This window comes from Poecile atricapillus, chromosome 8 (genome assembly GCF_030490865.1).
Source record: "Poecile atricapillus isolate bPoeAtr1 chromosome 8, bPoeAtr1.hap1, whole genome shotgun sequence".
Classification (NCBI taxonomy): domain Eukaryota; kingdom Metazoa; phylum Chordata; class Aves; order Passeriformes; family Paridae; genus Poecile; species Poecile atricapillus.
The window spans coordinates 7,228,677-7,350,572 of NC_081256.1; the positions used below are offsets into that span (position 1 = coordinate 7,228,677).

The 121,896-nt window shown below is 51.4% G+C and overlaps 1 protein-coding gene across 1 annotated transcript; it reads right to left on the reverse strand.

The window, feature by feature from the left end:
- Positions 1 to 43,113: 43,113 nt before the first annotated feature.
- Positions 43,114 to 120,871, reverse strand: EPHB1 (EPH receptor B1). Its single transcript, XM_058843902.1, has 17 exons — positions 120,601 to 120,871; positions 95,680 to 95,744; positions 91,109 to 91,790; positions 72,473 to 72,628; positions 69,552 to 69,887; positions 67,080 to 67,261; positions 65,303 to 65,465; positions 63,208 to 63,316; positions 62,936 to 63,000; positions 58,965 to 59,087; positions 57,626 to 57,873; positions 57,145 to 57,360; positions 54,901 to 55,050; positions 54,202 to 54,395; positions 53,578 to 53,733; positions 51,897 to 53,255; positions 43,114 to 43,455 (listed from the first exon to the last, which is right to left on the reverse strand). Exons 1-16 carry the CDS (start codon positions 120,656 to 120,658, stop codon positions 53,147 to 53,149), a joined length of 3,012 nt encoding a protein of 1,003 aa, XP_058699885.1. The 5' UTR covers positions 120,659 to 120,871; the 3' UTR covers positions 43,114 to 43,455; positions 51,897 to 53,146.
- Between the last annotated feature and the right edge of the window lie 1,025 nt (positions 120,872 to 121,896).

The window sequence follows — 121,896 nt, forward strand, 5'->3', positions numbered from 1 at the left end:
TTACTGAAGCAATCCTTCCATCCCCACAGTAATGAATGATTTTTTTTCCCTGCTCCCAGGAGCATGGTTGTAGCCTGGGAGCTTAACATTCAATCTGACATGGACCTGCAGCACACACTGTTAATCCCTCTAAGCACAGTGACAGCTCCCAACAACCCCCTCAAGCAGAGGAAGAGCTATGTTTCTTCCCCATCTTTCCATTACCATATTTTTAATTGGCTGTGAATATCCTTTTGCTTTTGTCAAAACAAGTTCTGCTAAACCACCGCTTTGGATATGAACGGGGGAGCCAGGAATCGTGAGAGAGAAGCCAAGAAAATCCCTCCATAAATGAAGATTTGTGCCGAGGGAGGCACGGCCAGAAGGAGCAGGAGCAGGGTCGGCTCATCCTTGTCGGCATCACTGGCTGTACAAGCAGTCCTGGGATTGCAAGAGTCCACACAGAAGTTCAGAGATCTTCAGTTGAGTGAGACAGAGCTTGGAGTACAATGATCCAATAGGCAGTGCTACAGAGAAATCAATTTTAAGAACATTTGAGGCAGAAGGCCCTGGAAGGGATATTCTGTCAGAGGGAACGTGGTGAGAGAAGGAAGCAAAAGGAAAGAGCACACAAATCATGCTCATGCACACAGGTACCTGACATGAGTTAGAGGCTTCTCCCTTGTTTCCTCACTTCACTTCTCAGAGGAAAATGAGGCCTTGACAAAAGCTAAACTTTATGAAAAATCTTCCAATTTTCTGTTTCTTGCTTTTGGTTTTAAAGGAAATTCTTTCCCTTCTGGAAAAAAAAGAGAGGGAAAAGACAACCTCTTTTTTCTAAAGAAAAACATTTTTCAGAAGGATGTCATGGAAAACAACCCAAGCTGAAGCTGCTGGCCAGGTAGGGAGGCAGGTTTCTACCCAGCACTGTGTTCCCCACGTCCTGGATCTCTCAGGCTGGCTGCCTAGCATGTCCAGCAGGACGTGTGAATACAGCCCTGAGCAATCTCATCACATCTACCCCCACAGCCAAGCTCAGTAAGGGAAAAGCCACTCAGTCTCTCAGGTAGGGAGGCTGGGACAGGGGGAGAAGCTGTTTAGATACTCTCTCACACAGCAAATCCCAGTCCATGACAGTTGGTGTATGGAAACCTCTCCCGTGCCTAAGCATCCTGCTGAGCCCTTGTCCTTGGGATGGGGCAAGGAGGAGATGCAGTCAGGCTGAACAGGCTCATGGCACTCTGGGAAGAGCCAGGACAGGGAGGTCAGAGCTCCCCGTGTTCATCCCAGGACAGACAGCTTTGGGTCATGTCTTGGTCTGCTTTACACCCTTAACACATGAACCAAAAGCTATCCTTACCCCCACAAAAGGCCCAGAACAGTTGGAAAGTGACAGCCCTGACTGGTTTCCTGCTCTGCTGGAGACTCCGTGGGGCAACAGAGGATCTCAGGTCAGGTCCCAGACACTGCTGGGCGTGGCAGCTGCAGAAAAATCAACCCTGACTTTGTTCACACATGAAATGGGGAGAAAACTCTTCTGGAAGGATCCTGACAGTACAAAGGGAAAGATTCAAGACCAGGATGGATGGGACTTTGAGCAACCTCATCTAATGAAAATTGTCCCTGCCCATCCCCATCCAACCCTATCCCTGCAGGGCAGCTGCATCCAGGTGATCTTTCAGGTGCCTTCCAAGCCCAGCTATCCTATGATCACCATCAAACACACGTTTCCAGAAGCTTCAGTGTGTCACTTGCAAGTCCAGGGAGGGGTGTCTTCGCTGCGCTCAAGCGGCTCTTTTTTCGTTCTTGATTTTTTAGCACAAATTGGGTCCTAAATAAATCAGCAATGTACAGTGTGTGTACAGATGGAGCAGCAGGGCCACTCCACAAAGGCACTGAATGGCTCTGTGTCCTCAGGGATGTGGGGAACAAGCTGCTTCACCAGCCTGCTCCTGCAAGGTAATTTCCCTGCCCTTTTATTCCAACAGGCAGCCCCCACGCTTGTTTGTGGCTCACGCAACAAGGGCTGTACACACCAATCTGGGCTTGGAGAGCACTCAATAGCCCTGCCTGGCACCAGGCAGGAATCTGGGACAGACCCGAGGATGTGACCCATGGCCAAGCGGAGTTCCCAGCTCCGGGAGTCATTCCCAGCAGCTGCTGTGCACCAGCACCCTCACAGCAGAGCTGGGAAATATGGAGATCATTCTCCTAATGTCCCCAGCATTTAAAGGCTGATTAGTGCTGCTTCTAAGAGAGCTGGGCCAGGGACTAAAGTGGTACGAGACAGCTGGCCCAGGATTTCAGTGCAGGTGTCAAAGGAGATGCTGCCAGCACAGAGACCGGGCTCCATCCTCCTCCCTCATCTCTTGGCTTCAGCCCCAAGCCATTGAGAGGCCCGAGGGGAATTCGCACACTGGAGATGTGAATCATGTCCCCACAGATCAGCTCCTGACCTTCCCCTGTGCCCAGCAGACTCCTGCTAAGACTATTTTGTACAAGAGCAAGTTAAACAGCCAAAAAATTTGAGCAGGTTCCATGAGGCCATGCAGGTGAGACCCTCTGTCACCCCTGTATGGGGAGGCTGGCCCTGCCACACGGGGGGAGTGACAGCTCAGGGTAACTCACTGTGCTTGCCTGGGGACCAGGGAGTCTTTCTGAGCACCAGATCTGCGACTCTGTGTGCAGAGTCAGACACATTGGGGGTTTTTCCTTCAGATAAGCCTGGAAAGGGAGCAAAACACACAGGAGGACAACCAAACCTTCTCAGAGACTGCTGCAGAGCACACCTCCACCAACAGTGACAAAGGGAAGTTGAATATAGAAATGGAGAATGGAAATGGGATATGGAAAACTTCCCAGCACAGGGGATACTTGCCATCAGCTGACATGTCAGCCAGACAAAGCTCCTAATCCAGGCTGCCAGCCCCAGAATGAGAACAGGTAAGCCAGTATGTTACTGGAGAGAAAAAGGCTGGGTCTGCCTTTTTCCAGAGCTCCCTGGAACAAGGACATGACTTCATCAGCAGCTGCATTACAGAGCGGACAGCGTTTGCCCTGCAGCACAGAACTCAATATCCCCTCATCGGAACTGCAGACTTATCTTTGGAGGGTCTCTCCATCCTGGGAACACGTGCAGCCGGGGTTGGCAGCCGGCCCACCCCACACCTGCCCAAACACACATCTGCTCTGCATCACTGCAGCACAGAGCCCCAACAGGTGGGCTTGCTTTGGATCTCAGCGACTGCCCGGGGAGGATTTCCCCTCTGGGAGTCCTTCCTGCCCCCTACAGAAAGCCAAGGGGGCAGAGCTGGGGTGCTTGCACCTCTTAGGGTGCCTCTTATGGAATGACAGTGGGAACTTGGGGAAAAGGAAATTCATGCTCAAGGTTTCTGGTCAAGATTTTTTTTTTTTAACCAAATCCAAGGCTCAGCTTCTAATTCTGAGAGTTCAGTTCCTTGGAAACTTAATCCCTCTGCTACAGCTGAACACGGAGAGAAAGCAGCCAAGCCCACTAACCTGAATTTTCAGAGCGAGGGAGAGGCCTGCGTTCAAGCACTTCCCACTCCGATAGGATCCTTCTGTGGATCCCACTGCCAGCTGCTAAAGCAAACCAGCCCCTGGCACAAACCCCCACCCTGGGACTGCAAAAAGACATGGTTTTCTGTAGATGCCAGTGACAGCTCTGTGATGGCACGGCCAGATTGCTCTGCCCTCAGGAAGAGTCAGGGAGCTCAAGGGATGAACCTAAATGCAGGCATCACCCACAAACAAAGCAGTTACTCCCTCAGGCTTTTCTCCCCAGTATCCAGCAGTGGGGAATGGTTCAAAGCTGCAGCAGGGAAGGTTTAGACTGGACATCAGTCCAAAAATGTGTTCATTTCTTCACCAAAATGTGTTCAAACCCTGGAACAGGGTAGTTAATCTCTCAAGCCTGTCAGCGTTTAAGAGACATTTGGCCAATGTCCTTAACAGACCCCCAAGACAGTTTGGGTTGGAAGAGACCTTAAAAGTCACCTTGTTCCACCCCCTGCCATGGGCAGGGACACCTTCCACTAGACCAGGTTGCTCCAAGGCCTGTCCAGCCTGGCTGTAACTTTTGGTCAGCCCTGAAGTGGGCAGGAGGTTGGACTGGATGAACATCATAGGCCCCCCTCCAACTGGAATATTCCATCCCTTGCAGCCACCACTGCTCCAGGGCAGCGAGCATTGCCAGGGATTTTAGCACAAACCCAGAAGAGCAGCAGTGAGTGAGGTCAGCCAGGCACAACCCAGGACATTCCAGGTCAGGTTTAGTCTGAGGAAGTGTCCCAGGGGAGCCTGCAGACAGATGAGCTGGCCCTCAGCATCCCACATACACCAGGAGCTGGGAGTCTGGAACAGCACCTGGATTTGCCTTGGGAAAGCTGCAACAAGTCTGAAAAACAAGCTAAAAGCATGGGGCACAGATCAAGCCCAGCACATAGGCCATGGAGAGAAACACCCAGAGATAACAAACACCCTGTGGTATCCCATGGGAGACCATCCTGTGGTGTTCATCACGCTCTAAGGTGAACATATCCCAGTTCAGCCAGTTAAATCCAGCTGAAAGCCAAATACCAACAGATCCAAGGAACAAAAAGAGAGGGGAGATCTGCACTTTCTAACCCACAGTTTGCACTTTGGATTTTCTCCAGACATTTCTATGCCAGGTTTATTTCCACTATGAAGGTCTGAGAGGCTTTAAAATCATGAATTCTTCCAGGCCTGGGAGATACTTGGTTGACAACCCCAGAGAGAAATTTTGTGTGCAAAGGAAGAACAAAGAAAACCCACATTATTTCAGCCCCACTGTAGAGATACAGGTCTCAGAGAATAAAGATTACCCAGGCAGGCCTTGGGGGCAGAGCTGGAACCCCTCCAAAGGGAACAAATCTCTTGCCCTACCTGCTGTGCTGCCTCCCCTGCAGCTGAGCTCCTTCCTCTCTCACTGCCATGTGTTCTTCCATCACTTCTACACCTTTCCTCAAGACTAAAATACAGCTTCATTTTTCCACAGCTCAGAGATTTGGCTCCTGACCTTACATCTTGCATCTCCAAACTACAGTCACCTCCTGTCTTGATCTCAGCTTCCCAAGCCACTTGGGAACTAGAGTCTGGGCTCTGACAACAGCAGCTTTGCACCATTTGCTTTCCTGAATTTATCTTTGAGTTACTTCCCTGAATCTGCTGTCCTGGAAATCAAATTCCTTCTTCTTTTTCTTCTTCCTTCCCTCAACAACTGCTCCAGACTGTGGCAGGGACTGTGTCCACCCCCTGTGCTCTGCTCACATCCTCAGATCCCAGCAGTTAACCCTGAGGAGCCCCTTCCTGCTCTCTGAGCTCAGCACTCCTACAAGCCAGGGCAGCTATAAAATTGATTTCTACAGTCCCTGCCTGCAAAATTAAGTGAGCCACATCTCCCCATCCTGCTTTTAGCACCTGGCCAAGGGTTTGCCATATATTACTGATGGAGATGGGCAGCACCTTCCCAGAACCCATTTCCCCCTCAGCCGTAAATCACCACGGCTGGGAGGCCCTGGAGCAATTGCCTCCTCATTTCAGGTGCTGGGAGGAATCCAGGAGATGGAGTTTGTACCAGCTACTGGTGCCCCACATTTCCCAGTCTGTGCTCACATCCCAGAAGTCCTGACCTGCCTTCCCAGCTGCTGTTTTGTGGTGGAGGGTGGAACCAGCTGAAGGTTTGACCCGTAGTGTGACGATCACAGCAGCAGCTCCCACCACCGTGCTGCAGCTGGATAAAACAAAACAAACCTAGTGAGTGTCTGATATGGGTGCAGGGAGAGAATTCACCACTCTGGGCACAGAGATGGACTCGCCTCCTTCCCCAGAGTGCTGGATGCTAAATCTTCCCCTATCTGCCACGTCCATCATGCAGGCTCTGGGCTTCAGCAGCTGGAGATCTGTTCCCTATAAATTTTCTGCACAGTGCCTACAACAGTTGTAGTCTCTCTAAAATAATGATTGGAGGGTGGATAGAGGAGAACAAACAGTTCAGCTGAACAGTTTATCTGATGAATTTAGCCTCTTCTCCTGTTCCTGCAATATCAGGTGGACAAATCCAATTTCCTCAAATGCATTTGTTGTTTGAGTTTATTTGACAAATACTTCCCCAAACAATTGCCTCTACATTCACTTAGCAAATATTTAAAATATGAACTGTGCTGTTTAGTGGATCCCCTGGCACTGCACTAGTCCCCAGTGGAGCAGAAAAGTTAGGTTTTCCCCTATATTAGTTATTTCTGCGTTTCAAATTAATTTTTTTGCCAGCTTTCATTCTATTGCTGATAACACCAGATGATTTGGTGGTGCTTATTAGGAAAGGAGCTGGTCAGTTGTCTCCCAATGAAATTGAGTTTTCCTGGGAAGCAATAACCCATTGAAGCAGACACATTTCATCAGAAACACCCCACAATCAAATGACTTGCAGCAGCTGAGGAGAGGTTGCCTGGCAAATCCAGCTCTCAGAAATCCCTGCGGGTTGTTCTCCCAGCCTCCAGCCCTGCATTCGTGTCAGTCACCTGTCAGCTCCACATCTCCAGCTGAAAACTGGGAAACTGTGGCTTGGTTGACCTTCTTTGAGCTGGGGGAGTTCTGTGACAAACACAGCAGTGTCAGGGATCCAGAGAAAAGTGTGTCCCAGGCATTTTTTGCCCCAAAAGCAGGCCAAGGGAGCTGGGCTTAGGGACACTTCACAGTCTAACTCCTACCTGGAGTTAGCAAGAAGCTGGAACCAGGGTATTTCGAGGAAGAGGGAGATGGGAGACAATAGGCCTAAACTGAAATGAGCAGATATAAACACTGGATGTGACAGCAGGTGGGCAAATGTGGTACAGGTTGCCCAGAGAGCCTGTGCAGTCTCCATCCTTGGAGGCTTTCAAACCCTGGTCTGATCCCAAAACTAACTCTGGTACAAGATGTTGGACAAAATACTTCCTGAGTCCCTTTCCACCCAAATGATTCCAGCCTGTGATCCTGGGAAACCTTCCACAAGTACAGATCAAGTTAACAAAAATGAAGGTTACACAGAGTTGGAGGGATGTAACATCATACCTTGGCTAAGGTTTAGTTCTGGGATTGCCTGTTTATAGCAAGATTTGGGGGGAAATAATAATAACATCCAGTTTTGGTCCAAACTGGACCAGAACCAACACTAGAAGAAATTCTGAGGATCAAACATCTGCATTTCAGCAAACTCAGCTACAAAGGCTCGTCATTTCAGACCTAGGGAAAATCAGTTTCCAGGTCTCATGATTACAAAGAATAACTCAAGAGCTTGAAGAGTTCAACCAGAACAAGAAGGCAAATAAAAAGAAATCACAATTCATTATTCATCAAAATCTTCACCGATCTGTTATAAGACCATGTCAGGATATTTTAGCACTGCAGGTATCAATAGTGCTAGAAAAACCTGCAAATGTGACTTTGAAATTTGCTGGTTTTCGTTTTGTTTTGTTTCCTGCCAATGAAAATCTCGTTGCTTGAATGTTCTTGGAAAGTCACCAGGGAAAGGTTGGGAATATCGCCCAAGCAAATTCACTTAAGAATTCAAACAAACACATCAGGACACAATTTTGCTTTTGTCACCCAGCTCTGAGGGAAAGCTTTTAAAACCCAGTTAAGGAGAGGGCAGTAAAAGAACAAATGCTTCATTAAACTTGGTTTTGGGCAGAGGAACAACAGACAACCCATTACTGGAACAGCCTCTCCAGATCTCCAGTCAACCAGGAGCCTTTGAACACGACATTGAGTTGGACAGCAGCTCTTCGTATCCCAATTATTTATTCTGCCACTTGGAGGGATGTAGCCAGGACAACCCATCCTTCTAAGCTGTGTACCATTGTGGAAGAGGGAGAAATTTCATATTCTCATTCCACAAACTCCCACTCACTGCCAAGAGCAGCAAATGACACATGAGTGTCACCAGGCAGGCAGACAAAGAGAGTCAAACAGGCTTCTGAGACACTGGGAATTCCTTCCCTTACCACTGGGACACTTTCACATCCAGAAAAACCAAAAAATGGGCACCACGTGGTGCCTCTGGAAGGGCATTTTCTGAGGGTTGTGCTGGTTTTTTTAATCTTCAGATCAGCCATGTCAAACGTTCACAGTACTGGGTAAGGGGAAAGATGACTCGGTGTGTAGGGGTTTCCATTCAGAGCTCCAGGGCCAGGCCATGCTTTTGGATGCAAATCCATGTTCCTTTCTTGGCTCAAGGGGAGACAAAGCACCAGCAACCTTGCTTCAAGAACCACAAGTTTCTCTAGACTGGGCTGCGCAGAAGCTTTCCTACAGAAAGCTGGGTTGTCAGGCAGGCATGGAACAGAACCAATCCTCCAGCAAGCACCCAAACCTTTGGCTGAGGGCTCCTCGCCTCCTGGGAGATATGAAAATGCCTCCCACCAGCCCATCTCTGGCTTCACAGAGCTAAAATAATTGGGATCTACAGCCTGAAATGAGATTTTTCCAATCCCCCATCCCTGGGAAGTTAGTTTCTGTTAGGTGTTTTGGAGAAGTCATGCTTAGTTCAAAGGGGCTGCAATTGCTCCTGGATGTCCTCTAATCCCTGGCTGCATCTCTGCCTCAGCCTCTCCAGAGCACTCTGTAATGGACTGGCTCACTCTGGCTACATCCTTTATATCTCTTTAGCTCTGTGAGCAGATGGAGTCGAGGGACAGCAGAATTTATGCTTCTTGCTCGAGTTGAAGCCTGGCTGTGTGGAAATAAAAAACGGGAAAGGACGGGGAAATGGCATCGTAACAGCGTTTACCTCCTGGGCTTTGGAGCCTCCGTCTTTACCTAGGTAGTGCTTGTATTGTCAGCATTAATCCTGTGCCTTCCTCCGCAGCTGAGGAGGAGCAGGCCCAAGGGATGGTTCTCCTCCCTAGCCCATGTGATGGATGGAAGGAGCTCCCAGAAGTGTGGAATACTTTGCTGAGAGAGCCTGTGCATCAGTGCTGGTTTATACCGGCAGATAATCCAGCCCAGACCGTTTCCTTCAGGGCATGCAAAGGAAAACCAGGAAACGTTTCTGACCTCTGAGGGCTTTAAAGAGAGAGAAAAGGAGGCAGAGATATGAAAGCAAGCAGGGAGATTGACAGGGGCTCGGGAAAGAGCAGCATAATAGGCCCCTAAACTCTTTACCTTTCTCCACGTTTCGCACAATCGAAGGGGAGAAACAAAACGAGAAGAGGGAGGGAATTATAATGAACGTGAAAGCTTCCAGATTAATTAATTACCCCTTTTAGTTTGTGAAAAAGGAGGCTAGAAATATCCACGTCTGCTCCTCTTGGAAGGCAACCCTGGCGCTTGCTCCGAACATCCCCCCAGCCCGCCTGCGCGCGGGGATAATTAATCCATTACGGGATGGATCCTGCCGTGCTGCCGTAAAAAAGAGATCTATTTCTCCTCCGCTTTCCCCTCCTCCCCAAAGAGACATCTGAAACTGATCATGTAATAAATGTTTCTTGGATGGAAAGAGAGGTATTGTTCTCTTGCCGTGGAAACAATTCCAGCAGTGGGGCCAGCCAGGAGGGAGCGGGGCCGGATGCTTCACTCGACAGCTCTTAGGACATCCTGTCGGGCAGCCTCTGGGGGACACGTTTTGTGATGTCCCCTCTGCAAAGCAGCACTCAGGAGGGCAGGGTGAGCTGGTTCCAACCAAGGGGGACAAGCCCAGGCTGCTCACCAAGGTCAGTGGGGGCTGGAGGTGGCTTCCCTCTGTGGAGACATCCAGACACTGCCTGACGGGCAACAGGACACTGGAGACAGGGAGGTGGCCCAGAGTGCATCACAACACACCCAAAAGAACACCTCTGACCACACCCTTTCAACCCTGCTTCCATCCCTCTCCATCATGCCCGGCTGGAATGCAGCCCAGCCTGGGAGCAGCTGCCTTGCCTGGAGCAGCTCCAGGCAGAGATCAGCCTTTCCACAGACACCTCTCCTCCAGTTTGACTCTTCCCTTTTTTCCAAGGGACCTGGAAACAAGCTGCACTGGGCTCACAGTGTCCAGCCTGAATAGAATAGATCCTCCTCCACCAAATATTTTTTATTCCTGGCCAGCCATGCTCGCTACCCAAGGTGAGATGTTTCACTCACCTTTGTCACCCCCCCTGCCCTACACTCAGACGGGCAGAAGCTCTCCTTTGCTGCACGCACAGCACAAAGGCTGCTGCAGCAGGATATGGATTTCCCCACCCTCTCTCAGTAACAAAACCCACATGCCATGCTCTTCATTCCCTTGACTGGTGTTTTTGTGGACCAAAACAAGTGATTGCCTGAAGGGTTTCCCAAGGAGGATGGGGTGGGCTGCCCATTACCTGCTCAAAACCCTTTGCTCTGCGGGGATCGGGTACCCTCAAAGCATGGAAATTGCATGAGATCAGAGATCCCCAGTGCTGATCCCAGCCCTGATCCCAGCATCCCATTTGCATCAGTTTATCAGAAACATTGCCTCTTGCTGCTGACATCCAAATATTCCTTGCATGGAGGAGCTGCTGACATTTATTCCTGAATTGCCACATTGCAGGAGCTTTGGCTAAGACTCGTGGTACATGGGAAGAGAGAAGGGACCTTGTTACTTGGTGAAGATAAGTCTTCTACAGCCTATCAGTCTAGTTTAGATTTGGGTCACTTCCTTTGTTCATTTCCCTGGATGTTTTTTTTAAGGCTCTTTCAAAGGAACACTCGAGCTCAGTACAATGTTCTTGTTTGCAACCAGAACTGGCTGAAAAATGCTGAACTAATTGAAAGAAATTTTCTTTTTCATTCCTTCCTCAAAACATTTCCAGGGTTTCTGGTCAGTACTTGGAACTGTGAAAAATCCCCCTGGGCTCTGCTGTACAACAGCAAAAGCTTTTTCCACTGCATCAGCAGCATTTCAAAACCCTGTGAGCTGATCTTAGGGCAGCAAAGTGACTTCTCTGTCTATCAAAGACAGGGATGTCATGACACCTGTGTGTTTTCATCACAACACCCCTCAAACAGATATCCAGGTCATGGAGAAGAGTTCCTCCCACCAGTTCTCCATCACCACATGCTCTGAGCATGTCCTGAAGTCTTCTAAGAGCAGCTGGCATCATTAATCCTCTCTGTGTCATGGAGAAACTGAGGCATGGGGTGGCAACAGCTCCCACACCATGGAATCACTGAATCATTCAGGTTGGAAAATACTTACAAGACCATCAAGTCCAACCTTTGACTGAATTCCACTTTGTCCACTAAACCACATCACAAAGTGCCACGTCTCCTCATTTTCCGAATGCTTCCAGGAATGGTGACTCCACCACCTCCCTGGGGACCTTGTTCCAGTGCCTGACTGCTCTTTCAGTGGAGAACTTTTCCCTAATATCCAGCCTGAACCTTTCCTGGAGGCAGAAATCTGCCACCTCCCAAGCCCCCGTGGGGGTCTCCACGTACTAAACCGTGGTAGGGGGGTCCTACCACACACAAACCTCCACGTCCCCCCCAAATCCACAACAACACAGATCTGGAGAGACCATCCGTGCCTCCACCCCATAGCTTCCTCTTGGGGCTCCCACTGGGCCATTCCTCCTTCTCTGTGGCTCCCAGAAAAATGGCAAAATTACACTTCAAACAAGAAGCAAACCAAACAACCCCCACCCACAATGCCCGAGCGCTCTGTCAGAGGGGAGAGGTTTCTGCATCGCTCATTTTCTGTCAAGTTAACACCAGCTGAACAATCTCCTTTCTTCCTCGTGCATTTCTGCTCCTGGTGGTTCCCCCTCCTCTTCCTTTCTTTTTCCATTTCAACCACCTCTAGCAGAAGGCCCTCCGAGGCTCTGGTGACTTCAAAGACAGCAGGTCCAATGTGCAGCAAGTGATAAAATCCTACACAGCATGTGTTGGGCAAATTAATATCCCCTCCAGAGCCACCAGCTCCCCAGTCCCAGCAGCCCCATAATGAGATGTTGTACTGAAGGGGAGGGGGAGCTCGGTGCAGAAGGGGAGATGTATTTAATGTATGCAAATTGACTCACATGCAAATTGCCACTAAGTTAAAAATAACGCATTGCACAAGGAGCCGTCTTTTAAAACATTTGTTTATTCATTAGGGTAATCTCTGTTATCAGCCACCTCTTTCCTTGCACATTAAGTGCTCAGTTTGGGGGAAGTTTGTGTATTGCAGGTCTGGGGGACAGCTGTGACTTCCTGCTGATCTCAACCACCACACAACAACTCCAGTTTTCCTCCACTTCCGTCTCCTCTTCCCTTCTACTCATAGACTACAGGGATTAAAATCACCTTTCCTCAGAGGGGAGACACTCAGAGTGATGAATTTCAAGGACAAAAGTTGTCAGAGCCGCCCAGAGCAGTTCTTGACAGCCAGGGCCTTCCCCAAGGCCAGACCAGAGCACCTGTCCCAGCTGGGCTCAGGGTGACCAAGTTGGATGGAAGGCACAACATCAGCCTTGCACCTTCCCTTCCCTCTGCTAACCAGGGACTGCGCCTCAGGGAACGGCTGGAGCTGTGTCAGGGAGGGTTTAGGTTGGAGATCAGGAGGAGGTTCTTCTCCCAGAGGGTGCTGGGGCACTGCCCAGGCTCCCCAGGGAATGGGCACAGCCCTGAGGCTGCCACAGCTCCAGAAGAGCATGGACAATGCTCTCAGGGATGCCCAGGTTGGGATTGTTGGTGTGTCTGTGCAGGGCCAGGAGCTGGACTCCATGATCCTTGTGGGTCCCTTCCAGCTCAGGACATTCTGTGACTCTGAAATAAGAGTGTGAATGCCTCCTCCCAGGCTGAGCTCTGCAGGGCAGCCCATCCTCCCCACACCCAGCACAGCTAATTAATATTAGATCCTGCCAGGGATGTTAACACTGGGATAGCTGCTGACAGAGACCAGTGCATCCAGCTGATCCTGGCTGATTGATCTCATGGCAAATCCACTGCTGATCCTACCTGGCATTACAAAGGAGCAATGGGGCTTTGAACAGCGCATGGCAAGTGGAGTGGGAATGGGTGGTGGATGCCATTTCAAGGCAATGGGTGCAGTGCTACTGCCTGGAGTATTCAGAGACCAAGAGCATGTGGTTTGTCCAGAGTTTGATACTGAGCCTTTGCTGCAGGCTTAGGAAGGGTCTCAAGCGGGATCTTGATGAAGAGCAGTTCTCCATCCAGCCATCCTGGAGTGTGTTAACACTTTGCAGTCTTTAGACATCCAAAGCCCTGGGAGATGGTGGGGAGGGAGGGGTGTCCTCTGGACTGAAGCACAGAAGGAGCCCTGGTGTCCTGCTTTCACTGGGATAGAGTTAATTTTTTCCTGGTAGTTAATACATTCCCCACCAGCTGCAAAGGTCCTGATGGTTCAGAAGAGGAGCAGCACTAGACAAAAGTTCCAGACATTCCAAGCAAGAGAACAAACCACACAAAACTCTGCTTCAGCAAATTGTCAGCATCAGAGCTGCTGCAGCTGGATCATCTCCAGGTCCCAGAGGAGCACGTTCTGCCATTCCTGTTTTGATAATTTCTTATTATTCAGCCCAAAATTGATGAAGTTACAGTGTTAGCACAGCTCTCCAGCACCTGCCAATGATCAGGAAGTTTCTTCCTTCGTTGGTTAACTCTGCTCCTCTTGGGAACCTTGTTCTTCTGTCCCGTGTATGTCAAGAGCTGTAAAAACAAACAGAGACTAAAGGGAGTCTAAGGACAGCAATAAGCATTCCTCATTTTCTTTCAGCTGGAATTCTAAATCAACATGCAGAGTTTCACTCTTCCAAGAACCAGGATTCCTGCTCTAGGCAAAGAGGAACAGCAGGACTGAGCTCCCCTCTCCAAGCACTGGGAGCAGCCTGCTCCTCCTCTGCCTCACCAAGGGACAGACCTGAGCAGGGATGTTGATGGAAATCCCTCCTTGCAACAGCAAGGGCAGATTTAAAGTGATTGGATTAAACTGCATTAACCTCTGTGTGGACACGGTCACTCCAGATTTAAGTGGCCATTGCTCAGTTTAACAGGAGCCACTTCAATGTGACCTAATTCACCACCTGAGTAAATAAGGCAAACCAAATAAAGGTCAATGACTGTGAAGAAGTGGCTTCCCAGAGGAGAGTGACCCACTCAGGGTTTACCTACCAGCACAGATTAACAGCAGACACCATCTCTCATCGCTCTGCCTATAGCTTCAGCTTGGAAGAGCCACTGAGTCCTGGGTGGGAGCAGGACACCAAGAGTCAGAGGGTCACCCTTAATTCAGGCAGGAGCAAAGATCACAAGTCATGTCAGCGAGAACAAACTCTCATTTCCAGGAGCTCAGCTCTTGCCTCAGCCAAGGAGTTTCATCTTGCCAAGAGATGGGAACAGAGCAGGATGGAGAGGAGATGTTGGTGCAGGCACTTCCCACACACAGGGACACAGAGCGCCACACTGAGCTGCTCCCTCCAGATGCCAGGTTATGGCCATCCCACTTTGAGCTGGAGGAAGCTGAAGTTCATGACCTGTCATGAAGATGCAGATGATGATCAAATGGTAGGGACCACCCTGTAACACTTTCAGCCTTTCCAATCTCCCTCACTGGGGAAGGCTGGGAGAGGAAGGCCCATGAACCTTCCTACACAGGTGAGGGCACAACAAAAATCTCAGCTGGGATGGGGGGAATGGAAAATTGGCATCAAAGCACGAGGCCAGCAGGCAGCAAAATGGGATTATACAGATTCATGGACTGGAGATTGAAAAACAGTGATTACAGGGAGAAGGCAGAGAGGTACCTTCTAGCACCCCCTTCCAGTGGCTGGGGATTCTGGGCACAACTGCAATGGATGGTAAGAGAGACCTTTCCTGTGTGTTCTCTGTACAGAGCACCCACTGCTGCTGCTGCTGGAGGCAGGGACCTGGGCTAGGTGACCCCCTGCTCTGTCCCAGCCAGGCATTTCTGTCCCAAATGGCCCAGCTTGCAGGCTGCTCCTCCCCACACCAGCCCACGTCCACGGCTCCAGGCCCCCAGGCAACACATCCCCCTGCTGTGGTGGGCAGGAGTCTCTTGTCTGCCTGTCCAGAAGAGGATGGACAACAGTAATTATTCATGCAACAGCAGCTGCCCTTTCAGCTTTCCCTGAGCTCAGCCAAGTCAGATGTTTCTTCTCCCTGTGCCATCCCCCTCGCCCCACCCCGTGCTCCTTTCCCCCCCGGTTTGTCATTCCCTGTGACATGCCGCACTGGTGACCGAGAGCTGGTGGCCGTCTCTTCCTGTCACCGAGGGTCGAGGTGAGTGATCCTGCCAGGTGGTGCATTTTCCAGAGGATGAAGAGAGACTGAGCCTGAATCCTAATGAGCTGCCACCCCTCCACAAGGGTTCACTGATGCTTTCCCAGTGTCAATCAAGCATAAACAGATTATCCTGCCCGGTCTGAAGTGCAGGGACCACCTCCCTTTTCCATTTGTGAAGTCCCAGCAGCTGCTGGTGAGAAAACACAGAATAATTGCTCTCCAGAACTACCTAAAAGGAGGTTGTAGCCAGCTGAGGGTTGGTCTCTTCTCCCAAATAACAACACACAATGGAATGCCCAGCCAGCAATTCCAGGCCAAGGACAAACCAACACCTCCACTCTCAGATCATTCCTTCTTTTCTGTTCACTGGTACCAATGATCACAGGAGGGCCCACAATCTTGAGACTTAAGGGTTAGAGTATGGTGAATTTGAGCTCATCCTAAATCAGGGAATGGTGTCAGGAATTCCTGCTTTCCCTGCAGGATCTGTTCTCTGCTAGCATTGCTGAACAGCCTGGATATGCTCCCCACCAAACGGCACAAACTGGAATTCTTCCTAATTAACTGCATGGCAGAGGATAAAAATTCCCTGCTCTTCCCAATCCAGCAGAAGTCAGGGATGGGAGGAAAGACACTGGAGCAGCAGACAGAGATGGAGTGACCGTGGTGGAACACAGACCCCCAGCATGTCAATTCCGGCTTAATCACCTAGGGCTCATTAGGTGCCCATTTCCATGATGTGGAGCACACCCACAGGACCAAATAGCAGGGCCTGAAATTTTGAAACATCACAGCTCAAGGCACGGGGATGTGCTCTGCGAAACTCTAATTGCAGGATGTTGGGCAGGACTGTCAAACAGCTGGCACAGGCACCCTGTCACCTCCAGGCCTGCTGCTACCTGACCCCAGCCAGCAACCATGGCATCCCTTCCCTGATCCATTAATTCCTGCCAAACACAGCAGCTCTGAAGAACGGCAGAGAGGAAAGAAGGCAGCTTGCTAATGCTCATCACATCCCCAGCCCAAAGCTGCGGCAGAGCTCTCCACCAGCCCCACACCCAATTCCCAGCTGCTGGAGAGGATCTGATTTTTGAAAGGATCTTCCACTGCCCGACCTTTGGCTCAGGATCATGAAGGTCACAGTTAAGGAGGTCCCGGGCTTCTCGTGGCTGTCACTGCTCCTCGCTGAAGCTGTTTCATCCTGGCTGCTCTGGTTGCAGGAGCTGTTGCTGGGTTCAGCTCCCAGTTTTCCTTCCTGCTGTCCAGGCGCGGCACGTCCCGCTCTGGCAGGGGAATCACGGCGCTGCAGCAGCAATGAATTATTGCTCACAAAAAGGGCCTGGCGCCCTGCAGTTCCAGGGTGAGGTGACCTCCATGAATACCTGCGCACACACTCCCTTTGAGGATTTGGTGTGTGAGCACCAAGACTGCACAGTAAACCAGAGATTAATGCACAGCTGAGCGGAGCATTCCCAGGCAAGAATACAAAGCAGAACAAAGGCCTTGTCATGCCTTCAGTTCCTTCCCCACAATTTTATTTTATTTATTTCATTTATTTTGGAAAAACTTCCTATGCACAACTTCCAGCCCTGGCTTTGCAAAACTCAAGCATGCAATAGGAGCTTCCTTTCTTTGCAGGAAGTAAAGCAACTGGAAAGTCAAGTCCTCAGCAGATTTTTCAGGAAGCAAACACATTCTGGAAGCCTCATGCTGCTTCCAGGGAATCTGTCCAGGCAGAGTCACTCAGGAAATCCACCCCTTAATGCCAGTCATCTGCACCAGGGAGGTCTGGAGAGCACTTGGTTATTCAGCAAAATCCATTAAATTCTTGGACCCTTGTCAGGAGCCAGGGAAGGTATTTTGGGATCACTCTTTCACCTGGCTTCGAAGCATGGCCAAGCAGAGACAAGAGCAAGAGGGAGAGCACAGCTGAGTGTGGGGCTTCACATCACACCTTAGCAGAAGGAGATATTCAGAATCACTGAGTCATTAAGGTTGGAAAAGCCCTCTAAGATCATCGAGTCCAACCATTGCCCCAACACCACCAGGCCACCAATGACCCATGTCCCCACATCCCACATCCAGGCCACCAATGACCCATGTCCCCATCTCCAAGATCCATGTTCACCAATGACCCATGTCCCCATGTCCCACATCCACACTTATTTTTTCTATCTCAGGACAACCTCCTCCATGCCTTACACTACTTCTAGAACACTCTGAATCCAGTTGCTATAGAGGTTTTCCTGTCAGAAGTTTTTCAAGATCTCCTTGCATCCAAACAGCACAGAATCCCGTTTAGGTTGGAAATGCCCTTTTAAACCATTGAGTCTGACTATTCCCTCAGCACTGACCCAGCACTGACCCATGTCCCCAAGTGCTACATCCACACATCTGTTAAATCCCTCTAGAAATGGGAATTCCACCACTGCCCTGGGCAGCCTGTTCTAGTGCCTGACAACCCTTTCAGTGAAAAAAATCTTCCAGAATATCCAGCATAAATATAATCCTAAAGCAGGTTTTGGAATGGCAGCTGTCTGCAGCACAGGTTGGGTGCTGGCAGGATAATTCCCTTGAGAGGAGCACAGAGATACAAACACACTTGTGTCTGTTTTCCAAACAACAACAAAGGGTGGAAAGCACTCTCCTGGATTTGGATGGTGGAGGATCTTGATGCCAACACAACTGGGCCTGACCTATTGACATTTCTGCAGGCTCCCGATCCCTGCGTGGGGGCTGTCACTTTAAATTTGAATTGCTTGGGTTTTTTCTATCACAACAGCCTGATATTTTTTTCTCGTGAAGAATAAATATTTACAAACCTTCACTCTCGCCAACAAAAGCATTCTGTTCTAGAATTTTCTTGGGGTTTTGCTCTGTTTTCAGACAGTTTAAGAAATCATTGCCTAACACTTTAATTTCTCATATTAAAACAAGCAAGACAGTAAAAAGATGCACAAACCAGGGGAAGGATCACGGCAACTCTCGGCTCACGTTCAAGGGTTTTCAGCAACGTGTTGAAAAACGGCCAAGAGCATTTGTAGAAAATGCAAAGGATAACAGCACAATAACTCCAGCCAAGGACAGGTCACCAGGCTGTAGGAAAAGTGTTTTCTTGGTAAATGAACGAGGGTTCAACCATTTCATACAATGTGAGGTTGTAAACAGATTAAACAAAATGCGGCAGCGCTGCTCCTTCAGCCAGAGGAGCCGACTCCACATCGCTCAAACATCTCAAGAGCTGCAAACAAAAGCGGGGGCCAGCAAAGCAGTGACCAGCTCACTCTTTATCCATCCCAAAGTCATCCCTAAGTGCCTGACAGCCCACCCACATGCAACATCCCTGCCACTGCAGCTCGCTTCAGTGGGACACGACGGGGCTCGGCGAGGGAAGGTCAGCGTGGACACCTGGCTGAACACGAGCTTCCAGCACCAAGCTGAGCCACCCACACCCCCCCTGCCCAGTGGAGTACAAAGGGAGTCCTGTTTCACATCACTACCTGGTGCTGGCAAGAACATTGTGTCCAGCTCTTGTATTCACAACTACAAAAAGAAAAAAGTATTGTCGGAAAGAGTGAGTTCAGACAATAGCTACAATAATAAATTTTGGGTGTGAAAAACCAGCCTTGAGGTAAGAAGCTGGAAGAGTTCAGTCAATTTAGTTTGCTAAGGAGAAGGTTAAAAAGGAACTTGACTCCAGTCCAGGCACTGCTACCCAAAACAATGTTAGGAGTGACTCTTTACTCTTGCTCACTGCAATCCAACAGCCGCAGGCTGAAGTTGCAGCCTCCAAGTCCAGACCTGAGGTGAAAATTGTTGCCATATGGGTCCATGAGACTCAGATGTCTTTCCAAAGGAGATGTTCCTACTCAACTGACCACACAACCAAAATTTGGGGGGTGTATCCCCCTGCCTGTGTGATGCTGAAGTTAAGACAGCTCTTTTTTGATTTCCCCAAGTCCCACCTGTCATCTATCCTGACCCCAGAGGTGATGCTGGAGACCAGCTCAGACCCTACACGGGCTGCAAAGCCCGGGGTGAGGAGATCCCCCAGACCACACAGCCACAGGAGCCTCTGCTTTCTGGGAGTCTGCTGTAAGATAACCCATGGACAAGGGCATGGCCATGGCTGAGCTGCTGAGGGACAGCCAAGGGACACCTTGATCAGGAGCAGAACTCCAGCATTTTCCCATTGCTGTCACTGCCAGAAGGGAGCAGCCAGAATGAGCAAACAGGCAGCTCCTGTGGACAGAGAGATGGCTGGGAGCGATGAGAGAAATTCTGGAGATAGATGATTTATTGCATAAACCCCACAATATGGAGCTGCTTGACTCTATTAGGTGGATGGATGGCAGGGAATTTAAGAAGAGAAATAGATTTTTTACTCAGCTAATTAGCTAAAAAGGCTTGTCTGGAAACACGGGCCCCATTGTGTCTGAAGTCTGCTGACACACAGCTCAGAGGCACATTTTTCTTCCCTGGTATTACTCTGCCTCCCAGAACAACTCTCAGAGACAGAGCGTGGGGTGGGATCCCTGCACCAAGCCACTGGCACCCAAGGCACACAAAAAACGTTCAAGTGACACAAGTTTATGTGTTTATACATAAATAGTTGCACACACTTTCAGGTATACACATGCACCTATATGCACAAACATATATTACTTGTTAAAATGTTCTATACATGAAAATATCAGTACACTAAAAAAATAAAGTCCATAAAAGACCCAAGTCAGCCGTCAAAACCAGTTTGCTGCCTCACATTAGCCTGCCCCATAATTTAAAAGCAAACTGGGGGCACCTGATGAAACAAAAGGGCTGTAGATTGAAGAGAAATAAAAGAAAAATACGACTTGACCCAGCACAGTCACTCCTGGAATCCACTACCCCAGGAAGTCATGGAGACGCACACCAGTGGAACAGACATTTTAAAGGACTGGATAATTTTATGAGCATTAATAACATTTGCAGCTATGCAAGCTAATAAAACGTTACAAGGGCAATCAAACTTCATGCTTCAATGTGTAAGTTGATCACCTGTGAGCGCTGGGAAGGAATTTCCTCTCTGGTGCTGTTGCACTGAGCAAGTAGCCAGCTGCACCACAGGGGTGCACTTTTAATAAAAAAAAAATTAAAATACTAAAAAAATAAGAATCAGTGTCACTGCTGTTGCTGCTATGTCTTTGCTTTGGTTTTCTCCTTCTGCAATAGCTGGCACTCACCAGAGACTCCAAATATCAGTGAGACCTTTGATGTCAACTTCCTAAGGTTTCCTCTGGTGCAGTTTTGGGACAGCATATCCAACACAATCCAACAATAATATCACTTTACTCCTGGAGGGCTGTTCCTATAAGCTGGCAGCAGGAATTACACCAAGCTTAACCCATCATCCCCACACCACGGATCCCACATTGACTCTTTATATTTCTGTACTGGGCAAATTGTGTTGGCCAACTAAGCACAGGCTCTTCCAGTAACTCTGAGCGAGGAGCTCCAGGTACTCCCAGGAAAACTCAGCAGATTTTGAGCTCTCTACCAATTCAAAACTATCCAATATGTTATTTATAACATCCAAGCAGCAACCTTGGTGTTTCCAGTGTTTTCTAGCCTCAGAAGTTAATGCCCTCGTAATTAATGAACTGACAGCAAACGCTGCAATCTGCTGCCACAGGCTTTGCAAAAGAATGACAGACTTTGCTCCTGTGCCTACCCTTCTGTTCCAGGGAATCCAGGCTCAGCTCAGCCAGCTGGGGAGGAGGCTGAAGGGAGGATGGGACATAGCAGAAGTGTCAAAATAAACCTTTCACTTCAAAATAACAAGCACAGGGGGGTTATGGATACAAATCCAAAGGCCTGGAGAGGACGAGGGTGTGCACGAACAAGGGACCTGCTCCAGGAGCTTGCCCTCTCCAAAACAAAAAAACAGGTGTTGCATAGAAGGAATATTGAGAAAACACATGATCTGGGCTCTCCACTGTGGGCAGACCACAACAGGGTCTGGTGAGCTCTCCTGTGCAGCACAGGCCTTGGGAGCACAGGATTACAGCTCCCTGCCACACCCCTGCCATACCCCCTCCCTCCATCCTGGTTAAAACCCACTTGTATCACCATGGCAACCACACCTGAGCCTTTCACTACATCCAAGCAGCCAACACCCAGGCCTGGCTTTGCTGCTTGTGCTCCTCCTGCCCTTTTCCCCATCCCCAAGCCAGGGCCTGGAAAAGGAAGGCACACAGGGAGGGACAGGAGGAAAATGCATCCCATCAGAATTAAGAGGTCCAGCACTTCTCACCTGGGGAGGGTTATTCACAAATTCCTCTTCTGAGCACAAGGTGTGTTTGAAGGAGAACGTGAGGATCCATTAACCAGCCTGGCCATGCATGAGTCCATATTTCCTCTCCTTTCTATTTGTCCTTAGAGAAGAGCAGTTCAATATTCTTTTGGGAGAGAGGAGGCAAAGGACACAAGGATTACATGCGTCAGTCACCCTTTCATTCCCAAACAATCATTCTCGCTGTGACAGTGTCCTCCAGGCCACAAAACCCATATTTTTCTGAATTCACAGCATTGAGAAATGCACTCGCTGCCCTCTAAAGACCTTTCCAAATGACATTCCCTCCTCAGCCACGACAGCATTTGGCCTGGAACACGATATGCCCCAGGAAAGCCATAACTTTTCCATCAGGACAGGAAAGCACTTTAAATCACAGTTAGAAGAGCACCATCATCAGAGACTGGAGCTGAAACCCCATGTGATGTCACACACATGAACCCAGCACGCTGACAACAGCCATGGGGTTTAGAATTACAGGCAATAAAGTATGACATCATGATGACATCATGAAAGGAGAAATTCAATTCCCAGCCCAGGGGCTATCAGTTACTGCTTTATTCGAAAACCTGTCACTATGTGCATGAGCAATGAGCAGAATCCATCATTTCCACAGGTTTTTATGGCCACCATAAATTTGGAACATAGGCCTCAGCCACCTCCCTGTGTCTCTGCAAGCCCATCTGTCGGCTCCTGCAATGCTCCCTCTGGATCCCCTACAAATCCCATTTCAGGGAAAATCAAAGCAGCTCAGGGCTGCTATGGGGTGGCTCAGATTTGGCTTTGGGGTGACCACGTGCCTGTCAGCTCTGCACGTGGTGTCCCTCACAGCTGGGTGCACCACGGATAAACCCTCAGACACTTGCACGAGCACTAAAAGCCATTTTAAAATCTGTTCTGATGAGCACTCCCAGGTAGATACTTCTAGAAACTCTCCTGGTGCAGGCATCTCACCCCCTGCCAAGGCACCTACCAATGTATGGTATAATTATGTTAATAAAGGATTAATTTCACAGATATATAAAGCAGCTGGCCTAGCAGGTCACAGAGGCAGAGGTGAACGTGCTCTCCAGTGAGGCAGGTGGAATATTTGGGGTTTTTTTTATGATTAGATGATGTCAATCTGTCTACTCTCACAAATATGATCTGGCTCGTGTGGTCATATACACATTTAGCTCAGTCTTCATAACACCTCAGGCAGTGATAAGGGATGGATTTTTCATAAGATTCCTGACATAGAAGAGGTGTCCCTTGTCTTTGCCTCCTTTTATTGTTTTTATTTCACTTGTTACTGCAAAAAACAAAGCAGTGCCATGACCCAACAGATATTTCCTGGAGTATATCAGAGACTGTGTTATTTCCAGTCATGAGCTGTAAAACTTTTCCACTGCAATGAACCCCTACTTCCAATTTCCTGACCTCCATAGCATTAGATTAGACCAGTCTGGTCTTTACCAGATACCTTGAAAATACAGAAACATCCTCTGCTTGCTCCTACCCAGGACACAATTCCCCAGAGTATTAAAACAAAATTAAAATTGCCCATTTCCATCCACTGCAGCTGCATTTGTCCCACTCACCTCTTACAAGTCCCCTGCAAAAATGCCATCCCATGGAAAAGCGACCTCCCTGCATTATCAGTGTGATTGGCAGTCACTTGGGACCTTCTAGATATCCTTAACCCCACCCCAAAATCCCTGCCCAAGATGCCTTAAAGGTGGTGCCTTTAAGGGAGTTCAGCTGATAGACATCAAACACCATATCAAGTTATGACACATTTTTAACTGTTGTTGATGCCTGGAATAACCTTGTTGGTGCACAGAATAACTTTGTTGATGCCTAATCCTGGAAAAAAAAAAGTCACAGTGACAGCTGGGCACAAAATATTCAAGTTCTGCTAAGGATCTGGCAGTATCAGCTGAATCATAACCCAGTGCAGAGTTCACTATATTTTCAAGATATTTCATGAGATAGTCTTTACACTATCTCAGTTCATTACTTCTGTGGAAAGATCAAGGATAACACCGGGGTTTGGAGATGAAAGAACCTGGCAAGTCACCTTCTCTTTCCTCACAGGCAGTGAATAACCAAAGAACAAAGCCACCTGGTTCAAGAAGGGCTGTTGGACAAGTGACTTTGGAGGGAGTCTGTTGGTACTTAGGGAGGGCAAAGAGCTGCTAAAATTCCTCACATAACCACCCCTTCAGTTCCCAGTCCCAAAAATGCACGGTATCATTTCAGCTCTGCACCTCTGATTACTTGGAGGTTTTCCTGAAGTGTGACTGTGCACTAATACCCAGCACTGAGAGTGATTTTAAAATGCCAGTGAGTTTTTCCTAACCCGATTTCCACGGTCCCCATCAGTTACACACAATTAACAGGTAATTATGGGCAGGTTCCGAGACAGCAGCCTGCACGCAACACTCTCCTTGCCCAATGTGCCTAACACACCGTGCAGCTCCACCTTCACCAGCCAGGAGACAGGAAAAATGGGAAAGGGATTGACTCAATAACCTGAGACTTGCTGCAAAAATGTAGCTCTGAGTTAAACATTCAGAGCATACACGACCAGAGCACCAGCAATTACTGGATTTGTTACTGCCTCAACTATCATGACAGGCATTGAAATAAATCTCATTTATATGACATACAGTCATCTAGAAATGCCTTTTTTTTTTTCCTTTTAAGAAATTCTTTTAAGATGTCAACGCGCTACACATGGCTCCGTTTTGAGACCTCTCCAGACTGGAGATCAGACAAGATATACAAGCCTTTCAGCCTGCCAAGCTTCATACTCGTTAGGAGTAAGCCTGAATTCAGAATTTTCTACATGGTGCCTCCATGAATTCGATTAAGGAAGGCCCCTTGCCACTAAATGTTGGCTGCAGGGATCCAACTCCCCCTCTCCCATCATCCTGCAGGGTTCCCTAAAGGCCGGGCTCACCACGGCTGCGCTCCAGACGTTCATGTTGCATTTCCCTCTGTAGCTCAGGCCTGGGATGTTTCTCTGGAGCCTGAAGCACAGCCCAGATGCTTCTCACGACCCTCCAGGCATCCCCACCCACATCTGGTACCCCCCATGCCCTTGCTCACAGCACTGACACAATCACAGCAGGTTGGAAGACAGAGTGGGCTGGGGAGACTCTCAGCTGTTCTGGTCCAAGGATGCCAAGATCTGGGCAATAGATCTTGTTCACTATAGATCAATAGATCACAGGTCCAAACCTGTGCCAGGGGAGGGTTAGGTTGGCTATCAGGAAAAGATTCTTCCCCCAGGGTTTGAACAGGCTCCCCAGGGACTGGGCTTGGCTCCAAGGCTGCCAGAGCTCCAGGAGCATTTGGACAATGCTCTCAGGGATGCACAGGGTGGAATTGTTGGGGTGTCTGTGCAGGACCAGGAGTTGGACTACGATCCTTGTGGGTCCACTCCAGCTCAGCCTGTTCCATGGTTCCATGAAACTCAAGAGCATTTCCCTCAAGAGGTCCTGCCTCCAAGTTCAGAGTGTTGGCATTCCTGAAAAACAGTGTCCTTAGGTAACAGCTTCACCACATCCTCTTTCCTTTAATACTTTGGAAAGGGTCATTCTGGCAGATGCTTTAACTGGGAATCATCACATCCACCCACCGAGCAGCAAAGAAAACCACTTGTTACCTTCCTCCCTTTACGTATCACGCTCCCACAAATTACAGCACAATTAGGCTCTTCTAGAATCCATCACACAGCTCCAGGAGAATGTGGTCCCAGCAACTGCGCTCTACAGGCAAGCTGAGGCAGTAAATAGAAAGGGCTAATTGGGGAAGGGGGGAGATGCTGTTTCCTGATGTAAAAATAACTGACACTTCCAGGAAATAATGGTATAAATAGAAAATTAAGCCATTCCTCCTCCAAAAATATTTCATAATTATGTGTCATAAAAATAATTAGGTTATGGTGAATTAGTACAAATGTTTACAGCAAAATTGCCATGCAAAACATTATGGGTAATAACATGCTAATTGCTGTAGAAGCAAAAGCTGATTATGTTTCAGCAATATTAAAAGTTGCCAACTCAGCGCTGCCATCCAAGCTCCGATATCTCTCAGCAGCATCTAAGGACACAGGCAGAGCTGGTGAGGAGAGAAGGACACGGCAGGTGGGCAGTCTGAGCCCTGCCAAGCACTTCCCTTGCTGGCTGGCAGTTCCTAGAAAGCTCACGCCAGGTAATCCTCAGGGAGCAGCCGCAGAGGACGAGGCATCGCCCTCGCTCCCTGGTGAGACTGAGTGAACAGGGAACAGCCAGGAGGGGATCAGCTGGGGCTGCCCAAGGGGTGGCTGAGATCTGGTCCTGCACAGCCAGCACCCAGCCAGAGCCAGATGGGATCTGGCTCCTGTTCCATGCAGATCATCACCTGAGCAGCTGCTCTGCCCCAAGGCAGCCAGCCAGGCCTTCCCTAAGCCTGGGCAGGACGGTGCTGAGGCTGAGCTGATGTGGATTTCTTACCCCAAGGCCCTGCAGGGTGGATCACTGTCTCTGCACATACCTCTCCTCTGAGCACCTGCTCACTGCCTGGCACATCCCAGCTCTTCCCATTGCTCCTGGTGCAGGCAGAAGCATAGGGATGGGGAGCATGTAGGGCATGTAGGGATTCCTCCTGCTCCTGGCACACAGCTGTCCCAGAAGGATCAGGTCCTGCCACCAAAGCATGGTCTCAGCCAATCCCAGGACAACACCTGCCCTGCTCTGCCCGCTCAGTTCCCTCTGCCCAGCAGGTTCCACAGGTGGCCAGGGGTGAGCTGCTCGTGCCAGGAGCCTGCCACGGGGTCCGTGGGATCTGCAGCAGCAGCAGACACTGCTTGAAGTTGCCTTTTTGACAGCACCAGCGGCCTCCTGGGAGCTGGGCTGTCTGCACACACATCTCCAACCCACTGCCTTTCGGGTTGGATCCCCTTGATCCAAGATGTCTCGGGAGAATTGGGGTCTGAGTATTTCTAGAGCAGAGGTCTTTCACACATCCCCATAAATCTGTTTGGTTCCTTGTCCCCTTGTCAGCAGATGTGGCAAACTGCTCAAGGGGAGCACTGGATAAAGTGAAAGGTGTGAATTTAAAGCTCATTGCTTCAAAGTTAGGAAATCTCTGCAGTGTTCTCACTCAGAACTGAAGTGACACTAATTGGGTTTACCAAGCTCATTTCCAACACAAATGCCGATAAACCGGATTACATTTCCGTGGGGGTGTTCACACAGAACTTCCAGAGCTAATCTCCTTTTTGAGTAAATTTGCCTTAAACCCTCTAAGTGTCCCATATTACAGTTTCTCCTGCAGGAGACTTGCTGAGTTTTACCATTGAAAACTTGATCATCTTTGTCCTTGTTTTATTAGGTTGGAAATAAGTGTATTTCCAAAAGGCAGAAATTCCTCATTCCCCTTTTTAGCAGTGCCTGGAGCCTCAGGCCATTACAGACCTGGGAAAACTGTCCCAAGAGCAGGCAACTCCAATCCCTAATGGGTGGTGACCCTGCCCACAGCTCGGGAGTGGCAACTGGATCATCTCTCAGGTCCTTCCAACCCAAACCCAAACCATCCTGTGACTCTTTGGAGGAGCTGTGGACCCCTGACACCTCCCCAAACCCAGCACATCTCCACAGGCTCCAGCGATGACGCTTGTGTGACACCATGGGCATTGGTGCCGCTCCCAAGTTTCAAATACCGGATGAAAGGTGCCATGGAAATGGTAGGGTTTACAATACTATTATTATTATTATTATTATTATTATTATTATTATTATTATCGTTATTATTATTATTATTATTATTATCATCGTTAATATTAATTATATTATTATATTATTATATAATTAATGATAATTATGATGATGATTATTATGATAATAATAATAATAATAATAATAATAATAATAATAATAATAATAATAATAGTAATAATAGTATAACAAAGCGCCGTTTGAGATGTTAATTGCGGCGCTGGCTGATGAGGGGCTGTGCCGTGCACAGGCTGGGGCCGGGCTCGGTCCCGCTCGGCTCCGCAGATGAAGGGCGCTCTCGGAGGCGCTGGAGCCCGGGCGCTCATTATGCACCGAGTCACACCGGGCAGCTCCCGGCAGAACGCCGAGACAGAGGTAAACCACTATTTGGAAACAAAGGAGGGCTCTCTCCATCCTAATTAGCGGCAGGTTGCAGAGAGCAGCGGCAGAAGGCGAAGGTCACTTCCCACAAGGCTCAGCTCAGGATGCCAAAACACCCACTTAATTCAGGCGGCTCAGCGGGCAGAGTCAGACCAGAGCAATTACACTCCCTGGATTTCCCCACGGAAGGGTTTAACAATGCAACTCTTGGAAAAAAAAAAAAATAAGGTGACTGCAGGAGCTCTTTCTTGTGGCAGCTCGGAGCGGGGGGAAGCGCAGCCCACCGCGCTGGCTCCGGCAGCGACACGGCTGGGCCTTTGTGCCTCTGCGCTGGGACCCCAGCTGGGAGGGCTGCCTCTCTCCTTATTTTTAACTTCAGAAATGAAAAAGAACAAATTTTAACATTTAAAAAACAAAGATAAAAAGAACCACAAACGTGAAGACGCTTTGGAGTGGGTTGAGTTCCCTTTGAGTACTCCGAGTTTTCTTCCAGATGCTGCCGGTGAGAATTAACATTTAAAGGAACCATCTAAGCATGAACCCTGGGAGCCTTCTTGGGAGAAGCAGCTTCTCTGCTGGGACAGTCCTTGTGTGGCTCAGCCCAAGGATTCAGCTGCTCTGTTAAATGGCTCACTGCACCCCAGCCACCTCACACAGACAGCTCTTCCAAAAGGTCAAAGCATCTTTTTTGCCCTCAGCTGATATTTCCTCCCTGCACACACCGCGGGTGATGGGTGACCACATCTGCACCTCTCACAGTTCCCTCACACAGCAACTCCCCCTCAAAGCATCTGCACCGCCCTTGGCACCTCCTGTCCATGGCAGGAGCATTTCCCTGGGGGCCGTGCAGGAACACAAACATCTTTATCTCGTTCAGAGACTCCAGAATGGGGAATTTGCAGTGAGAAAGGAAGACTGAGATTTTTCCAAAGTTCTTTATTTTCAGCCTGATAAACGAGGGCAGCAGACACCACCTGGATACCCCCATCAAAGGCTTCTGATCCAACACATTGTCCCAGACCCCTCTTTCCTGATCCAGCTAACAGCAAGTGATAACCAGCACATACTGGATAGGATCCACCCCAATTCATCCTTGGATGGAAACAGCTTCAGCCAGCAGCTCAGTGGGAGGCAGAGCAGCCGTGGGGTTAGTGCAGCTTTCTTTGAATCATTTGTGGAATACATTTCAGATCACAACCTCTTTCCCTCCAACATGCTCCACGCTGTTCACAATCATCTCCCAGCATGGAGGAGTCCAGCAACCCTTCTGCTTTCTGCTCCTGAGCCACAGCTGCCTTGTGCTCCACAAACCCACCCTTGATGTTGGACCAGAGATGTCCAAAACATCTCTCAGAGCTGCAATTCCCCCTTATTTCCTCTCTCAGCTGCGTCAGCAGTAACTAATACCGAGCACTGGCATTACAGGGCTTTCCAGCTGTTTCCAAGCAGCCCATAAAACATCTGGCAGTGCTTTAGAGGGCTCTGGTGTCTGTGTGTCGCAGCCATGCCCACCGTTCCCAGCACAAGGACCAAGCTGGCCCTGGCACAGGCTGGGGACACATCGGGTGGATCTCAACAATGTGCCGGCCCTGCTCACGGGCTGGCATCTACCCTGGCACATGTCTTGGCTTCAGGCTGACTTTGCAGATCTGGGTAGAGATGAAAGTTGGAGTTTTCTTGCTCAGGAGGTATTTCCAGGTCCTTTCAGAAGGTGATGGGAGACTGCTTTAGGTGCAGGCCTGCCAGGAACAGAGAGGCTCGGTGGGGAAGGGAGGTTTTCCAGCAGAGATGTACAGCTCTCCACCAAGCTGGTGATCCCATCATGCCTCCCTCATTCCTATTAAAATGCTGTTTTCCCCCGGCTGCACTGCCTGTGCCCCCTGGCCACAGCGCTGGCCAGTGTTCCCACAGGGATCCCATGGGGGATGTCAAATGCTGCCTCTATTTCTGCAGCTCAGGTCTGCTCCTCAAACCTTTCCCAAGTGATAAAACCTTCAGTCAGGTGAAATCACATCAGTACCACCACCATCCCCACCCAGTAGACAGGGAAAACCCACCTTTGCTTCCAGGTCTCCGTGACTCCAGGTGAGAGTTATGGCAACCAAACTGCAGCCAGGGCCCCCTGTTTGCCTCTCCTCCCTGTTAAAAGCCAGCTCAAAAAGTCACCAAGTACCTCACAACCAACAATTCACAAAATTGGTGCCCTGCATCCTTCCCCTTGACACTCATTGCCTGCAGAGCCTGGATGAAGAGCTGTTCCCCTCTCCTCTTCCTCCTCCTCCACATCTTCAGAGCCTCTGCTCCAACAAAGTTTGAGCTGCTCCCTTTTTCTTGGCAGCACTGGTGCTTTTTTCACCCATTTTCTCCCCAGCCCCACATGTTGCTGGGAGATCACTCAAGAGACAAGAAGCTGCTCTGCTCACCAAACCTCCTCCAGGCATTGTACAGGGCATCTGCTGAGCACAGCAGCTCATCCCAGCTCTGCTAACACCCTTTTTTTAGTGCATCTCTTGCACCTACCTGGCTTGAGGAGAGGAGAAAATTGCAGCCCAGCTCTCTCCCTTTGCACAGCACCAGAGCCAGGGAAGGCCCCTGGTGGATTTTTTCCAAGGAGAAGAGGTTGCTGGTAGGAGATGAGCACCAGCAAGGAGCATCCCACACTGGGCCAACACCACCACTTCCAGGGATATTCCTGCACACCTGATCCACAGCTGCTGGAAACCACCTGGGACTTCCACCTGCTCTCCTGATGGAAAACACTCTGCCCACTGTCTCCAGCCCTGCAGGTGGGAGGAGATGCCCATGCTCAGTGCTCTGCTGACCAACACAGCCCTCCATGCTGATGGACCTCAGAAATGCCCCTTCTCTGCTGCCCACTCCTGCTCCCGAGCAATTAAACCCCGTCTGCCAGGGCTGGGCAAGACAAATGGTGTTTATTGGGATGGCTCTCCTGCGTGCCAAACATAAAACAAAATGCCGATCGATAGAGTTGCCTCACCTGATGGTTTTATTTCTCTTCTCCTCCCACCCCCACTTTTAACTTTGCAGAGCTCCGGAGCTCTCGGCGGGGTTTGCACCGTGGTGATAAACCAACAGATCCTCATTAACCCATGGGCAAGAGCAAGAATTTGCCTTTTCTCTCTCTTTCCCTTTTCCCTTTTTTTTTTTTCAAAAACTCTCCCTCTATCAATATTTGATGAGGGTAATTTCAAAGACTTGTTTAGTATGATCTCCACATAAGGAGTCCTTGGGAGTGTTTATCACGTTCGAGGTATAATTACATTCAAATGCTGAGACACAGTTGCCAGGGTTACAGCTGCTGGTGGTTCCTCCAGCTTTTGTGTGTCTGGGGTTTCTCACCGCCCCCCGTGCGCTCGCACACCCCACGTGCTCCACTCCTCTGGGGAAGCAGGGGAGGGGGATGGATGGGAAGCTCAAGGACCAGCAGTGGCCAGGGCAGGTCACAGCAGCACCTCCCAGCCTGAAGGCATGTCAGCATTCCCTTCAGGGTGTACCCACTACAGGGGTTTGGGGTCAGGGATGGGGTAGAGAAAGAGTTGAGGAGCAATTTCAATGTTGCTGACAAAAATATTACAGTAAAACCTTCCAGCCGTTCCCTTGGATCCTATCACTGGGGGAGGAGGGAGGTTTAGCTTGGATATCAGGAAAAGGTTCTTCTTCCACAGGGTTCTGGGCACTGCCCAGGCTCCCCAGGGAATGGGCACGGTCCCAAGGCTGCCAGAGCTCCAGGAGCATTTGGGCAACACGCTCAGGGGTGTACAGGGTGGGATTGTTGGGATGTCTGTAGGGCCAGGAGCTGGACTAGATGATCCCTGTGGGTCCCTTCCAGCCCAGAATGTTCTACTGGCTCAGTGAACCTCAGTGTCTGTAAAAGCTCCATAGAAGGAGAGGCAGCAATGCCTTTTCTTCATCCCTGGAATCACCAAGTGGAATCTGAAGAGCCAAGGCATGAATTGCCAGTGACAGAGAGCTGCAGAATCCCAAGGGAGAGGTGCAGTGGTGCCAACTCTGGGACCTCCTTGAACTCTCAGCTCTCTCCACCCTGCCACAAGCTCCTCTGCTCTCACCAACCAGGAGAATCTTCTCAAAAGGTGCTCGAGGACACCAACTCTGTGTGTGCCAAAATGGGGACACAAACTCCAGCTGAGACAACATCCAGACATTAACCTGGCTGAAAGCAGATACACACAGAGATGGATGGATGGGGGATGGATGGATGGATGGATGGATGGATGGATGGATGGATGGATGGATGGATGGATGATGGATGATGGATGGATGGATGATGGATGGATGGATGATGGATGGATGATGGACGGATGATGGATGGATGGATGGATGGATGGATGGATGGATGGATGGATGGATGGATGGATGGATGGATGATGGATGGATGGATGATGGATGGATGGATGATGGATGTGGATGGATGGATGGATGATGGATGGATGGATGATGGATGGATGATGGATGGATGGATGGATGGATGGATGGATGGATGATGGATGGATGATGGATGGATGGATGGATGGATGGACGGATGGATGGATGGATGGATGGATGGATAGATGATGGATGGATGGATGGATGGATGGATGGATGGATGGATGGATGATGGATGATGGATGGATGGATGATGGATGGATGGATGGATGGATGGATGGATGGATGGATGGATGGATGGATGGATGGATGGATGATGGACGGATGATGGATGGATGGACGGATGGATGGATGGATGATGGATGGATGATGGATGGATGGATGGATTGATGATGGATAGATGGATGGATGATGGATAGATGATGGATGGATGGATGGATGATGGATGGATGGATGGATGGATGGATGGATGATGGATGGATGATGGATGGACGGATGGATGGATGGATGATGGATAGATGATGGATGGATGGATGGATGGATGGATGGATGGATGGATGGATGGATGGATGGATGGATGATGGATGGATGGATGGATGATGGATGATGGATGATGGATGATGGATGGATGATGGATGGATGGATGATGGATGGATGATGGATGGATGGATGGACGGATGGATGGATGGATGGATGATGGATGGATGGATGATGGATGATGGATGGATGATGGATGGATGGATGGATGGATGGATGGATGGATGGATGGATGGATGGATGGATGGATGATGGATGATGGATGATGGATGATGGATGATGGATGATGGATGATGGATGGATGGATGGATGGATGATGGATGGATGGATGGATGATGGAGGATGGATGGATGGATGATGGATGGATGGATGGATGGATGGATGGATGGATGGATGGATGGATGGATGATGGATGGATGGATGGATGATGGAGGATGGATGGATGGATGATGGATGGATGGATGGATGGATGGATGGATGGATGGATGGATGGATGGATGGATGGATGATGGATGATGGAGGATGGATGGATGGATGATGGATGGATGGATGGATGGATGGATGGATGGATGGATGGATGGATGGATGGATGATGGATGGATGGATGGATGGACGGATGGATGGATGGATGATGGATGGATGGATGGATGGATGGATGATGGATGGATGGATGATGGATGGATGGATGGATGGATGGATGGATGGATGGATGGATGATGGATGGATGGATGATCTGGGCTATGTGCTGGAGACCTGGTCTCACACTGCTGGCCATGCAGAGAGGGAAGGAGCTGCCAGTTCAAGCTCTTTGCTGTCACTTACCCAAAGCCCAGGCACAGCAGGGCTGTGTGTGTGAAGCCACCTGACCACTGGAGCTGGGAGCAGCCCCTGCCCCAGTCCCTGCTGCCAGTGTGGACCTACTGCAATGCCCTTAAGGCTCTGCTGCACTGGGAAAAAATTAAAAGCTGAGCATCTCCATCTCAACACCACCTCCCATCCCTGCTGCAGCAGTGATTTGAGATCTCCAGGCCAAGGGCAGTGCTTAAGGAGGCACTAAGAACAGCCCTCAGGGAAGGGGCACCCAAGGAAAAGCCATTCCCTGCTCCTGCCCAGGCTCTGGGGCTGAACTCAGGCTGCCCAGCCTCATCCACCTCCCTTCCCCAGCCTGCAGAAAGGCTCAGCTCCTACCTGGCACTTCCTGGACTGCGTCAGTAAATGCAGTTTCACCCGGGCAGCAAGGAATGGGGATTGAATTGCCTTTGTTCTAGTTCCAATTTTAAATAATATGAACCTTCCTACAATAGGCAGCGTTATCACTAATCCCCACAGTTGAGCCTGAAATAAGCTTACAAACCATGCAGTAGCACTGTGGGAAGAACAATTATTCCAACAAAGGATGGAGAGGGGAGGAAACAACCATGAGCTCCTTGGATTAGATGGAAGGTGAACACAATTGTTGTCAATTCACAATAAATAAATAATAATTTTTTTTTTTTTTTAAGCCACCAAAACACAAAACAAACAAACACCAAGAACAAATGCAGCGTGAAGGCACGGTAAAATATTTACAATTATTTCAATGGAAAAGAGGTACCTGCTACAGTCAATAGGTTGTAAAACAAATTCAGATGGAAGCTATTGTTTACCCCTAAATCAGCTCTAATGCACTGGCAAATGTGATTATCAGCATTCTGCGGGGAGCAGCAGCATCAGCATTCATTCCAGGTGTGCTCAGTGAAGGCTCTCATGGCCACAGGTTCATTTGTAATTATTAAAATGCACCTTGTTAGCCATGCAGCAAGTCCCAAATTTCTGGGCAGCAGCACATGCAGTGTTTGCTTTAATTTATTCTGTGCAATTTCTGCATTATTTTACTGTGTCAATGCCACAGTGCAAATGAGAAACCCCAGCTCAAAGGCTCCAAAGGGAAGAGAGCTGAGCACTCCCTGTTACTGGTGACTCGGAGCTGGCACGTCCTTTGTTCCTGGGGAAGGCTTTTCCATCAAGGACAAACAGCCAGAGAGCTGGCAGCCACCGTGGCTGTTCCCACTGCCAGGGGTGGGAAAGGGACCAGCTCAGTGCCTGGGTGCACACCAGGGGGAAGGCAGTAATGTGGGGCAGGGAAGGACTTGGTATCACCCTAAGGCCTCACACCAGTGCACTGCTAGGCCACCCTGTTATCCAAAATAACAGCAAATACAGGGAAGTGACAGGAAAACAGGGAGAGAAGCCTTAAGATAGTTTGTGGCATAAGATGTGAGAGATCAGAAAATGGTTTGGGTCAGAAGGGACCTTGAAGCTCATCTAGTTCCACTCCATGCCATGGGCAGGGACACCTTCCACTATCCCAGGTTGCTCCAAGCCCTGTCCAGCCTGGCCTTGGACACTCCCAGGGATCCAGGGGCAGCCACAGCTTCTCTGGGCACCCTGTGCCAGGGCCTGCCACCCTCACAGGGAATATTTCATCCTAGTGTCCCGTCTGAATCTTCCCCTGGCAGTTTAAAGCCTTTCCCTCTTGTCCACCAACACACCCAAGCTCTTTTCCTCAGGGCAGCTCTCCGTCCTTTCCCCACCCAGCCTGTGTCCAGCCTGTGTTTGTGCCAGGGATTGCCCCAATCCAGGTGCAGGACCTCGCACTTGGCCCTGTTGAACTTCACCAGAGGAGTGCAGGATGCCTCATCTCACTTATCCAAGAGGAGAGCAAGGGCAAATCCAGGTGAGAAATCCTGGAACAGGTCTGCCTCAGCTGGAACCGGGGGCTTTTGAGGAGAGAGCAGCTGGAGCTGCAAGGGAAGATTGGCTCTGTTTATTGAAGGGTTTGACACAGGGAGATAGAGAGCCATGGGACCCAAACACCTCCCCCAAAATGCCCATCACTCTCCCCAAAGGAGAGGGCCAGGTGGAAATCTGACCCTAAGAAATTAAAAGTATCAGCTAGGGAGGAAGAAGACGTTGGGATGAGGGTGCAGAGTGGTGTAAAGAGCACTGCTTGGTGGCCTCACCTCCCAAGGCAGCGGCACCAGGGACGCCACTTATCAGGGGAAGGGAATGGGATTGAGGTGAGCACAGAGCATGTCTGAGCATTCAAATTACAAGCAGGGCTTGTAAGGGACAGGATCTGACATTTAATGCCTCTGTTTGCAAAGTGCTTGACATTCACGATAACAGGAGCAGCACAGGCAGGCGGGGGGAGGCTCTGGATTCCCGGGAAAGCGAGTGAAAAGCAGCCTGGGTCTCCCTCTGCACTAACTGGGAACAGAGGGGCACCACTATCCCTGGGAGATGCAAACACAGGGAGCTGCTGTTTGTGTCTCGCCCCTGGGATGGGCTGCCCACTGACTCATGGAAAAGTCACCTCATCCCCTCATGCCTGAGCTTTCCTCCCCAGAAGACGGATCCTCCATCCCAGTTCCGAGGGAGATGTGTGGCACCCAAAGGAGCCAGGCTTTGGTCTTACCCGGGGCTCTGAGGAGCCATTATAAGAGAAATAAAGTTCAACACTCAGTCTTCTCTTGGAAAGCTGCAGACTGGATGGAAAGGCCTTCCTTTAATGTGCCTCTCCTGACAGCAGCTCAGGGATGGAAGAGGTGAAATCAGAGTTACAGCTAATGCTTGGCAGGAGCTGGAGGCTTGGAACCAATTTTAATGCAGGGCTCAGCCTGGAGGTGCCACCACTTTTGTGGGCAGCTGGGTCCTCAGCAAGAGATGCCAGGTCCTGGGAGGTGCCCAGATTGTCTGGACAGGGCTTGGAGCAACCTGGGATAGTGGAAGGTGCCCCTGTCCATGGCAGGGGGGGACTGGATAAGCTTTGAGGCCCCTTCCAGCCCAAGCCATTCTATGATTCCCTTCCCAGGATAATTCCCTGTCCCACACTGGCCTCCAGAGGTTCTCTGGCATGGCTGGAGAGTGGCCTGCAAAAGCAGACCAGTTTCAGGGTGCCCCCCAGCAGTGCCAGGTTTTACAGGGCAGGGCCTGGCAAAGCTGAGCTCAGGAAGGTTGATGACAAGACTGTTCAGTATTGACACAAAACAATGTTGTCACCACATGTGAACACTTAATCCCACTGTGGTGTTAATGGACTGTCCAGCACAGAGACAGGACTCCTGTGGTGGCAGGGGAGGGGACAGAGCCCAAGGTCCCCAGAGCACAGCGCAGATCCTGCTCTCAGCCATCCATCCAGCCATGTCTTCTCTTAATTACATTAAAATAACACTCACCCACCTCATTTTTTATTATTAGAAATGAACAGATTTAAAGCATTTCCCCTCAAATTATGGTTCACCTGAGTAGATAATTAAAAGACTATAAAGGAGATACACTTTTATGTGTAATTACGCCTACTTCTGCTGCTGTATCAGGGCTTCAAAAATATTTGCAAAACAACTCAAAACTTTTATTTTGTCAGCGTAATAATTGCCGCTTGTCAGGGCTATCGGTGCCAGTGTCTGCTCAAACAGGAGCAGCATCTCACAGGCAGCCTTGCTGGGAGAGGGAGGAGTGTGGAGCTGCAAAGCATCCCAGGAAATCTGCTGGTAGAACAGCTGTGCACACCTTGCCGTGGAGCCGGCACTGAGCTCACCCAGGGAACAGCCCTGGAAAGGAGAAGGATGTTTGTTTGATTTTGTGGGGAGCCTGGAGGCTGGAGGGAGGATGCTCAGGCTCCTGAGCAGAGCAAGGTTTATTACCTGTCCATCATGGTTGTGGAGACCCGCAGGGACAAATCTCCACACGCTGCTGGATGCATCTGGATTGATTTGGCACACTGAAGGCTCAGCACAGAACCAGAACCCCAGGATGGTTTGGGTTGGAAGTGAGCTTAAAGCCCATCCATTCCCACCCCATGCCATGGGCAGGGACACCTCCTACTAGATCAGGTTCCTCCAAGCCCTGTCCAACCTGACCTGGAACACTTCCAGGGATGGAGCAACCACAGCTTCTCTGGGAAACCTGAGCCAGAGCCTCCCCACCCTCACAGCCAAGAATCTTTTCCCAATATCTCACCTAAGTCATTCCCTCTTGTCCCACCAAAGTCCCTCTCCAGCTCTGTTGCCCAGATCTCCCAATCCTGTTAATTTCTTCCCTGCATTTGGTGCTCCTGCAGAGGATCTGGGTCAGTCCCTGTGTGCAGTGGTAGCACCCACACCTACGTGCAGGAGCGTTCACCTTCCAGACGGGGACAGGCTGGGAATGGCTGTTTCCTGCTCCTCATCAGTCCCTCTGCTCCAGGGGATGCAGCACCAGCCACCTCTGCCAGCAGAGAGGAGCCTCAGGCACTGGCACCCGGTCTGGGGAGAGCACAGGTCACTCCAGATGTCCCCAGGCACCCAGGGGTGACACTGCACAGCTCAGCCCAGCTGGGCTCATCAACTGAGCCAAGGCCACCTGGGCTCAGCAGAAATCCAAAGGAAAGGGGTCCAGAAGAGAGTGTGGGGACACACAAAGGAAGCAAACGAGGACAGAGCACTGAAAAAGATGCTGGCTCAGCACAGTGAGGCCACCTGAAGAGCGAAGGAACATGGGCAGTGGGCAGGACAAGGAGCCTGGAGGCCCCAGGAGCACTGGAGGGCAGAGAGGTCCAAGAGAGCGGTGAGGAAACACCTGGGGCTCCTGGTGCAACTTGAAGGGAGCAAAGCTTGTCAAGGAACGTCTGCAGCAGCAAATGGGAAAGCAGATCAGGCAAGGACAGGATGCTCCTGCACCCTGGGCAGCTCCCAGTGGCCCACAGGTAACCACAGGGGTGCTGTTACAGCTGTGGACAGACATGAGCTTCACACTGGGGACAGCAGGTTCCAGACAATCCACCAGTTTCTCCCTGACTTCTAATCACAGAATCATGGAATAGGCTGAGCTGGAAGGGACCCACAAGGACCAGAGTGCAATTTTTGGCCCTGCACAGACACCCCAACAATCCCACCCTGTGCCTGAGAGCAGTGTCCAAATGCTCCTGGAGCTGTGGCAGCCTCAGGGCTGTGCCCATTCCCTGGGGAGCCTGGGCAGTGCCCCAGCACCTTCTGGGGGAAGAACCTTTCCCTGGTGTCCAGCCTGAGCATCCTCTGAGTTGTCCTGGGGGAAAACCCCCAGTGGTGGATGAAGCTGCTGAGGTGATTTTGTGCTGCCCCTGGTTACACTTGTTTTAAGACACTGACTGCCTTGCTGATCAAAACAGGAGCCACATCAAGAACCAGCCCCAGCACAATCTCCAGTCTGGGGCCCTGGTGGTTTCCCAGAGCACACACACCACAGTCCCCTGGAGGGTCACCCACTCCCACCCATGACATTGGACTCACGTGTTTTGAGAGCCAAGTGACCAAACAGATACTGAACAGAGGAGGGAAGGTGGGTTCCCTGGGAGGATGGAGCTGCTGGGATGAAGGCTGAGCAGGGACCACCAGCATGGGGCCAGCACCTGGCTGGACATGCCCTGCTCTCCTTGCTGGGACACCCAGAGCCAGCTGATGGGTGCCAAACACCCCTGGGTGTGGAACAGCAGCTCTCCAGACCTCCCAGGGTGCCAATGTGCTTTGAAGTCCCCAAATCCACGCTTGAGCTCGCTATGTATAAAGATATAATACCCCATCTCCCTCATAAGGGCATGGGGAAATAAATTCATTAGTGTTTATAAGGAGCTAAGAAACTCTAATCAGAGTGCCAGGGAAAGGGCCCACGAGGGAAATGAATAATTTGGCATGCAGGAGGTAGATAATGCCTGGGCTGCCGAGGCAGCGGGTGAGGAAAGGCTCAGGAGCAGCTCTGGGTGTGGCACAGGGCCAGGCAGGGAACGCGTCCCTTCGGCTGCAGTGGGGAATGCACCCCACAGCCCTGCCTGCCACTGGAACCAGGGAATGTGGGCAGGACTGCTGAGCCTGCCTGGGTATTGAGCCAGGCAGCACAGATATCTTGGGGGTTTGGGGAGATTTCCACTCCTGTTCCTTCAGAGGGGCACCAGCATCTCCAGGGTCCACCAGCAGCAGGGACAGTCCCCAAAGCTGGGGTGACAGCAGAGACATTTTCCCACCCAGGTTAATGCCAGCACCCCAGGGCACCTTACAGCAAAGCATGCCCACTCCTCTAGGGCCCGGTGGGTGTGAGAGGGGCTGGTCCTGCAGGAAAGCATCCTGAATCCTCCCCATTGCTGAGGGCAGGGGCAGAGGAGCCCAGCTTACAGCACAGGAGCAGCTCAAACATGTCTTCCATCCTGCCCAAGTCCCAGGAGGTGGGATTTGCTCAGTCAGCTGGGTGAGGGCATGTATCTGGGAGCTTCATGAGGTCCTAGGATGGTTTGGTTTGGAAGGGACCTTGAAGTTCATCCACTCCAACCTCCCACTACTCCAGGCTGCTCCAAGTCCTGTCCAGCCTGGCCTTGGACACTCCCAGGGATCCAGGGGCAGCCACAGCTTCTCTGGGGACTCTGTGCCAGGGCTTCACCACCATCCCAGGGAACAATTCCTTCCCAATATCCCATCCATCCCTGCCCTCTGGCAGTGTGCAGACATTCCCTGTGTCCTTCCCTCCATCCCTTCTTCCAAGTCCCTCTCCAGCTCTCCTGGAGCCCCTTTAGGCACTGGAAGGGGCTCTCAGGTCTCCCTGGATCCTTCCCTTCTCCAGATAAACACCCCCAGCTCTCCCAGCCTGGCTCCAGAGCAGAGGGAGGCTCCAGCCCTTGGAGCAGCTCCGTGGCCTCCTCTGGACTCATTCCAACAGCTCCACATCCTTCTTGTGGCTCAGGCTGGAGGCCTGAGAGCTGGATGCAGCACTGCAGATGGGGTCTCACCTGAGCAGAGCAGAGGGGCAGAATCCCCTCCCTGGGGTGGCTGTGCAGGTTTAATCAGGGCAGTACCTGGAATCCAGCTAAAAGCAACTGCTTGGACTAAATCCTGCCCTGTCCCCATCCCCCTGGAGCAGAAGGAGGATGTGGTGTCACTCAGGAGGGGTATGTGGAGTGACCACATAAACAGGAACCAGCCCCTTGCTACCAGCAGGAGATGGCTTTCTTGAGAGCATCCCCCAAAACCTCTCCAGAGGGCCTGAAGGAGATTTCAACACTGCAGCAGCCTCAGGCTGGCTCCATCTGAGCCCTCCTGGCTCTCCAGCACTGCTGAGCCTGCCTGGCTTGTCCTCCAGGAAAATCCCAGCACTTTTAATAGACGATGAGGCATCTCCAATAATTCCAGCAGATGCTGCCAGTTAATGTGGGTTGGCACAGACCTTTATCATCAGCCCATATTGCTCCAATTACAATTTAGCCTATGGTCCTCTTGGGCTCATCTTTTATTTGTCTTTCACTGCCGAGTGTGGGAGGGAGGGGAGGTGGGAGAGGCTGGGGGATGTGTGTGACCCCTCCCTCCTTCACTGCCACATCCCTGCACAGCCAATGCATCCCCAGCCACTCTCTTCCCATGGGAAGGGCTGTCCTGGGGCCAGAGCTGTGCATCTGGAGTAGGAGCAAGTGTCTCTCACCAGACTCCATACATGAGATGCCCAGGGAAGCCCCTCATTGCACCCCATGGAGTTGAGCACAGTCCTGGCTCAGTTTTCTCCTTGCAGTGGGGTAAATATGGATTTATTCCACGGCCAGAGCTGGAATTAGGTTGGCATCACACTGGTGTGCCGGAGCACTGGGTGCATTGGGATTTCTGGGAGCTGCTGCGGGGTCATTGGAGCCAATGCGCTGCTTCCATTTTTCAAACCTGAGAGCCATGAAGGAAAGATTTTTCATTCTGAGGGCTAGGCTCTGTTCTGGCTGTGACAGTCTCCTGTGTCTATATTGAAAGCTCAGGGAAAGTTTCTTTGGATGCTGTGTGGCCTCGTAAATGACATCTCGTTCCAGCTGGGATGCAGGCGGAGACGGTGACTGGTTATCCCATGGGGAAAATAAAACACAGCTTCCAGAGCCTGCAGCTGTATAAACCTGTATCAGGTCTGTCAGGGACTGGCCAGCCGTATCCAGGCTCCCCAGGGTCCTTCAGAGCCCCATAAACCACCACACTGACAGCAGGGCTCCCCCAGACCCTGCTAAAAGGCTCTTCCAAGGCAAACTGCTCCGGGAGCATCAAGCACTGGCTGTAAATGTCTATTGGTTACTTAAGGGGAAAACCTCAGAGCAACCTGCAGTAAAGGATACACCCTCCCAGCACCCCAAATCCCAGAGGATTCAACAAACATGAACACTCATTTAAACCACACTAGAAGCCCATTAAATCAAGTGTCTACTCAATTAAGGACACACAAACAACTTCACTCTGCCCTCCATCAGCTGCTGCCTATTTGCATCTTGCATATCCAAAGATGGCAGGGACTATCTGCTTTCATTTGTCGGGATGGGCTTGGCAAAAAAACATGCAAAACACCCAAAACAACAGTTCTAACCCTGGAAAGTATGAGGCAAACCTCACTGTGGTGTGTGAGCCTGGGGCAGCAGAGTCTTGCTGGACTTGCAGCCATCCCCATCAGCATGTGGAACCCACTCCCTCAAAAATCCCTGTAATAAACACATCCCAGCTATAATGGCCCTGGAGAAGCAGAAAAGACTTGGAAATCTCCTGACAGGAGCCATGAGAGCCGTACAAACACCACCGCTGGTGGGACAATGACAGGATGCCAGGGCCCACAGGGCTCTGCTGTCCCCACCTACAGCTGAAGCACTGCTTGTCTCTCTCTGCCCAGCTCAGCCCAAAACCCCAGCCATGGGAACCCCTAACCCCACCTCCAGAGCTCCCCCAGGAGCAGCTCCCCTTTCTGAACCCCAAATAACTCATTGGTGGCCGCGTATTTTTAATTTACAAAACCTTTAGCCCCCGTTTCAGCCCCTGCTGCTGGCTGAGGATGTTCCCAGTGCCAGCAGGACCAGCTGCTCTCAGCATCACCTGGATCAGAGAATTACAGAATATCTTGAGGAGGAAGGGACCCCCAGGATCATGGAGTCCACCTCCTGCACAGAACCACCCCAAGAGCGTGTGAGCCAGAGCTGGATGAGTTGTGTGATTGATCCTAGCAATAAAACAGCCAAGTGCAGCCAATGCACAAGGAAGAATCCATTTTCCAGCCATCATTAACAGCAATCCTTAAGGAAAGCAGGTTCAAGACGAGGATCAGCCCTTGCATGGACGGGCTCCAGCAGGACTCTTTGATCCCAGGCAGCGCTTCCAGCGAGGTTTCCCTGAGCAATCGCACACGAGGGTTTGGAACCGCGCTCCGCACGAACAGCCGTGCCAGGAAAACTCCTTCTCCCGGCTTTCCTGCTGCGAGCGAGCTCCGATAGGATCGCCGAGAATAAAGTCACTTCATTTACAAACCGGGGAGCCAAATCTGATAGACATCAACATTCGAGGTAAGTCAAGGAGCGGTGGAGTGCTGCCAGCTCCCCAAATGAATATTCATGGCAAACACTCCCCCAGCTCCCAGCTGAAGAGAAGCCGGCAGCAGGAAGGCCGCCCCTGGGAAGGGAAAGGAGAGGGACCAGGCTTATTTCATCCTTTTTATTGAGTGCAATTTTCTCTTTAGTACAATATTCTCTGAAAGATACTGTTACAAACTCCGACAATTTCAACACAATCAACAAATTGGGGAAGAAGGGGAGGGGGAGGGGAGAGTGGAGAAAAAAAAAATAAAAAAAAAAATTCCAAGGGTTGAAATCTTTTACAGACATCTCACTGGTTATGTACAGGACAGGGTAGGGCTGGCCCGGGACATGCCACGGCTCGGGGGGACGGGGACCGGGGCGCTGCGGGACCTCCCGGAGCATCCTGCGGTGGGAAGCGGCCCCTGGAGCCCCCTCTCCGACGCTGCTGCCCCGCTGCAAGGCTGCACTCAACGCCCCTGCAAGGCAAGAGGAAGACGAGGAGAGGGTGAGAATAGGCACAGAGCTCAGAGAGCCACGCATCCTTCCCCCACCGAGCCGCCAGAGAAACCCAAAGGCTTCTTACAGCACATGCAGCCTCTCAAGGAAAAAAAAAAAAAAAAAAAAAAAAAAAAAAAAAAGGAAGCAGGGATTAATTAATATGCTGTCAGAAAAGTGATGATTTCAATGAAAGCTCTCCATTTCTCCTCAGGGGGAAAAAGAAGGAATGGAAGAGATGGAATTCTTTGTGAAGCTGAGTTGCTTTAAGGAGCGGAGGCTGGGACGTGATTTTGGGGGCAGGAGGGTATCCGTGTCCCCCAGCAGCCAAGATGCCTTTCCACCCCTTCCTGCTGCAAAATGAGGCCCCCCGGGTGTAAATCAGGAGCAAAAACACCATGCACCATCAAATTGCTTTTTTCAATGTAACAAAACACATATCCCCATTTTCTCTGCTGCCGGGGGAAACCAGAAGGTTTGGGAACCAGAGGAGCAGCAGCAGGAGCACCTCACACCCTATAACCAACAAGTACCACACAGCAGCAAAATCCCATTATTTAGCCACTTTGGAGAGGCAAAGATGCTTTTAATATACAATTGCACCTTGGAAACATAAAGGCAGCACATTAAATAACAAAGCAATTGACTGCTGGGTCCCTTTGCTGGGCCACAAAAAACCGGGGCTCACTGGCTAATTATTGCCGGGCATCCCTGTGCCTCTCCAAACATACCAATGCTTTCAGAAACCCACCCCAGCTGTGCCTGACATTTCACTCCTATTAAAATTCATCATTCTCCTGAATGGAAATAATTTTTTTCTTTAGCAAACCCAGGTAGTAATGAAAGTTTTATTTAGTAATGTAGTGTTTGGTGGAAAAAGGGGCAGAGAAAAGGGAAGAGAAATTGAGATTATCTTTTTTTAAAAGGGAACTTCAGCTGGTGGAAAAGATATTGCTGGATATTTCTTGGGCACAGGGGGCTATTTTCGCTGCCACGCTTGGAGGTTTGGTCTCACAGCTCTCGTTAACGGGATCAGAACAGCAAAACACCCGGAAAAAAGCCGTAACAGAAACACAAGGGATGTAAGGATGCTGCTCGAGCCGGGCGGGTCCGGGGGACGGCTGCAAATCGAGGTGGGGCTGCGGTGATTTGTATCGGCTCCGGATTGTGCCACATTAAAGCTGGACGCGAGCGATGGCTCCGGCCCCGGAGATATTACCGGATATATTACCAGATGCATTACCAGATATATCACCAGATATATCACCAGATATATTACCAGATATATCACCAGATATATTACCAGATATATTACCAGCTGCTCCCGGCTCAGCCACCGCCTTCCCCCGCGGCATTCCCGGCTCCTCCACCGTCCTTCCCCGAGCCAGCGGCAGAGCTGGGGAAGGCTTTGGGGATTTGTTTTCCCTGGGGAACCCGCGCCCTCCCGGGGTGGGGGGTGGCTGCAGGCTCAGCCCTTCTCTTGGTGGGGACAAAAATGATGCAAGGACAGCTAAAGCTGATTTGGGCCGATCCCAAAGGATGGATCTCAAGAGAGCCGAGGGATAGGTCATGAACAGGTGGAGGAGGATGGGGGGCTGGGGGCAGCGCAGCTCATCCCCAGGTACGCAGCCAGCGAGTCAACGTCCTCATCCCTCATCCTTCATCCCTCATCCCTCATCCCTCATCCTTCATCCCTCATCCCTCATCCCTCATCCCTCCTCCCTCCTCCTCCTCCTCCTCCTCCTCCCGGAGTGCCGGTGTGGGAGCCCCTGCGAGGCGGGCGGAGGGCTCTGATCTCAGCCTCCGAGCGCTGCCGTGACACAAATAGCGATACAAAGGCCACGTTTGTGCTGTGAGGAAACCCAGCAGCGTGCTTGGGATGCGGGCACCGGGTCAGCCCCGGGGCGCTCTCCCTTTCCACACTCATGGGAAGGGCAGAACTGCAAATACCCAGAATAATCAAGGATGGGTGGCTCTGCAAACGCAGCTGCTGTGCCCGTGTGGTGCCATGGAAAAAGGGAGAAGCTGCTGGGAATGGGGCAGGACGGAGGCAGCTCCGGGAGTGACCCAAGGCCGTCCCTGTACCCTGCAAGCCCCCTCCAAACCCTCTGCAAAGGGAGCCACATCTCACCCTGTTTTCCCTGGGGCCTCCCAGAGCCCCAGCCCCATCCAGGCACCAATGACATGGCATTGCCACCCAGGCACTAACCCTAGCCTGAGCCCCTGACCACGGCAGCCTCTGGCTGGCTCACAAATATTTAGGCTGGGGAATCTGAAGAGTTCAGCCAAAGCACAGTGGGGAAAAAGAAGTAAACCAAGCAATATATGCATGTTCCACATCTGCCTGTCCATGGCAGCCCGCACAGGGATGCGATGTGAGGCTCATCTGGCTCCTCAGACAGCACTTGCCATGGGCTGCACCTCCCGCTGTCAGTCCTGCTTGGCACTAATTAGCATTGATAATTGCACTGATGGTGACCATAATTTTCCTGCCCTCTCTCCCCACCTTCACACAAGGGTTCAATTGCCTGATGAGGCCCCTGAGGATAATCAGAGAGGAGCAGGTTCTCCCACCACGATGGCAGCTCCTGCACAATGTGAGGGGATGGGAGAGCAGAGAAGGGAAAGGCACAGCCCAGCTGCTGGATGGGGAAAGCTGCCGAGTCTTGTTTACTTGGGGACACAGAGAAAAGTTCACCCCAATTAATTTTTTTAAGTGGATGGGCGTTAATCCCCCTACACTTATCTAGAATTAATGCAGCCTTAAGTAGATTTTTGCCTAATCCACTTCCACATCCGCCCCAAAAGGGCACTGTCTGTTTTGGGAAGGAGCAGAGTTCAGCTAATCCACTTAAAATTCACAGGGCTGGTTTGTTCAGATTAACCTCCTCCAGCATTTCCCTCCAGAGACAGGCCAGGAGACCTCAGCACCATCCTGCCTTGGCCACTGATGGGGCCACCCCCTCCACAGCTGCAGCACCTGCAGTGCAGCTGCCCATGTGCTGGGGTCCACAGGGACCCAGAGATGGCCCCAAAACAGCCACTACAGCAGGGTGGGACAGCCAGGGGCTTCGGGGCAGTTTAAATTCCAATGGCCAGAGGAAGGAGAGCAGAAGCAGCAGTGATGCTTGGACACAGACTGGGAGAAGGGGGGCAGCTACGTCTGAGCTGGAGGGGCTGCACACAATGCAGGTCTATGGAGGACAGCCAGCCAAAAGTGACAGCCCTGGGACACCATCCCAAGCGCCAGCAGCTCTGACAACCCCAAAAGGCACAGGTGAGGGGCACCATGGTCACCAAGACAGGTGCACTCCCCTCAGCAGCACCGATCTGCTGCTCTGACAGGAACCAAAACACCACAGTGATTGCCATGGATGCTCACGGTTCCCACCTCACATCTCTTCCTGCCAGGCAAAGCAGAGCAGCTCCTCTCCTGATTGGAGCAGCTCCTCCTTCCACATCAAACTCTGGGAAGGCAACACAGCCCATCAGGGTCCAGTGATGGACATGAGCCAGATCTCCCCCGAGACACAAACCCTGAGGGCATCAAAAATGAGAGAGCACAGCCCAACAGCAGCTCTCACACCTCCCAGACAGGCTTTGGAGGAGACTCAGCTCAGCTGGGACAGGCAGAGCCATTCCCTCATGGTAGCCATTCCCAGCACAGCATGATGATCCAAGATGATCCTAAAGGACCCCTCCAACACCCCAAAATTATGAAAAATATAAGCCAAAACAGGAGCAGCAAAGAAATCACTGATGAGGTGAAATAACTTGCCGCAGGAGTCCCATCAGTGTGGAGTTGGCTTCTCCGCCATCATCACTCAAGAATTTTCTGGCACTTCCAAAATTCTGAGGAGACTCACTGGGAATGATCCAAGTATTGGATCACTATCCACCCTGGCAGGATGCTTCACAGAGGAGGCACCACAGCAGACAACGACCTGAACATTAAATCCCCCTGCAGCTCCTCATGCAGTGGGGACACTGAGGCAGCAGGGACAAGCAGCACCTGGGTGAGTGTTGGAGCTGGATGTGACTCCAGGAGTTCAAGGAGGATGGGTGGCCTTGGAGCTACAGAACATTTCTGGGTCTGTAAATCTATTCCTCGTCTCAGAAGCTGATTGATCCTTTTTTTTTAAACTCAAATTCAATGTTTAAGAGTAATGATTTCCAAGTGAACACAGAGTGGCTCAGATATATTGGCAGTTTTTATGGATCAGAGGCAAAAGCCTTAATTCAGACCTTAACGAAGAGAAACATGTCTGTCCCCATCTCAGAACAATGGCAAGGGCTGATGGCAGTGCAAGAAACCTTTGCTACGTGATGCCCAATGATTTATCCCAGACCACGGGCCCACAGAGATGTCCTTGGGATGCAGGCAAACTTATTGATGAGATTCTGCAACCCAGCCCCAACCCTGCCCTATCTCTGAATCAGACACCTGGAAAAGCAGAAAGTAAAAGAGGAGATCCCATGAGATTCAGGCTGATACACAGGGGGAAGGATAGCCTTGTTTTCTCCTTGGCAAAGGAGCATTAGAGGCACCAAAAGCCGACGGGCTCAGAAATAATGGCTTGAGATCACTCTTATTTAAAAACCAGCTGCCTGCTGTTTTCATCGCAAGCCTTGCTCTGACTTGCAGCAATATTTAAAATTAAATATACATAAGTGCTTTCAAAGAACTGTTAATTTGAAGGTCATTAAATGGCATAAAATACATTCCTTTTTTTCTGGAAAGAGGCACATAATTATGCCATTAATACATGCTCCTCTTCCACGTTCAAGCCTCGGATGTGCAAGGGGCTTGGGTTCACCTTCCCTGGCAGAGTCACCACATCTCCTTTTAATTACTGCTGTTGAAAAGCCTGCTGCTCCTCCATCACACCCAGGGATGGGGCTCTGGAAAAAGCATGGAAAAGCCCCAGGGGAGAATGATGCAGCTGAATTGCAAATGGGGGTTTTGGGGGGGATGAGGGAAGTAACAGTGGGGCTGGAAATGTGAAGCCACTCGGCAACACCCAGTCCAGCTATGAGGATCTTGCTCACTGATTCTCACACAAGACCTTGGGCCAAGCTCAGAGCAGGGATTTGGTAATCAAAAGTCTCTTTTTTCATTTAATGCTCTATGCAAAAAGGACAAAGCCAACCCAGACACACACACACAAAAAAAACCCTAAAAAAGACACAAAAAGGGTTGAGGTTTTTACAGTTGCCATAGAAATGGAGAGAAGGAGCTGACGACTGCAGAGCACAAAGTGAAAGGCCAGGATCAGGGGCGAGGGTGAGGCGGGCTCACCCGGGCACGCAGCCACATCCATGCATGGATATTCATGTGGGATGCAGCCAAAGGAGCAAGACACTCTGACTGAGCTTCACTCGTGAGCAGTGGCAGGGGTCAGGATCCAACCCAGTGGGGTTCACCAGCAATGGGCCCCTCCAGCACTTCCACATGGCACAGGAACCCACCAGGACCCTGTGTGATGGGTGGAGCCCAGCCCAGAGGAAAGGCCTGTGCAGTTGGTCCTCTTTGATCCAAAACTCCTTTTTCTTCCCTTTAAACTAAAACTCTGCAGGAAGAAAACAGCTTCTGAGCCATCACATCCTCTGTGATCAAAAAAAGGAAGTCCAATGCAAACCAGTGTGGATCAGAAGATGTGAAATTGGAGTGTTCATCTTTACACCAAGGAAGAGGCTCTCACCAGAGTAGGGGCAACAAAGCAGCATCAACAAGGTGCCACCCAAGTCAAGGTGAGAACCTCTTCCTTGGCATCTGACAAAGGAAAAGGAGGAGCAGGTCACACACAACGCTGCTGCCATGGCCAGGCAGGGATAGCACTGTCACTTCCAGACAGAAAGGCTTCACAGTTTGAAAAACTGATTTTACATGGAAGAAAAGCCTCTAAAACAATAAAATGGTCTGTCAGAAGTGGTCTGAAATTTTTATGTTGTTTTTTTCAATAAAAAGCAAAATCCAAACATGGCCATTTTGGACTTTCCCCTTTGCTTTCCACTAACAGACGGATGGCATTTCATGAAATCTTCTGGTTTGGATGAAACGACTTTTGTTGAAAGGCAAGAGAACAAGTGGCCTGTGGTGACTGTCCCTCAGGTCACCTTGAGAGCAGCTCCCCTGGCCTATGATGCCTCTTCACTGCAGGGATTTGTTTGAGCACACCTGCACTCTCTTTGCTCAGCCCCAAGCACCACCAGTGTGCTGCTGAGCTCTTGCATGACCCTGGAGGAGACACGTCCAGGTCCCAGCACAAGGCCAAGATGTGGGGACAGCTGGTTAGGAGCAGTGGGATATGGGAATCATCTGCTCTGAGACAGCTCAGGAGATATCAGATGTTGGACAGCTGGGAAAGGGCAACAGAATGGAAAGGACACCAGCCCCAGCAATGCCCAGGGGCACTGCTGGTGGCCCAGAGCCAAGGAGCATCATCCACCCTGGAAAACTGAACTGAGAAGATTTTGGCATCTCTGATAGCACCTGAGCACCCAGACAGCCTGTTTGATCCCTCAGGGGTACCTGGTCTGCTGGGTGGGATGGGCAGGACTGAATGGTTCACATTTCATATTCAGGATGAAATGGCCTCCAACTGTGCCAGGGGAGGTTCAAGTTGGACACCAGGAAGAGTTTCTTTACTGCAGGAGTGATTAAACATTGGAATGGGCTGCTCAAGGAGGTGGTGGAATGCCCATCCTTCAAGGTGTTGAAGGAACGGTGGACATGGCACTCAGTTCTCTGGACTGCTTGACAAGGTGGGGATGAGTCACGGGTTGGACTTGATGGTCTGAGAGATCCATTCTCACCCTATGACGCTGTGGTTCTGTGTTAAAGGGTTTACATCAAGCCAGGGTTGCCGTGGTGTGCTGGGGAAGGGACAGCACCGAGCAGCAGCAGCAGCTGCCTCGCAGGTGCTCACAGAGCCAGCGACAGCAGCAGGGGAGCCATAAAGGTGCAGTATTGATATTTAGCCTGTGTGGCTGTCACTCGTTCCTTTAAACGCCTTTAGCTTCCTTCTAATAAAAGAGAAATCATAAAAAACCCCACAAAGGACCCTTCAGTGCCAGGGAATACCAATGTGGCGGGGCGGTGCATTAGCATGCGCGGCGCCCGCTCCATCTGCATGTTGTGTTCTGTGTGACAACATCCCAGAATACAGATTTGGGCCGCCAACATCCCGAGAGGTATTAGCAATCGTCTATCAGACAGGAAGAGGAGCAGTCCCTGCTGTTGTAAACAAGGGGTGTTTTTCTCTGCCTCTTTCTCTGGGGGGAGTTCAGTGAATTGAAACAAGCTCATTCCTGCATCTTGTTAGTCCCCGTTCTTCAGCAAAGCACAGGTCATCTGCCTTGGGCAACGGAGAAAAAAAAACCTGGAGGTGTAAAGAGCACCCCAAAGGGTCCTTCACCTGCTGGTGGTGATGAACCACGAGCATGAACGTGTTCCTCATGAACCACCATGAACTGAGCATGTGCTCCTCATGGGATACTTGGGGGTCCACCCAGCCACAGAGGACCCTGACTGTCCCAACACAGGAGGAATAGTGTTTCCATGCAGAGATGTGGACAGCTGCTGGCAGCAGGCAGAGCACAGGTTTGTCTCCTTGTGTTCAGTGGCAGCAAGCAAATCTGGTGAGGGATCTCCAGGCATAGATGGGAATACAACGGGGCAGACGGACATGGAGCAACCCCATGGTATAGCTGGATGTGGGCAGCCCCATGGCAAGGACAGACATAGGGAAAAACCACAGCCCAGGAGGGTGTGAGCCATGCTCACAGCACTGATGGACACAGGACGTCACTGCGGCACAGACAGCCCCAATAACACAGCGGGACACGGGGCACCCCTGTGGCTCAGGAACACCCCCAGGACACGGCTGGATGCAGGACATCCCCATGGCACTCACAGAGGTGGAGTATTTCCACAGTGGGGATGGAGTGAGGGGGACAGAGGAGTGAGGAGAACGGAGGATCTCTGTGTATGTGTGAACCACCAAACCCCAGCTGGGACCTGCAGCCCCTGAGGCACAGCCACAGCCAGCTTGTGCCGCTGCTCCCCCGGCACGTGGGTGCCGGCACAGCGCTGGCGAGAGCACGGTGATGGATCACTGCAACTCGCACACAGCCCTCTAAGTAAAAGCCTTATTAAGAGTTCATTCGTTTTATAAACTCCTGATCCACAGGGGGACGTCAGATGGCCCAGCCTTACAATATTCTGGGTAAACACTGACACGTGTTGGGCAATTTTAACCGGATCAATTTGCCTAGGAGACCAATGGAGGAACAAAAAACAAAGAATAAAGATCAAATTAAATATGGGGAAACATCCACTGGGAGAGGCTATAAAGAAGAGCAGAAATATACAGAGCAGGACGGATGGATGGACAGAGACATGTGAGACACTCGGACCTACCTCTGAAGCCAAGAAACCTAAGTCCATAAATCAATATCAAAATCCTTAGGTCCACAAGATGGGGGAAAAAGTCCTCCATAGCCATCTTCCAGACATCACCGAGGCCCTGGAGGCCTGAGCAGTCCATTTCCCAGAGCATCTCTCTTCCTCCAGCAGCCACCAACCCAGTCACAGCCACGCGGTGGCTCCTCCAGTCCCGTCCCATCCCCGCCGCGCCGGCCGGCCCTTGGCATCCTCCTCCCCACGTGCAGAATGCCGACAGCTTCCTTCATCGCCGGGGGCTTCCTGGCTGCCTCCCGCCCCTGGGGGCTGTGGGCACAACCCCTGGCCCCCCGGGCTGGGGACCGGCCGGCCGCTAGCTGCAGGGTCAGCACTGGTCTTCGGTCATGGACAAGCAGTGAGTCCACGGAGGGTTGACAACATACACAGGCGCACGAGCGCGCACACACACACACGGGAACACCTCTTTCCATTTTCCAAGATGGAGAGTTTGTTTTTTTTTTTAATCCTTTTTTTTCCTTTTTGCAAAAAAATGCAAGCAAAAGAGAAAAAAAAAACCAAAACCCAAGGTTTTCTATTGAAGGTACATCTCTTCTTCAATATGAAGACATTAACTGGATTGAGTCGGATCCCCCATGCAGTGGTCAGCGAAGTCCTTTGGTAGTTGCCGGAGCAGCACCCAGGTGGGATGGTAGGGAGCTGCGGAGACATCTGAGGACACTTCCACCCAGTCCGTGAGCAGAGAGGGGAGCGGGGTGAGCCAGAAGGGCCGGGGCAGGGAGGAAGGGCAAAAGAAGAAAAAGGAAGGTAGTTTCTCTGGACAGGATGCTCCATCTCATGCCTCTCCCTTCCCCAACAGCCCCTTCCTCCTTCTCAGTTTCGACCACTGCTCACTGGTGGCAGGATTGGAGTCTGGTCTCTAGGGTTTGGGTTGGCTTCCCCAACGCACATTGGTTTGTCTTCATTGTTTTTTATGATTTTTTTGTTTTGCTTTGCTTTTTAAATATATGATTTGTACATATTTATATGTATTTATACGCTGTCCCCCATGACATTGGTAAGTGTGCTTCTGTTGGTGGGGAACTGAAGTCACCAGTCAGAGGTGAGTTCCAGGAACATCCTTTGGCTGCAGTCGCAGTCCCCAGGCAGCGGCGGCTCCTCTCCCAGTGCTGCCCCCGTCAGTTCCTCCCCTCCCACCTCTGCCCTCCGCTGCGCGCCCTCCCCGGCCCCTCCCCATGGAACAAGGGACGTCATGCCATCGAGGTCGGAGACTGGCTCATCTGTACTCGCATGGACTGGACACTGTTCAGGATCTTCTTCTGGTGCCCAGCCAAAGTCACCCCTATTCTCAGGAGGTCTCTGGAAGACAGACAGACAGACAACAAGGTCAGTGGGCAGCTGAGGGTGGAGAACCTGCTTTGCTGTTGCTAAAGGAGGTGAGGGAGGTACGCTCAGCTGAAACATCCACAGAGAACCCAAGCACGGTCCCATGAGCATCACTGGGTCTGGGAGCAGGAAGACACTGACACATTAATCCCCAAATAGTGAATGTGGCCACCTCCAGACTCTGGGTGACCAATGTGAGGGATGCTCACACCTGTCATTTGCCCTGAACTGACCTCCCCACTTCCCCAACCGGGCAGCACCCCGCTTTCGGGCAGCCCTGGCATGGCCAACTCACTCGGACGTCATCTGGGCCACCAGCTGCAGGGAGGTGAAGCCAGCGGTCAGGAAGCTGTCCCGGTACTGGCTCATCTTCACAGCACTCAGCCAGTCGTCTACTGAGGTAAAGGCAGTGAAGTCGGGGATGGAGCGGTCGAGGAGGGGCTGAGAAGGCCTGAAACAGGACACACCGCTGGGGACAAGCCTGGCTGGCACCGAGGGGCTGCCCTGCCTGAGCCCAGCCAGCACAGGGACACTGTGCTTCCCAATCCAACCCCCACACCCCTGTGCTCCCCCCAGCACACACCCATGAAAGGCCATGAGGAAGGCCTGTCCCATGGGAATGCTGCTGAGCAGGGCTTTGCAAGCTCACACGCTGTATTCCAGCTGTGGGAGCCACAGGGATGAGGCGTCGGCAGAGCAGCCACCACACCCAAATGGTCACACACCATAAAGAATCAATAGCAAAGAATTATTGCTATAGCTTGGCTGAAAACTGCATGTTCTTTGTCTGACTGTCAGGCAGAGCGAAGACAGAACCCCCTGCCCCCGTCTAAGGATTTATGAACTCTGGAGCCGCCGGGGGAGCCTTTCCCCACGGCATGGGATGGTGACAGGGAGCGTCCCCGCGCCCGGCACTCACACAGCGGTGATGGTCGCCACAGTTTTGAGGCTTGCCGGGTTGCGGATCATTTTGTCCAGGGTGTTGACGATCTCAGTGAAGCGCGGGCGGGTGTTGCGGTCCTTCTGCCAGCAGTCCAGCATCAGCTGGTGCAGGGCGGCCGGGCAGTCCATGGGCGGCGGGAGCCGGTAGTCCTGCTCGATGGCGTTGATGACCTGAGGATGGATGAGGACGGATGAGTGAGGGACTCGGGGGGCTCCCTGAGCTGCTTGTGCAGGCAGAGGGGCTGCAGGCAGCCAGGAAGGCACGGCCAGCCCGGCTGATCAGCAGCCAAGGGAGCGGGAGGAGCCAGTGCTCTCCGAGGTTAATCTCCGCTCTGATGCTCCACGGCTGCAGTTCCTCCCGGCGGAGAGCTGCCACTCATTATCTCGGCGGAGCTCGCCGGAGTACAGCAGTCACACTTCCAAAGCTCCTTCCCTGCTCGTAAACCCTCTGAACATTTTCAAAGGCCCTGCAGCTTGCTGAAGTCCAATTACCAGCCCACTGGCTTTTCTTCCCAATTTCCCTCCTTGCATCCTCTCACTCACCAGCCTGTTTCATCTCCAAACCGAGCGCTCCTGAGGCTCCAGGAAGGAGCAGAGGGCCCTTCAGACAGTGATTTCTTTTGGGAATGAGCAGCCCCTGGCCCCCAGAGCAGTGTGGATGACCCCCAGTGCTTACATCTTGGTTGGACATGTCCCAGTAGGGCCTCTCTCCGAACGACATCACCTCCCACATGACGATGCCGTAGCTCCAGACGTCGCTGGCCGAGGTGAATTTGCGGTAGGCGATGGCCTCCGGTGCCGTCCACCTGACAGGGATCTTTCCCCCCTACAGAAGAAGGGATTTCAGCTGAGAAACATCTCCCTAGGCAGAGGAGGCTGGATGCCCACAAGCCAGAGTTGGGGCCATCCCACACACCCCAAACCACGGGTCCCCAGGGACCCCACCTGATGGGACAAGGAGGCAGGAGCCAAAAACATGTACTGAATCTTGTATGACTGTATCTTGCACCTGTTTAAAATGGCTTAGCTGAACAAAACAAATGGGTTTATCCAAGGATTTACCCCACTGACTGACACCACGCCACTCCAGCTGCCTGAAGGACCCAGCACATCAGTGGCCTGTCCCCAGGTCCCTTCCCAGGGAGTCACCAGGTGACAAGGCTAAGCACGACCGGGCGTGTCACAGGTGAGGAGCCACAGGCATCCCCATCCCTTGGCCTTCAATGGAAACAAGGTTGAATTAAAAGCATCCTGTACAGATTCATCTGGGCTCCCACAGCTGCCAGAAGGTCCTTCCAGCCCTACATTTGGAGTGGAAGGCAAAAAGCAAAACACCTTTAAAACCCAGTGGAAAGCACTGGTGTAGGAAAGTGCCCTCGGCAGAGAGCTCCTCATTCCTCCCAAAGGCTCAAAATCAGGGTCAGCATCTCAAGCCACTCCACCAAGCCAGGGCAGGTCCCAGGGCCAATGGTCATGCCAAGGGCGCAGGGATGTGAGGAGGGGCAGCATGCACAGAGGGACTGCTGCCTGGGGAAGCTCCATAAAGTAACCACAAAAAAAGCCAAGGGAAAAGGAAAACCACAGACGTGCATGGGAATTGTCTGGGGGCAGGACTGCATTGTAAATCGTTTAGCACTATCATCTTCCGTAGCCTTTCCGAGGACGCGTCAGCCGCTCTTGAAGGATGAATGGCAAAAAATTTGATTTGAATAACTACAAATGGAGAAATTAACTGCTAGGTTGTTTTTCCTGCCTTTTCCCCAGAGCGAAAAGCCTGCTGTGGGAGGCAGAGTGATGCAATCGCAGGCACAGCATCACTTCCCAGCTGCCGGGGAGATCTATTATGGACTAAATTAAATAAAAACACAGATGAGATAATCTCTTTTTATCTCTGAAGGTGGGGAAAAGACTAATTCATGCCTCATCTCAGCAGCTACCACTGGGGTCTTTGAAGGAAAAATAAAAGCTGAGTGTCTGCTTAAAGGCTGCTGCCTGCAGGAAGGGTCTGGGCAGGGAGAGGGGCAGGTCTGGGGGGAACAGGAGCATCCCACTGAGCAGCGGGGGGACAGTGAGGGCTGCAACTGGGCCAAAACATTGAGTCAGCCTTAAAGGCATGTCCCTGGCCTTCCCATTTTGGCAGCTGGAGCCAGCCCTGGCACCTGGGCACAGCTCAGCAGCCCAAGGAACTGCTTTGGCAGGAGCTGGTGCAGTCTCGTGCCGGCACCCACCACACACTCTTCTGTTTAATCCATTAGATAAGGTCAGCGAGTTGCTCCTCCCTTTCCCCTCTGATCATCCTTAACACCTCTCAGGGGCTCACAAGCAGAACAGTGGCCATGGTGGGGAGCTGGGGGTCCCCTGGGGTAGCCAGGAGCAGGGGGAGAAGAGAGCTGCTGTTACCTACAAATGAGTTAATTAAGGAGGAGAAGGATGGCTGGGGAATGGCAGAGCTCCCATTAGGCTTGTTCTTTAATTTATGCTTGGAACAAGTTTCCAGCAGGGAAAAGCAGACCAGACCTGGAGTGCCGGGGGAAGGGGAGGCAAAACACCATCACTGTGCTGCCAGGAGCTGCTGTGATCTCCCTGCCTCCCCTTCCTGTCTCTCCAGGGACTCCTCTGTTCACCTTTCCTCCCCAGAGAAAAGGGAAGGGGCTTATCTGGAAACTGCAGAAGGCAGAAAGGTGCTTAGGGAGGAGGGAGGTGGAAAACTTCTAAAAAAGGAGGAAGAAAAAGGAGGGGAAAGAGAATAATTTGTGGAAACCACAGCCAGGACCTCTGGACCATGAACCTACGTGGTGGGAACACTCATGAGGTACTCCCACCCATGCCAGACTGTACATCCAGAACCTTTCTCCCAGGCTCAGCAGGTGCAGGGCACAGGGAACTCTGGGCAGGAGAACATCCTGTGGGAGGTACCTACCAAGGAGCTGGTGTAGGTGGGGTCAGACGTATCGTCCTGCAGGTAGCGCGAGAGGCCAAAGTCGGATACTTTGCATACCAGGTTGCTGTTGACCAGGATGTTCCTGGCAGCCAGATCTCTGTGCACATAATTCATCTCTGCCAGGTACTTCATCCCAGCAGCAATGCCTCTGAGCATTCCCACCAGCTGGATCACTGTGAACTGCCCATCGTTTTGCTGCAAGCAGAAAGAGCAGGCACTGGGGTGAGCACAGTGGGACCAAGGCCACTCACCCTGACCTCAGGAGGATGCTGCACCTCCCCAGAGGACTCCAGCTGCCCTGCCTGATTACAGCAGAAGTAAGCACCCCAAAACATACATTTTGGAGGTGTGGCACGCTCCAGCCAGCTCCCAAACTAAGCAAACAGACTGGGGTTTACAAACGGGACACCAACATCGCATTCCCAAATCCCACAGCCCACGCGGCCCCGCCTCGCCTCACCCGCAGGAAGGAGTCCAAGGCCCCGTTCTCCATGAACTCTGTGATGATCATGACCGGTCGGCTCTTGGTGACCACCCCTTCCAGGCGGATGATGTTGGGGTGGTCAAACTGCCCCATGATGCTGGCCTCGCTCAGGAAATCCCGGCGCTGCTTCTCCGAGTACCCAGCCTTGAGAGTCTTGATGGCCACATAGATCTCCCGCTTGCCTGGCAACTTCAGGCGCCCTTTATACACCTCTCCAAACTCCCCTGAGTGTGCAAGATAGAATCATTTAGGTTGGAAAAGACCCCTGAGATCACGGAGACCAACCTTTGATCAATCAACACCAGAGCTACCACCTCCTCCTCCTCCTCCTCCTCCACACTAAACATTGCACAGAGCAAGGGGTCCTTGCCCAGCTGAGAAATGGCAGCCAATTCACACTTCAACAATGCTTTCCTCTACCTGTCCTCTTTAAAAGGGCCAGTGTCTGCTGCTGGGGACATGTTTAGGTTTGCAACCTTCTCCAAGGTGACAGAGCCCAACATCGACACAGGCAGGGGCTGCAGCCACATGTGCAAACCCCCGCAAGGAGGATTTGCAGGGAAAGCGCATCCACATTTAAGGAGTACCTCAAATATCAAGTGTCTGTGTTGTTAATCTTGGCTGCCTTTCTGCACATCACTTATCTTGGGGTGGGAAATAATTGGGCTGTTTACGTTGCTGCTCTCTGATTTAAAATACAGAGAAAGCAGTAGAGCTTTCACTTCACCAAAACAAAATTTGCCTGTGGAAGGATTACATTTAAGCCATGCTTGCAGTCACTTTGCCTTGATGAGCAGCAAAGGGCAGGTGATACATTGCTGAACTTGATCCCAAACAAACTGACTAATTGCTTCCTCACAGCTTCCCCTCCCCAGCTTCTCACTTTCTTCTCTAAGAGTATGACACAGTTATTTAAAAATGGCAATAAAACAGCACAGATCACACACACATGCATGCATGTGTGTATATATACATATGTAGGGGAATATGGCACAGACTACAGTGAGATCAGGCTTTTCTTGTTATCTCCTGGAAAAGCCACATGGAAAATCCCAAGAGGCCCCATGGTCAGCTAGTGAATACATTCCTGGAGCCTTTCCCACCTCAGAGGAACTTTGAGAGCATTAAAAAACCTCATGTCCACCCTAACCCATCACAAACCCAGGAAAGCCTGATGTTTCAAGGTTTCTTTGAGGGCTTCCAGGTGAAGGACTGTGTGTGCTCCCCCACAAAGTTGCTCCAGGTGGGTGGACAGCCACAGAGGAGCAGCAGAGAGGGCAGGGCAGGGTGGGCAGCAGGACACAGAGAGACCCACCTGCCCCAATGACTTCCTCAATCTTCACAAAGGACACATCAATCTCCTTGGCGAACTCTCGGACGGCTTCGTTGGGGTCCTCATAGGTGAAGGGGTCAATGTAGATCTTCATCCCTGGAGACCCTTGTTACAGGGAAGATAGGAACAGCAAAAGGGAGAGAATTACAGAAACAGAGTTAATACAATTGTTTGGGTTGGAAGGAGCTCAAAGTTTATTCCATACCATCCCCTACGAGCAGGGACACCTTCCACTAAACCAGTTTGCTCCAAGCCCCATCCAACCTGGCCTTGAACAATGCCAGGTACAGGGGATCCCCACAGTCCCTGTGCAGCCTGGAAAACCAAGAGCAGTTGTACCATGGCCAAGAACTGGAGACCCTTCTGTGCTCACACTTTCCATTAAGTGGCTGCTATCACTGTGCTCACCTATACCACCTCCACAGACCCTTATCATCCTCTTTGGGCCACCAATTCACCCCACCCTCCCTTATACCTCCTCCTCCTCTCCCTCTCTGCTCCCCTCTCCTGTACCATGATCCTTCCTCTTCCTCCTCCATGGCAAAGGGAGCAGTCACAGACCTGGAGTACAGCATGCTGGCTTTACAGTGAAGGCTTTATGAGGCTCCACACGTTAGTGAAGAAATATTTATTTACCCAAAAAAGCCTTTGATGGCTTTGTGGCGACTACTAAATTGACAGAGTGCAGCAATTATAACCAACAACCTGTATGGATCTGTGAAATACGCCTTGGCTGGACGCCGGGACACACGTGCGGCCTCTCGCCCGAGGCAATGTGTGGAAGCAGGACCTGCCCAGGCTGCAGGGACACACAGAGAGTGGGCTCTTGCACTTTTCAAAGGGGGAAAAAACAAAAACAGGTCCCCAGATTTCCCGAATGGGTTTGCAGATGTCATGTTTGGATGTCAGGGGCTTACGGAGCTCCCGAGGGGCACGGTGGCAAGGCACAGTGAGGTCACAGGGCTCAGCCGGAGCCCGGTGCTGCACTGCCACCCAAAAGGTGGCACAACGGGCTGTGGTGTCCCCCTGGGCCAGGGGTCAGCTTCCCATGCCATTTCTCACCCAAAAAGTGGACTGAGGATGGCACAGCAGCCCCTCAAGGTCATCTCTGGAGGAGACCAGGAAGGACATCGCTGCCTGGCCCCCTCCCCAAGGCACTTCACCCTCACAGGGATTAACAGCCCCCAGTTACACTGTTCAGGACCTTTCCATGGCCATGATCCCATCACACCGGTGCTTCCCACAGTCCCTCCAGAGCCAGACACAGATGGATGCACGGACCACAGCATCACCTCTGCACCAGGAATCTAAATCAGCTCCCAGCTGCAAAACAACTCAGGAGGAGGCACGAAAGCCTCACAGTGGGCACTGCTGGTGACAAACAGCCACCTGGGGAGAGCTGCTTGTGGGGCATCGAGGACTCAGGAAGGACCAGGCAGGAGAATCCTCACCCCCAAAAGGGGCCTTTGGGGCAGAAGTTCTGCACCTCGGAGGCAGGGGAGGTTGCAATGAAGCCATCTGTGCATCTCCCAGTTCATAAATCCCTTTATGGCTCTGTCTCATACACTTTAACTGCCCCATAAATTCTTTTACAAGAGCAGCTGATGCTCCAGCCAGGATTACAAAGGGATTTACAGGATCGTAATGGAGACTAGCTCCCTGATCAAAATATTGAAAAAATACAGGAGAAAACAATGCCCAAGTTCCCTGTCCCCTGTCAACACAGGCTGGTTTTCAAACATCCTCTGATGTGCCCCAGGGTCTATCCATAGGCTCAGTAATCACCAGGATGAGCCCCTCTCATGCTTATCCCATCCAAATGAGGGATTGGGCACCTAAACCCACTCCTCATCCCTGCCAACATCAGCCCCTGGCTCATCATTCCCACACCAGCAAAAGCTGGGTGAAATTCTGGGTACTGGAGTGCACCACCAAAGGTACCCATGGTGAGCCCACCTGCAAAGAGCTTTGTGCTCTTAAAATCATCCCAAGAATCCTGAAAACTGGATTAGGCCATTTTTCACTACTGCAAACAAGGGCAAATGTTTTATCACTCTTCTAAAGTTGAAGCACTCTGCACCACGACCCTGACTCCAGTGGCCAATTCCTTCTGGCATCGTGTTTCCTTGGCAATAAATATCATGGGGACAGAGAAAAACCCTTCCTGCTGAATTGTTGGTGCTTCAACAGGGCGTTTTTCCTATTTCCCCAATCTCAAAGCTGCCAGTGAAGCAATGGAAGGGATAAACCACAAGAAATTACACCCCGAGAGACCCCCATCTCATCCCAAAATCCACTTGGAACACTCTGCCAGCAGCAGGTGATCCCAGGGGCTGCTGGAGGGATGGCAGAGCTGTGCTGGGAGGCTGTAATTGCTGTGCCACTGAACACATGGTGATTTGTTCCAGAGGATGCTCTCATTACTCCATTAGTTGCTCACCACAAATTTCCCACCTGTTTTGCTCCAGCCTCTGCACTGAGGGAGCGCCCGGTGGCTCACTAACCTTGACAGGGTATTGCTGGCACCCCGGATTTCTGACACCAGTCCTCACAGCCCCCGGGTTTAGAAACCCAAGACAGGCACATGCTTCACAGCTTCCCTACCTCAGTTGAGCATCCTGGATTTTGTGGCTCTTGGGGCCAGCTAGGGATGCATGTGTAGTAGGGAATGCTTCAAAACAAGGGGAAAATGTGAAAAACCAGTCTGCCTGCAGCCTGATGTGAGCTTATCCATCAGGCATCAAAGTAATCTTGCCCTGCCCCCCACAGTGCAGAAATGTGGAGAAAAGAGGGAGGAAAAGCACAGGTCTGTCATCACCCGGTGATGTTTGGAAAACAGTTTATTGTTTGCCAGGAGGTTCAGGGCTCCCCACAGTGCTGCCACAATATTGGGAGGGTTCAGTGTGATGCCAAGAGGGTCTAAAGAGATCCAGTGTGCTTTGCTCTCTTGGCTGGGCTCTCCTGCTTATCTCCAATCCCTCTTTAGCCCTCTCCAGCCCCCCCAGTTTTTCTCTGCCAGGCCGAGATTGCTCCATCCCCATTTCTCCCCTCTGCTCACCCATACTGCTCCCTGCCTTCCCTGCCTTCCCCACCCCTCCTTCCTCCATCCCTGCATCCCACACCTCTTTTCCCCAAGGAAGCACCCAGGATCAAGATAGTTCTTAACACAAGCAAATTGCACCTGGGCAGCTTCTTCAGGAGAGTGTAAATGGGATTTACATCCTGCAGGGATGGGGCATGGAACTGGTGGACACCAGGAAAATCCTGGCCCCCAAAGCTGCTGCTTTATTTTCATTTGCAGTGCTGGCTGCTGGCGGGGCACCAGAGCAGACATTACACACAAATACACCTGGAATTAATTCTGGTGCACAGCTCCACCAGCTGCAGAGGTCTCCTAGGAAAAGCTCAGGCTGTCCTAATTGTTTGCCAAGGGGATCAGCAGCAGTTAAAAATTCCCAGTCACTGGCTGCACATCTTTTCCAGAGCAAAGTACAGGGCAAGCATCAGCCACACAGCCAGGACAGCAGCAGTGCCAGCCACCAGCACTCACACCCCAGCCATGCTCCCAGAATCCCTCTAAGAGCTCAGCATTGATTCAGACCCAGGCAGAGCCTGGCAGGAGATCAGGGGCTCATCCTCCCTCTGAACACCACCTCTCTCCCTTCTTTCCTCCTTTGGGAGTCTTCACAGCATCTTCTCCCCATCCCTTGTCCCCTATATGCCCCCTGCCCCTGACATACCCCCAAATCCATCATTATTCCCCAAATCCCACCCACAGTGCTGCACAACTGCAGCCCGTCCTCCCCCACACCCTGACAGACACGTGTGGACCTCTCCAATCCCACCCCATGTCCTGTCCATCCACCATGGATGGAAGGGGAGGAGTGGGGCACATGCTGGGTGCAGGTTTGGGAGCGTCTCCCCTGTCTGCTTTTCCCACTTTTCCTGCTCACCTCTGCCGGTGCTGTAGTGCTGGAGTTTATCACTGTACACTGCCTCCTTGCTGTAGGCGCGCTTCCTGGGAGAACAGGGGAGAGAACAGCCAGGCTTCAGGGATCTGCAGCTACTGGTGGCCCCAGCCCGCTCCCCTGCCAGCAACACTCCATGAGCAGCGGCATCGTGCTGCTCCCTCTGGCCTCATGGGTCCCCCATCCCACCCTTCCCACTCCTAATCTGCACCTCAGCACCTCCACTTTCCAGGGACACTGATCCCACAGGGACCCACCTGCTGCAGACGATGGAAATGGCCACCAGGGAGACGATGAAGACCACCCCGGCCGCCGCAGACCCCGCGATCAAAGGCAGCTGCTCTCTCAGCTCTGACTTGTAATCGTCTGTGAGAGAAGAGGGATGGGGTCAATCCTCCCTGGCGTGCTCATGGAGTGAGAGCAGCCTTTGGGAAGGGATCCCCTCTGACTCCATGGGTGCTGTTCCCAAGGTGGTGGGACAAGGGGGATCCAGGCAGGGGGTTCAGCTGAGTGCAACCCATGTTGCACTGGGTACAGATTGTCATGCTTGGCTCACACACCTTTGGCTTAAAGACAGGGGAAAGGAAATAACGCGGCTTTGTCCATGGCTTTGGCACTTAAATAAATTAATTTATTGAGCAACCTGATCTACCAGAAGGTAGATCTCTGCACATGGCAGGGGGTTGGAACGAGATGAGCTTTAGGGTCCCTTCCAACCCAAACCTTCTTGAGACTCTATGACTGCAACCTGTTGGCCAGTTTGACCAATTTTAACAAGGGGTCTCACAGACACAGAATTCCTACAAGTTGTAGGAAAGGAGGAAAAACACCATTAATAACCAAGCCAGGCAGAGAATGCTGGGCCAAGACTTCACCCAGATCAGACATCAGAGTCCACCACACAATGGTGAACTTTGGGAGTGAGGCTCTGGAGAACCTGGGAACCCTTGCCACAGGTCTGCTCGTAGGTTTTAATATCTCAACATGAGACAAGTCCTTTTGCAGAGCCATGGCACCCACAGCATCCCTTCCCACCAAGCATCCCTCAGAACCTCCTTTGTCTGCTCAGCACCCCCCATATCCTTCAGCAGCAGGTTGGGGTGAAAGCCAAGGCACTGGGAGGACTGGGAGGACCCCCAAAAAGCTACTGGCACCCTCCATGTGTCTCCCCATTTTTCTGTGCCACATCAGTGGTGTGGGTACTCTCAACAGGCAGTATATCCAGCAGATCCCACATTCCTGAGGCTTCTGTAGCATTCCAAAAATACCCCTCTCTCCAATTGCCCCATCAAAATCTGCCAGGCTGTGCCAGCAACCACATGCAAGGGTTAAAATAAAACTCATCCAAAAAAAGCATTTAGCACCCTTTTATCTGTATTTTCTACTCTGCAGTTAATTACTGGCAACTAGATTTATCTCTTGCATGCTGCTTAAATCCTGAGAAATTCTCATCTAACAATCAATTATTATTTAATAAGCTACACAATCCATTCTTATTAAATTTCAATTAATTGCTTATTTGAGGCAGGATTTTTCTTCTCGCTTCTCTAATCCTGAATATTTGAGGCATTGGAGGGGGGTTTATTACCATTTCCTTCCCTTTGGTCACCCAGCATGGTTTTCCTCTTCCCACCTCAGCTGGCACTCGACATGAATGCAAGCACGGGGTGACCCATTTTAGGGAAGAAGAAAAGGTTTAGGAAAGACAGGCAGTGAGGCTGGGAGCCATGGATGTCACCTAAGCAAAGAAGGAACCACACCAGCAGCAACAGGGAACGGGCTCTCAGCTGCCCCAGGGTAGGAGGACCTGCTTCATGCACCAACTTCTGGATAAGTGCTGAAGCTGGGATTAATGGAAAACACTCCCATGAATTGGCAGTTTCTAAAGGAAGCCAGTGTTTGTGAGTGCAGGGAAGGGCTGGGGCCAGAAGAAGTCACAAAGGAGAGGAGCTGGCCCAACACATCCCTTTGGCATGGGAAATCAGCTTTCAGATGGATCTGACCATCCCAGCTTTGCCCTGACGGCTCAGATGGACTCCAACTATCCCAGGAGAGCATCCCAGAGCCCTTCCTCCAAGGGTCTACAACCCTCCTCCCACCCCATCACACTGTGCCAGACCCACAGCTGCTGCCAGGGCCTTCTGCCCCCACAGCTCAAGGCAGCAGAGACAGAAATAAATAGCGGGGGAAAACCCAGAGCTGGGAGATGGAGGGCGGCTCACTCCTCCCGCCGGCGGCTAACGAGACACGGCCGTAAATCCCCCGGCCCCCGCCACGCTGCCCGCCGGGACTGAGGTTTGCGCAGACGAGCTCCTTTAACCCAGCGAGAGCACGAGGCCCGGCGGGACTCACCGTCCGTGAGGGTCTGGAAGCACATCTTGCCGCTGTACTTGCCGTAGCCGGCCACGGTGCGGGCGCGCACCTGCACCACGTACACCATGCCGGGCCGCAGCCCCTCCAGCCGCGCCGTGTTCGTCTGGCTGCGCGCCATGGACGAGTTGTACTCGTTGTGGTCCTGCGGGCACCCCGAGAGAGCCACGGTCAGTGCGACAGGGACGGGGGGCAGCGGGAGGATGGTGGGACTGCAGCCCATCTGGGATGGGGCTCGGCTGCAGGGGGATAAAGGAAAGGCTCTGGTTCTGCTTCAGGAGCTGTGATTGTTCAGCCTGGATAAGGCTTTGGGGTGACCTAATTGTGGCCTTCCAGTGCCTGAAGGGAGCTACAGGAAAGATAAGGATGGACTGTTTATAAGGGCCTGGAGTCACAGGACAAGGGGTAATGGCTTCCCACTGACAGAGAGTACATTTAGGTTGGATATTCGGAAGAGATTCTCCCCTGTGAGGGTGCTGAGGCCCTGGCACAGGGTGCCCAGAGAAGCTGTGGCTGCCCCTGGATCCCTGGAAGTGTCCAAAGCCAGGCTGGATGGGGCCTGGAGCAACCTGGTCTAGTGGAAGGTGTCCCTGCCCATGGAAGGGGGTGGAGCAAGATGTGCTTCAAGGTCCCTTCAACCCAGGACATTTTATGAAACATCCCCAGAAGGAACAGGGGAGGCTCTTGCAGCATGTGCCTCCCAGGCAGCCCCCTGGTCCCACCAGAGCAGGCAGAATGGAGTAGCAGAGGGAAACAACAAGATCATCCAGAGCAAAAACAATTTATGAACAACAGATTCCTCCTCTTCAAGTGATTGACGTCCTTGTGCATTTCAGAAACATCCCACAGTTATGGAAACCCAGTGTCCCTGCCCACAGCATGGGGGTTGGAACTGGACGATCTTTAAGGTCCTTCCAACCCAAACCATTTTGTGATTCCTCTAAACACCATAATGTGCCCTATGAGAGCCTGCTCAAGCAGGTTCAAGGGCAACTCTCTGCTGAGATCCCCAGCCCCTGCAGTCCTGCTCTACAGGCACAGGTCCTTGGCCTAGACCTTGGTGGAAAATTCATGTGTCTCTACTCTCATTTTTTACCACATTCCCCAGTGCTTTGCTGGTAAGAGGCCACTGGTGAGATCATCTAATTATTCCTACTTAGAGGAATTCATTAGAGCTGGCGAGACACAGGAGGGATGGAACAGCTTGGGCCGGGCACGGTTCATCGCAGCGGTCGGGAGCGTGTCCCCTGCAGGACAGGACAGCTGCCAGGGACAGGACCAGTGGCAGGCAGTGACCTGGGGCAGGGACAACCTCCATAACCTTCCCTGGTCTTCTCTAATCCCCTCCCCCTCCTCCTGATGCCATCCCCATGATTCAGGTCCCTGCTCATCCTAGCAAATACCAGAGCCAAGGCAGCCACGGGCACTGATGTGCTGGACAAACGCTGCCACGGGCAAGGACTGGCTCGGGTTGGACAGAGCTCTGAGCAACCTGATCATCTGAGAGGTGTCCCATGGCAGGGGGTTGGAACTCGATGAGCTTTAAGGTCCTTTCCAACTCAAACTGCTCTGTGATTTGGACTCTGTGATTTAGCATCTGCAGTCACAACTCACTCCTACCTTCTGGAGGCAGCTCGGGTGACCTGGTGCCTGTCCTACCTGACCATTCCCAGCAGAGCCTGTCCCAGAGCCCATCAATGTTGCCCCTGCCCCCGTGCCCCCAGCCCAGCCACCACAGCAGGGCTCCCCCTGGGCTCACCGGGGCCGGCCTGGAGCCCACGGTGCTGCCGACGTCGGGCGTGCAGATGCGGCTCAGCTTCTCGTAGTAGCGGATCTCGTAGTCCAGGATGATCCCGTTGGGCTGCTCAGGCTGGGGCCAGGACAGCGTGATGCTCCTCATGGTGGCACTCACCTGGTGCATGATGGGCACGGTGGAGGGGGCTGTGAGGAAAATTAATGGAGAGGGGTAGGAAGAATGGCTCTGAGGAGAAGGGAAATTCCCATTGCATCCCAAATCTCCCGTGCCTGTGTTTGGCTTCCCCATGGGACCAGCTCACTCATTAGCAGTGGGAAGACCGACATCTCAGCAGCTTTACATGGAAGCAGAGCAGCAAGCCACAGAGGGAATTCTGCTATTTAAACCAACTTCTCCCTTTAATTAGGGGCTTGGAAATCCTTGGTGTTCCTTCTCCCTGGGACTGCTTGCTCCAATGATGTCTCCCATGGTGGGAGAGACGCAGCAAAGCTCTCCCCAGCGGGGCAAACCAAGGTTTGGTGACAGGGTCCAGCTCTGTGTGACATCTTTTGCTGTAACAGCCTCTCTGGGGAGCCAGCACTCGGCACGCGGGGAGCTGTGCCACAACTGCTCCCTGCAATGCTCTCAGAAATGGGGTGTGGGAGCAAAAATCTGCCCACCCTGAGGACAGTGACAGGGAACCAGGGCAGGGACACCCCAGCCCAACTCTGGCTCCAGAGAAGCTGTTGGGGCTGCTCTTAGGGGCTTTCAGGGGATGCTCATCCCCAGCACCCAAAAGTGCTTCTCCCAGGAAAACAGCAACACTGTCCTTCCACCATTAGGGACACTGAGGCACTAAATCAGTCAGGAGACCCTTTTCCAAATGCTTTGTGCAGTCCAAGCTATATTATAAGGGGCAGAGCCAGCCAATACAGCCCTGATCCTGCACTTAATCCTATCAAAAGAAAGGTATCCAAAGTATCTGTTCACACCCAAAGGGGCACTGGTATGTCCTGTACACAGAGTCAGCTCCCAATCCAGCCACCTCTGCCCTCCTCCTCCTCCTCACCATGCCTAGAGTATGGGCAGTGCTGGGCAGGGAAAATGCTGCCCTGTGTGAATCCAGGGAATGCCTGAACCCAGCACAACCAACCTGGGGCAGGGGATCATGCCATGAAGGGAATCTGGGGGCGGCAGAAGCCCTGCTTCTCATGGTTCTAATGGAAGATGTTGATAGTTCAGCACTACCTTTGTTTACCCAGAATATATAATCCTATTTTTTTTTTTTTTTTAATCTCTCCACATCTGCTCCAGGAAGATGCTCAAGGGCTGAAATTAAGCACTCTGATTGCTGTTTTATTAACTCCCACTAGCTTGGATGGGGCTGGGAAAACATTTGGAAAAACCCACTGCAAAGCCAAAGAGATTTTAGAGGGAGAGCATCAATGGCATGGATATCCCTGGTGAATTTCCATCAGGTTACCCCACAGCCCAGCATTTCCTTGTTTGTAATCAGCCTCTGCAAGACAAACAGGGACCATTGGGGTACAGACAGATGAGGGTGACCTGGCTGTTTCCAGCTCCCCATGGTGGGAGAAGAGCTAAGAAACACCCCAAAAATCCACCCCAGGAAAAGAAAAAGCCTGGAAACAAGAGGCAGGTTTGGCTGCACGTGGTTCAGCAGACAGCAATGCCAGCCAGACACAAGTGTAGATTTGCATTCCCTGGAGCCAGAAGCCTGAAATATTTACACTAGTTTACACTGAAATATTTACACTGAAATATTTACACCAGGTTTCTCCACTGTGCTACCCAGAGGAAGCAGGATGGCGAAGGCTGCCTGCCCTGGCACAAAGCAGGAATTCCCATTCCCCTTTTAAACCCCAAGCACATGGGTTTCCATCCCCTCAGATCCTCAGTGCAGCCCAGGACCAGTTGCCCCCTTGCCATCTGCACACCCAATCCACCAGCATCCCTGTTTGACCCAGAGCTGATCATTCAGCTCCTGATGCCTGACTGGGGACAGGAAAGGGAGCAGGGGAGCCTGGAAAAGGAGACAAGAGGAAAATGATGGGAGAGGGACATGCCAGAAAAGACAGAGCCTGGGCTCAGCCCCAGGATGCTGCTCCCTCTGTGCTGTAACAGTCAGGCTGTGTTTCAAGGCTGGATTCACCCCATCTCCCTTCTCCCAACTGGGAAAAGGGGAAAGGTGGTGATGCCTTGTCCTCCTCAAGCAATCTAGAGTGGGATAAAAGCAGGTATCAGGTGACCCTTCCACAAGCCACTCACCACTGCCCAGGGCACAGGCAACCCTTTCCCTATCCCCATTCCCCTCACCCCCTCTTCTCCTGGCCTTTCTCCCCACTCAGGCCTGGGGGCACCACAGCCATCACACACCCTCACACCCCGGGAGCCTTTCCTTTTGGACACAGAGCTTGACTCCACAGGGAGCCGGCAGCGGGACAGCCAAACCCCCCGGCATCACCCGGCTCTCACCGGCCTGGTTGGTGGTGATGTTGACGGAGACGTGCTGCTGTGGGAAGGGGCTCTTGTTGGACACTCCATTGACCGCCTGGATCTCGAACGTGTAGGGGGTGTGAGCCCACAGGTTGCTGATGAAGACACGGGTGTCAGTGAGCCCCAGCTGGCGGGGGACGAAGTCCACGTTGTCGTCGCAGCGGGAGCAGGCGCGCCGGTCCGAGCGGCACTTCTTGCACACGATGTTGTAGGTGACGTCGTCCCGGCCGCCCGTCTCCCGCGGCGGGTGCCACTCCAGGATGATGGACGTCTCGTTGACGATGGAGATGACGTTGCGGGGGCCGGATGGGACACCTGAGGGAAAGGAGAGGCATTCAGACAGGTCCTTGCCCTCCCGTGGAGGCTCCAGCAGAGGACACCCCGGGGCTCTGCACTATCCATCACCTCCTCCTTCAGGAGGGATTTGGTGTCCACAGCTTTGCTGAGCTCAGGGTCAGACTTTCCACACTGGCAACACCAACCACCTGCACTGCAAACAAGTTTCCCAGATGGAGATGACAACTCCCACGCCACAAACCCACTTAAGTCTCCAAAAAACCTCCCTGTGGAACGCACACAGATCCATCCATGAAGATGGACCCATTTTAATCCCATCAGGAGATGCTGAGATAACTGCAGTGCTCACGTGGAGAAGCACCTCGAGCAGATTAACCAAGCAAGAGAAAAATCACTTAGCCAGCACCATGAAGAACCAGAGAAAAAGCAGGAGAGGAGAGGAGAGAGTCAAAAATGGAAAGTGGTTATTAAGAGTTCGATATCTTAAGTTGGAAACCCGGGAATTTCCCAGCATGGAGGAAAGCCAGCACCACTCCATGGTTTGCAAACAGCTCCCATGTTGGACAAGAGATGAAAACTGCATTGATCAAAGCCATCAGGAGCCATCACAAATGCTTCAGAGGGTGGGAATTGAATGCAAGCACTGCTGGATTGGGGCTGCAGTCAGTTCAGGAGGAACCCAGGAGAGCATCACTGAGGTACAAATACATGTCTGCACAGATTCAGAGAAGGATGTGGGGTCAGCCAGGATGGCTCCAGAGACAAGACCACAAAATTCAGCTGCTTGGTTATATTAAGTAAGGGAAGAAAGGAATTCCTCATGCTGTCTGGGCTGGGGGCTGCACTTCCAAGAAAGAAAAAGGACTTTGCCATACAGGGGGCAATAAAAATGATGGAGGACTTGACCTGCAAGGAAAGATTAAGAGAGAGAAGCACACTGTCTTGGGGAAACCCATCCCACGGGAGCCCTCCTCACATGTGTGTGTGCACCAGGGAACATCGTTAGGGCGGTGGATAAATCAGCCCCGTTCGTGGCCAGGGACAGGCTGGACAGGGGCAGATTCATCAGCACCATGGTGATGTGGCTGGTGGGATGGAGAGGTCATTCTGCATGGAGACACCCTGGGAGCCTCTCTAAGCTGCTGGCGTGGATAATGCAGATGAAAGATTTTGTTCAAATGTCTGGAGAAATGACAGCCTTAAAAAAAAAAAATTTAAGATAATGGAATTCCATTCCCTTTAACTCTTTTCCTCTTTAGGAGTAAAAGTGTCTGTTATGGAGCAGCCACCAGTGCAGCATCCTTGCTGGAAAGGGCTTTCCTGTATCTGAGGCACCGCAGAACTGCCAGGCTCCCCCATGGTGGAGATGTCAAAGAGAGTTACAGGTGAACTGTAGGGACCACAGCAGGGGCAGGAGCAGGGAGAAGGACCTTGATTGCCCAGGGGAACAAGACTGCAGGATCAATATTAGTGAGTTACCCCAAAAATCTGCAGCCTGTCTCATAAGCCTTAATCCAAATCTTCCCTCCATACCTTAAGCAGTTAATATCTTTTCAAGGAAAAGGAAAAAAACCTGTATTTCTTTCATTTCCCAGTAGCAAACTGCTACCTCCCCAAATTCTTCCCACTTTAATTGCAGCCCCTTCCCTCCTCTGCAGGAGCCCAGGAACTGCAGGGATCACCCTGGAAGGGTTCCAGTCCAGGGCACTGCCTGCAGCTCCACAATGTTATGTACTCCTCTGACACAGAGAACTTCGTGGATGAACAGCTTGCATCTCTGATTGGAGCACTGCAAAATCAAGCACTGGTGAGAAGAAATAAAAATCAGCAAAGAGACTTTTTTCCCTGTACTCCTATAGCGCAGCACTGCTGTAAATCAGTTATGTAACGAGGCATAATAAAGATCTGTAGATTATCTGTAGTTGTGCAACCTGCTGAATACCTGTATGAGAGCTCAGGTGATCCAGCAAAACACACAAATCCTTTCCTTGTTTCCTTGCTGCGTGTTTTGGGCACTTCCCAGCATGGAGAGCCCCAGAGCATCCATGTGCTAAAGCTCCATGATGGGCTGGTTCAAGGGCCTGCAGTGTATCTGGGGGTGAGCTGAGGCCTAGGTTTCCAGCAGGATGAAGAGCACAGCAGCTCTTTCCTCTCTGCTGGGCTCTTTTCCCACCAAAAGACAGGCTTGAGGACACTGCTGCCATGCCAGGCAGCTCGGGCAGGCAGCCGAGCAGCGACGCATCGCTGAATACCAATGCTTAATGCAGCCTTCCCCCTATTAAAAAATATTCCATCTGCAAGACCATGAACAAGACAGCCAGAGCAGATAACTTTAAATCCTAATTTATCCTGGGGACTATCTCCCTGCCATCACCACCGCTGCCTGGGTGATGTATAAACTCCAGAGGCTGCCAGTCAGGTGGGATGTGGGGCCATCCCATCCCTCACCACCCCACCCAGCCACACTCTTGCTCCCATCCACAGTGTTACAGGGGGAGAAAATAAAATAAACTCCACACGGATTGAGACTTTATCCCTGCTGCTGCCCCAGAAGAGAGGGGAGCAAGACCCTGCAGAGCCCCCAGCCCCGATCCCGTACTCACTGGTGCAGGCGGCGGCCGGCGGGTCGAAGTCTGCGCGGTAGTAGCCATTGCGGCAGGCGCAGACCGGCGAGGCCTCGGCTGTGGAGCGGCTGTTCGGGGGGCACGGCACGCACAGCCCCGCACCCTGGCTGGCCTTGAACGTCCCTGCAGGGCAGGCTGCAAGAGAGAGCACAGCACGTGGGTCCTGAGCTGTTCCAGGATGCAGGAGAAAACAGGTCCTGTCTTTGAAATGGGGTGGAAAGGGAGAGGAGAGGGAGAGGGAGAGAAGGAAGAGGAAAGGGAAGAGGAAAGGAAAGAGGAGAAGGAAGAGGGAGAGGAGAGTGAAAGAAAGAGGGAGAGGAAGAGGAGACACAGAAAAGCTTCACACTTGTATCAGTGCTAAATGGGGTGGCACCTTCCCATGAATGTAGGATAGCCAGAATTTTCCATGTTGGCTATGGATTATTCCTGAAGCCACTAGACAAACACTGCAACCACATGGCAACAATCTTTAGCCAGGTAGAGCAAGGGGGCTGCAGTAGCTGCTTTGCTCCCCACTGCTCGTACCCAGGCAAGGGGATGGCAGGGGGCTGTGGGACCCCTTGTCCCCAACAGCACCCTTGGGGACATGGACAAGAAGGGGCAGGACAGTGCTCCTCTTCTGCTGATGGGTCCCTTTCCACCAACCCCAACAGCCTGGCTTGGGTCCTATAGCTCTTTTCCAGGCAAAATTTAAATATTTAATTAAAAAGTCAGTGTGACTGCCATGACAGTGTGTTATGGGTCCATCCTGTTAATCCCCCGCAGCCTGGGGCTGGAGCTTCCCAGCCTCTGAGTTCATTCAAGCAGGAAATGGCAACTAATTCATAGCGGAGATGTTCCAGTTACAGTGAGGGTTTAATCAGCCACAGGGGAGGTTCCATTAATCAACCATCTCGCTGCTCTGTGGAGAGAGGGTGAGAGGGAGCGACAGGGATGGGGTCCCTCATCTCCGCCCCACCCCACCCATCCTCAGCAATGGGCACTGATGAATGGATGCTCATCCATCCCTGACATCTAACAAAATCTGACGGAACCAAAGGCAGCAGAAGGGAATATCTGTATTTTAGCACAAGTACCCAAGGGATCAGACTTCCATCCAGCCCAGAAGAGACTGTTCCTGGCCTCACACCAGGATGGTCCCAGCCCCGTTCACCTCCCAGCTCTGGCCCTGTGGTGCCATCCCCCCAAGGCACAGGTCTGCAGAGAAACACCCGACGTGTCTCATAAACACGGCGATGATTGAGATAATGGAAAGTGCCTCTTAGCCCCTGTCTGCTGCATCAGGATATGAGGCATCTCCTAGCAGCCATGAAGAGGAAATTAATAGGAGCAAGCAGGAGTAACCACTTTGATGCAATTTCCTTGGGAGATAGTGGACCATCTAATCTTTATTGGAGCCCTTTAACCTGTCATTCAAAACTCATGAAGGCCTCCTGCTCACACAGCCTTTCCAGATATTAATAGATGATAGAAAAGAATAAATCAAAACAATATTTTACAATTTTATTATTCATTAGATTCCCTCCCACCCCAGCCTGAGGCACACAGCTGGCTGCAATGAACTGTCTTTTTCCAGTGGCCCTAACAGCTGGGTGAGGACGTGGCATTCCAGAGGAACCAGACACCATCTCCCACTGCCCTTCCTCTTCCCCATCACGGGAGGGCTGCCAAGTCCTCCACATCCCACCACAGCCAAATGCCTGTGGCATTTTAAGGAAACACTCAGGGCCAATGGGCAGTGAGACACACAGGGTCACCGTGCAGTCCAGAGGGTCTGAGGGGGACATTTTCAGGATGCTCCACAGCAGAAGGCAGAGGGATGCAGAACCTTCCCCAATACACACACACAGCCCTATTCCCATAACAGCACAAGGAGGCACAGAGTTACACAGACACACAAGGCAGGAGACAAAGCCACAAATGGACACAAGGCTTCAAGTGTATCTCCAGCTCCTCACCTCTCCCTTCCCACCATGTCCCAGCAGCCTTGTGCTCCCACAGGAAGGGTGAGCATCTGTGAGACATGCAAAGTGGGCTCTGGAGCTGGGGATGTGTCAGAACACACCTGAAACACACCAGATTCTTTGGAGATGCAGGAAGGGGAGGGCAGTGCTACCAGGGAACATCCAGTTGTGTTTTAATGGGAGAGGATGGAGGAGGGAACGAGGATGATGAGAGGATTGCAGTGCTATAAACAAGCCCCAGTTTTAAGTTTGAAGGCATGTTGGTGGATTGTTGAAGAGGTTTGTTAATGTTTAATTACAATTAATCCAAGTGATGCTTTGTCAAAACACCTGAACATGGCACCCTGCACCCCAGTGTCCACAGGTTTCTGTTATCACCTCGCTTATCCACAAATTTCTGTGATCTGCAGGCACATGGCTCTTAATTGCTATTATTACCAATTAGCTTCACTCTCCCGTAATTACACTGTGCTTGCCTAAAGCCTCCCACAGTTTCAGGGAGGAGGATGCCTTTTCCTCCCTCCCAAATATGCTGTGGGTGCAGCAGTCCCCTCTGGCTGCTGCCCGTGTTTCCCCTCTTTCTGGGGGAGCTGAACCATGAACCTCATACTGCAAACACAGCACAAACCCCCAGGGCCCTGCAATGCCATGGTGGGATCCATAATCCTTCACATGGCAAACCTGTAGTCCAAGTGCAAGGCTCAGATGGAGGACTCAAGCCCAGGAGGGAGCAATAAATCACCCCACTAATGCCACTACAACATTTGCCCTAATTTAAGGGCTGCTCCAAGAGTTTCCCAGAGCTGGCAAGGCCTGCATCCATGATAGTGTGCTGGACAAGTGCAGGATGAGGCTCTGCCTCAGCTTTCCCTTGGGAAAGGGTTTTTTCTGCAGTGCCCAGACTATAGCACAACCCGCATCTCTTCAGCCCGGAGGAGAATTAATTGATTGTTGATTATGGGGGCTGGATAAGATTAATGATGTGCTTAACTATCCATTTCCTCACATTTAGGCACCAGGGGTGTGTTTGTAAATGCTGAGGCACAGAACTCCTCCGTGCTGCTCAGCAGGGAGGATGCTCAGCACTTAACCCCCCCCCACAACTCAAAGCTGCCCACGGATCCATCATCCTGCCTGCACACCAGGAATGCAGCACATCCCAGGTGTCAGTTTGCCAGCAGGACCCCTTTTCCAGGGCTGACATGTCTGGGGGTGGGAGAGAACATCATTGAGGGGCTGGTGAAACTCAGGCTTCTTGCAGCAAGACATCATCAGTGGAAGTTTGGGGGAAAATAGCTGCGAGTTGCTGTCACGTCCAAGGGGTGATTGCAAGGATGTGGCCACAGGGCTGGATACAAATGGGGACTCTCAGCCAGACCTGAACCTCTCCTACCCACCCTCAAAGGCTCAAAGGAGAGATGTGTCACATCTCACACAAGGCAAACACCCAGTGAAGGCACCACAAAGCTGTGTCCCCACTGCCACCTCCCTCTGCAGCTCCCAGAATCACAGAATCTGGGAATCACAGAACCACAGAATCACAGAATCACAGAACCTCAGAATCTGAGAATGCCAAAACCACAGAATCACAGAACCACAAAATATGCTGAGTTAGAAGGGATCCCCAAGGATCATCTAGTCCAGCTCCTGGCCCTGCACAGACACCCCAACAATCCCAGCCTGGGCATCCCCGAGAGCATTGTCCAAATGCTCCTGGAGCTCTGGCAGCTGTGGGGCTGTGCCCATTCCTTGGGGAGCCTGCTCAGCAGGATGGATTATGGAAGCACATGTAGCACACAGCAGGACTTTTTACTGCTTAACACTCTCCTGTATCCTGCATCTTTGTATTTCAGGTGCCAGGAGTCCTAGAAAGAGCCAGAGATAAGCAGGATCTCCCAGCTCATGCATCCCTGCTCCTGTCTGAGGCAAGCCACCCTCACAGCCTCTGTGGAAAGGGTGCAAGTGTGGGGATATTCAAGCACGGGGGTATCCAAGCGTTTCACTCTCAAACTAAATCCTCTCAGCACCTGGAACTTGCAATTTTTAATTACTCTCTCAGGGAATCTTAAGTCAAAAGATGAAAAGAAAGAAGAAAAGAAGAAAGAAAGGAGACACTGCATCTACATTAACTTGCTCTAAAGCTCCCTGGGGATGCAGAGTGGCATTTTTCCTTCTCAGATTTTAAAATAGGAGCTTCTCCAAGGAATTGCAGACTCAGCAGCGATTCAGAGAGCCCTGACCTGCACCCTCACAGGCACCTTGCAAACCAAGTCAGCCTCATCAGTCCCATGCCCCTCTGTCCCTGCTGTGGCATAGCTAACCCCATTTTCTGGGTATCCCCAAATCCACACTGTTTTGGGTTCCCTTCTGGGTCCATCACCTTTCCAGAGCAATCCCAGTGTCTTTAAGCACTCCTGTGGCACTCTGGAGCAGCAGGTGATGAAAAGCTGTGTTAGAAGCAGCAGCACTGCACAAGATGATGCCCTCAAGCAAGCTGGAGGTGTGGAGAGCACTGTCAGGTGTAAAGGTACTAAAGAGCCTGGATGATCCAGCCTTGCTCCAAAAAGATATGTGGAAGCACCTACCAGCACCCCTGGGAGATGGGCAGCAGGGTTAGAGGACAGCACAGGTCAGGAAAAAAAGGAGAAACTGTGGCTCACTGCATTTGCAGCCTGCCAGAAAGAGATTCAAGGCCCCTCCATTCTGCAAACAATAATTTATCTTTAAGAAAAAATACTGGCTCCTCAACCCAACACCTTGCCTTATGAGCCTTGTGCATGAGGCTCATAATTTTCTGATAAATCCCCCCAGAAAAGGGAAAAGATGCTTGCTAGAAACTCCTTGTGCATTTTGTAGACACTAGTGACACAGAATCTATATTTAAATAAATTAAAAAATAAAATAAGGGAAAAAACATCAGTTTTTCAGCCTTCAAACTGGTTAGCCCCAGAGCTGAGTGTATTAAAATGCTCTCCTTGCCATCCTGCTGTCACCCTGAGTGGCCGAGATGCCAGCTAGAACACCCTCCCAGACACTTTCAGCCGAGAGACACCACCCAGGCAAATAAACACCCACATGAAATTGTGTGCTACAGGAAAGTGTCATTGCAAGGATGCTGTGACGACAGGGGCAGGCACTTGGCACGGCTCCCCAGGGCTCCCGCTTGCCCTCCGGGGCAGCGCCGGGGCACTGCTGCCACCCTGTTCCCTGGGGACACACACACCCCCAGCCCAAGCATTTGGGCTTCAATGCCTTTGATATGACGATGACACAAGCAGCAGGTTGGGGGGAAAAGCAGCAGAATTGGGCAGGTTGTCACCCACAGGCAGGGGTTGTCATCTCCCACCTTCAAAGGGTGACAAGGGCACTGCTTTCCCACCCTGCTTTCATCTCCCTCGTTATCCTTCCTGCACGCATCCAAGCAGGGAGCAGGCACATGGTGCTGGAGGTTTAATTGCATCCCTACATGGGGCTTTCCTGTCATCTCTTCCCTCCTGCCTCTCTGCTGGGGAGGGAGTTGGCAGATTGTTTTGTGAGGATTTTGCCCCCATACCTACTTTTTAATGATCTGATTGTCTTTTCTATTAAGCCAAGTGTTTCTCAAAGACATCTCAGCCTGGCATGGCCACGGGGAGCCCAGCAGGCAGCCAGCAGTGCCAGGGGTGCTCTGCCATGCTGCCCTCCACCAGGCATCCACAAATTAATCCAGAGAGCTTTCCATACTGGGAACAATGCCAAGCCAGGAGAGTTGGGAGGGGACCTGTGTCCCACCTTCCTGACCATGCCAAGAAAGGAGACTCAGCCCTTAAGCACCTGTCAGCTGCCAAACCCCAGCATCCAGGCATCAGTGTAGGAAGAAGAGTGCGACCCAGGTGGAAGAACAGGGAAATCCGAGCATTCCAGCCCTGAAGTATCCTCCTGCTCCCAAGGAGGGAGCTCTGCACAGGACCCCAAGCCATGCCAGAAATGGCATCACATGGGAACAGGACATCCCTGCAGAGCCTTGTCCCCAGATCCTTGTCCAAAACCTCATTTTGGTGCAAACTTGACCATGTTGCAGCCAAACGCACAAATCTTGGATCACCCAGAGATGATCCTGCCTCGAGGCCATCCAAATTACAAACAGCACCCACCCCATTGTGTTCCCTTCTTTCAGCACTGTATAGGCAGAAACTCATGAGATAAACTCATGAGATAAACATGAGCTTCCCAGCATCCGGGCTGGCATCCTGCGGGCACGGGCTCCGTCTCTCCCGCTGCACGGAGGAATGCGGCCCCTGCTCCGCGTGAAGCAGCCGCTTAATTAAACCAGCCCTCCACCTCGGGAGGAATAGGCTTAGATCTGCCTTGGGACACATGTAAATTAAAGTCAGAGCTGGCCTGCCATGGTTTATTCATGGAGGGAAGTAAAATTCAATGTGGTTTTACCTTTCTCAGAGTTTTTTTTTCTTTCTGCTTTTCTTCTCATGGATGAGAAATGAATTGGAGCAGGGCAGGATTTCAAAGGTGCTTGCAGGGTAGGGAGCTGTGCAAAGCATATTAGAGGCAGCAGGACTGGATGCATCCCTGTTCACCTCTCCCAAAAAACCCAGCCCTCGCCCCAGAGGAACAAATACCTGGTTGATGGAGCAAGGTGCTCACAGACTGAAATGCTCACCAGAGTAAGCCCCGCGTGCTTCACTGGAAGCAAAATGCAGTCAATGCTCACCCAGAAGCAGTCTTCCTTCAGAAAGGCTTGCTTGGAAAAATTAAGGGTCTCTGGATGCAAAGGAGCTTCAACACCAACTGTTTAGGTGACATCATGGCCCTAAACAAGGAGTTTAAGCAGGGCATGGAAGCAGCTGGTTCAGGCTCTCATGTGCTCACCGCCGGCAGCTTCCCAACAGGTCTGTGCTCACCCATTTAATCACCACTCTGGGCTTCACTCTCTCTGTTTTTCATGGTTGGGGGAATTCTGAAGGTCTGAAGAGAAAATCTGTCCCAGATGGATGCAAAGAGAAGAGCAGGCACGCCCTGGGCAGACGGTGCCGCGGGGCTGCCAGCTTGCCACGGAGCAGGGAACTCACTTCTCTCTCCAGAACAGCCAGAAGGGGGGAAAAAAACCAACACTTGTCATGGTCACTTTTCCAAATCACAGTTCTCCCACACAGGTTTTGTTCTGTTTTAGTTTCCACTGGGCTCCAGGCTCACTGCCCAGTCCCATGCCACAGCTCCCTCACCACAGCTCCACTTCCTTGCCATAAACCATCCACTTTGAGTGATCAAACTGAATAAATTAAATTCCAGACAATTCATACACATACACAGGGAGGTTCAGAGCAGAGAGAGCAGCAGACACGTGGCCATGGCAGTATCAGGCACAGGCTGCTCTTCACCATCCTCACTGCCCCAGCTCATTATTCTGAGTCAACAAATGAAAAAGGGATGAAGTCGTCATCTAGGATTTCATGCTATTTAACCTCCTTATAGTCTTCTCTAAAAACAGATTTAGCAGCTGCAGCCTGGCACAGGCTCTTCCCTCTGCCAGGGCTGCCGTCCCTGCAAGCAGGAGCTTCCAGTGCCTGAAGGGGCTCTAAGGGCCTGGAGGGACAGGACAAGGAGAAAGGGCTTTACATGGACAGAGGGGAAGGTTAGATTGGATATTGGAAAGACATTCTTGGGTGGTGAGGCCCTGGCACAGATTGCCCAGAGAAGCTGAGGCTGCCCCATCCCTGGAAGTGTCTAAAGCCAGTGCCTCACCACCATCTGTCATCCACAATGAACCTCACAGTAAGTTTGGAGTAAAAGAAATGGGGGACTGAGATTCAGGCCAGGACTTACGTCCCAAAAACATAACCCCCAGAGATGTTCTTCCCCCGCTCCTGGCATCAGGCTCTATTGAGAATTATTGTTTTCCCTCATGAACTGCAGCAATGTGAAACTCCAGAGCTGACAGACACAGACTGGAAGAGCTGGTACTTCCATGTGCCACCTAACCCAGCACATCATGTTCACCCCTCAGTGCCTGCATGAGCCATGGAGCCACTTCATCAACAGAGCTCAAACAGGCACAAAAAATCCTGGAGGATCTCCAGGAGAAGCTCTTCCCCCAGGTACAGAGCTGCTGGCAGGGGCTGTGGTTAAAAGCCCCCTGAAGAAGATGCATCTTTCATCTGCAGCTAGGGAGTTGGGGAACCACCAATGTCACTCCGTAATTCCAGCCCCTTTTCTGACCAGGAAATCGGGGTGGCATCACCACAGGGCTCCCCAAAGCACAGTCCCCTCCTGGCTGGGAAGCAAACATCTCCTGTCCCTAATAGGAACTAATTAAGCACCTCTTCGTCCTTCTTCAGCTCATGCCATGCAGTGTCCCCTCGACCTAGAGAACATCAAGTGCTCATTAATTACGCCTGAAGTGGTTCCTTATTAGTGCTGACACCGTGAAGGAAGAGTCACCCCAGGATGGGGCTGGGGAGAGTTTCAGCCACAGGGCCAGGCTGGCACTGCCAGCACAGGCAGGGACATGGGGACACACAGCTTCCCTGTGTCCCTGCCACAGCACTGCAGGACATGGTGCCTTGGGTCCCACTGGAGTGCTGAGATGTCCCAGCATGGAGCAGGAGGACACTGCCATCCTGGTGGAGCTGAACCACGGGGGGCTGTGGTTTGGCTGACTGCTTAAGGACTATGCCCAGGAATAGATTTGCCATGGGAGGACCTCCCAACCAAGGCATATTCCTCATCCGCCCCAAGAGTGCCATGCATGGAATTAATTAGAAAAACAATTAAGAGAGCTTCCCAATGAATATTTATAGCAGAACAAGCCACAATTACTATTCCTGGGAGGAAAGGCACCTTCCTATACAGCTGCAGAGAGGAGAGAGGACACACAGCACCAGCAAGGGTGGCACCTTTGAAAAGCCCTTCTGGACAAACCATTCCATGCTTCCATGATTCCTCCACTGATGCTTCCATGATTCCTCCACTGACTCCCCCCTGTGCCACAGTGGGGAGGGCAGGCAAGCTGCTCTAGACAGGGCAAGGACCTCCTGCAAGCAGTGTGAACACTCTAGCACTGTCCATTTTGGTGCCAGCACTGGGGACAGGACAGATGCCCAGAGCTGCAGGGTGGAAGAACATTCACTGACCCCCACCTCTGAGCCCAGACAGCTTCTCCCTGCCTAAATTTCCACCTGTGTCTATGCTGGTGATAGAAGAAGCAGGCACAAGGGAGTGGTCTCCTCCATCCTCAACATCTGGTACACATAAGTCAAAGCCACCCGAGATTGCAGGGATTTACTGTACGTAGGCAGCTCTGGAAGCTTTTCTTAGCTGTGAAACATAATTTGCACCTTGGGCTCTCTAAGAATAAGTTGTCTTCAATAATAACACATGATTAAGAGCTCAGGAGCAGATCCAATGTGAAGCAGGAGATCTGTGATAATCCCAGGTCTCTCCTGTCCCCTTCCTCCAGCACTGCCACCCTCGCTTGCCTGGTGTGCTGAAACAGATGTCCACAGCAGAACCAGGAGATTTGGGTTTATACACAGAATGACAGTCCCTGGAAACACTGAGACAGCCAGAGAACCTTTCTGCCATGGCCAGAGCTGTTTCAAATTCCCTGTTTTGCATCAGTGCAAAACTCATAAACATCAGATTAATCCCTACTTGTGAGGAGGGTGACCAGGACCCTCTGCACCATGGAGGGAACACATGCTAGTGTGCACCAACCCCCACCAAAGCTATGTCCAGAGCCAGGGCAGATTTGTTGAGCCTGGATGTAGTATGTACTATAATAAAGTACAAAATAAAAAATAAAAGCATAAGTCAATATTGTGTCTCTTCTCAAGGGCAATTTCCTCTCTGGGCTGCAGACCTGGCAAAGCTGCTTGAGCCAGGATGGAAATTCAATTTATAATTCCCCCTGTATATAATTTTCCAGGATGCCCCTGCATTTACAGACAAGTTTTAGGCAGCAAAGTCCAGAGACCAGACCTGAGGCTGGAGCTCTCCACCTCCAGCTTGGCACATAGTTCTGTGCCCCACACTCCACAGCTCTCCCCCAGAAGAGTGAGGAGATGGCAGAGCTCTGCCTGCACCGACCAGAGCATCACCCCAGAGAGCCCCCAGGGCAAGAAGGGATGAGACAAGAGAAGGACAGCGTTATCCCAGGAATTCCTCCCTGCTCACAGGGGTGCTGCTGCTGGGAGCCCAGCCATGCTCAGGCAGGATGCAGCCACACTGAGAGCATCAAGGTGACCAGCTCCTACTCCAGCCCACAGCTGTCCTGCCTCAAATCCATTTCATACATAAATGTGACACAAGCAGATGAGTCCAGGGCTGAACACAAAAACTAAGGGATGCAGCTCCCTCCATGCCATTAATGACATTTTCATGGCTGCTACTGGAGCCTAGGGTGGGAGAACAGTAATTTCCCCCTGGGATGGGTGCAGAACTTAATTTGGGGTGCCCACAGCTCTGGTTTGATGCTCTCACAGCAAAGTCACGGAGGTTCCTTGGCCATGAGTGCTGCACTGGCTGAAGATGGATGGGTTTTCCCATGGCTCCTCCAAAGGCCTGTTTGAGAGCTTTGATTTAATCACCCCGCTCCTCTCTCCACGCATCCTCTGCGATCTGAGGCACCAGGCATGACAAATGACCACTTGTAACACACTCGGAGCTGACACCCACGGCACCGCTCCATTTGTCACCACCCGAGCGCACGGCGGGGCTCGGAGAGGGGAGCAAATTAAAACCTCGCTCTCTGCACTGATTGCTTTTCCTCATCCTAGCGGGCTCCATCCTTCCTCAGCAGTGTCCCAGCTGGCACATCCAAGCCACACAAACCTCCTTAGACAGACAGGGGAAAGCAGGGTAACTCATTCCACCTGGCCAATGGATGTTTCACCACTCTGGGTCTCTCACTTCCTAAAGCATCATCTGTGAAGGGCTGTTTCCCCAAGCAGGGGTTGCAGGAGACCCACAAAGCCCAACTGCAGCCCAACTCAGCTTCCAAATGATGCCTTACACAGGGGAGTGGTGATTAGTTATCTCATGGCTTGAGGAGGAAAATTCATTTTACTATTATAGAATATCACAGAATCATTAGGTTGGAACAGCCCTCCAAGGTCATTGACTCCAAACATTAACCCAGCACGGCCAAGGCCACCACTAAACCATGTCCCCAAGTGCCACATCCACACAGCTTTCAAACACTTCCAGGGACAGTTATTCCATCACTTCCCTGGGCAGTCTGTTTCAGGGCTTGGCAGCTCTTTTGATGAAGAAATTTTCCCTAATTCCCAATCTAAACCTGTTGAGGCCATTTCCTCTCCTCCTATCCCTGTTCCCTGGGAGCAGAGCCTGACCCCATCTGGCTGCCCCCTCCTGTCAGGGAATTGTGCAGAGCCACAAGGTCCCCCCTGAGCCTCCTTTTCTACAAGGTGAGTCCCCACAGCTCCCTCAGCCTCTCCTGGTGCTCCAGCCCCTTCCCCAGCCAGGGTAGAAACTCTTTTTTTTATGTTTTAAATTATTACAGTTATCCTACTGGCAGAGACACTGGTGCCTGGAGCATGCCATGGGCTGTAGGGTGCAGCACAGCCCCAAACATGGATGAGATTCCCACCCCTTGGCAAGCAAACCGCAGCAAAAAAGCCATTCCCAGAGGAGTTCTCTCGTGACTGTAAAAAAAAACCAGAACAACCAACCTAAAAAAAAAATTTAAAAAAAAGGAAAACGTTATAGAAAGGTTTTAAAAGACCCTGGCTGAGTCACTGGGTTTGCCAGGTGCTGGCTGTTTGCAAACAAGGGTGAAACAATGCGGGTGCCGGACATGGGCCGGATCTGGCGCTTCCTTGCGGCTCTCCCATTGTCCGGGAGAACAATCCCTGCTCCTGCAGCACAGCAAAGGCCTCCGACCTGCTGGCAGCAGGGTGAGAGCCAGCTCTCCTGGGCTGGCTGTGTGCAGAAGGTTGGGAAAGATGGGTGGGTTTCACAGCCCACTGCTGCAGGGATGCTCATGAACACGCACACACAGAGCTCTGCACCCCAGAATACCCCAACATTTCCCCAGGCTCTTCAGCTACCACAGAAAGTTTCCCAAAAGGATGGATCATTAACAGAACAAGGTTTGGAAGCAGTTTTATGCCTTCATTTGCAAACAATCGCAAGGAATGACCCTTGGGTGAGTGGGAAAATCAAAGGAGGAGTTTTCTTCCTGTTCTAAGACTGGAACTCAGAAGTTCTCATGGTAGGGAAGGGAAATACAGAAACAGCCCATGGAACAATTTAAGGCAGAAAAAAATTGATAAGCAGAAAAATAATGGCTATACATGGAAGCTTGTGGACCATTCCCTAATCCCTCTGAGGTCACTGCTGTGGTAATCCCACCTTGGGAATCCCAACCCTGCAATGCTCACTTGGCCTCCACTCATGCCTTGCCTGGGGTATTTTCAGTGTTTTGCCCTTTTTTCTCCTTGGTTGGGATCACAGGGATGATTTGGGGACAGGGAGTGGTGGCTGTGGTGCCCAAGCCTCCTCCCTGACAGCAGGACTCATGGACCCTCCCCATCCATGTGCTGGGGGAAGGAAAAGGGCCTGAATTCATCAGAGGCACATTTGGGCTAATAATGTCTAATTAAGAGTTTCATTAAAACCCATCACACTCATTAGGAAAAAAAGTTAACAAGGTTTTCCTGGACATTTTCCTTGCAAAATTATTACAGAGGTTAATGGATGCCTTCACTAAGGCATAATTTAGGAAAAAATCACACTTTTTTTCCTTTTTCTTGCTCCTTTATTTTTTTTATTTTTTGTGATTTCGCTGTTTCTCCTCCACAGTGTGGCCGTGGTAAAACTGGGCTGCCTGTTCCACCCAGTGGTGGAAGCCGGGAGATCGCTTCCAGGCAAAGGCAAAGCCCCTCCAACAAAAGGGATCATCCATCCCTCCCTCCCTCCCTCCCTCCCTCCAGCACCGCTGCCAGGATTCGGCAGGAGCTGGCAGAGCTGCCCCTCCCCAGCACAGCCCGAGCAGGGAGAGAGGCTTGGGCTGATGTGGGATGCGAGAGGGGCAGGAAATTTGATATTGTGCCAAAAAAACCAGAAACGGAAAAAAAAGAAAAAGAAAAAAAAAGAAAAAACGGCCCATTTTGAGCAGTCAGAGGTCTGTGGCTCAGCTGAGCCTGAAATAAAACCCTCCCGGGACACCTTTGTTGCCGTTCAGGGTGGAAAGTGCCTCGGCTGCTCTGATTTGGGTCTAAAATCAGCTTTTGGGATGGTTGGGTAGTGTGTCACAGGTGCCCAAGCCCCAGGGAGCAGAGGCACAGCAATGCACAGGGAGGAGGAGGAGATCCACAGCACCAGCGTGCTGACATTGCCTAGCCATGGGATGCTAGGCATGAGGAAAGCTTGAAATCCCAATTCCAACCCACAGGGAAACATTTTCCCTGGAAAAACGCTTAAATCATCATGAGCATCAGTTGCAGATGCTCCTCTCCACCCAGCTGCCAGGCAGAGACCCCAGTGTGCATCAGCTGCTTGTCACAGGTTTGGAAAGGTTTGGGAACAAACTGGTTGACCTAAACCTTGTCCCCAGGAAAGAGCTTGATGAGGAAATGTTGATGGTTTTGAAGCCCAAATATTTTTCTTTGTTCCCAGCCCTTGTTCTATCTGGCCCACTCTGGGATGCTGATGGTCCTATCCCGTGCCCTGCTAAACCAAATCCAAGGGCAGGAGGAAGGAGAGAAGGGTAGGGCAAGCACGTTCTTTTTACCTCTTTGTTCTTCCCCTCCTGTCTTAGAGGATAAAATCTCAAAAAAAAAAAAAAGATCACTTAAAGGCAAGGTATACTGGAATGAGATGCTGGAGTGGTGGGGAGGAGAGGTCAGCACAGAGGCTGGAAAGACGATGATTTTCCATCACGGAAAACTGTATGGACCAGAAGATTGGATTAAAAATTAAAAATTAAGTCATCCTTAAAAGAAAAAAAAAAAAAAAAGGCTTTTCTGAAGCCCCTGCCAATCCCTGGTGTGCTCACCCTGCCCCAAGCATCCAGGCAGCTGGGCATGGAGCTGCACTGGGATGGGATAGATACAGCTAAAGGCACAGGGAGCAGGGTCCTATGTCACCGTGACCTCCCTTGCTGCCATTCACCCATGGGACAAAACCAACATCACCCAAGAAAACCTCTCCTTAGTGCCCCAAAATTGTGCAGAAGCACCAGGCTGGACCATGGAGCAGGGAAAAGGCAGGCAAGGGCACAGCCAGAGACCAAAAATTCCCAGTTCTCAACACAAGCAACAATTTCATTGGGAAAACCTGACAATTCCCTTGTTCTCAGTGATAGCAAATTGTTCTACTACTAATTGCAAAATGTTTGCAATTATTTAAAAAATCACTTTATAAATCACATTGTTTCCAATCTTCTGTGATGGATAAGTAGAGGAAATCAATAATTATCACCAGGGCTGCTCAGCAGGGGCGGCAGATAAAAGGGGAACCAGCATGGAGCTGCTCACTCCTCAACATTCAAGGTCGGACGTGCCACTCCCACTGCTCCTTTCCCCAATCCATTCCTCCACACAAAAGGCAGAAGAGAAGGACAAACATAGAAAGGAGACAGAGAAATCAAAGGGATGAAGGAGATGAGGATAAACCCACACAGAGCTTTGGCAAAGGCTGGGCAGAGCCCAGCAGATCGGTCAGCAGGTGAGGAAGGATGGGGGGACCGGGCTGGAGATGGGATGGAGGAGCGGCTGCTGTGTGGAAAGCCAGGGATGCCTGGAAGCAAGGCTGCCTGATGAGGAGCCTTTGTATTGCAGGCAACACAGCCCAGCTTTGCTCTTGTTTTGTGGGGTTTATTTTGATTTTTCCCCCCCTGCCAGGTCAGATTTCCAGCGGCTGTAGCAGACAGGCCGGCAGCAGCAGATTGGAGGCTCCCGAACGCGCCAGCACAGGAATTTGCCAGGAGGGGAAAACTGAAAGTGAGACAAGGCCGGGAAGCAGCAGGACTGCTCTCTCACCCCTTCTTCCTGGGTTTATAAATACAACATAGAAATTCAGCACAAAGTGAGTTCAGTCCCAGACTTTTTCCTTCTCCGTGCACCTGAGTTAGTGCCTGGCACTGGGAAGGTCAGAGAGAAAGCCAGCACAATTCCAGCAGGCAGAAATGCAGTGCCCAGTCCTCAAAGTCAATAGGGATAAAAGCCAAGAGACACAACTGCCAATATCCTAGTGAGGGGCTCCTTTGCCATCATCAGGCTTCAAACACCAGGAGAGAAAGGGTTTAACAATCTTCCTTGAGGAGAAAAAGCGAAATCCACCCAGCACGCTCCTCCAAGGTTTCCCCCGCCTCCCAGTGATCCCTGCTGCCACCTTCCCTCCCACCTCCTCCCCAGCACGATGATGCATTGCCCCTTGACCACACCAGGAAGCTGTAAAACAGGGCTGAGGGACAGGGCAGAGCAAGACAAATGGATTTAATATCAGCCCGAGGAGAGCGTGGGCTCTCTCGCACACCGAATGAATTATTCATTTGGGATTCAGGCGGAGCCTCCATCTCACACTGACCCAGCGCCCCCACGGGCATGGGGTGTCCAAGAGGACGGGCTGGGCAGCCCACTGGGCTGAGAGCTGCGCCAGGGAGTCAGTGCCAAAGCAGCCTGGAATGGGAACAAATAATCCACTTTGTGGCTGATCCACAAAGACAATTCCCCTCCCTCCCACGCCCATCCTGGCACGGCAGTGGTAGCAGCCCCCCATCCCTCTGATGACCCCCAAAACACGAGGATAATCTCCTCAGGGCTCTGAGTACCCCCAATGAAGACAACGTTGTGCCTGTGTGTCCCTCGAGCCATAAGCGCCGCTAAAAGCCGGGGTTAATGAATCCCTGAGTGGTCCGAGCTCCACTGTCAGCACGAACCCACTTTGGTCTAATGGCCCCCTGACAGGCACAGCCTCCTTCCCAGGGGAGCGAGGATGAGACGGAGCTGGGGGAGCTAAACAATCCAACCCTATCTTTTTCCCCACCACGCAGGAATTAAGCCTATTTTTTCAGCCTTCAAATACTGAGGGATTTTCTTTTTTTGGTTTTTTTTCCTTGGTGACAATTCCCACAGGCTTGTTAAGTGTCTCATCTCAGGCTGATGAAGGCTTGGAGCAGATGTCAGGAGTGTGTGCTTCCCAGCAGCCAGGGTGCAATCCCAGCAGCTTCCCTGCCAGGCAAACCAAGCAGAGGAATACAACCTTTCAGAGAAAACAAAGTCACATAGAAAACCAAGGAATTTTTATTTCTGAACTTTGCAATGTTCCACCCCCTGCCCAACAACCTTCATGAAGGGCAGCAGTGGGCTTAGGTCTTCCCTGGCCAGCTCCAAGGTCCATGGGGATACGAGAAGGAGCTTGATGGCCAGTGAACTACCACAGAGCCAGAGTCCAACCCAAGGTCAGATTTTTATTCAAACAAAGGTAATTTTCCAAAATTCCTGATGTTAACCGAAGATCAAGCTTTTTGGAGGGGTTTTAGTGAACTTCAAACGGATGGGGGATATATTGGATTTGGGTTCCTCAGCAGCACTGAGCAGGGCCTTCAGACACACAGGTCTCATGCAATCCCAGCCTTTTCTCTGTCCTCCTGACACAGGAACTAGAAAATACTCAACAGGACTAGGAAAGGGCAGCCATCGGAGCTCCCCTCCACAGACAGCATCTTACCAGCACCCATGGAATCATCAAACAGCAAATTCCTGTCATCACAGACGAGCCTGGCACCATTTAACACCCACTTTCCCTGCACCCACAGTGTACTCTGGTGCCTTTCAGGATCATACATACTGCCAGTCAATCTATAAAGGATATTTCTACTCCTTGGAGTTGCCAGGATCCCTAATCTTCGCCTCAAGGAGTCTGAATACAAAGCACACTCCCATGCAAAGGCAAAACACTCACCAGGAGCTCAGCAGTTTCTCCTTAGGGATCTGTGCTGAGGAGCAGGAACACAGCTAGATACAGGCACCAGGGCACAGAAAACCCAGCAAATCCCCAATTTCCTGGGTTCTGCCTGGTGTAGCTTTGATGGCATGAACACTTCACAACCTTTTTGGAGTGTGCACAAGAAAAGGAAACAAGAAAAGCCATGGAGATGGGTCTGACACCCACCCTCAGCAGATTTGCTCCCATGCTTCTTGTCCTGCTGTTGTCAATCCTCTCCCCTTCCCATGAGAAGGTGCATCACGGTCCTCCCATGGGTCAGGAGCACTCAAGACCCCACCTTCCTGCAGCTGGCAGAAAGGTCAACACCACCAAAACCCACAGTTTTACACTGTCACTGTTTTCCTCCATTTCTGGCAGTGACATTACTTCCCAATAGCAGTGTTTAGCTAAAATTAGTATTTGTTTTGCTATGATGATAAATGTCATTTTGCCATATAACCACGTGTGCTTTCTGTGTGTTGGTTCAATAGCAGAGGAACGCCTCGCCAGAAACGCTTGTTTTGCAGAGAGCCCTCCCTCCAACTGAGCGCTTCGGCTCCTCACAGGAATCTCCTGGTGGGAACAAAACCACCCTAAGGCTCAGCCACAAAACTCACAGGAATCCCTCAGCCATGCTGTTTGAGAAAGGATTCTGGGGGTTTCCTTGTTGCTGGAGCCCTGGCACAGGAAGCTGTCACCACCCCCATCTTGGCCAGGTAGGAATGAGGCTTTGCGTGGTGAAAACCTACACAAGTTCCCAGGTTTAGAGCAAACCATCAAACAAGCTTCTCCACAGCCTGAATCCCAGATTTGCTATTTTCACATATCCAGCGTTACAGGCGGAGAAGAAACACCTTGAGGGACTCCCCAGGGAGCATCACAGCCAAGCCTGGTGGTACACACATTCCCCCATCTGCATCAAAAGAGATCCAAGTTGGACCTCTTCCCATCACAACATGCCAAAGCAACCCTTAAGCACTTTGACCTTCTCCCTCTTCCCAATCCTTCCTTGTCCTGGTGCTGTTGACCTTCTTGAAGCTATTTGGAACTAATAAAACAGGGTGGGCACAAAGCCCTCTCCCCTCCTTCCAAGCAGTGTACAATACCAATACCTTAATTTGGGAGAGAAGGAAAGGGCAGCCAACAGAAAAAAAAGACCAACACTCCAATGGTATTTGAGAAATATTCACCACAAGGGTAAAAGGAGGTGAAAAGCAGTGAGCACTGTTTCCATATTTATAACCTCACACTGCAGGACTCCAGCAGGCAGCAGCATGCTGGCAGCATGGCTGGGGAACCCAAAAACCAGCAGAACAATTCCAATTAACACCGAGAATCAGAGCAGCCCCACGGCAGCCGGGCCTCATGGCAGCTGCCTGGCTCTGCCACGGAAATAACGAGGCAGATGAAAGAGTCTGTCCAGCGAGCGCAGAACTTTGAAGGCACCACATCACAGAGATGACTTCCAGCAGGGTGGCAACAGCACCAGCACCACCACCTGTGCCATCACCACACTGCCCACCAGGTCAGACCACTGACCAGAGCACACCGAGAAACCACAGTGACCGCTGCTCCCAAATTCCTACCTGCTCCCTGGGGCAAAACCACATCAGGGGAAGTACTGTCCACTGCACAAAACAGTTTGTTTGGGGACAAAAGTTTTACACTAAAACACAAAGGGCTTGTTGTCCAAACCCAACGTTACCTTTGCAAGCCACGTTGTTCTCGGGCTCATAGCCAGCCTTGCAGGTGCAGCGGCCGATGGGCACCATCCACTCGCCGTCGCCGTTGCAGTACAGCTTGATGGGGACGTCCACCTCCTCGGCGTTGGGGATGCAGGTGCCACGTGCCGTCACCAGAGAGGTGCTCTCCGCACCCGTCATCGTCTCTGGGAAGATGGCAAAGTTCTGCACCACGCTGGGGCACTTCTTGAAGAAGACCCTGACAGACAGCAGAGACATGCAAGCCCCATAGTCCTGGAAAGCCAGGTAAAAGCCATTGCGGGTCAGGGGCCCGAAACTTCTCACTTCCGTGTTCACCTTCATCAGCCGGCCCCCAAAGTCCACCTGGGAGAAGCTCTCGTCAGCAGCAATGGTGTCCACTTTGAGGTAGGGCGCCTCCGTCCAGAAGGCAGACTTCTTGGTGGCAATGACAGAGTCTGTCTCGTAGTAATAGAGGTTGAAGGTCTCCTTGCAGGAGCCAGGGACGTTGGGGAGGCTGCTGCAGTCCCGCACAGTGAAGCGCATCTCGGTGTAGATGCGGTGAGCCCCGCGCCGGTTGATGAAGGTGGTGAGGAGCCAGTTGTTCTGGTTGGGCTCGAAGACGTTGCACACCTGGTACGTACGGATGGTGTTGAGGTTCTCGTCGTAGCCACTGACTTCTTCCCACTGCAGAAAGGAGCAGGGAGAAGTGGTGAGAAGGAGGAAGAGGAAATGGCCATGGCCACTCAGCCTGCACAGGCCAGGGCTGGAAAGACAATCCCAAATCTCCAAAGGGGACGAGGAATGTGGTCATGGGCACGCAATGTGATGCATACGCAGGAACACCAACCAGACCAGGACCGAATGAAATCCCCACCCTCTTACCCCTCCATGCCTCTCCCCATTGCTCCCAATTTATGTTAAAATGTCTTTTCCATGTGGACAACTGCCTTATCTATACTGAGAGGATGCAAAAAATGGGAGGAAAGATGGCCCAGGCATCTGGAGGCAGGAGGGAAGGCAGCACATGAGGCTACAGCTTCATTAAAGCCCGAGCCAGTACGTGGGCTGGAGAGCAAGCCTGACCCCGAGCTCCCGGCACAACGGGATCATTTCCCCCGGCAAAGAAAACCAACTAAATAAAACATTACTGCTGTGGAGAGAGGGAATATAGATTCGCAATTCGATTTATAGAAGGGCATTAATATAATCCAGGCTACAATTTCAATTAAGGGACAGCGGCAAACTGTGAATAGTCTATGATGGCATTAGAGTCCTACAGACAGATTTACAACCTCATAATCCATTCATTTTAACTAATCCATGTTTACAGTCTCCTCATAACAGCATTATTCATATGGCAATCTTTAAGCAGCTCCCTCAGTATCAGGGATAATTTCCAGGAGCGATGCTGCAGCAGCGTTCGCGCCTGTGTTTACACAGGGCACAATGGGTGATGCTACCCTGCCCTGTCACACTGAGTCCTGACAAGCTGATGCACCACAGCCAACCCTGAAACCTCACAGATTTGTCCTCTCTTCCCTTTTCCATTGAACAACCACATTTCTCAACTCATCCCCAAGCTTCCCTCCTGTGAAGAACAGCCTTGATGTAACAAAACACAGGTTTTCGCTTTGTTTCCAAAGCAGGGTCCTCCTCACGCTGCCAACAAGTGCAGCAGAACATTCATTCCCAGGCCCACCTACTCAGCTCTGCTACACTTAAGCCAAGATCAGAACCCAAGGCTGTGCATTGTTGTTTAGCCATGGTTACCAAACCAGCAATAAAAGCCTCCCCCATCCAGCCCAGTGCTCTTCCTTCTCATCCCATGCCAGGAAAGCGCTGCAAAAGCCCCCCTCCCCTGTTCACAAGGAGTGGGGATTCAGTGCCCCTTCATTACCAGACACCTTTTCAGAGCAGGAGCTGTACAATCCTCCCCAACCAAGGGGGTTGCCATTGTTTGCTGTTCCCACCTGGGCTTTGCATTACAGCCCAGCCTCCAATTAAGGCCAAACAACAAGCTCTCCTCCAGCTTTAACACCAGCCCCCTAGCGCCTCTGTCTTCATGGCAGGAATCCTCCTCTTCGTCCTCAAAAACCTCAGAGCCTCAAAACACAGAACCAAAACCTGCCAACAACCACTGCCTCACTTCAAGGTTTCCTGCATTTAGGAACAGCATGAAATGCATTTTCCAAGGGCCAGACCCTGGCACTGCCTTGTGCATCCCTTGGGTTGAGCACTCCAGATACCGAGCACTGGGAGCAGCAGGTCCCTGTGGCTGGAAGGACCCACAGTGCCAGCAGCTGCTGCTACCAATGTTTTAACAGTGACAAATACATCATTTTGATGAGATACTACTAAATAATTCACAGGGAGCTGGGGATTATGTCAATGTTGTTCTCTGTCTCCACCAAGATTTAAAGCACGTCCATCAGGAAGAGAAGGAGGAGAGCCCACATCCTGCCACAGCCCATCCTGGGAGACCACAGCCCCTGCAGCATGGCTGGTATCAGGCCCCAGCATGAACATCAACAGCCCCCTCCCCAAGCCTGGGCCAGGTCTGTGAGCTGGGGTCAACAGCCCCTCTGGGAGCTCAGCATGCCATGGGGAGAAGCCACCACCCAAAGGGACCCAAAAAGGACCCAAAGCCTGCACAGAGCCCATGCCAATGGCAATCCAGGGACAGGAGAGGTGGGTCATCAAATCCCTGTGCCTCCAGCCCCAAGAGAGATGAGAGCAGCCTCAGAGAAGGAGCTGACACCCAGCAGCCGCCAGGAGCCTCTCATCCTCTCGGGAATAGTGTGACCAGCAGGACCAGGGCAGTGACCATCCCCTGTGCTGGGCACTGCTGGGGCACCTCCAATCCTGCGTCCAGTTCTGGGCCCCTCATGACAAGAAGGACATTGAGGGGCTGGAGTGTGTCCAGGGAAGGGAACAGAGCTGGAGAAGGGGCTGGAGCACCAGGAGAGGCTGAGGGAGCTGGGAGGGCTCAGCCTGGAGAAAAGGAGGCTCAGGTGGGACCTTCTGGCTCTGCACAACTCTCCCTGACAGGAGCGGGCAGCTGGGGGAAGTCAGGCTCTGCTCCCAGAGAACAGGACAAGTAGAAATGGCCTCAAGCTGTGCCAGGGGAGGTTGAGATTGGATATTAGGGAAAATTCCTTCCCAGAAAGGGTTGTCCAGCACTGTCACAGCTGCCCAGGGCAGTGGTGGAGTCCCCATTTCTGGAGGGCCATAAAAGCTGTCCATAAAGCTTTTGTGGCACTTGGGAATATGGGTCAGTGGTGGCCTTGGCAGTGCTGGGTTAATGGTTGGACTTGATGGTGTGAGAGGGTTTTCCCAACCTAAAGGATTCTGTGATCCTATGATTTTAGATAAAAGACTTGGCATTTTAAATACTTTGTGGGAGATTTAATACATGCTCCTGTAAAGTAGAAGCCTCCCCAGGAGCTCTCAGAGAAGTGAGAATTGGATGGCTGCAGGGAGGCACAGAGGGATGGAGAGATACACACAGTGGGATGCAGGGATAGGGCTGGGGAGAGGCTTTACTCTGCTGCTCTGCAGAGTTGAAGACCACCATGCCTTACAACACAAGCTCCCCGCCTGCCTCACACAGGCTTTCAGTGACAGCAGCTGCAGGCAGCTATTTATATCCTGTCTCCATCACCTGCACATGCCCCTCCTGCATTTTTCCATCAATTTATCTGGGCCCAGAATTTTTCCAAAGCAATTCAGTAGCAAAATACCCCAATTCAAGGGGCTCTGACATGTCTGGAGTGGATTTCATGTCTCCTGCAGGTGTGGCCCAGCTTTGGTGATGGTGTGCAAAATAATTTCTTTCAAAGACTTGGTCAAGCCAGTGACACCCAAAGATGCAGCCTGGCATCCTTTCCCCTCTGGTGCCACATCCTGGAGTCACCAGGGAGAGGCCCTGCTGCTGCTCCCAACCTGCCTGTCCCACTGTGGTGCCCATCCATCAGCTCACATCCCCTCCCACCCGCAGCTCCATCTCTCACTTTTTCTGCCAGGAGAATGTGAGTCAGGTTATTTTATGCTTCCATTCCTCAAAAGCTCATATTATATAAAAAAGATGTTTTAAGTGCCTCAGGGTGTTTGGTTCCTCATTACTTCATAAAAGTGACATTAATAGCCAAGGAAGAGCACTGCCGAGTGCAATTATGGATGATGTTCCAGGTATGAAAGCTGTTTGGAGCCTGCTAATGTTTCCTAATTACAAGCCTTTTGGCACAGGGAGAGGGAAGGCACGAGCAGGGGGATGGAGAGCAGTGATGGGGCTGAACCCTTCATGAGGAAGGAGGACAGGAAGGGGAAGAAAGAGCATGGAGATGGAGACAAGCTCCATCTTCATTAAGGCCCCAGGATTGGCTCAGGGAAGGATGCTCAGCCTGGCTCAGCCAGACAGCAATGCCCTGGCACCCCACACTAGCCCTATGGGGCACTGCTGTTCCCACTGTGACTCCTCTGGCTTCCCAAGAGCATTTTACCCCTATAAATAGTGGGGTTGAAAGCATGGACCCCCCTAGATCACATAAAGGTCAGCTGGACAAGAGGAACTTACCCCTGAAGGTGGGTTGGCGGTCCAGCCCAGCTCGGCCGTCGCCGTCCGCGTATCCATCAAAGTTTCTGAGGAAACAGAAGAAAAGGAAAGTAAACTAGTTATTCCCTAAGTTTTCCATTAGTTTCTGAGCACAGAGACATGGGAAAACACTCAGCTGCTCTCCCAGGGCATGCACCTGACCCTTGGAGAGCTCAGGAATCAACAACAGCTGCCCCAATAGACTCAAGGCAGTTTTGCTCTGGAGCAAACAGTGGGGGACAAGACTCTTTGCAAGGAGTCATGGCCTGAACCCAGCTCACACTGCCAGCCCTGACCCTTCCCTGCCCAGGAAAAGAAAATACTATCACCAACACAAAAAAAGAAAAATTAAAAATCAAAAGATGCTATATTTCACAGAGTCACATCATTCCTTACTTTTAGACATAAAAAAAAACAATCCAACAAAATATAACAAGAATAATAGTGAGAGCAACACCATAAAGAAACAGATGGGGAAAACCCTCCAGGTTTTATTTATTTGTTTGCAGCAAGCAGACATGCAGATTAATTGCCTCAATTCCTGCATCCTGACCAAACAGGAGGAGATGTGCCGCTGGCAACTGGCAGAGCTGAGCATCCCCAATCCCTCCCCTTTCCTGCATGGTCCCAGGTACTCACAGCAGTGCCAGGAAAAGGGGTGCAACCAGAGAAACAAAGGTCAGGAAATAAAAATCAGCGCAGGAATCTGTGCTGCTGCCAGGCTGCTGCTTTTAATCTGTCCACGCCTGCTCCAGCAATCAGAGGCGGGAAACAAGACTCCGATTAATCTTCCAACCCCTCCCTTTGCCAGCCGCTCCAGGATGCGAAGCTGGACAAGCGTGACCAGGAACTCCCCACCCTGACACCAGTGATAGCTGCTCCTGAAATCCCTCCCAGGGCCCCGGGGCAGGGAGAGCAAAGCACTCCCAAGGCATGGAGTGAAAAGGAGATGGGAGCTGGCAAAGCTTCTGCACCCCAAACAGGCCCCGGGCTGCTGCAGTGGCACTGCCAGGGGTGCTCAAAGGCCACAGCCCCCTGCTTTGCACAGTGCCAGCTGTTTCTGCTCACAGTGCCCTCAGAGAGGAGATGTTTCACTCCTGTTCCCCGTGGGAAACAGAAGAGTGTGGTGATTTTCACACTGTCACACGTCACTTTGTAGTTTTCAGTCATTTTCCATTTGGCAGAAAAAATTAAGCTAAAAATTAAGTATTCCAGCTGCAATTCCTCTCCAGTCTTGAATCATGGAATTGAGGAACGATTTGGGTTGGAAAGGACCTTAAAGCACATCCAGTTCCACTCCCTGCCAGGGGCAGGGACACCTTCCACTATCCCAGGTTGCTCTAAGTGCCATCCAACCTGGCCTTGGACACTTCCAGGGATCCAAGGGCAGCTACAGCTTCTCTGGAAAGCTGTGCCAGGGTCTCACCACCCTCACAGGGAAGGACTTTTTCCCAACATCCCATCTAACCCTGCCCTCTGGCATTGGGAACCCATTCCCTCTGGTCCTGTCACTCCAGGCCCTTGTCAAAATGGGGCCAGGGGCTTGTGCTCCAGACCTCCAGCAAGTTTCTACTCTCACCACCCTTCACCTTCCCACCACCTCCATGTCTTCTTTCCCTTCCAAACAGCCCAGCCCCTAATTAAACAGCCATTAATCCTTGCAACAGCCCTTCAAATGACCAGGAAGATGTGTACAGGCATAAATGGGTGTAGAGGTGGAAGTGACAGGCCATGCAAACATCTCCCAGTGCCCCCTGTCAGTGGGCTGCACTGTCAGGGATACTCTGAGAGCCCCTGAAACACTTGGTGCTCTCCACCAAAGCAAACAGGGTGTCCCTGTGCCATGCAGGGGAAACTGAGGCAGTGGAGAGCGGGGAGACACGGGGACCATGGCCAGGCTGGGACCCAAGCTGACTCATCCACTCTCTGTGATAAATAAGGACAGGCTCCATTACAGGAAAGGCACTTCTTCCAAAGGTTTATTCAGAAAGGCTTTTCACTCCATCATCTCCCTTCCTGTTGCACACACTTACAGCTTCCTTCCCTGGGCTCTGACAGAGGAATGTACTTTTGATAAAGCACAGCCGCCCTGTGGGACAGCAGCACGCGAGGACCAGCTCTGCTCCGAGATGACACTCACCAGGACCCCTTCCAAAGTCTCACCCCTTCCCTCCTCTTGAGCTCCTCCCTAAAGGCTCCACATTCTCGAAGGAAAGCAGGAAGGCACAGCAGCAATGCTGAAGAAGACCTCAAAATAGCTAAGTAAATAGAGAAATTAATTAACAATAAATGAATAAATGGAAAGGAACCGCAGAGAAGCTTTCACTTTGGATGTTTCTGGAGTCCCTAGGTAATTCTGTGGCCAAGGAGGTCACATTCAAGAAGTTTCCACCACAGATGCAGAACTTGTGATGTAAAATGTGGAATATGTAAAATTTTCTTAAGAAAGGATGCTCATTAATGTTTGATCTTTGTAACTTTCAAGGCTAATCAACAAGAAAGGAGATTTAATCTGTGAAGCAGCAGCTCACAAGCTTTAAGTGATGTCCAGGTGTTGGAAACAGAAATTCCATTTCAGTAGAATTGCCTTGTTAAGGCTTAGGGCTCCACATGTTTCAATGATCTCAGTCCTAGGGGAGGTTGATAATGCTTGGGAAGAAGGATGTGTGTGATGTGGCACTGAGAGTGGGCACACAGAATGCAGAGCTTAGAGACCACAAGGACATTCGGCAGAATCCCCAAGCCAAGGAAGAAACTAATAAATCCAACCCAGCAATTGTGCTGAAATCAGCTCTGATGGGTAAAAGGTAATTTTGGCAGGGGCAGATCATGACCAGCGACTCACAGACCACTGACCCAAGAAACACTGACCCAAAAGAAGAGGACGACTGAGCTAATTAGCTCTAATTAGCATGAGAAACAAGATAGTCATTAACGAACAGAAGATAGAATATTAATTAATAAGACAAGATTGTAATCAATAAATGCTAATTCTTTTGATTGCTAAAATGTATAAACAGTAAAAAGCTTTGGTAGTTGGGGTGCTTGAACACCACCAAGAACCCAGGCTTGGGCAACTCTGAAATAAATAATCAATGTCTCTCTCAAGTGTGTAATTATTGGCTTGATGCATACTGGATCCCATATTTGTGAACAACATTTGCACTTCCATGGCTCCATGTTTGCAAAGTAATTTGCAAAGCAAAGGAAAAAGAAGGCTGAGATCTTGACCCCCTAGAGACCATCTCCTGTACAGATCCTGTCCTATCTTGCAAGGGCACTGCCATAGACAAGAAGATCCATAAACGGGCAAAATGGTTAATTTGTGAGTTTTTTGTTAAATACAATAAGATGGTTAAATCCCCGCTTTGAGTTCAAATTCCTGCTGAGTTCACCCAACCCTGTGACTGCAGAGGCACTGGCATCAGAAGGACATGGCTCAGCAACTTCCTAATGACCTCTCCTATTTCCTCTTGGAGGAAATCTTGGTTTTACTTCATTTTCTGGGATGAAAAAATGACCCTGTGACCTTGGTGGGGCATTTATGGCCAGGCTGCTTGGGGCTATGGCTGCTGAGCACCCTCCTTAAACAGGAAAGGGCTCACAGATCCGAAATCCTCACAGAGAAATGGGGAACAAGAAAGAGATTCCAGCACCCACACCTGTAAAATATCCCAAGAGGTCAGGGGACACAGGATCAACACCCCACCTATCCATCACTTGGGATTGGGCAAGGAGGACAGGCAGGGAACGATGCTAACGAGGGGATTAGTGCAGATCAGTGCCTGAGCAGCCTTAATGAGTAGAGAAGCCACATGGACACACTGCACCTCCCCTCCCACTGCCTTGCCCTTCTGCGAGGACCAGTCCTCGTTAATTGGCACAGGCTATTAATTAAACCCCCAGGGGAACATCCTTTCCCTTGTGCCTCTGACATCCAGCACAGCAACGTAGACCACATCGAGTGAACCGTGTCACTTGTCAGCTGGATCAAGAAGTCCCACCATGTCAGGCTCAGTGCCCAAGACACTGCAACCCCCTCCCCTGCCCCAGGCACGCTCCTCCAGCATTTCCCTCCACACCTGCCCACCTGCACATGGGCACAGCAGGTACCTGGGGATGCTCGGTTGTCAGGAGGGAACTCAGCACATTCACTGGGAGAAGTCTCCGGGATCGGAGGCTGCGCTGGCCAGGCTGTGACAGCCCAACCCCTCATTAGGAATAGAGGAGCTCTGCTACCGAGAGCTGAGCTCTCTTGGAGTGAAGAATCTTCAGCTGTATACAGTAGATTTTCTTTAATGGACACATTACTTTAAACTAAGCCTTCGCCATCTGTTCCAGTCCCTAATTATCAATACAAAAACAAACGTCTTCTCACAATTACACTCGTAACAAGTAAAGATGCCAGCAATTAGAATGCACCAGCTTCCCTGTGCCGAGCAGCGCATCCATCTGGGATGGCACTCGTGTGAACCAGGCGGGGAGGACTCGCTGCTGTCCCGGGCTCCCCACACCCTCCTGGGCAAACCTGGTCAGAGACGATGCCTGCGGCAGGATAAGCTGCGCCTCAGAGGAGCGAAGGATGGGCTGGCATCCTTCCAACAGCAAGGAAAAAATAAGTTATTTGGGCGAGAATAGCCTTCATCTCACACCAGCTGATGCCGTCTTGCCAACCACTCTTCCCGCAGGATTGAAGCCTCTTCCAGAAAAACCTTTCTGAACTGCCCAAAATGAAGCAGAACTTATTTCCCGAAACTCCCAGCCTGAAACCCGTATTCCAGACCTCCCAATGGCAGGTTCTAGCCCATCATGCCAGGAGAAGGTGTCACTTTTCCCTAGAAGGGCACAGGGTCTGGCCGCAGGCAGAGACACGCCCAAACTAACCCAACCTGATCTTGACGCTGTTATCTGGAAAGAAAGAGAAACAGCAACAAATTTTCTGCTCAGGGAGACCACAAAGACACTTCTCCAAGTGTATCACTCCTCAGTAACTGCCTCGGGTCCCTCTCCCAAAGCAAGGAACAGCAGCTCTCTCCCTCCTGCAAGAAGATAACGGCAGGAACCAGCCTAAGGCACTCGAAAGCAAATGCTTGGGCATATGTAGAGAGACACAGGCTTGTCTAAGACAACCAGGAGGAAAAAGATAGAAATTAAGCAAAATAAGGAGAGAGGAGGCTTGATAACAACAGATGGGGAGAGGGAGATTTGGAAAGGATGCCAGCTGCTGGAAATAAGCCCCCCAAGATACGTGGGGAGCAGGGAGGTGGGTGCTGATAGCTGAGACTTTGGAGGGAGGGGAGATGGGAGGGCAAGTGAGTGAGGGGTGGGGCAGGGCACACAGTGCTCAGGTCCAGGGGGCAGAGGATGCTCCACAGGTGGGATCCTCAGAGACTCCTCCTGATGTGCCTCAGTAAGTGTCAATGGGTCCACACATCCCTGGGCATGCCCAGCCCCACAGAGTGGTTTTCTAAGGGGAACAATAGAAAGATTTCTTTTCCATAAGGAAAGCTCTATATTTTCCCCTCTATTTCACACTCATAAATGCCAAGCCTGCTTCCTACCTCTTCCTTCCCTTCCGAGAGCTTCAGCAAAATCAGCCCAAGGCAAATGCACAGCTTTGGAAGCTTCTGTCCAAGTTTGGTGACATTACCAGGGAAAGGGAATGACAGGGAAACAGAGCCAAGATGCTTTATTCTCAAGCTTAGTACTAAGTAACATTAACTGCTACTGTACCGCAAGCCTTGCCTTCCCGGGACTATCGTGACTTTAAGCCATGTCCATGTGCAGGTGGCACCATGGCTTCCATCATCACCACTCCATATGCTCATGGTGTGCATCCAATGGAAGGAAAGTCCCACAAGTGCCGGTGGAATAATTGGAATTGAATTCTCCCTGCTACCATAGGTTATAATTTATCCTCCAGTCCACTCTGGTGTGATCTCACCTGCAGCACCATGTCCAGCTTTGGAAGGACATGGGGCTGTTGGAGGGAGTCCAGAGGAGGCCAAGAAGACACCTAGAGGGATGGAGCAGCTCTGCTATGAGGTAAATCTGAGAGAATTGGGACTGTTCAGCCTGGAGAAGAGATGACTCTCATATATTGGTGTTCCAGTAGATAAAATGGCTCCAAGAGAGCTGAAGAGGAACTGTGGAAAAGGGCATGGAGTTACAGCACAAGGGGGAATGGCTTCCCACTGACAGACAGTATATTTCTGTTGGATATTGGGAAGAAATTCTTCCCTGTGAGGGTGCTGAGACCCTGGCACAGGTTGCCCAGGGAAGCTCTGGCTGCCCCATCCCTGAAATCCCAAGGCCAGACTGGATGGGGCTGGGATAGTGGAAGGTACCCCTGACCTTGGCAGGGGGTGGAACAATAGGAGCTTTAGGGTTCTTCCAACCCAAACCATTCTGGGATTCTGGGATTCCATGAAAGCATTCAAGCACACACCAGGAAGTTGCCTGAGTAATTCCAGGTTCCTCTTCATGACCACACTTTTAACCACAAACCCAGGGCTGCCTGTGCAAGTTTTTAATACATCCTGAAGTTTAGACAAGGCTAGGAAAAAGCAGGAACACAAAATCCATACAGCTCTGCCACAGGGATTAAGGCAGCGAGCTGCTGGAGGCACGTCCCACCCAAAATGTCTCTTCTGCTGCAGGACTCTCCATTTGGTTCCTGCTTGGAACTGTGAGGGGAGCGCTGCCGTGCCAGAGCCAGCGGCTGCACAGCAGGAACGCTGTGGCATCTCCCAGATGGTTTAATTACAGCACTGGAGCAGCAGCAAAGATATGAGCAGGATCAGCCTCTCCCCTCCGACAAGAGCTGCTGCTCTTCACAGCTTCCTGAGAGCACTGACTTCCCCAAGCCGCTTCCAGCATCTCTGCGCTTTCAATCAAAAATATTACAGCAACAACTAATTACGTCCCATCATTCCCAGGGCTCTCTGCCTTTAATGGTGCATTTTGCTGCTACAGAACGACGGTGGAACGGCTCTGGAAGTGCATAACGAGCTCTCCCCATCAATCTCCTGCGGGTTCGTTATGAAGGATTACCCACCAAGTAACAAACCCAGACACAGAGGGGGAGGATGCGCTAAACAACAACAAGTCAACACAAAATATCGCCTTCCTGTATTTTAAGGGTCTGTGCACACCTCTCAGGAGAGAGGAGCAGCCAAGCCTGCTCTGCTAAGACATCCCAGCCATTGCCAGCATGAGGAGACCTGTGGTGGCCAAAATACCCCTCACTTCCAGCTGGTAAAGGAAGGAATTTCTATATATGAGGCGAGGACAAGTGTGCTCTGTCAATTTGTGACGGGATGCATTAAGCTGTGGCTGCACAGCACAGTCCTGGCCTCCTCCAGGATCCCCCGTCAGTGCCATGGATTTCAGCGCACAATGAAGATGCATCGCAGCAGGGCAGGCGATAACTTAATGAAGCTCAGATTTGGGGGTGTTTGCTCAGCAACTACAGAACAACTTTATCAATAAAGCGCTGCCTGCTGTGCCGCGGGATGAAACGCTCTAATTGCAAGTGGCAAACACTCCCCACATCAGGATACAGTCAGTTGAAATATGCTGCTTGATGTGCCTGAAAGCACCCAATCAAATACCTGCTTCCGTTTTTGCAAGCATTCATACACATGCATGGCAAGAGAAAAACCCAAACCAAAACCCCAGCCAAAAAAGTTCAGGAGGTGATGCCATGTCAGGACCATATGGACCAAGTCCTGTTTACAACTCTCACGCCACCTCCAGCCCCAGCATCTTCCCTCAGTTTCCAGGCTCTGAAGGGACCTGACCCAGCGTGGGTACGTGATGTTGGGCAAGCTCAGACGAAGCCATACAATCCATTTATCATAATCCTACTGAGAAGAGAGACAGTAAATCAAAGAGACAACCCGCTTGCAAATAAATTACTGAGGGGAGGGAGAGGGGGAGAGGGATAGAAAGGAAGAGAGAGAGAACTGCAGAGGGAGAGATAAGGGAAAGGGAAGGAAATGACAGAGAATTACCCAAAAATGCACACATCACAGGAAAAAAACAAACAAAGGGGATCAAATCAAATGGAAAGATAAGAGAAAAAAAGATAGGGCTTTCAATACCTTTTGTTTTCTAAATTGCAAACCTATTTTAGAAAATTTGGAAACAAGTTTTCAACTATCAGGAACTCATTTGCTCCTGTCAAGACAGAATCAGTTGCTGATACCATACTTTTTTATAATTGCACACAGGCCCTGGATACCCAAAATCCACACACACAGGTCACCGTCCATACATCATCATTTATGGCTTGGCAACTCAAAGTCAAGCAGCAACGAGGGCTGAGGAGAGCACTTTAATGAACACCCCGCCCAAGACAGACCCAGCCATGCCAAGGGCCCATTCAGGGCAGGCAGATGATGTGGTTGTCTTTCAGGAGAACATTTTTCCAGAACAATGTCACTATGCATTTAAATCCCCATCCCTGCTTTCTCGAGGCTGGGTTGCCAGCAAACCTCTCAGAATGCCGCAGCCTGCCCCAGAAATCACCATATGTCAGGCTTGGCATGTAACTCACTTCATCCTCCACAAGATGTGGAAGAGGAACTCAGCCAAGCAGGGATGGGCAGAGGCTCTCCCAGAAACCTTAACCTCCAAAAATCTTTGCGAGACTGCCTCCAAGAAGGTCCGGCTAAGTTGTGGAGAAGCTCTGGTTTGAAGAAAGATTACTCAGGGTGGGCAGAGCACTCATCTGGTCTTCAGCATCCATGAGATCACCCCTCAGGAGCACAGGGCAAAGCAGATGAAGGCTGAAGGTCAGGAGCCTGAGGATACTCTGTCCTGTGTCCATGTAGTCAGGTGGTTCCAGCACAGGCTGGGCACAGCAGCCTCACATCACTGGACTCTTTGGGTGTAGACCAGCTGGCTTGGACACCCATCTCACCAGCCGAGAGAACAAGAAGGATCCAGAACCCCAGCCCATCATACATCCTGGGGCAGCACAGAGTCTTGAGAATAATCCAAACATTGTTGGGTAATGATGCCAACAACTTCCTATTTTCCACTACTTTTCCATAGCTCACATCTTGGTCAACATCCAAGTGCCCACGTGGGCTGCATGTGGTGTGCTCCAGCCAGGTTCAGTGGACGCAAGTAAGCTCACCCACAAGAACATTCTGCCAGGAGCTCCTCTCTTGGGAAAAGGGGAACTTCATCACACTATCAGAAAGCAAGGAACTCCAAAAAGAGATAAAAAATAATAAATACAAGCAGCATGTGAGATTTTGCAGACAAGGGCCATTGAAGCCTAATGAGTTCCATGGAAGTGGGCTCCTTATCAGCTGGGATTCCCTTGGAAATGAGAGCCTCTAAATACAGAACTAGTCATCTGAGAAGATAGAGCTGCCGTAAACATCAATAGCATCTGCAATTACATGTGTTAGGATGAATTACAAGGATACACAGTCTTCATGCCTGGATCCACGAGACCCATGGAATTGCAGGGTATCTCCCAAGTGGGCTCCCATATGTCTTACAGGGGCCACATGCTTGGCTCCAAAGCCAACTTCCAGTGCTGGAGTACAGTGGGTGCACCGAGCTTTGGTGAATTCATGTGTCAGACCTGTCCCCCCCTTTCCCCACAGCTCTCCTTCCCCACTGGATTTATTTTGCCTTACTCCAGGGTAGCACCGCCTGTGAGGAAAACTCTAAAAATCAAAACATTTATCCTGCGTTTCCCTACACGCCATCACATCTTTAGAGATTCAGAATGAGTCACTGTCTTGGACCATGTTCTTCCGGAAAGCTTCACGTTTGCTACAAAAACAGGCGTCTCATGGAGCCCTAAATCTGAAATGCCAGCCCTGCTGTCAGAGAGCCCTTGCGCCTAGAGCTGCACCTGGCACCATCCGGCTCCTATTTACTAGATCTTATTTTAAAATGTCAGAGGGATTCTGCATGAGCCACAAACATGACAGACTGCTCAGAGCAAGCACTGCCAGGGGACTGAAGCTTAGCCCAGGCACAACTGTTCCCAGTGCAGCCAAGGGCTTGGTGTTCCCCCCAGTCACCAACACTTTTCACCCCACCACAGACCAGCTGCAGCCACATTGATCCTCTATTTTTTAATGCAGCTTCTGACACACACTAAAGACTTCTAGGGGGCCAGCCAAAAATTTCATGAGTAACTAAGAACTAAAAAAAATAGCATTTCTGGTCCACCCATGCACAGGGGATCTCAGGGGGAGAAGTGGGAAAGCAGCAGGGTGAGAGTGGAATCACACAGGGATGCTCTGGCTGCGCTGGAGATGACGAGCGATCCGCAGCTGCGGGAGCACAGTCGTCAAGGGGAGGAGGTGGAAATATTGAACCTCAAACGGAGCAAGCTGCAAAAGCGTCGGCTCCTGTGCCGCCCCCCAGCCCGGCGCCGGCCGTGCCGAGCATCGTCTCTCCGGCTTCTGCACCATATGGAGTCAGCTCGCGAGTGCAAACGAGGCAAAGAGCAATAAATCTGTGCCACCACAGCAGCACACGGGGCTGCCGGCAGCACAGGGAAGCCTTCGTCAGGACACGGATGGGATGGCGGAAAGCTCTGCCTGCATCCCTGAGAATGCCTTGGCGGAGAAGCCGATCACCAGTCCCCATCACCATCAGAAATGGACATGGCAAAGCCAACAGGTACATTGGAAAGGGCAAAGCACCCCATCAGCAGACCCTGCTGGGTTCTTTGCTCTGGATGTTCCACATCCAAATGCTCTGGAATTCCCAAAATGCCCTGGAAACTCATCCTGGGCTCTCCCAGCTTTGCCTTTTTTTTTTTTTTTCTTCTCCGCTTTTAGATTTGGACAAAACAATCAGCAGCCAGATCTGTAACTATCCTGCAACCTATCCAAAAAGCTTTCATATCAGTCTGGGCCGCCTTTAGGAAAGTACACACACAGCTGGCCTGGTGAGTGCTTGCTGAGATTTCTAAACATCCATTCAAATGACAGGCCATTGGGGCTGGGTTAAATCCTTGCCCAAATTCCCCAACAACGACCAGCAACTGGAACCACCTTGGAAGATGCTCTTCATCAACAGGGGTCAGGACCCTTCATTGTAGGCTTGTGGTGCATCGTCCAAATGATGCCAGAAGCAGTGGGGAACAGCTGCCTGCCTTCCCAGTTCATGCCAGCACAGAGGCAGCACCAGGGATCCCCCCAGGCCAGGAGCCTCTTCTGTCAGAAGGGAGGAAACACAAGCACTACTCCAAGCCAAACTTAAACCACAAGATTTTGCTCAGCTTCATTCTTAGGCCGAGTTTTTTGGGCAAGCTGCAGTGCCCAGCTGAGCTGCTGCACAGCCACAGCTCCCACAGGCCCTGGGGGTGAGGAAGGGGAGGAGGAAGAGGAGGATGCTGGCAGGAGGTGCCACTTGGCAGCCAGCCTGCCTGGCACACCCCTGCCTCCAGTCCCAGCGCCTGCGCAAGCTGGGAAAAGGCTCCAGCATGAGGACGGCCATCTGCGTGCCGGGATCCGCGCCAAGGCGGGTTCAGGGAGTATTTTTCCCCCTCCTCCTCAGGACAGGCTCCTTTCCCAAATGCTGACTTTACACACGGGTGACACTTCACCAAAAATCTTCAGCACAGTCGCAGGAGGTAACCAAGGAGAAGTCCCCCAGTCAGCCAGCCCAGTCACTGACCAAAGCCCAGGAAGTGCCTGCCATCTGCTGCAGGTGAGGGATGGTCCCGGCACAACCAGAACAGCTCCATTTCATGCAACACCAGCTCTGCTCATTTTTAAAGCATTGCTGGTTGATGATAAAGTTCCCCTGAAGCTCATCTCCATACTCACCTCTTCTCCTGATGACGGTGACCCATCCTCCCTGATTGTGGTTTCCTTGCTGAAATAAATCACTTTAAGTGCACATTGTGCTCCGGGTCTCATTACCGTTCATCATCTTCTGCGCAACGGAGCTGTCATATCCTCACAAACTCTGTCACCTGGGCGACACAGGAGCCATTTGGGAGGGCAGGCAGGTGGGAAGAAAGCGCCCAGAGCTTGACAGGGTACCAGCTTCCCATTCCTCTCATCTGCAGCGTTTGAATAGTGGGCTTGCACCCCTCATGGCATAAAACCAAGAAGGAGCAACACGTGTCCAAGATGGAATTAGTGCACCAAGGTCCCAGACAGATGGTAGCAGGAGTGGCACACGCACCTTGACGACCAAGAGGGTCTTCCTTCAGTGAGTTTTGTCCCTGCAAAAAAACTCCTCCAGAAGAAACGGAAGAAACTCTCTTCCCCCAACTTGGAGTAGAAACATCTAAAGAAGGGAAGGAGGAAGAGCCAGGCATGGGAGCGGCAAGATGGTCACCCATCCTTCTCCAGGCAGCACCACACTGAAGTCCTCATCATTTGAGGATGGGTGCTCCCAGCTCCATGAGGTTGCTCCAGATTAATCCAGAAGAGAAGACTGGGTCATCCTGCACACAGTAAATTAAAAGCTCCTTGCCAAAACCCCAAAAGGACCCACCAGGCAACAGCAACACAAAGGCACCAGTTTCCTGCCACATCACTTTTGAAAGGCAAACACTCAGAAAGAGAGAAAGGGAGTGATTAAGGCTGCTGCTAATCTTGGAGTGCTCACAAAGATGGGTCTGCTGGGCTTTTATCAACGACAGAGTGTAGGTACTACCAGCCCCCAGTGGTCCCATGAAAGCTGGGACCAGCCTGGAATGAAAGGCCAACTCACACAGCCAGGAAGGTGCTGCTCACCCGTAGCCATGCTGCCAATGCCTGCATCACTGTGCATCAGCACAGCTCCCTGGGGAAAGAGGCTGTTTCCTGGCCTGATGTTTGGGAGGGTGCAAAGCTTTGGGTTTCCCACCAGGTACTCAACACCTACAAAAATCCTGGAGCGCAGCTGTGGAGAAGACACACTGCTGTCACACCTGCCACAACATTCACACTTGTCTAAAACTCTACACTTCACTCATCCCATCACACCTTCACAGGAAAACACCCCTCACTGCTCTGGTGACCACAGCAAGAGAAGACCCCCAGAAATATAAGTAGGAGAAAAACCCCACAGATGCAGAAGATCCCCAGAGACGCAGGAGAAGACCCCCAGACACATCATCCATCACTGCCAGGAAGGATTCCCCAGGTGGTCCCTGGGGCTCTGCTCAGCTCTCCCAGCATCCCACCCCACCATCCCAAGCATCCTGCTGCAGCCTGGAGACCCCTGTGCCCCCTCCTCGCCCAGGGCACTCGCACACATGTTCACACACGCCGGCACGGAGTGGGAGGGGAAGCCAGGCTGCAGGAATAACACAGGCACACAAACAAAAGAGCACAAGCCATTAATCTGGGTGAACCAGAGGAAATGAAATCATTATGTCTGCAGCTACAACATCCCGAGGAACAAATTTCCTGCCTGGATAATAAATGGATTCTTTTGTTTCACGTTGGCCCCAATCACATGACTCTCTTGGCCTATTCCTCATCCAAAACATCTTGCTGTATAAATACCCAGACGGGTTTGAATTTCAGCTGCTAAAAATATGTTTTAATTATAATAATATATAATAATAATAATAACAAAAAAAAAAATAAAAATCTGGATCTACAGGCTCCCCTTGCCTCCTAAACAACCTCTGAAGGCTTTCCAGCAGGCAGGCAAGCAAACAAAAAGTCCCAAATTGCCAAAAACAGCTGAACAGCACAAATGAAGCCTTTAAAAAATGACTGAGGCACCTGAAAGCAGCTCCAGGTTAATGCTTGCAATAAATAATCCCTGACAGAAGAAAAATGATGGGTGCATGAAGATTTGAAGCACCGATGGCCCAGAAGTATCTCCTAAGTACCTCCCAGAAGCAGGATGGGACCAAAGACACGTGGCATATCAATGACAGCTCCAGCCTTGGGGCTCTGCAGGTTTGCTTCTGAGCCAGGTTTTCTTCTGGTGGCTCACTAGGGTTTGGGATTTATCCATTGGATGGATGGGGGAAATGCAAGATCTGGCCTCCTCTGGCTTGGCAAGATGCTCCTCAGCTGCAGGAGTCTCCAGGGATGCAGACCTTGAAGAGAGCTGCATGAATGACTGCTTCCAACCGTTCCTTTAATCTGCAACTCCATCACATCACTCACTTAAAACCACTTTTGCATCTAATTGCATATTTTGCTTCTGCTTTCAGCTTCCTTTTGCTCGCCTTCCCAGCTTCACCAACACATTGCAAGCACCGCAACAAGTTTCAAAACAAGACACGGTTTTGAAGCCAAACATCAAAGCGCCTTGGTGCACGAAGTCTAAATTGTTTGGATGTCAAAGACAGACCTCCACGCAGGGGAACAAGCTCAAAAATTCCCTCCAGCTAGCAGGCAGCCATGGGCAGAAGATCAAACCAAGCCCACCATACTCAACCACAGCTCTTACTCAGAGTTGGACTTGTTCTCCATCACCCCAAACATCCCAGCACCCAATGACTTCTCTTCAATTTCACACAAACACACACACACAGAGGAAACCCCTGGTACATCACACTAGCAGAACCTCAATTTCGATTTCCTTTGAGGGTCATCTTTAATTCCAAATATATTTTGGATGCTGGGGAAAGCGTCCAAGAACAGCTGCTGCCTCATTTCTGTCACTTATCGCCACTGTTACTTCAAGGAAGGGGAGGGGGGGGAAAAGGAAAAAAAAAAAACAGCGCTTGGAAACTAAATATTTACACACCCACACAGGCTAATCCCAGCAGATCCAAGGGTGGGAAGCCTATTTAAAAAACATCCCTAATTACTTTCCCATTTTAAAGAGAATAATCTGGCCATTAGCTCGAATGCTTTACTTAAGTAATCACTTATTTTTCAAGAGGAATAATCTGCTGGCGTGTGCACAGACAGGACAGGGGACTGAGACACAATTTTTATACCCTTTCCTCAGGTACAGCTGCTGACAGCCAAGTGGCACGGAGGGGTTGAAGGAACCGAGGGGAGTCAGGAAGTCAACACATGCCACCCTTGGGAAGCCACCCCTGGAACATGGACAGAGCCACCTCATGCTCTGACACCTCGCCAGTCCCTGGATTGCACCACATTGTTGGGGAAAGAGGGGGGCTCTCAAGGCAACATGGGAAAGAAAAATGGGAACAGACCCCAAACACCTCAAAAGGCAATTGATCCCCTCACAACAATGCTCTGACAAACACCCCCGTGCCTCCCGGCAGTGCCAGGAGCAGGGAAACACAGCAGGTTGATACTGCAAAATACTGATTTATCAAGAGCATCTTTCAGTCCCTTTTTGCTGATGTATTAACAAAACATTCTCTTATCAGAAAATAAAGTGGTTTCTGCTGGAAAAAAATGTCAGTAATCCAGACATGTGGATGTATTGAAGGATTCTCAAAGTTCCCCTTGTAACAGCAAAGCAAAGAGCAGCAATTTGCTAATTGGCAACAGCAGCTATGCTGCTCAAGGACAGGGCTGGAAACCTGAGGATGGGCAGAAGTTTGATTATAAGACACGCACGGTGGATCATTTAGAAAGATAAAACCACGCTCGCTCTGCCGCAGCCAGCTATTAAAAGTGGAGAATGTTATTTCAGGTAATAAAGAGCAGGACCTGAGGACCAGCCTGGGAATTCAAATTTACAACTTGTATCAAATTCATCTGCTGTAAAACTCCACCTAGTTTATAAGTTTCTCACCAACTTCATAAAACATGTTTTATTATTATTGTTTTCTGACTCTCCTGCCTTAATAAAATTCCTCTCCCAGCCTGTGTGGGTGTTGCATTATAAACATTTGCACTTTGATTCATTCAAGACTGCAGAAAGCTTTCAAGGTAACCTATTAGGAATACCTTAAATGGTTCAAAGACATCCCAGTTTCCCCTGAACGCCACAAAGCTTTAAAGAACAAAATAAAAACGTGCCTTGCTGCAAACCACCTCCAAAAATCTGCTGGGCTGGTGACTCAGGAGATGGGAGTGACCATGCAGGCTGGAGAGGAGCGGCCCAGAGTGGGAAAACAGAGGAGTTATCAGGGCACAGGGTGAGGTGGGCACCCACTCATCACTCCCCAAGCCCCATCGCCAGGGAGCTGGAGAGATTTATTAACAAAAGATAAGATTATCTTGGGAATGATGTGAGTGCATCCCACTGGTAGGAGGCAGCCAGACCATTTTTGGGGATGCTGCCGATTGGTTCCCACTGGTGGGAGGCAGCTGGACTGTTTTCAGGGATGCTGCCAAGTGGTTCCCACTGGTGGGAGGCAGCCAGACCATCTTCCCACAAGTTAAAGACCCAACCATGCAAAAAGCAGGGATTTCCTCATCCCTGATCAGCCCTGGCAAGCAGAGCCCAGCAAAGAAAACGAAAAAAAACAAAGCAGATCTGGAGAGGGCTGGAAGCAGCAGAACCTCTCTCAAAGCAGCTCCTTTTCTTCAGCCACAGCCCACTGAAGTTAAGAGCAGCTTTCCATGGCTTTGAGCAGGCTCTGGAGCCAGGCTCTGAGCAGCCTCCCTCCTGCGGGCGCGCAGCAGCGCCGCCAGCGCAGCGAAAACCCACGCACGGCATGAGAATAAAAGCTGAGTTTAGAAGGATACTGAACACCCTTAGCTCGTGTCCTTACAGCTCCCAGCAGCCACCTCCTCTCCTCCAGCAAGTCGGCTGCAGCATCCAGGGGTTGGGGGGCACTGCCAGCCCATGGACAGAGCTTGGCAGGGCTCGACCTGAGCTGGGTCCAAAGAAAAAGGCACTTTAATGCCTTTAATTCCTGCTTTTCTCCACTTGACTGAGCAACAGGGAGGCTACCTGGCACAATGCGCATGGCTCAAGGAGCCACACATCCCTCCCCAGGAAACACAGTACAGAACTGATCCTCTTTTATTTCATTAAACCAGAAATGACCACTTACAGTCCATCTCTGGTCACAATAACATCATTGTATGTGACTTCACAGTGCCTCTGTTGAGAGCCTGATGGGCTCATACGTCTTAGACCCCCACCAGCAATTTCAACTCAAGGAGCAAAGCACAGGCAGTAAAGGCCACAGATCTCCAGGAGATTCACCCACTTGTGTAGAGCTTCACTCTGGAAAGCTTCAGCCAAACTCCACAAGCTGGGGAAGAGATCTGTGCTCCAAGTTCACTTGCAGCCAGGTTATGCTCATAATTTCCAGGACTAAATAAAAACTGCTTAAATAATAATCACAGCAGAAGAGCAGGGATGGAGTGGCCACATGGTAAGGGCAAACACAGCTATGGAGCAGCCTCTCCAGCTCCATGGGTACATCATGGGAGGGAAAGGTCCTGGACTAGTCAAAACCATCACAGGAAACACTTCTGACAGTACAATTGTGACAATTTTGTTACTTCCAAACACATTTGTTTCAAATGAAAAGCAAACCCAGCACCAAACGGAGCACCCCAAGAACATCCCACTCGTGCTCTCTCCCTGCATGTCCATCCCGTTCCTTGGGCATTTGGAAATAAGAAGCTACAGAATTTTGGTGAAAACACCAAGGTCAGCCCCAGACTGTCTCCAGTACGTCAGGCTGTGTCCCTCTCAGTTCCCCCCGTTCAGAGGGCAGAGAATGCCCAGTGAGCCCAGAGCAGCCCCCCACAGCCAGCCCCATTCTCCTCCAACCCCCTGAGAACAGGGTTTCCCTTTTAACTCCTCTACTGAGTTCCCAGTTTTCCCGGGGAAGATGTAATTCACACCCCTCTGCCTGTTCCATGGTGATTTAATGTCTTTTGAGCAAAATGCAATTATCCTCATATCAACAGGGCCCTAGTGAGGATGATAATGAGCCGGCTCCAACCCCGCAGCTACGGAAGTGGTTGAAGCAAGCAGAGGCCTCGAGTAATCAAAGGCCCGTCCCTGGCCTCTGATTGCTGGAAAAGAAATGAGAAACCTCCATAAAACTTCAAACACTGCCATTCCCTGCTCCATCCCTCCACCCGTGGTGTGGGTTTTAGCACCAGGAGAGGAACAACCAACAACAGCTGCGGGTACCCCCAGCTTCATCACAGCCGGCTGCATTTTGGGTGTCACCTGCCAGGTCACCCCACAGCAGAGAGCGAGCACAGGGACACTGACCTGCTGATCCAAGCACACACAGCAGCCCTGTTTGCCCAGGTTTTGGGGCTCAAGGAGAAGCAGCCCACACCCTGAGTTGAAGGCGACTTGCCCTGCCCCAGGACACACAAATAAAAGCATCCCACTGCTCCACCCTGCAAAGAAAATAGAGAAAGGGAGGGAAAGACTTGGACATGCAACAGGTCCTGAGCTTTGCAAGATTTCAGAGGCTTCCTGGGAGACAGCAGAGCCAGAAGCACGAAGCATCCAGTGGGCTAAGCTTCCCATCCTCTCATAAAAACAATATATAGTCAGGCCAAGACACCAAAACCCAGCCATGCTTGGAGCAATCCAAGGAAAATGTTTTGAATTATCCAAATTATCAAAATTATCAAAATGGTTTGAATTATCCAAAGCTTGGTTCCCAGTTGCTGCTGGGATGTGGCACAAGGGTTACCAGTGCATTGGAGAAGCAGGTGGGATGAGAGAAGGGCTTTTGAGGAGAAATCATCATAAAACAATCCTTTGAAGTCGTGATTAAACCCCCATCAAGGATGGCAGGAAACAGCTTGCAAGTGAAGATTTCCACAGCCTCTTACCTATTCCCACACTCCACTTTTACTCATTGCATAACAAATTAAAGCTTCATCAGCTCCAGCCACCAGTAACCCTGACTGGATGCCTCCCCAGATAAGAAACATTTCCTTCACTAACTAATGAGCACATACCTGGGACATTTATTAATGCCTAATTATTTGGCCTGGATATTGCCAAATAATAAATAAATAAATAAATGAAATCCTAGAATCCCAGAATGGTTTGGATTGGGAGAGACCCACAAGATCATTTTGTCCCTGCCCTGCCTTGGGCAGGGACAACTTCCACCAGATCTTAGTAATAACCTAAATAACCTTAATATTGTTAAAAATCACCAAGATTAACTTAATACCACTTTTTTTTTTTCTCCCCCCACCCAGAAAGACCCGGAAAGGACTCATCCTGCTTATTAAGACTGAGAAGAGGAAAAAAAGCAAATTAACACTCATCAATTAACTAAAACCAATCTTAACCCTCACCTCCTCCAAACAACTGCTTGCCATGACCATCCATTGTGACATAAGCGCACAGTACAGAGATGTCAACCATGGGATGGCTCTGGGACTCTCCTCCTCCCAAACCAAGAGTATCCTTGGTTTAAGTTGGAATAAGTGAGGCTGAAGGACACTCATCTTCCTTGTCCAGGGCTCAGCACAAGCCCCTTCCCCTTTGAACTGCTGCCTCTGATTTTTCACCGTGGGGCTCCCAGCAGGAACTTATTAAAGCCAGACCAAAGCACGTCTTGCTTTAATAGTAATTAGGTCACCCTGGGTTGTGGGCTTAGCAGGCAAAACTATAATTATTTAGAAACATCAAGTTTAAATGCCGAAGAATCTTAATGGAGCTGAGCTAATTAACCAATTTCAACTAAGTAACTGATTAGCTTAAAAAGAAAAAAAAGATAAATCAATGATCATAGACAACAACATTTTCTTTTAACAGCCTTTCTTGCAGCAATTCTCAATTGCACAAACTGAGCCCAACAACCCCTGCTAACCAAATATTATTGTAATTAAATATTCAACAGAAAGCCTCTTCAATTATTCAAAAGACTGATAACACTTGGTTCTAATTGGGGTGGTGGGAGAGGTTTCCAGAAGCAGCGACTGCGTGCACCATCCAGCTCTGGTCGCTGACGCAAACCCACGGGTCATGGCATCAGCACAGGGCACCCCTCCCATGCCTGGAAACAACCTGGGGGCAGACAGATGAAAACAGACCAGATGGTGCACAGGCTTTCTGGATTCCTGTTATTAGACCAAAAATTTAGGGGACTAATGGCCAGTTTCCAGGTTTCACACCGTTTTCCAGTGGTAGCTTTATTCCCCTGACAGAGGGCTGGGATGAAAAGCAGGCCCTGGTGTATCATTATAATTCACTAAGCAGCATTACCATAGGAAATTACAAATTAGCTTTTCAGCAAAGGATACGGACATATTTAGATTAGCAATAGAGAAACTACAGAACCTTCCAGCCCATTCATCAAAGCTCTTGTAGCTCCAACTTTCAGGGAAATGAAACAATAATAAATATTGAGCAGGGAAAGTTAATCTCCCCTGAACGTACTTTAATAATTCAAAAGTTGTGAGAAATAAATAAATAGAGCACAGATCCTTTTGTGCCTGCGAAACACGTGTCCTGTTATTCTCACTATTTCCCATGATGTGACTTGGTGGGAAAATGGATGGTGACCAAAATAAAAGAGCTCCAAAACCTTAGCTGTGGCTGTGAGAAACATTTACAGGGAAGGAGGGAGCCCATCCACACTTTCCACTTATCTGGAAAGCCATGGAGCTAATTTGGGCAAGAATTTGCTCCCACTGTCCCCAAGGAAAGGGCTGTGCTGTCTTTACCTGCTGTCTGCATCCACTCTGTGCCCATTCCCTTCCCTGCACACTCCCAGGCAGCCTCTCAAGCTGCTCACTTTTGGAATGACTGTGGGTTTATCCCTAAAAGCTGAACAATGCAATAACCAGCTCAGGGTCCAGGGGCCACCCAAGGTCACAGCTCTCTCCTGACACTACTCTGGCATCACTCCATCCCCTTCTGCACCCTTCTACTCCCACACTAACCTGGGACGCCTGTTCACTCCAACCTCCTACCATTCCAGATGAGGAGATGCCTTCCCAAATTGCCACCCAGCCAACATCCAACCTTAATATTTGCCTTGGCCAAGTATTGATGCGTGCAACCCTTGAGAGCTCTGTTTGCAGCAGAACAAGGTCAAATTGAAATGTGCTTTCAAATCTTAATGAATATCTGGGGGAAGCGTTCCCTCCCGCAACCCCAAGTATTTACCCAGCCTTGCTGTGCTGTTAAATGACTCCTCACACCAACACTGTCTGTTTAGAGGGAACAAAGCACCACCTTTGGACAGCCTTACACAGTTTTGGGAGTTCCTGCAGGATGCCCTTTCCATGTGTGCTAAGCTCAGGGAGAGCTGGCTGGACTCAGCCAGCGCAGTGCACACACACCACGAGAGCCTCAGCCTTGCTCTGAGCACCACTTCCACCAGCCTCATCCCACAGCACTCCCACTGCACCAGGACTGGGTCTCCGAGACTTTGCTGACCTGACTAGCATCGAGTTACCCACTGCCCAAAGCATCATTTCCCCTTCTTCATCAAATCTGAACATTTCTTTAGCTTACAGAACCCATCTCTGCTAGAAACATCTATTATTCAGCACCATAGCCTGGATCCAGATCCAGACAAACATATTTGGCCTCTTTCATCATCAAACATCCTATTTTCTCCTGATTTCTAAGGCAAATGGAAGGGTTTTATTCTGTCCTGTTGTGGTGTCAGGAGCTTCACCCAGGATGGGTGAGAGGACACCTGGCAAACCCTCTGGCAGCTCATGCCACAGTAGACAGGGCCACTTAACACATGGGAGAACAAGCAGCACTCCAATATCCAAAAGAACAGAAAAACATAGTCCCCACCTTCTCCATGAGCAGAGCTACCAGGAATTAGTGGGGGGGAAAAAAAAAAAAAAAAAAAAAAAAAAAAAAAAAAAAAAGCAGCAACATAAGCACCTGCAATGTCAGGCCCCTTTTCTATGACTTGACAAAACACTTTCCCTTCAGGCTGACAGGATCTGGATTCACTCATCATGCCAAGAATAAGGGTTTTCCCCTTAGGGCTTTCTTTTTTCCCCTCAGTTAGTTTGAGCAAAGAAAGCAAGAGTAAACGGACAGCTGAATAGTAGCACTTGCAAATTCCCATGAAGGTTACCATCTGCATTTACAAATTCCCTCCTGAGGACTTATTTCTAGCTTCTCCTTGAGAAGGGCTGAGCTCGGGGCGGAGCAGCTGGGCCAGAGGTGGGAGCCCACAGGGCTGAGGGAAGGGAGGCTCTCAGCCTGCTCGGCACAGGCACCGCTCCGGCGCCTGGCGGAAGCGCAGGAAGCCCGAAGGATGCCTGCAACAGATGTGTGCATCCCGAGCCAAGAGGGAGGAGAGCGGGAGGCCAGGCATGGAGCAGGAGCCAGGGATGTCACTCTCCAGTCAAACCCCATCCCTGCTCCTCTCCCAGGTGACAGTTCTGAAGCCGGTGGATAAGCAGGGGAAGAAAAACTAAGCTGGATTCACCTGCCCCAAGGAGGGCTTTCCACTTCCCTCCTGTGCTCTGCTTATCGTGATGCTGCAAGCAGAGAGAGAAAAACCTGGATTTTAAAAGAGCAGGTGCGAGGCAGGGAGATGCTGGAGAGGCGAGCAGGCCAGGCAGGAGAAACAGAGTACGTGGAGGAGCTGCACCAAAATGGTCATCAGCCTCATCTGACCTACCAACAGCTCCAACCCGAGTTAAAACACGTAACATCAGTCCATTACCACCCTTTCTATATGCTAAGTGGATTGTATTTGGTTCAGCTAACAGAGAGAGAGCACACCAGCAGCTCCTGAGTGATTGCAGGGTGTGGGGGAGACAGAGTATTTGGTGCTGTCATCTTCTCACATCCTTCCTCCTCTTCACAAGCCACAAAAAAAAATTTAAAATTACTACAAACGTCCAGGTGTCCAGCAAAAAGGGGTCAGCTAAGCCACAGGATTTAGTAAAAAATTAAGGAACCATTAAAAAAGTCAGATAAGTGGCTATTACATCCAGGTTTGCGTGCTGCAGGCAATGAGTTAGCAAGGTTTCATGGAGAATAACGAGGGTGGTTTGGAGGCAGCCTGCACCCTGACCCCAGCTGCATCCTCCTCCCACTCCAGCCGGGTCCAGGCCCCCAGACGCCTCCCCTAACATCACGGAAAAAAGACTTTTTGTCTCGTTGGCTGATTTGGGATGCAGGGAGCTATCCCTGGCTCAGCTGCTCCTGCAGCCCAGGGCAGAGCAAAGCGCCAGCCGCGGCTTTGCCGTGCTGTCAGAGAGGGCTGCCGACTAATCCAGCCTCGCCGATGTTCCAGGGGAAAAGCCAGACCCCAGGGCAAGGCAGGTCCTAGGAGATGCTCCAGATCCATTAGAGAAAACCATGTTTCAATCTAGCAAATTCAACCTCTGTATCAAAAGATTCAGTAAGACTTAAATAAACCACATAAAAAGGCATTTTCTTTATTATGACCACATAATCAGACTTTCGCCTTAACTCCAAATCAGATTTGATTGCTCTACCTCAGAAATTCCCCATCCAAAATTTTCCCTGAAATCTGAGATCTCTCCTAGGATACTACTTTACTATCCAAGCAACTTCCTCAGCAGAGTAGAAATTATCACCCCTCCTCAACAGGTTCGGTCCTGGGCAGGGACACCGACTCTGCCAGCGCTCCCGGGGAGAGCTGAGGAACACCCTGAGGAACACCCAGGAGTGCCTTCAGACCAGGAGGGAGCCGAAGTCTCCCATCCAGCCGCAATTCCAGCAGTGCCTCAAGCCGCTGACGCTGCAAACGCCGGCGAGCGAAACGCTGCTAACAGGTCTCGTCTTTTCGTGCGCGGCTTCGCCACCGAGCAAACGCGCGCTCGGTGCATCACGCATGGCACCAGCACTCCCACCTCCAGGTATTCCTACAGAGATGTCATGAGGCACCCCAAGAAATACGAAAAGCAAACACGCGTGTCAGCCAAAAGCCAGCGGAAAGGGGATGCTGCATCAAGCGGGCCTGCCCGCCACGATCCAGCAGCCGTGCTTGAGAGCAGAGCGGAGCTGCGGCCAAATCCCACCGGAGCAGCATTCCAGCTCCTGAACCAGCTCCTCGCTGCCCGAAGCTGAGCCAGTCTCCTGCCATCTCTGACAAGCTTCCAGTTCAGCCACAACCCTACTCACATGAAAACCCACCGTGGAGGGCCAGCCCCACGCCGGCCGGCAGCGGGTTGAGACCCTGAGCATCATCTCCCCCACCTGCGCCTCTCGCTGCTCACAACCGAGGGGCTGCACCTCATCCCCTGCGCGCAGCCACCGCTCCAGCGCTCGGCAGCCCCTGCCACGAGCTGCTGCTGTACCGCCAAGAAAGGTGGCAGCGGCAAAATAAAGAGAAAAAATAATCGAAACAATACTTCAGGAGCCATGCCGGGCACGGAGCAGCGACACAGCACCAAGGCTGGGGTGAGCTGGCTGTCCCACCAGGCCCACCGACCGGAGCCCGGGTCTCGGCTGCAGGCACCTTCCCGCTGCCCAGCAAATTCCACGACCAAGCGGGAGACGGGGAAAAGATCCCAGCCTACTGGCACGAACCGTGCTGAGAGGACGAGCACGAACCTGCTCCGTGGCACCATGGCTCGACCAAGCGTCCCCCGGCTCAGTTCATCCCCGGAAACAGAGACCACCTGCCCACGGCTCCTGGCGCATCCATCCTCCGCCGGGGCTGGGAGAGGGAGGGTTGGCAGAGGCGGCTCCGCGCACCGCCACGGCCCCCGGAGGCGGCCCCACCACGGCCCCGGGGACCAGAGGGGACCCAGACGGGGCTCCGAAAATGGCCCCACCTCGGCCCCAGGGACCAGAGGGGACCTCGGAGGTGACCCCACCGCGGCCCCGTGCCGAGCTCCGCAGGGAAGGGGAGCCGAGCCGGAACTCGCCCCACGGGGATGCGGGTGGGTTCCCTCCTCCAGCCCCGGCCACCTCCCGAGGGCACGGGCTGCCAGCACCGCCCGCGGGCCAGGTAACCCGGGCTGGCACAGGAGGCCGGGGCCACGGGGCCGGGATCCAGCCCCGTGCCGGTGCCTTACGGCGGGGGAGTCGCTCCTCGCCTGCTCCCCAGCTGCAGACGCCGCGGGCGGCGCGGGGACCCTCGGCTCAGCATCCCACCCGCTCCCGGTAGTCCCGGTCGCCGCTCACCTTCCACGGCGGCCGCGGCGGCGGCCAGGCAGAGCAGCACCACCAGATCCGCAGCCATCGCCTCCTCGGGCCCCGCAGGCGTCAGCCGCTACCGGCGGGCGGCCGTGAGCGGGCATGGGGGGTGAGTCCGCGGGCCGGGCGGCTCCGGGGCAGGGCGGGCCGGGGCCGCGGACGGGACGGGCCGGTGGCAGTGCCGGTGCCGCTGCCCGCCCGCCCGGGTCACATCGCCGCCGCGAGTGGCGCGCGCGGCCACGCCGCCGCCGGCCCCCGCCGCCGCCCGGCCCCGCCCCCGCCGCCGCCCCACCAATCCCCGCGCCCGCTTGGCCACGCCCCCGCCGCAGCCTCGCCAATCCCCGCGCCGCGCCCCGCCTCGGCCACGCCCCCGCCCGCCGCGCGCGCCCGTACGAAGGGGGACGGCGCCCCCTGGCGGCCCAAAGACGCCCCCTCAGGCCGCGTCTCCCCTCAGCGGGACCCGCGACGGGGCGGACCCGGCCCCGCAGAGCCGGGACGCGGCAGGGGACGGGCGGGGACAGCGGCGGGGACGCGGCAGCGGGATCTCATTGCCGCAGTCCCGCTCCCCTCTCTCACCCCCGAAAGGAATCTGGAGCGAACGGTCAGCCCTACGGAGACGTGGCCCCTCTGCCCAGCCGCCTCCGGCGTGTCCGCTCCCCTCACGCTCAGACACTGCCGCCTCAAGGGTCGGACACAACGCGGGGCCCCCTCAGCCTCCTGCCTTCTCCACCGCGCTCACCCTTCACTGGGTATCGCTCCGGGCGCCGCGGCCAGATGGGCACTGGGGAGCAGCGGCCTCTCTCGGGGAACACCGGGATGCTCAGCACCCCTCAGCAGCAGCCCCGTCACTGCCAGCCCAGGGCCGTGCCCTGGTACCCACAAGCCCAGCCAGAAGCGATCTACGTCCACGGCCTCCAAAAAGAACCATCCACAAGGACGCTCGCACCGTCCCGCTCTCCCTGGTCAGCCTTGGCAGGGCTCTGCATCCCGCCACATCTCCGTTCCCCACCCGACAGCAAAGCCGACCCCGGCCCTCCTCCTCAGGGATCCGCGCAGCCGAGCACACGCGGGTTACGGGAAACAGCGCGGGCAGGGCAGGCAGCGAGGGCTCATTCCGGTCACGGCCGCTCGCCTGCCACCAAGGTGGGACCAGAAGCCCTGCAGAGACACCGAACGCTGGAAAATCGTCAGCTTTTCAGGGAGGGAGCGTGCAAAAAACAGTCAGTGGTGCCACGGGAACAAGAGTTTTCCTTTTGCGGTTGTGCAAAATACATTTTCAAACAG

Excerpts from the sequence above, each read along its gene's own strand:
- EPHB1 (XM_058843902.1), bottom strand. The coding sequence starts at position 120,658 with ATGGCTGCGGATCTGGTGGTGCTGCTCTGCCTGGCCGCCGCCGCGGCC. Across the intron at positions 59,088-62,935 it reads GCACTACAGCACCGGCAGAG|GGTCTCCAGGGATGAAGATC; the intron begins GTGAGCAGGAAA and ends CCCTGTAACAAG. Across the intron at positions 57,361-57,625 it reads CCTTGGACTCCTTCCTGCGG|CAAAACGATGGGCAGTTCAC; the intron begins GTGAGGCGAGGC and ends TTCTGCTTGCAG.